Source organism: Podarcis gaigeae, assembly GCF_964106915.1.
Source record: "Podarcis gaigeae genome assembly, chromosome: 16".
Classification (NCBI taxonomy): Eukaryota; Metazoa; Chordata; class Lepidosauria; order Squamata; family Lacertidae; genus Podarcis; species Podarcis gaigeae.
Genome location: NC_139693.1, coordinates 23,692,548 through 23,835,021, shown reverse-complemented (window position 1 = coordinate 23,835,021; position 142,474 = coordinate 23,692,548). Strand labels below are relative to the sequence as shown.

The window sequence follows — 142,474 nt, the reverse complement described above, 5'->3', positions numbered from 1 at the left end:
CTTTCAACCCCAGTAAACCATTTATCTGCATGCCAGCTTTGTTGCAGGGAAGATCTGGGCTCCCAGAGGCATCCGGTTAGCCACTGTCGGAAGCAGGAGGCTGGGCCAGGTGGACCTTGAGCTATTCCAGCAGCTACTTTTTAAGGCCTAATTTCCGTTGTAAGTTTGGCCCCACCTGCTTTCTGTACATCTCAGGCAGTATCATACGACTTTAAATAGTCACGGCTTCCCCCAAAGAATGCTGGAAATCCTTCCCATGGAACTCTGGGAATTGTAGCTCCCAGAGTGGGTCTCTCCTGACACTCAGCACCCTCAAGGAACTACACTTCCCAGGATACTCAGGGGGAGGGGAAGCCATGGATGTTTAAAGAGATTTGACATTGTTTTAAATGTTATATCACAGGTGGGGCCTTTATTCTTTCCCCCAAAGACCTCAGAGGCTTCTCCCCATTTTATTCTCTCAACGATTGGTTGAGAGAGAGGCCATGGGGTTCAGGTGGTGATCTGAACCCAGATCCCTGAGTGCTGTTGAACCTGATTTACTAGCCAGGGTATAAATAATAACATGATTGATTGATTGCATTTTTATCCCACTTTAAGGAGCTCAAGGTGGCGCACAAACTTCTCCCCATTTCATCTTCACAACAACCCTGCAGTGTAGGTTAGCTTGAGAGGTGGTGACTGGCCCAAGGTCACCCTCGCTGAGCTAGACGTGGCCGAGTGGGGATTTGAACCCGTGTCTCCCAGGTCCCCCTAGCCCAGCGCTCTAACCACTGTGCCACACCGTCTCACAATGCCAAAACAGTGCCTTTCTTTTCTGCAGAATCTGTCAGACTACACCTCCCATCAGCTGGCTGGCTGGAACTGATGGGAGTTGTAGTCCAACCATATCTGGAAGCCACCAGGTTGACAACAGCTGCATGGCTGCCTTTCCAAGTAGAAGGTATCCCAGCTGCATCCCGTGGAGGGAAACCACTGATGAATGAGTTGGGACAGGATGTAAACTTGGGGATGGATAGTAGAATCATAGAATTGGAACATAGCTGTCAACTTTTCCCTTTTTTAAAGGGAAATTCCTTTATTCTGAATAGGATTCCTCGCAAGAAAAGGGAAAAGTTGACAGCTATGAATTGGAGCGTTTGAAGGGTCATCTATTGGAGCGTTTGAAGGGTCAACCCTCTGCAATTCAGGTAAAGGTAAAGGGACCCCTGACCATTAGGTCCAGGGAAAAGTTGACAGCTATGAATTGGAGCGTTTGAAGGGTCATCTATTGGAGCGTTTGAAGGGTCAACCCTCTGCAATTCAGGTAAAGGTAAAGGGACCCCTGACCATTAGGTCCAGTCGTGACCGACTCTGGGGTTGCGATGCTCATCTTGCTTTACAGGCCGAGGGAGCCGGCGTTTGTCTGCAAACAGCTTCCGGGTCATGTGGCCAGCATGACTAAGCCGCTTCTGGCGAACCAGGGCAGCACACGGAAACACCGTTTACCTTCCAGCCGAAGTGGTACCTATTTATCTACTTGCACTGTGTGCTTTCGAACTGCTAGGTTGGCAGGAGCTGGGGCCGAACAATGGGAGCTCACCCCGTCATGGGGATTGAACCACCGACCTTCTGATCGGCAAGCCCTAGGCTATGTGGATTAACCCACAGCGCCACCCGTGTCCCTTTGCAATTCAGGAATCACAGCTAAATCACCTGGCTTTCGACCACTTGTAACCAAGTGAAGATACCTGGGAGCCAGGATGGTATCTGATATCTTCCCCATCTGGGGATCTTTGGATCTGGACTGTTTTCACACACTAATACCCCATTCTGTAGAATTCGACCAGTTATATTTTATCTCTTTGGTCAGAATGAATTTCTGCAACCAAATTGCTTTCTCTGAGAAGCCTGAGCAGGAACACTCACCATTAAGAAAAAGAGGTCAGGATAGGCCAGTATATATATACGTGGACTGTCCCTGGATCAAGTGACTTTTCTTCTTTAAGTTCTCAAAGCTCTTAACCCAGCTCAAGGTTGTCATCTGAACTAGCCAGATGTTTAACTGAGAATCAATCACAGCCAGTCCTTTAGAGCCACAGTCTTGCCCCCCCCCCCAAATGGCAACTAGACATCCCTCTTTGCCAACTGCAACCTCGTTAAATTTCAAGCACACCTGCCAACGGTACCCTCCCTCTGCCAAATGCCTGGGAGCTGTTTGTGGAAGGGCACTTTGCATATACTCTGATGCACCCATTCTTTTGCTCCCTCGATCGCAGGGCTGAGCCGCCCTGAGCTGCCGTTAACGGCAGAAAACTAAACTCTTGGGTTGCTTCTCAAACTGAAGCCCACTTAATGGGTGGGTCAGGTTCTGTACTGTGACTCCCCACCCCCACAGGATTAGGCCACTGTGAATAATAAGAGAGTGAGAGAGGAGATGAGTACAAAGAGATTCCCTGCCTCCCTGTCCCTCCCTGAAGTTCACAGGCTCTGAATGGGAACTTTGCCCCTGAATACGTGGGGTGAGTCATCCTTACCAGCAGAGGGACTTGAGCCAGAAAGAAGTTTGTTTAGGCACCTGAAAAGCACTGAGCGAGAGGAGGTGGCTCAGTGCCCGGTTGTTTGGTTGGCACCTGAACCAGCAACACCCCCCTCCAGGGCCTCCATGGAAACCCCCCTGGCCCCCAACTCCTATTTGTGCAGACTGAGCCCCCCCCCCAACAATTCATTTGAGAGGTTTCTTTTTTAAAGATATTTATTGCAATTTTCAAACAATACAACAAACCTCAAAAACCAAAAAAAGGAAAGAATAAAAAAACCATCACAATCAAACAAAAACAAAAAGATACAGCACGAAACATAAAAAGCAAAAGAAAAAAAAATCTAAAAAGAAACATATAAATCCAGTTTCTTACCCATTATTTTCATATCCTTCTTTCCTGACTTCCTCGCATCTCCTTTTTCTGTGTTCCCTTTTTACACAATCATATTCAGCAGTGCCTTACCCTTTTTCAGATCTTATTCTATATTATACCTTTCGACTATTATGTCTCCAATTTTTCCCCTTATAACATTTTGTTTAAGTTTGACATAATGTTATTCTAACTTTTTCACCCTTATTTCTCATAAAACATTTTTACATATTCCTTTCAGCTATGTCACTAATGCCATATTGTCTTTATATCCTGCATCATTTTAACATTCAAACGTTTTGCAATGTTTTTGCAGGTAGTCTTTAAATTTCTTCCAATCCTCTTCCATTTGCTCTTCTCCCAGGTCTCGGATTCTGCCAGTCATTTCTGCCAATTCCATGTAGTCTATCCTCATTTGAGAGGTTTCAACCAAATTGCGGACCACAAGACTTGAAGCTCTGCAGTGGCTCCCTATTTGTGGAATGCTCTCCCCAGGGAGGTTCAACTGGTGCCTTCATTATACAGTGATACCTCGGGTTACAGACGCTTCAGGTTACAGACTCCGCTAACCCAGAAATAGTACCTCAGGTTAAGAACTTTGCTTCAGGATGAGAACAGAAATCTTGCCGCCGCAGCAGCAGGAGACCCCATTAGCTAAAGTGGTGCTTCAGGTTAAGGACAGACCTCTGGAACAAATTAAGTACTTAACCCGAGGTACCACTGTTTATTGTAATTTTATGTTGTGAACCGCCCTGAGATCTTATGGACGAAGGACGGCGTACGGATTTAATAACAATAATTTTGAAAAGCTGCGCCACCAATTTGGGCGGCTTTAAAGGCTTACGCTAATCTGTGTAGGATAAGGCTACTGTGTGTGTGTGTTGAGTTTTGCAGTATGCCTCTGAATACCAGTTGCTGGAAATCTCAGGTGGGGAGAGGGCTGTTATGCTCAGGTCGCACCTGTGCACTTCCCAGAAGAGGCATCTGGTTGGCCAGTATGAAATCAGGGTGCTGGACTAGATGGGCCACTGACTTGATCCAGCAGGACTTTTCTGATGTCCCTATGCAGTGTTAGAAATTCCCCAGGTGTGTTTTGCTACTGGTGCAGGTCCAATTGCAACTACACTGAGATTTACAGTAGTAGCTTGGGTTACAGACGCTTCAGGTTACAGACTCCGCTAACATACAGCTTCCGGGTCATGTGGCCAGCATGACTAAGCCACTTCTGGGGAACCAGAGCAGTGCATGGAAACACTGTTTACCTTCCTGCCAGAGCAGTACCTATTTATCTACTTGCACTTTGACATGCTTTTGAACTGCTAGGTTGGCAGGAGCAAAGACTGAGCAATGGGAGCTCACCCCCTTGCGGGGATTCGAACCGCCGACCTTCTGATCGGCAAGTTCCAGGCTCTGTGGTTTAACCCACAGCGTCAAGCAATGTAACTGAGATCATAGAACTGTAGTGTTGAAAGGGATCCCTGAGGGTCATTTAGTCCAACTCCCTATCGAATTGACAGTCCATTGTGGCGACTGCAACCTAGGTTTAAGGTGCCATTTAGCACCCAGCTTATATATCTGAGTTTCTAACACTGTTCCTATGCTATGTTCTAGCTCCATTGTCAGAGACAATGTGCCTCTGGATATCAGTGGCTGGGAATAATCAGTGCTTTTTTTTCTAAAAAAATGTTTAGGGGTTCTCTCATTTTCCTACTCATTATTGAAATACTGCCCCTCAATGAGGCCAAACTTAGATTCACAAAATATTTATGGGTATTCATACCCCTGCATCTCCCCAGAAAAAAAGCACTGGGAATAATAATAATAATAATAATAATAATAATAATAATAATAATAATAATAATAATTATTATTATTATTATTATTATTATTATTATTTATACCCCTCCCATCTAGTTGGGTTTCCCCAGCCACTCTGGGCAGCTGCCAATAGAATATTAAAAACACTATCAAACATTAAAATCTTCCCTAAACAGGGCTGCCTTCAGATGTCCTCTAAGAGTCAGATAGTAGTTTATTTCCTTGACATCAGATGGGGAAGGTGTTCCACAGGGCGGGTGCCACCACCGAGAAGGCCCTCTGCCTGGTTCCCTGTAACTTTGCTTCTTGCAGTGAGGGAACCACCAGAAGGCCCTCGGAGCTGGACCTCAGTGTCTGGGCTGAACGATGGGGGTGGAGACACTCCCAGAGGTATACTGGGCTTTAAAGGTCAGCACCAACACTTTGAATTGTGCTCAGAAACCGCAAGCAGGGAGAGAATGGTGCCGCACTCAGGTCCTGCTTACAGGTTTCCCAACAAGGAAACACTTGTTCCTGCCTTGCAGCGGGTTGACTCTCATGCTCCCTTCTAGCTGTGCAATTCTGTGAATGTAAAGTGGGTGATTCAAGGGTCAGTTTCTCTCTCTGTGTGTTGTAAATTGTGGTATCTCCTGATTTTTTTCCCCTGCCAGTGATGAGCTGTGGGAATATGCAAGATGGCTGACCAAAGCAACATCCAATCGGCGGCTTCCAAGAGCATCCGCCCCTTCCGCTCCAGCGAGGAGTATCTCTACGCCATGAAGGAGGACCTGGCCGAGTGGCTCAACACCCTCTATGACCTCGACGTCCAAGTGGAGAACTTCATGGATGTCCTGGAAACCGGCTACGACCTCTGCCAGCACGCCAACAACGTCAACCGCATTGCGCTGGAGTTCCAGCAGCTGCACCCGGAGGCGGCGTCTCGCATGAGGATCCCGCAGAAGGAGGTGGTCTTCCAGGCCAAGAACGTCATGCCGGGCTCCTTCATCGCCAGGGACAACATCTCCAACTTCATTCAGTGGTGCCGCCAGGAACTGGGCATCCAGGATGTCGTGATGTTTGAGACCAACGACCTGGTGCTGAAGAAGAACGAGAAGAACTTCGTCCTTTGTCTCCTGGAGGTGGCCAGGAAGGGCTCCAAATTTGGGATGCTGGCTCCCATGCTCATCCAAATGGAGGAGGAGATTGAGGAGGAGATGAGAGACCAGGTGGCCTATGGTGAGCTGGAGACGGAGGAGGTGAGCGAAGTCCTGGGGCCCAAGTCTCCTGTTTACCCGAGCAGAAGCCAGAGGATAACTTTGTGTGACCTCAAGAACCTGGATGAGCTGGTGAGTCTCTTCTGTCCTGCTGGCATCCTCTTTATTTATTTAAAATGTGTCTCCTTTTACAGACTGAACCCTTCTCCTGGCTGTAATTCTGGAGGGCTGGCTAGCAATTGTATCAGCATATTTACTGAGTCATGTAAATGTTTGTTTATGTCGTTATTTTAAAATATTTCTATCCCAGCGGGTAACAAACAGCCACAACACAAATATAACCCTCTTCTGGGGGGGGGGGGGAGATCCAAGTTAATAAATGAACAGCATCCAACCTGGTTAAGAAATTTCCAGCATTACAGCAGTAACAGAACTGAGCCACCATAGCGTTTGAAATTCCCCAGGCAATTTTTGCTATTGGCGCAGGTCCAGTTGCGACTATGTTGAGATTTCTGGGCGCCAAGGTTGGCAACCACAGTTTAAAAACCTCTGTCAGTCCCTCGTTAATGCCTTGTCCATTTCCATTGTGTGTGTTTCTCCTTCCTGTAAGTGACTTGTTGTAAGAGCAAGCTACAGCCAAGCAATGTAGATCATAGAACTGTTGCACTGGAAGGTGAAAAGACATTCCGTAGTGGCAGCTATAACTGAGAGTTAATATGCCATTTGGCACCTAGCTTATGCATCTGGGTTTTCTAACACCGAGCCAGAAGTTTCCTCCTCCAACTTGGGGCCCTCCATATGTTTTGCACCGTCAGCTTCCATCACCAGTCACCACTAGTTATGCTAGCTGGGGCTAATGGGAGCTATGGTCTAAAACATCTGGAGGGCACCAGGTTGGGGAAAGCTGCTCTGTCCACTGGGTTTCAGGATTGTGTGCTTAAGTGGAGGTTTCAGTCTAAATTCTGCGCTAGGTTGAACAGAATTCTGCAACCTGGGTACGTTACACACTTGCATAGCATCGTTCTGCAGAATTTAATTCTGCTTCGATAGTCATGGTGAAGGGCAAAGGCACAGAAGCTACTACACTTCATGACCAGGATAAGTCTCATTCTGCAGCTCCTTCAGTTACTGCATCTTTGGCAGGTGCCTGCTTTCAAGCACATTTTTGCAGCCATGAGGTCTAGAATCTTGTTTGTTTGCTTTGAAAGGAAAGCTGAGATTTTTCATTCAGTGGAATTCTGAGGCTGGAGCTGCATCTTGCATCCTCTCTGTGTTCTGCAAAGTCGAAGCTCCGTGATTAGTGTGTTTGCTTTGCACACAGAAGGACTGAGGTTCATTCCCCAGAACTACCAGGAAGGACAAGGAATGTCCCCTGTCGGAAACCCAGGCAAGCTGCTGCCGGTCAGTGCAGACAATACTGAGCTAGATGGACCAATGGTTCAGTGGCAAAGCATCTGCTTTGCATAGAAGAAATCCTACAATCACTGGTGACATCTCTAGGTAGGGTTGGGAGGGACTCCTTGCCCAAAACCCTGGAGAGCTGCTGTCAGTCAGTGTAGGCAGCCCTGAGCAGAATCGACAAATAGTCTGACTCATTATAAGGCAGCTTCCTATGTATGCACAGCCCTCCGTATTCTCGGTCTACATTTGAAGGGGGTGTCTGGGATGTTAGGGGAGCAGTAGTACGTCTGGTGGAGGACACATCATGTTCCTTCTGGGGTACTTTGTCCACAGCTCTCAGCTGCGGCTCCTAGAAGCTGTCAGCATGCTGCAGCCGCCACACCCTAGGAAAGGGGTTTGCCTGGCTGGCTAAACCAAAATTAAAAAATTCCTTCCAGTAGAACCTTAAAGGTAAAGGTACCCCTGATCATTAGGTCCAGTCATGGACGACTGGGGTTGCGGCGCTCATCTCGCTCTATAGGCTGAGGGAGCTGGCATTTGTTCACAGACAGCTTCTGGGTCATGTGGCCAGCATGACTAAGCCACTTCTGGCGAACCAGAGCAGTGCACGGAAACTCCGTTTTCCTTCCCGCCAGAGCGGTACTTATTTATCTACTTGCACTTCATGCTTTCGAACTGCTAGGTTGGCAGGAGCTGGGACTGAGGAACAGGAGCTCACCCCATTGCGGGGATTCGAACCGCCGACCTTCCGATCGGCAAGCCCTAGGCTCAGTGGTTTAGACCACAGCACTACCCGCATCCCTTCAGTAGCACCTTAGAGACCAACTAAGTTTGTTATTGGTATGAGCTTTCGTGTGCATGCACACTTCTTCAGATATGTGTGCATGCTCACGGAAGCTCATACCAATAACAAACTTAGTTGGTCTCTGAGGTGTTATTAGAAGGAATTTTTAAATTTTGTTTCGACTATGGCAGATCAACCTGTAACTGCGGCTAAACCAAGTGAGGGTAGCCAATGGGTCTCAAACTCTCGGTGTGTTAGGGATTTCTGGACAAGACCAATACTGGGTCCAATGGTCAAGAAGGCGGTCTCTGCGCATGCTGTAGAGAGAAATGAGGCGCAGATGGGGCTCATCAACTTGGGAAGGGAGCCCATTTAGGAGAAGGAATACTTTGGTCTTAAATCTCCCCTGCCTTGTGGGATATCTTCGGGAGAAGAAAAGGCTAAGCCTAAGGAGTAAACATTGCACAAATCCAGAGTGGAGTCCCTAAGACGGTTGGCGGATGCCTTGCTGCCAAGCTGGATCACATCAGCAAGGCTGAGAGGCGGGTCTTGTTGTCTGGGCAGCCAAGAACCTCCATACATGCTGCCCAGGTTTGCGCCCCAGGAATGTGACTTTGGTGCTCCACCGCAGTGGTTTGACTTCACCCCTGAAGGCACACTCCATTGTCTCTCTAGTTAGGAGGATGCTGACCTTTGAGGGACAGCACAAAATGGTCCGATTAATTGACAGCTGATCAGGCTGAAGGTGTTTATGAAGTGAGCCAATGAAGGGAAGACAGCGCAGGGCTGTTTGCTGTGTTTGGGCTTAGCATTGCTGTTCTCTTTGAACTGAAATGCCCAATTGAGGATTAACCAAGCTGCCCTCCTTGGCAAGCTTAGGCTTCGGGCTGTTGTGTGATTTAGATCTGCAGGCTATTTGCAGTTTGCTTCAGTGGATATGGGAAAATTCCTCTTGTTGTTTCAACCCTCCTTTTAAAAATATTTGGCAGCTGTCAATGCGGGATTCTCCTTCGCATGCAGTTTCCCTAAACAGAACACTGTTTATTCATTTGCTTTCGGTCTCCCTTTGCACACAACTCATCTTCGGAGTTCCTTTATCAGATCTGCAGATTTCCCCCCAACCATCTTTCCTGCCAGTGGTTGGCATCGTAATCGAGTCGATGTGGTCTAGTGGTTAGAGTGTCAGACAATAGCTGTGGTGCCGGGAAATCCCCACTAAGGATCTGAAACCCATCTTCAAGAAAAGCTAAGCTTTCCCCACCTCCTCTCTCGGCACTAGGCATTCAACATTTTTATGGAATCGCATAACCGTAAAGCCGGAAAGGAACACAAGGAGATCATCTGGTCCACCCCTCTGCAATGCAGGGAATTTTTTTATTTTAAGAGAAATAGAATTTATTTTATTTTATTTAGTAATATTTATGCACTGTTTGGTTTGGGGAAAACTTCTAGGCAGTTTGCAGGAAATATTAAAAGTATCAATAAAAACAATTTAAGATAAAATTATTAGTAAAAAGAGATTAAAACATGCCAATGTTGATGTGCCTTGAATAGGCTTGCCTAAACATTTTGAATGGGCACCAAAAAAAATAATAATACAGTGAACATCCCTGCCTGATTTCAATCGTTAAGGAGTTCCAAAGCGCTGCCACATTAAAAGATCAAAGGACATAAATGTGGAAAGACTATCCCGCAGGAGACTCCCGCCTCTCTTTATTATACTGTTTATTTACAAATACAGTCGTACCTTGGAAGTCAAATGGAATCCGTTCCAGAAGTCCCTTCGACTTCTAAAACGTTTGAAAACCAAATCACGGCTTCTGATTGGCTGCAGGAGCTTCCTGCACCCAATTGGAAGCAGCGGAAGCCCCGTTGGACGTTTGGCTTCCAAAAATAGTTCGCAAACCAGAACAGTCACTTCCAGGTTTGCAGTGTTCAGGAGCCAAAACGTTCAGAAACTAAGCTGTTCGAAAACCAAGGTACAACTGTATAGTTTATGAGTTCATTGATACAGTTGTCAATAAAATTCAAGTACCGTATTTTTTGCTCTATAAGTCTCACTTTTTCCCTCCTAAAAAGTAAGGGGAAATGTGTGTGCGTCTTATGGAGCGAATACAGGCTGCGCAACTATCCCAGAAGCCAGAACAGCAAGAGGGATCGCTGCTTTCGCTGCGCAGTGATTCCTCTTGCTGTTCTGGCTTCTGAGATTCAGATTTTTTTTTCTTGTTTTCCTCCTCCAAAAACTAGGTGCGTCTTGTGGTCTGGTGCGTCTAATAGAGCGAAAAATATGGTGAATACATGCATACGCATGTGCGCTCACACACATCTTGCAGATAATTTTAAAAATTCAACTTTCCAAAAATATTACAGTATATAAAAATACTGAAAATTTTGAATAGATATATTGCAAAACTATATGTAATACACAAACATACCTATTTTTCCCTTAAAGGAGATGCGGGCAACCTCAGGCCAGGAGTGAAACAGTCCTGCCTATCTGGCCCCTGATATTCTCCCCAGGCTACACCTTTTCCTGACCCTGCTTCATGCCCCAGGGGTGTCTTTACCTGCCTGGAAAGTGCCCATCTTGTCTCTTGTTTGCCTGGCTGGAGGGACACAGAGGGGGGTGTGAGCTTGTGAACACGATAATCTAGCCCACATCCATTGCTCCACCTACCTTTGTCTCTGGCCACGCCCACCACTGGCATGTGGCCCCTGGAAGGCTTCCCAGAAGGGAATGTGGCCCCCAGTCTGAGAAAAAATTCCTGTGGGGAGTGAAAGACTAGAGCAGGCATGGCCAAACTTGGCCATCCAGCTGTTCTGGGACTAAAATTCCCATCAACCCTGACCACTGGTCCTGTTGGCTAGGGATGATGGGAGTTGTAGTCCCAAGACAGCGGGAGGGCCACGTTTGGCCATGCCTGGACTAGAGGCTCTGTAGTCCCAGCTCATGTGGCCTGATGGAATGACTGTTGGAGACCAATTTTGCTCTTTGCCCACCCTGCAAAATATGTCTCTCTGAGCCTCTGCAGATCTGCTCAGAAGAATCCTCAGCAACACAGAGATCCCCTTCCCTGGGCTGTTGTAAACTGCAGAAAACCTGGGCAAAGAGATCTTAAGACATGCTGAGCTTTTGGTGCATGAAAATAGCTGGCTTCCACTCCAAAGTTCAGCGTGACGTGAGCTTTTTCTCCCAGGCTCACAGATCTGCTCAGCAGATTCGGTGAGGAGTGAGGTCTCTGTGTTACGCTGAGCTCTGAAACGGGTAGAAACCCCCCGCGAGAGATTTGTGGGATCTGCGTGGCTGCAGGGACCCCTGCTTCCATAAATCCTATGATATAAGCGCAGAGGACCTGGAGATGGGTTAGCAAGGACCACAATAATGTCTGGCTGCTCAGGCATGCCAGTATCTGTGGCATGCACTTCCATGTTAAATTGGCTTTTCACCTGCTGAAACAATCCATCAGAGTACGAGTCTCTGTGCAGTGAAGCGCATTCGATAGCCTCCTATAGAAACGATTGGCGGGTTGCTGTCAGGTGAATTGCTCTGATTCACTCTCATGCTGTTAACTCTGAGACCTCTTAATGTTTTTTGAGCCGGGAGCATTAAAGGGACTCGCCAGCCCTGGAAGCATTCTGGAAGGTGAGACCCATCGTCCTCACCACTTTGAAAACTGGCCGCGTTCTAAACACTGCAGTGTACAATTAATTGACCCAAAACATTTTTTTTAAAAAATGGTTTAGTGAGTTTATCTTGCTTTGTTGACTTTGGATCTTAAGGAAAGTTGGTGCTTTGAAAGCGTGAAATATTACGTGCCTTAACAGTGAAGCTGTGTTTTGTTACTGTTGACACTTTGGCTTTTTAATAAACACCCTCCCGAAACACTGACGCAGGAAAACACCTCGCTAATAGTTTGGCACATAACCTTGGGAATAACAGCGCCATTCATTTTGCTGCTGGGTTATTTCTGAGGTGGACAAATATTATGACTCTGGGTCTCAAAGGAGCACAGAGGATGCTCTATCGAGGCAGCGCTCTTTGAACGAACGAGAGAGTTCAGGAAAGTCAGGAAGCCTATGAGGGATTGTCAGTAGATGACAGAAGGCCCTTCTCTCAGAATCCCTCAAATCTGGTTTCTGTGGAGTGTTCCCCTGGCTGAGGAGGGTTTATTTCCAAGGCAGCCCTCCATAATTTAAGGAACAACATCATCCTTATCCAGTAGCCATGCTGGCTTGGGCTGATAGGAGCTGGACTCCCAAGAACATCTCCTTCCACCCCTGATTTTCGACAGGGACCAACTCTGTGCCCAGAAGCTTGTCCATTGCTAGCACCCCTCCCCACCGAAAACCTGTGTACAGTTCTGGGTGCCTCGCCTCAAAATGGATATTGTAGAGGTGGAAAAGATTCAGAAAAAGCAACCCAAAGGATCAAGGGGGTGGAACAACTCCCTCACAAGGAAAGGTTGCGGCGTATGGGACATTTTAGCTTAAGAGAAAAGGCGAGTAAGAGGCAACAAGATAGAACTTCGTAAAATCATGGATGGCATGGAGAAAGTGGGGAGGGGAAAGCAATTTTCTCCCTCTCTCCTGTCCCTGGAACCGATGCACATCCAATGAAGCTGAACGTTGGAAGATTGGGGACTGTTAAACTACGGAACTCTCTGCCACAGGAGGCATCGGTTGCCACCAACTTGACGAGCCATGAAGGCTGCGCTCTGCCTCCACGGTTGAAGGCAGCAATGCTTTCAAATATCTGTTGCTGCAGGAGAGGGCTCTCATCCCTGGGTCCTGCTTATTGGTGCCTCCCCCGGCCTCTGTGAGAACACGATACAGTGGTACCTCAGGTTACATACGCTTCGGGTTACAGACTCCGCTAGCCCAGAAATGGTACCTCGGGTTAAGAACTTTGCTTCAGGATGAGAACAGAAATCGTGCTCCGGTGGTGCGGCAGCAGCGGGAGGCCCCATTAGCTAAAGTGGTGCTTCAGGTTAAGAACAGTTTCAGGTTAAGAACAGACCTCTGGAATGAATTAAGTACTTAACCTGAGGTACCACTGTACTGGACTAGATGGGCCATTGACTTCATCCAGCAGGCTCCTTTATGTTCTTACTGGTGTTTATGGTTGGGATGACAAAAAGCAGCTCTCACCATAGTGGTCCATGCGGGGTGAGGGGGAATAAAATCCCAAGCTCTGCTGTAGGGCCAATGCCTTTATTAGGAGCGGTTCAAATGTCGCAAAATAGTGAGCATGTCTTAGAAGTTTTCCGGAACCCTTAATCAGGCTAAGATGCTAAACAAAATGAGAGGGAGGGAGGAATAACCGTGGCATGATGTCAAAGCCTGCATTGTTCTGCATATTGTAATGGGATCTGGAGAGATCTGGAGACCTGAGACTCCACTAGGTGCTAAAAAGATGATGGGTCAACTGTTTGACCAGACCACAGTCACACCATCCGTTTAAAGTAACATGAGACCACACCTCCCCACCCCAAGGAATTCTGGGAGCTGTAGTTTTGTCAAGGGATGCAGAGCACTGTTAGGAGTTCAGTGCTGCAATTGTTGTTGTTGTACAGTTATATACCAACCTTTATCTTCCAAGGATCAAAAGGTGGTGCAATTTCACCTTCACAACGACCCTGTGAGGTAGGTTAGGCGAAGAGATGGTGACTGGCCCAAGGTCACGCAGTGAGCTTCAGGGCCGAGTGGGGATTCGAACCCTGGTCTCCCAGGTCATAGTCCAACACCCATTACGCCACAATTCTCAGAGTTCCCTATCAGGAGGGATGGATTGTGAAGCCACCCTGGGAACTGTAGTTCTGCGAGGGGCAGCAGGTCTCCTAACAATACTCTTAACAAACTACAGCGCCAAGGATTATTGGGTGGGGAACCATGTATTTTTAAAGGGGTATCGTGGATGGTGTCAATGTGACCAAAAAGTGATGTGTCTCAGCCTCTGGTTTGCCCACAGCGCCTGGCCCAGTGGTAGACTGCCCTGACTCTGGAGGTTCTATCCAGCAGATTGTGTTTTCCATTCCTTTGCATGCACAACCATGCGTGGCTGCTGCTTCTCTTCCCTCATACCTTTGATTGTAGTAACTGAAAGGTGTGCAGGGCGGAGGGGGGTGTTGAAGGGAAAAGGAAGCGTCCGTGGCAGACGTGTGACTCTTTCTTGGATCAAACGGATGATCAGCGGATTAATATTTGAATCACGGCCAACCCAGGAGCCTCCAGTGACCTGAGAAAGCTCCCCTTGGCTGTCCTGCTTTGCACCACTGCAAAGCATCTGCTGTGTGCTGCGTAGCTGTCTTTTGAGCAGAAAATACTTTGGAATTGGCCGTGCTTGCGGTTCTGTCCAGGTCTCTCATTCTGTCACCAGGTCTCTCATTTATAACATTACAGGAGCCGTGGATTAGCCAGGCTATAATTTTCTGGTGGGGTTCGGATTCGGTAGAGAAGCTTTGCACTTTTTCTCCTTTCCTCTCCCTCTCCCGGCAGTCTGAAATGAATGCCTTTGGATAAATTGCTGACTTTATTCTTAGACGCAGCGTCCTTGTTTTTTTGCGGCTCCTCAAGTGGAAACTTGCAGCAATGTCTGCTTGCTGCAAGGTGTGAGCCGCCCACTTTGCAAAGGCAGGGTAGCCTCCAAATTCCATGAAGGGGGGGATGACTCTCTTGTCCGTCTGAGGGGGAGCCTCTTGGGGTCGGGTTGCCGCTTGCATACTGATTACTCCAACCCGACAGGCTCCCTTTGACTAGAAAAACACTGAATAATGAACTCCAAACTGGTGCTCTGGGTGTGTGTGTAGGTTTTGTTCCCTGTCCTATTTACTCTGCAACTGGAAAGTTAGAAAAGATAGTGCTTTGTTTGCACCCTGCTTTTGGGCGGAAAGAGCCAAGTTGATGGGCCAACATCCCTCTTGGGTTGAGGCAAACTCATTCTTCCTTTTCTCTGCTGTGGTTTTGAAGCCAGATTTTATTTATTATATTCCACCTTTCCCCTAAGGAGCTCAAGATGGCATACGTCGTCCTTTACCCTCCACAACCCTGTGAGGTAGGCTAGGCTGAGAGTGACTGGATAACATAGGCGCCAACTACTGGGGGCCCAGGCACTCACAATTTTTTGGGGGGGAGTGCTCAGCACCCGCAGTGCAGACTCCGATGTGACTTCCAGTTTCTACCAAAAGTCGCGTCAGAGGCATGACACAACCACTGAGGAGATGTTGGAGGCCCTGCTAGACTCCATGAGGCCTCAGAGATCACGTCAGGCCTCAGAAGCGCCATTGTGGAGCATCAATGTAATGTCATAACATCATGAAGTCCCGTTATGTCGCAGGTGTCATTGGGCACCCAAAGCCCAAGGCCCAAGTTGCCGCCCCTGCTGGATAGCTCAGTTGGTTAGAATGCGGTGCAGGTAACACCAAGGTTGCAGGTTCGATTCCTGCTGGGAACAGCTGCATATTCCTGCTTCGTAGGGGTCAGCAAACTTTTCCAGCAGGGGGCTGGTCCACTGTCCCTCAGACCTATATGGGGGTGGGGCGGGAATGAACTAATTCCTTTGCCCCACAAATAACCCAGAGATGCATTTTAAATAAAAACACACATTCTACTCATGTAAAAACACACTGATTCCCGGACCATCTGCAGGCCAAATTTAGAAAGTGATTGGGCTGGATCTGGCCCCCAGGCCTTAGTTTGCCTACCCATGGACTAGATAATCCTCAGAGAGGGTTCCTTTCAATTCTAAAGTCCTATGATACTATGAATGGCCTAGGCACATCCAGTGAGCTTCATGCCTGAGTGGGGATTTGAACCCTGATCTGCCAACTCTTCGTCCAACACTCTAACCACTACACCTCACCGCCTCGCGCCCTGGATCCCAGTTGGAAAAATACGCAGCTGAACTTAAAATATCTGTGGTTTTCCTTTGGGCAAAGTTTTCTGCTGCTGTATCTCTGGATCTGCATATAGACATCTTCTCCCCTGCCAAATCACCTCCTTCCTCAACTAGAGAGCCTTAGGGTCTCCCTGCATTTGACTTTATAATGAGGTGATTAGCAATTAGATTATGTGTTTTTTAAAAGTAAACACCAGGTGCCTAGAGGCAGGAGGAGGAGGAGGAGGAGGAGCGGTTATCAAGAATTCTGGCAGGGGGAAGAGAGTTTTAAGTCTTCCCTCCCAATCTGTAATTTCCGTGAAATAGCTCCCCACCAACAATTAGCATTAGGGTTAAGCTTCCCATTGGCGCCCAGGGAGTGCTTGCTCTGCAGTGTTGATAGCAAAATTGCTACCTCCTGGTATTTAATATAAGTTGTGTTTGCTAATCTCATCATTACCAGGATGATGTTCGATTCAGGTAGTCGGGCCTTAAGGGAGGTCAGGATGGTCAAGAACCAGCAATTTTCTCTCTGCACAACCAGGGTTGTCTGCAAGGGGAAGAAGCTGTTGACTCTACAGCACCACCACTGCAGCTGGTAGGATGGTATACTGCAGCTTGCAGAAATTAATAACATTCCACCTAGTGTTATTTAACCCCTGACATGCCTGGTCTCTCTGCTGTGGGCTGGCATGCTCGCAGGCTCCTACTTGGAGCTTTACTGAACCACCCGCCTTCCTTCCTTCCTCTGAGTCACAGCTGGAACACCTAGTCCTCATAGTTCTTGGCATCTGTCTGTCTGGAGTGACAATGGAGTATGCCTCCAGGGGTGAAGGCAAACCGCTGCATCTGCAGTGCTGAGTTGACCTCCCCGGGGTGCTAGCCTGGGCAGTATGTATGGAGGTCCTGGGCTGCCTAGACGGCCTTGCTGGACTACAACTCCTATAGATTCACTGCCCATGCTGGTTGGGGCTGATGGGATTTGTAGTCCTAAATATTTGGAGGGCATCAGAGCGGGGAGTCTGGCCTGTGTTAGGCGAGAGTTGGGAATGTCTGAGCAGCATCCAGCCGCTGCGATGGTGGCATTTTGTTTATTAAATCTTTGGCAAGAGGAAGGCAAAGGATCTTGTGGCCAGCATGCGGCGGGGGGGGGGGCAGCTGAAGAGGACAGAGAGAACACGAGAGACTGCTGGCCATCCCCACTTAGCAGATCACTGGGGCCTCTGTTCTCTCTTCACAATGGACGCCTGCCACAATCCAGGCTCTCCAGCCAAAGAGCCGGTTGGTCTCTCCTAGCCAAGACTTCGTAGGCAGAAACTCTGGTCCCATCTATACATTTATAGCAGTGCGATATCACTTTAAGTAGCCATGGCTCTCTGTCCCCCGTCCCCAAAGTATCCTGGGAAGTGTAGTTTGTTGAGGGTGCTGAGAGTTGTTAAGAAACCTCTATTCCCTTCACAGAGCTGTGATTCCTAGAGTGGCTTAACAATCAATCCTTCCTCCCAGGGAACTCTGGGAATTTTATCTCTGGGAGGGGAATAGGAGCCCCCTCACAACTCAGCGCCCTTGATAAACTACAGCTCCCAGAATTCTCTGGGGGAAGCCATGACTTTTTAAAGTGGTGTGGATGTATCGCGTGCTGATGGGGCCAAACCTAAAGGAAATGAAGGACAATTTCTGGAACAGATCAAGGTTTACCTAGCCCAGTCTTCTTCTGACAGTGGCAGAAGCAGCCTTTCCCTGTGCCCTTTAATCTGATAATAGTTGAGAGTCATCAATAGACCTGCCCTCCACTCGTCTGAGGGGAATAGGGGTCTCTCCTAATCACAGCTCCCAGAATTCTCTGGGGGAAGCCATGATTGTGTAAAGTTCTATGATACTGCTTTTAAGTGCATATAATCCTCTTGTTAGCTTTTTCTTTTCATGTCAGCAGGATTCCTTGCATGTTGTTGACCCCTGTATCAGTCCCAGGTTTCCTTTTTGTCATTAATGTTGACTGTTTTTAATTTAGAGAGCAGAATCAGTCCTCACGGCGGCTTTCACAGTAGGAAGCCTCTGCCCCGAGGAACTTACAAACTCTGGGTTGTATCCAGGGTTGGTTCCTACCCCAGAGCATTCCCGGCGAAATGAATGGATGTGATGGAGCGATGCTCATTAATTTCAACAGCTTCGTTAATTTCAGTCGGTCTGCCCTGAGCCAAACTTAGTTGGAGTCGACCTTATATGCAGTTTGATGCAGGAACAGATGTCCGCTTGCTGCGGCAAACAGTTTCTCGGGGCCTGGTTGCAGCCTTGACTTATTTCCAAACAACTCGTTAATTTGAACCTGATTTGTTTGCACAGAGTTTGCAGGGAAGCTATATGACGCCCGGTGTTCAGCAAGACTTTGTTCTGATTTGTTTGAGGAGAGGTTTTACGATCTTGTGTCAAGTGACTGTTTTTCCGCACTTTTCTGTGTATTTCCCCCATCACCTTGTTGGCAGTCTTTTGGGGGCAGGGAGTCACATGCCAGTGGTGGGTGGGGCTATAAAAAGTGGGTGGAGCAACAGATGCTAATTTACTTGCCTGCCCCGCCTCCTGCATCCAAGCAAACAAGAGGCATTCTCTGAGTTCGAAGGACACATTCTGCCCATGCAAAAACACTCAAGGAGGGTGCAAAGCAGAACTGGTGGGGGGTGGGGTCTGGAGAGAGTCCCTAGGGCAAGATAGAGAGGTCTGGAGGGCTACATTTGACGCCCTGGCCTGCGCTCCCCCCACTTTTCTGCTCCTTTACAAGACCCCTGTAAAATCAAGCACCTTTGTGGCTCAAGGTCTAAAGGTAAAGGGACCCCTGATCATTAGGTCCAGTCGTGGCCGACTCTGGGGTTGCGGCGCTCATCTCGCTTTATTGGCCGAGGGAGCTGGCGTACAGCTTCCGGGTCATGTGGCCAGCATGACTAAGCCGTTTCTGGCGAACCAGAGTAGTGCACGGAAACACCATTTATCTTCCCGCCGAAGCGGTACCTATTTATCTACTTGCACTTTGACGTGCTTTCGAACTGCTAGGTTGGCAGGAGCAGGGACCGAGCAACAGGAACTCACGCCGTTGCGGGGATTCGAACCGCCGACCTTCTTATTGGCTCTGTAGTTTAACCCACAGCGCCACCCGCATCCCGGCTCAAGCTCTAGGGTTGCCATATTTCAAAAAGTGAAAATCTGGACACAAAAATCTGTTGAGCTTTTTTTGGCCAAAGTTGTTGAGCTATTTTTAGGGAGATTCTCTAAATTTTCCCAGACATCTCAGCGATTCCCGCCCAGACACTGTTACCAGCTGCTGTATTCCAGCTATGTTAAGGAAATTCCAGGTGTATGGCAACCCTAAAGGTGGCAAATTTGCCCCTACAAAACTATGGCCAACACTCTGCTTTCCTTTGAAGTTTCAAAAATAGCTTACAGCTCATGTGCTGGGCATTCACACCTGCAAGCTTTCGGCTTTTATGAGCTGCCTCCAGCTATGGTGCGGAGGCTGTGGGCTGAACTGATGTGAGTCAGGAGTCACCAATGCAGATTTGTCTGTTCTAGACGGGCTTTGCTGAAAGAAGACAAGGATGGATTTGTATTGCAATCCACTCTGCAGCCTTGGAATGCGGAAGCTAAAATAAAGGATATGCAAGAACATTAGAAAATCTGCTGTGTCAGTTGCCCTTCTAATCCAGCGTGCTGTTCTTACAGTGGACGAGAGTCCTGTGGGAACTGAGCCAGCACTTTGCACATGGTCAGAGGGACTCTTACCTTTGTGCAACAAAACAAAGCAATAAATAAATTAGTTCATTGATTTTGACTGAACCCCCAGCCACTTAAACATCTGTGACCTCCCCACTCGCATTACTGGATTCCCAACTCCTATCAGCAGAAGCCAGCCTGGCCACTGACTAAGGACGATGGCAGTCAGAGCCCAGCAGCATCTAGGAACATAATAAGCTCAGTATTGCAGACACTGACTGGCAGCACCTCTCCAGGACTTAGTATCATAGTTGGATGGGACCATGAGGGTTGTCTAGTCCAACCCCCTCAATGCAGGAAAATCTTTTGCCCCACATGGGACTTGAACCCACAACCCTGAGATTAAGAATCTCATGATTTACCAATTGAGCTCCCCAGTAGCTACCCAGCCTGGTTCTCTCCCAGCTCTTACCTGGAGATGCCGATTGGGGAATTGAACCAGGGACCTTCGGCATGCAAGGCAGATGCTCTACCTCTGAGCCACAGCCCTATTCAAATCTCCCTATTCAAGGGAAAGAAGGCAATGCTTGTTCTGATTGGCCAGCTGCTCCTCAGAGCAGGTTTGCTGCTTTCTGTTGCATTGCCTGACTTTACCTACCAGCTAGTAGAGATAAGTAAGGGAGGCAGCGAGCAGGTGACCCCAAGGGAGGACCAACGTGTGGTTGTGGCTGTTGTTTTTACCCCCTTTTCATTATCTGGAGATCCTGAATCGCATCTGGATTACTCCCTTTCAGGAAGGGGAGGGGGGAGCTGAGAGACTGACCTCTCCTGACTCTATAATCTCAAAGCCCTTTTTAATTTAAAACTCCTTCCTGGCCCGATTCCTTGTTAAGTCCCCTGATGGCAGGGAGGGAGACCTCTTCACAGCGTGCCTGGTTGGGGGGGGGCAGGCAGGGGGGCGGGCAGAGCCAGTTGCCGCAGCTGCTGCCTCTTCAATGGCACTACTGTTGGGTGCCAGGGCAGATTTGGCACTGGGTTTTGCAGTAGGAGGGCAAATGGCTGGCTTTTTACAGGCCGGGCATCCCTTCCTTGGGCTGTGTGGTCTCGGAGATGACACAGCTCCGTACAAAGGGCTATTGACTCACTGGGCCAAGACGGTCCCGAAAGAAACGAGTCCAAATTCTGGGCTTGGAGATGTAAACTGGGTTCCCTGTTATAGCCAGTGCTCTCCAGGACAGGGAGAGGGTTTTCCCCTCTTCCCTCTCTCATAATCCTACAACTCGGGGCTATCAGATGAAGCTGAATGTTGGAAGATTTGGGGCAGACAAGAAGAAGAAGAGCTCTGTTGGATCAAGCCAGCGGCCCATCTAGTCCAGCATCCTGTTCTTGCACAGTACATATTTATTTACTTCTTGCCCACCCTTCACCCTGCGGTGCCAAAGTGGGTTACAGCCATGAAAGCACAATTTGAACCATGGGATAGCTCAGTCGGTAGAGCATGAGACTCTTAATATCGGGGTTGTGGGTTTGAGCCCCACGTTGGGCAAAAGATTCCTACATTGCAGGGGGTTGGACGAGATGACCCTCGTGGTCCCTTCCAACTCTATGATTCTAAGTCCTGGAGAGCTGCTGCCAGTCAGTGTAGGCAATACTGAGCTAGGTCTGATTTGGTATAGCAAAACAACAACAAACCTATAGTTACATGAAACATACTCAATAAACACACAAGACGTAACCGGCTGTACTTTTAAGTAAATGAGGTATACTTCATTGTATCAAATTGTAGATTTCAGCGGAAGTTCATGCATAAGGTCCACACATGTATAAGTGTCTATTCCACCTGTCTGTTCATAGAGTCCAATAATCCACATGAAGGGTTGTTACCGTTCCACAGAATCCTTTCACAGAGTCTAAGACAAGGATTTCCGGAATATTAGCCTTGTTTCGCCATCCTAAACCTTATGCATGAACTGACTAGAGAACGAACTGATCCACTGGGTCTTCTGCTTTTTTCGTTGAACTTTATGAGACTTCTGTTGAAATCTACAATTTTATACAATGAAGTATACCTTATTTACTTAAAAGTACAGCCAGTTACGTCTTGTGTGTTTACTGACTTGGTACAAGGCAGCTTATTATGTTCCTAGATGCTACTGGTCTCTGACTGCCATCCTCCTTAGTCAGTGGCCAGGCTGGCTTCTGCTGAGTCCAGTAATACGGGTGGGGAGGTCACAGATGTTAAACGACAGTTTCAAACAACTAAGCGTCTCAGAAATAAGTTGGGTGAATAGTGAAAACTATGGAGTTTGCTTGCACAGCAAGGTAGTGTTGGTCACCAACTTCGAAAGGGATGTGAACATATTTGCAGAGGACCAGGCAGTTGGTGGCTACTTAGCGGCTGTAGCTTTATGCCTCTGAATACTAGCTGCTTGGCAACTGCAGGTAGGGAGAGTGGCTGTTGGCTCCCAGGTCCTGTTGCCAGGCTTCTTTTGGGGGCACCTAGTTGGCTACTCTGGAAACTGGATGCTGGACAAGCAGGCTCTTCTTATCGGTGTCCGAAATTAGCCACTTGCGACCAAGTGAAGATACCTTGGAGCCAGGATAGCACTTGACATCTCCACCATTTGGGGATCTTTGGATCTGGATTGTTTTCACACACTCGGACCCCATCCTGTAGAATTCTTTCAGTTATATTTTTTCCTGCAGAATTGGAATGAATTCCTGGAACCGCATTGCTTTTTTTGGAGCAGCCTGAGCAGGAGCAGTCACTGTTAAGAAAAAGAGGTCGGGATAGGCCAGTAAATAGATGCGGACTGTCACTGGGGTCAAGCAAGTTTTCTTCTTTAAGTTCTCAAAGCTCTTAACCAAGGCTCAAGGCTGTCATCTGAACTAGCCAGATGTTTAACTGAGAATCCATCATAGTCAGTCCACCATTTGAAAAAATAAGACTTGAGAGCCATTGTACCCCAAAATGGCAACCAGGCATTCCTTTTTGGCCACTGCAAGCTTGTGTGAGCCATTTGGCGCCTAGCTTATACAGTGGACGCTCGGGTTGCGAATGTGATCCATGCGGCATGCACGTTTGCAACCCACAGTGCTCGCAATGCGCAGCGTCGCGCCTGTGCACGTGTGGGTTGCAATTCGGCGCTTCTGCGCATGTGCAAAGCGCAATTTAGTGCTTCTTCGCATGCGTGATCGCCGAAACCCGGAAGTACAGTGGTACCTCAGGTTACATACGCTTCAGGTTACAGACTCCGCTAACCCAGAAATAGTGCTTCAGGTTTAAGAACTTTGCTTCAGGATGAGAACAGAAATCGTGCTCCGGCAGTGCGGCAGCAGCTGGAGGCCCCATTAGCTAAAGTGGTGCTTCAGGTTAAGATCAGTTTCAGGTTAAGTACGGACCTCCGGAACGAATTAAGTACTTAACCTGAGGTACCACTGTAACCCGTTCCAGTACTTCTGGGTTTCAGCGGTTATGTAACCCGAAAAAAAGCAACCTGAAGCGGCCGTAAACTGAGGTATGACTGTAGATCTGAGTTTCTAACACTGCTTCTTACGCACTTAAGAAAAGCGCAGGTCCAGATTTTGACTCCCTCCCTCCCTTTTCTGCCCAGAGAGAGATGGGTGCTTGTATGTTAGTAGGTTGGTTGACGTACCCAGCCCCCCATCTCTCCTCGGAGGTCCCAGGGAGCATTTTTTTCTGCTTCGTAATGTCCAGGCTCCATGCCCAGCCCTCGGCTTTTATGGACATTGTCCGAGTTGAGGAGGAGGAGGAGGCAGTTGAGAACAGACTCTCTCCTGCTTTCCTTTCTCTTTTGAAGCCACCAGCCCCGAGGCAAGAAGCCTCGGTGGAAATAAAACACCAACAATCTTGGACTGTCCAGCTTTTCACGGATGAAAATAAACTCGCTGCAAGGGTAACTTGGCCCGCACATAAACAAACATGCATGCACTGTATGTGCCTGCATTGTTACTCTAACTACAGCTAGAAATAGAGATAGTTGGGGGGGGGAATGAATGAACTGGTTCTATTATCATAGTTTTGTTTCAACATCTTCTTGTCCCATTTCTGCTCTCCCAGTCAGAACAAACGCAGCATGCTCAAACCACCCGCCTTCTGTGAGCTCCGCTGTGGTTTTGACTCTGTTCCACTATTTCCTCTGTAATTGCTGTTGGTTTCTAAGAGCAGAATAATTGCATTATTAGTGTAAACAGAGGCCCGTCTATTCCGCCTTCTTCCCATTTCCTATAGAGACCAGGAGTCAGGTGGCTGCAAGCAATCTTCCTTCCCGCCCAGACATCTGATATGTAGAGGTATATACTGCAGCTGCATATGGAGGTTCCTCTTAGCAGTTTAGGCCATTTATTTCGAAGGTTTCTTACTCGCCCATAAGGTCCTAAGGTGGGTTATGGCAATAGAATATACAGTTATAAAAAGGAGACAAAGCCATTACAGGGATACAGCTGTTACCAAAGCTGCTTCAGTGATGATACAGGTGGAGTCCAAAGTAGAAAGAAACCCTTAGACACACTTTCCTGAAGAAAACGGAACAGAGCAGCTTATAATTTGATGAGAAGTTTTGTCTTTTCTCTCAGGTCCTGCACACAGAAGGAGGTTTTTCAAGCAAGCGTACAGAGGGGAAACTCCCTCACAACTGCATAGCCAATCAGAGCAGGCATCATGCCGCCCTGCCTGGTTGCTAAGCAACACTTCCACTTGACCCCGTCTTGGCTAGCTGACCTTCGCGCTAACTCTGTTAGTCCTTAGGGTTGCACACAGAATGATCCCCGTGATTGGACTTCCAAGAAAGATTAGTAAAACAGTTCCAAATGGAACAGAACAGTATAAAGCTTGATAAACAGTACAAAAAGGCACAAAGCAAAACAAAAATACATTAATTGTCAGAAAGCCTGGATCAAGAGGTATATGGCTAAAAAACCCCTACAATGAAGATGCTCTGTGGGGAGGGAGTTCCTCACTTTTGGGGCTGCCACAGAGAAAACCCTAAATCATCGCATCATAGAGCTGGAAGGGACCACGAGGGTCATCGAATCCAGCCCTCTGCAGTGCAGGAATCTTTTTGCCCAAGGCGATTCTCGAACCCAGAACCCTGAGATGAAGAGTCTCATGCATTACTGATTGAGCTACAAATGGTTCACTACACTGACTAGAACCCACAATGCTATGCAGTGGTACCTCAGGTTACAGACGCTTTAGGTTTGACTCCGCTAACCCAGAAATAGTACCTTGGGTTAAGAACTTTGCTTCAGGATGAGAACAGAAATCACGCAGCAGCGGGAGGCCCCATTCGCTAAAGTGGTGCTTCGGGTTAAGAACAGTTTCAGGTTAAGAACAGACCTCCAGAACAAATTAAGTTCTTAACCTGAGGTACCACTGTATATATAAATAACAGTATTGACATAGGGAAGAAGAGGTTTGAACCTCACTGGGTCTCTGAAGGCGGCTGAATCGGCAGTAAGGCTGGTGAACTCTCCCATATCTGGATTACTTGGATTTCTGCATTGGGTGTGTGCATGTTTAATTATGTTGTTAGAGAGAGAGAGAACCCTGGGTTCTTGAATGGCTGCTGCGTAATGTGCGATGAGCTAATCTTTGCCCCAGATCTCTTGAGGTTTCCCAAATATAGTCACCTCTTGGCATCTGCCCGAGGAAAGCAGAATGGGGAAGTCATGGGTGGGCGGCTGGATGGCTGTGTTTTATGGGCAGCTGATTACATTACGCCAGGGCATGACTAGACAGGCGTACAAAGATGCTAATCTATTTGCAGGGTGTGTCAGGCGACAGGCAGAGGAATCTGATCAGGGCTGAGCCTCCTCTGTTTTCTTGAAAAGCCCATTAACATTTTGCATCCAGGTAACCCATATTGATTACCCATCTCTACACATTGCTGTTACTTGGTTTTTGTTTGTTTGTTCAACGCACTTAATATCTCATAAGACGGGGAGGTGGGTGGAATAAAATCCCTATTCCTTCCTCCCTTCTCCCTCTGATGACCGAGACCGGAATCATATAAGCAAAAGGGGAAACGTTGCAGAATGAGTGGTGCAAACGAGAACATTTTATTTATTCAGTTTTCCATGCATTTATTAAATGTGCACAAATGACGTGTTTGTTAAGAGAGAGGGAGCACTGGAAATGGCATTTGGGCAAGCTCCGCAAAATGAAAAGGAATAGCTTGCAAGGCAGGCTCCTGTGCTGATGCCAGCTTTATGATGTGTGCAAGCAGGACTTTCAGAGTCTTCTGAGACTCAGTGGAAAGGCAAGACTGCTTGCTCCCTACCTAGATGCATAGCTGTCAAGCGTCCCTTATTTGGCGGGACAGTCCCTTATCCCAGCGCCATGTCCCGCTGCTGTCCCTTATTGATGATGTCCCTTAAATAAGCTACTGAATGTAATGGGGCCCTTTCTATGTCCAGCTGTCCTTTGTCAACAAGAAATTGTTGCTGTTTTTTTTGTGTTGAATATATGCTATATGGTAATTTATGGATCTAACAGGTATCTAAAGCCATTTGCATGCAACAAAATATGTATTTTATCAAAGTAATTGTTGATCCCTTATTTTGGCTGCTGATCCCTTATTTTCAAGGCTGCTGGTCCCTTATTTTCAAATCTGTAAGTTGACAGCTATGCCTAGATGTCTCTTGGGTGGGGATTCCTGGGTGGCCAGGCCTAATTCATCCACATCTGCGTCTTAAACCCAAGAGTTGCCGCTGGCAACTTCCTGGCTCTGCACAGCAGAGTGTAGAGTCTTGCCTTTCCTCTTCCAACCTCCCTGTTTTCCCGGCAAATCTGGAAACATTTGCGGCTGGGAGGGTTTAGGGTGCAGAAGTCGGCCTGGGTGGTGGGGGCGAACGATCTGCTCTCCGTCTTAAGTGTTCCCAGCTCTTCCTCGCTTCCACCCCAGATGGGAGAGAGGTCGAGACCAGAAGCGCCCATTTGCAGCTAACTAAAAATACCAGTTTTGCTTCTCTCCCCTCCCCGACCCCCACGACTGTCTCCAGCTTTCGGCTGGCACGGTGCCAACAGCTGTTGAGATCTGGTTGCTGTGGCGATGGCCGTCCACATGTGTTCTGGAAGGCCGGCCGGCTGTGCCACATGTGCAAAAGATCTCTTGAGCCAGTTGCAAAATAATTGCGGCCGGCTTGCTGCCTCATCTCCAGCCCGTTTGGCAGATTAGACCCCGGAGCGTGACGAGGGATTTTGGACGTTAATTTCTCCTGCGCTGCTGAAGATGTTTCTGTCAATGGGGCTATATAAATAGTAACACCCCCCACCCCACCCGTGCTCCAATTCTCAGCATCTGCTGGTCTCCCAAAAACATTTCATAACGGATCGGCTGCAGGAGGAATTAATGTGTCCTCATCTGCTTGGAAGTGACATGGAGCGACATGCACATTCAGAATTTATTTTTTTTGGGGGGGTGACTCTCTGGCTTGGCAGGGGGGTGGATGAGAAATGGTGTCCATCTAGAAGTGCCGCAGCTCAAAGCTGGCGTAGTGCGGCAGACTTTTTTGGATGTGGGATGCTGGGCTGGAATCCTTGCCTCCGCCACAAAACCTGCGACGTGGCTTTGGGTGAGTTACCCATCTGTCAAAGTAAAACATTTGCAGCAGGCGTCGAAAGAGGGATATGAGACCTGTGTGTGCACAAACTTAAAAAAAGAGAAATATTCATTCAGGCCATGCATTCTTGCAAATCCAGGGACATTCTGCTCTCCCTCTGCATGATTTATGCACATTAAACACATTTACACAAAGTTAATAAAAGAAAACGAATAAATGTTCTCATTTGCACAACTTATTCTACGGCGTTTACCATTTGGCTCAATGGATTCAGGTTTCGGTCATTAGAGGGACAAGGGAGGTGTCCGTCCCACCCTACCACCCCCCCCCCCTCCCTGGCTTCTGAGATTTTGGCAGGCGTTGCCCAGGGCAGGCTTAAGACTAGAAACTTGATTTTAAAAAGAGACAGAGGGGAAGCTGATGACAGGTCGGGCGTTGCATTTTGGATAACCCAACATGGCAGGCGGTCACCATAGATCGGAGCGGAGTTTGATCTGCATTTAAAGGGCACTCACAACTCAAACACTCCAGAGTGTCTGTCAGAACTGTGTGCATGTGTGCATGAGGTGAGGAATGAGTCCAGAGGCCCTTGGTACTTGTGTCGAACCCAAGCAAAGTTATCCTGCTATATACAGTGGTACCTCGGGTTACATACACTTCAGGTTACAGACTCCGCTAACCCAGAAATATTACCTCGGATTAAGAACTTTGCTTCAGGATGAGAACAGAAATCGTTCAGCGGTGGAAGTAGGAAGCCCTATTAGCTAAAGTGGTGCTTCAGGTTAAGAACAGTTTCAGGTTAAGAATGGACCTCTGGAACGAATTAAGTACTTAACCTGAGGTACCACTGTATTTACATTTTACAAGCTGCCATGGGAGAGTTTTGCTCTGCAAGGTGGCATCTGAAGGGCTTTTGAACAAAACAAGCAAGCCTCTTTGGGACTGTCCCACGTCAGAACACCTGGAGTGGGGAGGCCCCATGTCAGAATTGTGAAACGCTTGACACCGCCTCCCTGCCTGTAGAAATCTAGCATGTGGCAGGGAGCAGTTCTAAACCCAGCGCCACCTCTCTGCTTGTAGAAAGCTAGCATATGACGGGCGGCAGTTCCACCCTGGCCCCCTCTTCCCTGAGAATTGTGGCGAGGCACTTCTGCTGGAGAACAAGCAGTCAGGAAGACTCGGCTAATCCATCAAGGGCAGCTTTTGGAAATGGACTCCCTGGACCTATTACAGCTTGTCCATTTTCTGCCCTCGCCTCCATGTTGGCTTCATTCCCTGTGTTATGCTGCTGATGCTTTTTGTAGTTGCTTTGGCTGGGCCAGAGCCTCTTCTCTCTGCACTTTAGCACAAGAGGTTAGTTTCTTCCCCGGCCGGTTGGTTCATCTCAGCTCCTTGCATCTCTTTTCTGGCTTCTCTTAGAAAAGCGAGAGGCAGGCTAAACCAGCCTTTCTCAACCTGGTGCCCTCCCAATCTTTTAGGCAAGGGGTAGGCCAAGATTTTCAGCTGACTGTCTGCCAACTTCCTGGCCCTCCCCTCCGCCACTGTTGGGTTCCCCTCCCCAAGGTCAAAAAGGAGTAGTCTTCTACATTGGCTCCCAGTACATTTCCAAGCACAATTCAGAATGTTGGTGCTGACCTTTAAAGCCCTAAATGACCGCGGCCCAGTCAGTATACCTGAAGGAGCATCTCCACCTCCATCGTTCAGCCCAGACATTGAGGTCCAGCTCTGAGGGCCTTCTGGCAGTTCCATCACTGTGAGAAGTGAGGTTACCTGGGCCTTAGGCTGCTGACCCCTGGACTAGACCATGTGAAAATGAACATAATATTTTAGCTCCAGTTCTTTCATTTTCAGCTTCGTATTCTTGCTTTTGAAATAAAGCACACCTAGACATTCCGTTGTGGCACCCATAACCTAGGTTTAAGGTGCCATTTAACGCCTAATTTGTCCTTGATGCCCCTCAAGGGGTCCCTCCCAATGTTTCAATTCTATGATGGTATGATCTCAACTATATTGCTTGTTCCAGAAGGCAAGAAGGAGAAACATGCATGGTGGAAATGGAAAAAGTATTCATTATGGAGTAAGGCAGAGGTTTTTCCACTGGAGTCGCCAACGTTTGGCGCCCAAAAAATCTCCACGCAGTCGCCATTGGATCTGCGCCTGTAGCAAAACGAGCCTGGGGAATTTTAAACACTGCCCAGATGTTGTCGGACTACAACTCCCATCATCCCTGGTGAGCTCAGCCAGTGCACAGGGATTGTGGTATTCAAAGTCCGACGACACCCAGGGTTGAAGACTTGACTGGCAGCGGTTCTCCAGAGTTTCCTTCCCAGTCCTACCTGCAGATGCCAGGGATTGAACCTGGGACCTTCTGCAAGCAGAGCAGGAGCTCTGCCCATGAGCTACATATTTCCCTTTAACACCTAGGAGAGCAGGAAGCTGACTCATACCAAGAAATGCCATAAGTCTTATCGAACTCAATGTTGTCTGCAAAACCAGAGGCAGGGAATCTTCTTAGGCCCAGAGAGTCAGATCTTTATCTGTGGGACTACCCCCCTGCCATTTGCCTGATGATGTGAGTCACCGCAGTGGCCCATCTAGCTCAGTGTTGTCAACACTGACTGGCAGCAGCTCTCCAGGGTTTGAGGCAGGGTCTATCTCTCTCTCTCCCCCGCTTCAGCCTTGCCTGGGGATGCCAAGGATTGAACCTAGGAACTTATGTGTGCAAACTACTGAGTTTTGGCACTTCCTTAACACACAAGAAGGCTGGAAACTAACTCATACTATACCCACCCAGCTCAGTATTCCCTTCACTGACTGGCAGCAGCTTTCCAGGGTTTTGGATATGAGATGTTCTCCAATCCTATTTTGAGATGCTGAGGATTGTAGCTGAGCCATTTTGCGTGCAAAGCAGACGGTCTACCGCTGACCTTGTGCTATACAGATCCAGGCTACTGGTCCATCTCGCTCAGCTTTCTCTACACTGGCGGGCAGTGGCTTCCTAGGGGTTCAGGAGGGGTCTTGTCCCAGCCTTACCTGCTGGGGACTGAACCTGGGACCTTCTGCATGCAAAGCAGGTGCTCTGTTGTCGAGCTATGGCTCTTCAGCTTAAATGGCTCTGCTCTCAAATAAAACTGCTAACAGATGTTGTGTCAGAGGTCTCTGTCCTTGCTTTCAGGAGCCCAACCAAATGTGGAAAAGTTGCAGTCATTTTTGCTGTTTTTCCTAAGTGCAGGAAAAATCCACTTTTCCGCTCCCCCCTCCCCCCACCCCTTTCAGCAAGAGAGCTATTCTATACAGGCTTGTAAAATTCCACGCATTAAATTTTGTTCCATCGAGGGAAAATAAAAGCTCATACTCTTCCCCGTCCACCGCCTTTTTAAAAGCCATTTATTTACCTCTTTTCAGAATCATTAACTCACTTTTCCCAGGGATCACAGTGGCTCAGAAAACCAGAAAAACAGATTATTCATGGTTGAAGGTGGATAATCCCTGGAAGATAAGACTAGGATAAAACACTGTGAATGGTCATTGTGGCAGCTTTGAGGCTGGTCACTCTAACACTGCCTGAAATAAATACACACTGCATTCAGCATTAGCTCAGTGTAGACCCATCACAACTAATAGGCATGACTAAGTTAGACCCATTGAATTCAATGGATCTACTCTGAAAGCAACCCTTCAGACTTCTGTCTGGCCCTCAGGAGCTCAGCCTACTTCGTACCCTCCTCCAAAGTTTTTGCCTAGCTGGAATGTGCCGAAAGAGTCTGACAGTGCCTCTTGCTTTTCTGGATACAGAGGGGATCGTAGGAACATAGCCTCTTTGCACAGAGGTCAAATAAATATCCATTGGGATGTGGCCCCCAGAAGCTTTCTCTGAAGGCAATGTGGCCCTCGGGCAGAAAATGGCTTTGCCCCCCCTTGATTAAGGGGGAGTGTCTTGCTGCCCCTAGAAAGGAAGGGAAGGGGCATCCCTCAGCCTCGGGGCCACTCTAGTAAGAGACCTGATCCGTAGGAACAGGAGAGGCTAACTTGTGCCAAATCATTGGTCCATCTGGCTCAGTATTGTCAACACTGACCGGCAGCAGCTCTTTCCTAGGCCTACCTGGAGTGCTGGGGGGAGTTGCAGGTCAACATATCTGGAGAAGGCTGTGCCTGGGTTTACTGCATTTGCCTTGCTGTTTTTGATACGTCTCCCCGAGCCGAGAGGGCATAAATCACTGCATCTGGGAGCAGCTTTTGGCCCAGGACATCACCTCCTGCATCACCTCCTCCGGCTACAGACAGGGTGGGCCCCTTCCTTGTTTTGAACTGGTTGCCAAGGCGGGAGGCCCAAACATCCCCCAACTTTCAGTCTGTGGCTAGATGTGCTTTCACCAACAGTCTGCAAGCATGGGTGGGGGCAGTTGCAGTTATTCTCCCTGGTTCCTTCAGGGCCATAGACATGCTGGCTAGGGGCTGGTTTATTAGGGTCCCCAAGGGCCACCTTATCCAACCCCCCAGCAATGCAGGAATCGCAACTGGAAAAGGAGACTGCCCCCGTTTGACCCTCACTGCAATCCTGCGAGGTAAGCTTTGGCACAGGGACTTGAATGAACTTTATTTTGTTGTGGGCTGCAAAGGATCAGCGTGTTGGAATGTTTGCGATGGGTTGGTTGCTAATCAATGACTTTTCTTTTTTTCCTCCACCCCCTCTTTCCCCTCCCCCTGTAGGTAAGAGAGATCCTGGGCCATTGTACCTGCCCATCCCAATTCCCCATGGTCAAAGTCTCAGAGGGTAAATATAAAGTGGGAGACTCCAACGCCCTGATCTTTGTTCGAGTAAGATCTTCTACAAATACATCTCTTTCCTTCCCCTCCTAGTTTTCCTGTCCCCTCCCTCCCCCCCAAAAAAGAATAATCTCTCTTCCGGGCTCTAAACCAGTGGTTCACAAATTGGGGTGCACCACCACCTAGAGGGCTGTGGGATTACCTATCATGGTGCTAAGAGGCAAGGGGGCAGCAGATGTGGGAGGGGGGGGGTCTGGAGGTGTAAATGACTATCAGACTTTGAAAAGCCCTGGATCAAGCCCGTCAAATTTGTTAAATTAATTAAACCACAGAGTTTTAATTGGATTTTGAATAAAACGTGCAACTAATTGTTACTGTTTCGGAGTTCATTGTGTTATTATCTTCCGTAGTGGGATGTACAAACCACTATCCTGAATAATGCATTTTGTAGGGTAGGGAGCACCGGGGATGAGTTTATGGAACCAAGGGGGGGCAGCCTCCCCTTCCCCCCCAAAAAAAAACCAGTTTGGGGACCACTGCTCTAGACTCCATGAGATCAGATTATTATTACTATTATCATTGATTACATCTATCGGTAGCTTTATACAGTGGTACCTTGGGTTACATACACTTCAAGTTACAGACGCTTCAGGTTACAGACTCCGCTAACCCAGAAATAGTACCTCGGGTTAAGAACTTTGCTCCAGGATGAGAACAGAAATCGCACGATGGTGGCACGGCAGCAGCAGGAGGCCCCATTAGCTAAAGTAGTGCTTCAGGTTAAGAACAGTTTCAGGTTAAGAACAGACCTCCGGAATGAATTAAGTACTTAATCCCGAGGTACCACTGTACAAAGAAAAAGCGTCACGAGTACAATGAGGAAAATTTAATACAGTGAGCAAGGCAAAATCCCTTAGATGCTCATCTAGTGATGTATAAGGGCAGAGTGTTACCTGCCTTGTTACGAAACAAGCACCCTCCTAGGGGGCAATTAAATCATAGAATTGGAAGCTTCTCTGAGGGTCATCTGGCCAGCCCCCTGCTATGCGGGAATCTCAGCTAAAGCATCCATGATAGATGGCCACCCAACCTCTGCTTGAGGAATGCAAAAGACCTGATTGAAGGAAATGGTCTTAGCTTGGGACCTCAAGCCTGGCAAGGATGGTGCCATGCCCATCTTCCTGGAAAACACCCCTGAACAGACCTGTTCTCATGTCTCCCTCCCAACCCTGTTCCAGCAGTTCACTTTGGGTCGGGTGCAAGGACCTCTGATGGACACCAAAGGGTCTGGGCTGTTTTATATTGGAGAGCCGGTCCTTGATGTTCTTTTAGTAATTTAAGAGCAATAATCTAAATCAGTGTTTCCCAATTAGGGTTCTGCAGAATGCACCCAGGGGGGCCCCACCCCTTGCCTCCCCTCCCCCAAGTAAATTTTTGCAATTTTGTGGCAATATCACAAAATTTATGGTCTGTTTTGGCACACCCTGATTTTTCAATACGTTGGCCAAAATCGGTTTTGAAATCACACTGCCATAATGTTTTTGACTTGGTGGTATGCAGCGATATAAGCAGGGCGGGCATGGGCAATTTCAAGGCACCGCCGATGACGCTGCCGATCTGAGCTGCCTTCCCTGATGCTGAGGGGAAACAGGGCAGCTGATCGCCCTCAATTCAAGGCACCATGGCACTGCTTTCCCCTGGCACTGAGGCGGAGCAGCTTTTCTCAGTCAGCAGGAAAGCAGCCGCCGCCACAGTGGGCATTCATCTTTGCTGGTTGCCAGCGCTGGCTGCCCCACTGACGGTGTCTTGATGGCACCCCACATCACATCCCACTCAAACCATTCGGTGAAGATGACTCCGCTTCCTCTCCTCCCTCTATCCCCCGGATCTCTACAGCTGCCCCATCCCTCATCCCCACGCCTGATCTCCAATTCCAGACATTGTGATATATCTGAATATCACGATGTTTAGCTGCTGATATATGGGACACGGGTGGCGCTGTGGGTTAAACCAGAGAGCCCAGCACTTGCCGATCAGAAGGTCGGCGGTTCGAATCCCCGTGACGGGGTGAACTCCTGTTGCTCAGTCCCTGCTCCTGCCAAACTAGCAGTTCGAAAGCACGTCAAAGTGCAAGTAGATAAATAGTTACCACTCCGGCGGGAAGGGAAACGGTGTTCTCCAGAAACGGCTTAGTCATGCTGGCCACATGACCTGGAAGCTGTACGCCGGCTCCCTTGGCCAATAAAGCGAGATGAGCGCCGCAACCCCAGAGTTGGCCACGACTGGATCTAATAGTCAGGGGTCCCTTTACCTTTACCTTTATATATCACACTGTTGAAAACCAGATATCGCTCAGCCTTGGTCTGTTTTTTAGTACAGTCGTACCTTGGATCCCAAACACCTTGGTACTCATCCGTTTTGGGTCCCGAACACCGCAAACCCGAAAGTGAGTGTTCCGGTTTGCGAGCATTCTTTGGAAGGCGAACATATGACGCAGCTTCCGAATGGCTGTAGGAGGTTCCTGCAGCCAATCAGAAGCCATGCCTTGGTTATCGAACGTTTTTGGAAGTTGAACGGACTTCCGGAACGGATTCTGTTCGACAACCAATGTACGACTGCATACCTAAAATCCTTTGCTTATTAGGGGCTTCTCCCGCATTTTGTTCAAAAAATTTGCTTTGCAGAGGTATCAAAATTTGCAAAAGTAGGGGGTTCCATGCCTTGGCTTCTGAAAAACAGGTGGTCCTCAGTAATTAGCTAATTGGGAACCACTGATCTAAAACACAATTACACCTGCTGCACCCCACCTAGCAATCTCCTCTCTTGCCTTTCCATGTTAGGACGCACCCTATTGATCCCACGGGCAAAACCTGCTCACCTGATGTGGGGTTTTTTTGGGTTGCCCACACAGGTGCTGAGGAACCACGTGATGGTGCGGGTCGGCGGGGGCTGGGACACCCTGGAACACTACCTGGACAAGCACGATCCGTGCCGCTGCGCCTCTTTCTGTGAGTATGGAGGACTCCGGTGACTTGTACTGACCTTTTCCAAGCAATCTGCACAAAAGTCTGATCTGGGACGCTTTAACAACACCTCTGCACAGGACCACAGAGTGGTACCCTGTGTGTGTGTATTGGCATGAGTTGGTACTACAAAGATCCTCAGCATCACTAGATGTCAGGCGGCAGAGGAACCAGCTCCCACAGCAGGTTGCCAGGAGCAGATAAGGCAAAGAAAAGAACCTGTCGTTTGCCCCCACAGAGCTGCAGTTCCCAGCGCACTTAACAAGCCATACTTCCCAGGATTCTTGAAAGCTGCGAGCTTTCAGTGTGTGTGTGTGTGTGTGTGTGTACATCATGAAACACCCAGCAGAGCTTTCCAAGGCAGTGATGCTTCTGAATACAGTGGTACCTCGGTTCTCAAACTTAATCCGTTCCAGAAGTCAGTTGCAAAACCAAAGCGTTCCAAAACCAAGGCGCGCTTTCCCATAGAAAGTAATGCAAAACAGATTAATCCGTTCCAGGCTTTCAGAAACAACCCCTAAAACAGCAATTTAACATGAATTTTACTATCTACTACAATTTTACCATTGATCCATAAAATGAAAGCAATAATCAATGTACTGTACTATAAAATAAATAAGATTGTATAAATAAGATTATTTATTGTAGATGATAAAAATTAACATTTTTTCCTTACCTGCACTGATGATAGTCATTGTTTGGATGGGGGTGCTTTTATCCATTTCTGCAGTCACACAGTTAATCAGTAGCTGAACTGGGATCCACACAGTCACAAAAACAAAAACTGAAAAAGCCTCAAAAACAAAAGCACAAAATAAATAGAGGGAACAAAAGCACCAAACTTCATCCGTTCCGGAAGTCCATTTAACTTCTGAAATGTTCGAAAACCAAGGCGCAGCTTCTGATTGGTGCAGGTGCCCTGGAAACAATTGCCAACAACTGCATCCGACTTCTGAAAAACATTCGAAAACCGGAACATTTACTTCTGGGTTTCTGGCATTTGAGAACCAAGGCGTTTGAGAACCAAAGTACCACTGTACCAGTCCCTGGAAACCATGGAGGAGGGACAGAGTGCTCTTGTACCTGGATCCTGCTCTGGGCTTCTGATTGGCCACTGTGAGGAGAGGGTGACAGGCTGGATGGGCCATGGGCCTGATCCAGCAGAAAGGCTCTTCTGATGTTTTTACAGAACTTCCAGGTGCAGAGGCAGTCTAACTTGGTTCTTTGGGGCCTTTGGCCGCTGTGAGGAAATGATGGCGGACTAGATCTATCAGCAGCCTCATTCTGCAGGCTGCTTTTTTTATGCCATCTTGGGGAACGTGTTTGCACATAAAGATAAGCCCAGATTTCTGGCTCTTTCCCAATTGGGAACCTGCCTTGGCACGATCCTTGGAGGGACTGCCATTGTTTACAAAGGCCATCCCTTGGTCTCCTGCATTGTAGCCTCAGCAAGTCATGCTGTGAGCCTTCTGTTTTCTTTCCCAGGAAACTGACCCCATAGCAGCTGACTCTGAGTCTTCCTGTTGTTCAGGGAAGCGGAGAGCATGAAACGATATTAACCTCAAAACGGCTACATAATCAAGCCTGGGAACTTTCGACTTCTGAAGGTGGGGGTTTGCTGCATTCCCACAGTGCCCCCTTGTGGCTCGTGGCCATCATAGCTTCCTTCCACTTGGGCTCATTGCGCTATGCACAAAACAGTGACCTGGAGTTACCCTGCTTGCTGTTTTTTCTCTCTGCCTCCTGATTGGCTTGGATTCTGAGCCTTGCAACCCTATGGGCTAGAAACTTGACTTTAATTTTTTTTTTTTTAAAAAAACAGACATTCCACAATGTTCAGTTGAAAGTACATCAGCCCAACTATAAAGGTAAAGGGACCCCTGACCATTAGGTCCAGTTGTGGCCAACTCTGGGGTTGCGGCACTCATCTCGCTTTATTGGCCAAGGGAGCCGGCGTACAGCTTCCGGGTCATGTAGCAAGCATGACTAAGCCGCTACTGGCGAACCAGAGCAGCGCACGGAAACGCCGTTTACCTTCTTGCTGGAGTGGTACCTATTTATCTACTTGCACTTTGACGTGCTTTTGAACTGCTAGGTGGGCAGGAGCAGGGACTGAGCAATGGGAGCTCAACCCATTGCAGGGATTCTAACCTCCGACCTTCTGATCGGCAAGCTCTGTAGGCTCTGTAGTTTAACCCACAGCGCCACCCGCGTCCCTCAGTCCAACTATATATATTGGGATAAATACCTAGTGGAAGGACAGCTTGTTATCTCCCCAGTAGCATTGGTGCATAAGCTTGTGTTGCAGATGAGACAAAGGAATGGAGCAATGAGGGGTTGGGCTAGGGAGAGTCTGGTGAGACAGCCTTGTAGATCAATTAGCAAAATCTGCTAGCCCACAAGGATGTGCACACAGTGGCGTAGCGTGGGTTGTCAGCACCCGGGGCAAGGCAAGTAATTTGTGCCCCCTAACCCCTGGATTTTAGCACTCGAATGTGAGCGCACCCCCCAGATGTTGCGGCCGGCCCCCCTGCACCCCCCCACGCTACGCCATTGGGGCTGGGGGCGAGTGAAGGAACCAAGGACCCCCCCTTAAGGCTCAGCAGGAATTTATTAAATTTATTATTTGCGGAGCCCCCGCGGGCCGAGGCAGCCGAAGCCCCCTCCCCTCGGGCGCCCCCCCCGCCCTCTCCTCTCTTTGGGCACTCCGAGGCGCTCCAGATCCGGGCTTGGCGAGCGCCTCTCCTCCCCCCAGCCTGGTCCGGGGGCTTCCAGCCGCGCTCCGTCCTCGCCCGCCGCCCCCGCCCCCCCCCGCGGCTGAGGCTTGCACTGAGAGCCGGAGCCAGCGGCGCCCCCTTCCGTCGGGAGACCCTCGCCCGCCCGCCAGCTTCCTCTCGGAGGGTTTGGCTCCTCCCTCCCAGTCGGCAGAAGCAGCCGCCGCCTGTGGCTGGGCCGAGGGGATGGCGGCGGCGGGGGGGTGTGGAGGCTGCCCGTGCCCGGCCAGGCGTTGGTGGCGGCGGCGGCGCTGCTGCAGCGGCTGCTCCTCCTGCGAGCAGTGAGTGGAGCGCAGCCGTGGCGGCGGCGGGCGCGCGCGCGCTAGGGCGCAAGGCTGGCGGTGGCGGCGGGGAGCCCGGCGGAGGAAGGAACTTGTCCCTTCCCTCTGGACTCGCGCCCCCCCAGATGTTGCGCCCGGTGCGGCCGGCACCCCTGGCACCCCCCACGCTACGCCACTGTGTGCACAGCTGACATTAGCCGTTTGTGAGCTTTGAGAAACAAAGGTTTGCGCTCTAGGTAGCTGGGTAATATCAGAGAACTGTAGAGTTACAAGGGACCTTAAGTTTCATCTAGTCCAAACCCCTACAATGCAGGAATCACAGCTAAAGAATCCCTGGCAGAGATTTGTATTAAATTTGTTTTAATGTGGCTGATTTGGTAAAAAATATATATGGGGGGAAAATCAATAAAAATGATTTTAGAATCCCTGACAGATCCTTGCTTGCAACCACAGAGCAGGGGAAGCTAACTTAGGAGACACAGCCAGAAATAAGTCCCCCCCCCCCCCCCCGTTAACAAGGTTCACCAAATATTGGCTTTGCTAACCAGCCAGCCATTATTTGTCACCCCACCCTGTGTCCACTGAGAGTTTGGGAGAGGGTCTTCCCTCATTGGTTCAGGGTGAGAAGAAGGTAAGAAACTATAGAGTCCTCCTGGTGCTTGGCTGGGGCAATTTCTCTTCTATACTTGCTTGAAAACCGCAATGGACATGAGGTAGAGAACTCACTCGCCACAGGTCTGGGAGAACTCGCCCCAGGCGATGTGGCTGTTGGGATGCATCCAAGGAAATCGGGGCAATTGGCAGGCCGGCAGCTGGATCCAGCCCACTGACCAGCAGCCGGGCGACCTCCAGTCCTTGGATCAGCATGTACCATATTTTTCGCTCTATTAGACGCACCGGACCATAAGACGCACCTAGTTTTTAGGGGAGCAAAACAAGAAATAAGAAAGCAACGCAAAGCCTCCTGGCTTCAGCGAAAGCAAGCCTCCTGGCTTTCCCCCCACCTCCCGCAAGAGCCGTGTGCTCTTTAAAGGGAGCGTGGCTCTTGGGGGGTTTTCTGTCCCTTTCCCCACCTCCCGCAAAAGCTGGGGATAGTGGCGCGAAGCCTCCACACGGCAGCGGGATGAAGGCTCCCCGCTGCCCTGCATTCACTCCGTAAGACACACACACATTTCCCCTTACTTTTTAGGAGGGGAAAAGTGCGTCTTATAGAGTGAAAAATACGGTAACTGCGACTCGAGCCTCAGAAACCTTTAGAAACTGAGCACGCAAGCCAGCAGAGAAAATAACTCTCCACAACAGAAGGGCGGATAGAGGCTGTGTAAAGCAGATTTACAGGCATTTTATTCAGCATCAGGACAAAGGGAAAAACATGTCTTCTCTCCTTCGTGTCCAAGCAAGCAGAATAAGCAAAAGCTATACACAAACGGAAGTTCCCAGCAAGCTATTTTCTGTGCTGGAGTGTAAACAGGCATGTGACATACAACAGTCATGCCTGTTCCTCTTCAGGTGGAAGGGAATATCTTAAGAGTGGCTTGTGGATGCTTTTCTATCCTGGGGATGGAAGACCGTTTTTGTTTCATTTTCCTCACTCGTCCTGGTGTCCTCTCTCTCTCTGTTGCAGCCCACCGCCTGAACCAGACACGGGGGCTCGGATTCTCCCCCCAGAAGACGGTGACTCCAGGCAGCCCCCAGACAGGCAGCCCCAGTGCCCAGCGCCGGGCTGAAGCCATGAGCCAGCACAAGCTCTCCGAACCCCTCCGTGGTGGGGATAAGCGGCTCTCCGCTGGAGGGGACCCAAGCCACACAAAAGGGACCCGTCCCGGACACCCGGCCAAGGGGCCTGGAAGAGACCACACCCCTCCGCGGCAGGTGCCAGGAGGTCCTTTGACCACGAAGCACGACGGGCTGCCCTCAAGGTCCGGCCAGAGCTCTGCCACCCCACTGAGGGGGCCCACGGTTCAGCGGGACACCGGTGACTCGCGGCTGTCCAACACCCTCAGGTAACGTAGGTTGTTTTCTGGATGGAGTAAGCTGCCTTATCCTGAATTGTTCCCTGGGTCCAGTTAACTGGTCTACACAGACCAGCAGCAGTTCTGCAGCTTTGCCAGCCTTACCTAGTGTCAGCGGCTGGGCAGAGGAGGAATGGTGGAGACTGCCTCCCTAGACCAACAACAACAACAACAACAACAACAATAATAATAATAATAACAACAACAACAATAATAATTTATTTATACCCCGCCCATCAGACTGGGCTTCTCCAGCCACTCTGGGTGGCTTCCAACCAAATATTAAAATACAGTAATACATCAAACATTAAAAGCTTCCCTAAACAGGGCTGCCTTCAGATGTCTTCTAAAAGTTTGGTAGTTGTTTTTCTCTTTGACATCTGGTGGGAGGGCGTTCCACAGGGAGGGCACCACTACAGAGAAGGCCCTCTGCCTGGTTCCCTGTAACTTGGCTCCTCACAGTGAGGGAACTGCCAGAAGGCCCTCAGCGCTGGACCTCAGTGTCCGGGTAGAACGATTTATTATTTATACCCCACCCATCTGGATGGGCTTCCCCAGCCACTCTGGTTGGCTCCCAACAGAATATTAAAAACACAATAAAACATCAAACATCAAAAACTACCCTAAGCAGGGCTGCCTTCGGATGTCTTCTAAAAGTCAGATAGTTGTTTATTTCCTTGGCATCTGATGGGAAGGCGTTCCACAGGGCGGGTGACACTACCGAGAAGACCCTTCCAGAGAAGAAGGCAGTTCAGAATTACAACAGGGGTTTGAGGGAGGTCACAGCTCAGAGGCGGATGAGGGGGAAAGCTGGGAAATAATGGGAGAGGAGGAGGAGGAAGAGGAAGAACCAGGAGGGCCACAGCTGAAGGACACAGTGTCTTTAGAAAGCATTCCAGACCCACCCCCCTCTCCCAGAACCCTGCGAGCCTTGAAAGTAGAAGAGCAAAGGGCTCAGAAGCAAAGGGCCCTCAGCCTCACCTATATAAGAGATGACGAATGAGGAAGTGGGAGAAAAAGGAGGTGGAGACTCACTCAGGACAACGCCATTATTCCAAGAGGCTGTGTTTCCAAGCCTCTCTCAGTGAATATTGAATAAAAAGCAGGTGGTAAGAACTTTTCCTTGTCTTATCTGCTCCTGGCAACCTGCCGTGGGGGTTGGCTCCTCTGCCGCCTGACATCTAGAGATGCTGAGGATCTTTGTAATACCAACTCATGCCAGTACACACACACAGGGTACCACTCTGTGGTCCTGTGCAGAGATGTTCTTACAGCATCCCAGATCAGACCTTTGTGCAGATTGCTTGGGAAAGGTCAGTACAAGTCACCTGAGCCTTGGGAAGCCCATAGAGCTTTCCAAGAGTGCCGCTCATTTGACTGCCTCCTTCGGCTCTATGCCATTCTGAAGGCAGAAGACCATCAGGCAGGAAACGGCTTTTAGTATCTCCCCGGTAAAGGGGAGCTTACGATCAGGACCCGGGTGCATCAGCCCTTTCTCCACTGCTGCCCCCTGACAGTGGGAGGGGAACATAGCCATCATGACAGCCGTCCCCTCCGTGAGCTTGCCTAGTTGCTTTCTCAAGCCATTCAACTTGGCAAGCATTGCTGTATCCAACAGCTAAACAGATGCACGAAGGCGCAGAGAGCCTTAAGGTTCCTCCTCAGGGCAGCTGCAATGGAAGTCCTGTACCCTTAGGCTCCAGCTTCACTTTCATAATGATGGAAAACATAACCTGTACAACTGTCATGGGAAACAGCCAGCCCGTGGGCCTGGGGTAGCTCAGTCAGTAGAGCATGAGACTCTTAATCTCAGGGTCGAGGGTTCGAGCCCTGTGTTGGGCAAAAGATTGTAGGGGATTGGGATAGATGGCCCTTCCCATTATATAATTATATGATTCATTACAAATTATCTAATCAAACCACCTCGCCCACTAGGATGTTGTTGGTTTTTTGGCAGATGCCACCTCCTCGACCTTTCCTCAGCCTGATGCCATTTGACTCCTTTCCACAATATTGAGTTGATTTCCAATTTCAACTTTTTAATATTTTTTTAATTAAAAATGTGGTTTCATGCGTAATTGTTGTAAGCTGCTTTGACATTTATTAACTTATTGATTCATAAAAATATTTGCATGCTGCTGTGTTGTTGCTTTAAAAAAATCAAAGCGGTTTGCAGCAATGAAACATAAAAACCATACAGTAAAACTATTTAAAAGGTTTAAGACAGCCACTGGTTAACCCCTGAGGAAGGATGTATTCCTAATCGTAGGCCAGGGGGAATAGAAAAGCTTTCAGCAGGTGTTTAAAAGTTGCCTGCTGAATCTCTAGTGGCAGAATGTTCCACAGGACTAGGCTGGTGACACTATTTGTTTGTATCTAAATGTATTAAATTTATATACCGCCCTTCATCAAGAGACCCCAGGGTGGTTCACAGAATGAAACACAAGATAAAACACAACTAAATAATTAAACTGAAACATCAAAACAATAACCACCACCCTTGTTGTTGTCAAACGATCCTCACCAATTCAGGGAACAAACCACAACTCTTTGGCAGATGACGTCAATGCTCGAACTGGGATACAGTGGTACCTCGGGTTAAGTACTTAATTCGTTCCGGAGGTCCGTTCTTAACCTGCAACTGTTCTTAACCTGAAGCATCACTGTAGCTAATGGGGCCTCCTGCTGCAGCCACGCCACCGGAGCACGATTTCTGTTCTCACCCTGAAGCAAAGTTCTTAACCTGAAGCACTATTTCTGGGTTAGCGGAGTCTGTAACCTGAAGCGTATGTAACCTGAGGTACCACTGTATAAAGATTCAGGCTTTGTAAATTAGCACAAGAAACTTGAACCTGGCTCGGTAGTAGATGGGCAGCTTTTTTAAGAATGGTGTCACGGCAAGAAACTCCAGTCAATGGTCCGGCTGCCACATTCTGCACCGTTATTGTGAATGGCATTATAGAAATCTTTTTGTATGGATAAATGCTAACGCTGCTAACCACCACAATTGCTTTCTCCCCTCTGCTCCAGGCCCCCCAGAGCCCGGCGTCTTTCTGGAGACAGCGATTCCTCGGCGTCCTCTGCGCAGAGCGGCACTTTGGGAAGGCGGCACAACGAAGATGGCGGCAGCAGTGGCCCAGCACTCAGGAAGGAGCCCGGGCGGCGGCTGGGCGAAGGGATCAGCCCTCAGGCCCACGCCAGCCCCAAGAGGCAGCCGGCCAGCCGCAGCCAGTCCCGAGACCGGGTGGACTTGCCAAGGCCATCTCCGGCGCCCCGGAGGACTGAGGCGGAAGAACGCGGCCGCCCCCGGATGGCCAATGGGCACCTCAAGCCGTCCGTGCAGCAGAGCCCTCGCCCACGGGCACGAAGCCAGGGGAGGCCCAGTGGGGAGCCCACCGTGCTGGTCATCAGCCGAGGTAAGGACGGGCAGCACTCTTGGGCGCGGGCCGAAGACCCCAAGGAGAGGCCCGGGGGCTCTGGTAGAAGCACCCCCAGGACCAAGAGCCCAGCAAGGTGGGCGCCAGGGACGGCAGTAGGGTCTCGGAGCCCAGCGCTCGCCAACCGCAGGGGGTCTCTCCCCGCCACAAAAACAACAGACCCCCGGCCGCAGACGCCGCCTCCCTCGGCCTGCGGGACTCTGAGGCAGAAGCAGCCAGCTTCGGGGGGATCCCGTGGGGCCACGAGGCAGCAGCCCCGGCCTGGCGGGAGCGGGCACTCGCGGCAGCCCTCAGACAGTTTAGGACGGGAGTTGGAAGAGCTGGCTCACACCTTCCGTACCCCCCTGCGCCTGGACCCCAGCCAGGAGCAGCAGCTGTTCCGGCGACTGGAGGAAGAGTTTCTGGCCAACTCCCAAATGATGGGCCTGGTGGTGGATGGGGAGCCAGAGCAGTTAGAGCCCCTGGGCCGGGCCTGCGACGGCCCCCGCCTCCTGCAAACCACCCCAGATCAAGGAGCCGCCGACTCGGCCTACTGCTCCTCCAGCTCGTCCTCTTCGTCCCTCAACTTTTTCAGCAAGTACGGCCTCCCGGGCGAGGCGAAAGACGAGCCCAAGAGGAACGCCGCCTCCCAGATGCCGGGGGTCCCCGAAGCGGGCACCGTGGTGCCCCCCGACTTCCACAACGGCTCGGCCGACACCTGCGAGCTGTGGGACTCGCCAGTGCCTCTGGAGCGAGCCACGCGCTGGAGGAAGCCGGCTCTGTCCAGCTCCTCGGACGAGAGCAACTGCTACGTCTGCCTGAACGACCTGCAGGAGGTCCAGGAAGGGGCGGAGCTTCCCGAGCCTCTGACGGACAGCCCGTGGGGCGTCACAGAGGCGGCCGATATGGACCTGGGCTCTCCGCCCCGCGAGGCCACCGAGGGGTCCACTCCCTGCGAGGAAGTCGTGCTGCGCCCAAAGTCGTCCCTCAAGAAGCCAGACCGTGTGCCTTCCATCTACAAACTCAAACTGCGCCCCATGATCAAGCCTCGCACCGACTCCCAGCCGGACAAGACCCCTTCGAAAATCCCCACGCCCCTCAGCTACAAGGCGGCGGGGGTGGGCAAGTCTCCAGTAGGGGGCGCCTCGCCCAAGGGCAGCCCTTCCAAGCGCCCTCCAGAGCAGTACCGACCCTGGGCAGCCTTCCACAACGTCTTCGCCTCCCTTGTGGAGCCTTCCCACGGCCCGGCAGAGTCTGGAGTGGCCGACGAGGGCGCATGGGCATGAGGGGTGCCAGAGGGCAACCGGCTGCCTCCTCTCTCCTTCCTGGCTGCTTCAGTTGCCCAGCCTTCCTTCCCCCGTCCCTCGGGTACTGTTCCTTCGGTGACCTCAATATTGCTGCTGTTCTGAACGGATTGTGTGGGTGGAGATGCCTTTAATTTCTAAGGTGGTTCTTCCATTGGGGTTTGGTTTTGAATTGTGGCTGGAGAGTGGCATGGCTTCGTAGCAAATTTGTGTGTATGTGTGTGTGTGAGAGAGAGAAGCTTTCAGGGGAAAGTCTTTGGACACTGGATAACACAGCAAAGAGCTTCTGACGTGGTCCGATATTCGCTCGCATCGGCCGTTGTAAAATTCTTTTGAGTCGGCTTTGATCGCCTTCCACCTCCTTCCCCAGTCTTCCAAATCGAGTAGCACTTTTGACCTCTAAATCTCTTGCTCCCTTCTCATGTAACCCTTGCATCAGCTTTGACCTCCTTGGGCAGGCAGCTTCCCCTTGGGGATGTTTTAAAAAGGACGCTATAGACCTTGGGAGTCTTGCAGATAGTGGTGACTCAAAGTGGGAAGGTGTTTAATGTGCACAGGAACGGGGAGACCCCACACAGACTGTGGGAGCCGCTCCCCACTAGGCAAGCTGACAGTGTTTTCTGCAAGCTTCCGATCAAGTAGATTATCTATTTTTTAAATGAGTCACGCTTTTGGAGAGAGAGGGTCTTGCTGAAGTCTTGCACATGAATTCCTCTTCAGACGGACCCTCTCGGCGTCCTGGGATCTGGGCCGTTAAGACTCCTGTCCCCTCAACCAGTCCCCTGCCCCCCCCCAAATGTACTGTAGGTGTGTTTAAATAATCTATGCATATTTATATAAATACAACAGAGTGTGTCCGCTCGCCTCCTGAGCGCTGTCTCCCATCTAGTGCCCACCTTCCGACCCCACGAATGTAGCTAATTGAACTGACCCGCCAGCTCTCGGAACCCAGAAAGTAAAAAAAGAGGACAAATCATGTGTTTTGACTCTGTGCCTTTATTGCAGAAGTGTGAAGATGGGTGGATGTGAACCAGTCCCAGGTGTGTCTCCCCCCTCCCCAGAGGTAGGCAACATGTTGCCCTCCAGATGTTGCGGAACTGTCCCTAACCATTGGGCATGCTGCCCGCTGAAGTTGATTTATTTACCGTAATTTCGTAAAATTTACTGCTTGGTTGTTCAGCCACCCAAAAAACCTCAACATGGTTTACAAAAAACGATAAAAATAGTCATACAGCCGCCCTGAGCCCGGCCTTGGCTGGGGAGGGTGGGGTATAAATAAAAATTATTATTATTATTAACAACAACGATTTAAGGCTTTTGAAAAGTTAAAAGAGCAATAGACTAAAAGCAGGTTAAAACTCTCGCCAGCTTTCTAAACGGCTGGGTGCCAGAGCATTTTTTTAGCAGATGGCGAAAAGAATACAATGAACAGCCACTGCCTGAAATCAAGAGGCTGGGAGTTCCCAAGGTGCCCTTTCTTACAGATACAGAACGGGTATTACGTGGCGCCTGTAAGAGTGCCAGCCCCGATGGGATTTGGAGTACAACTATCTCTGAAAGGAAGATCAAGCATTGCCATTGGCTGAGATCCATTGCTCAGGAGCATTTGAGAGGACGTTATCACCTGCTGCCCTGCCAGTCCCGCCCCCTCCCGCCAAAAAACCCCGGCACCACAATTTGCAAGCAAGACATAACAAGGGACCTGGTTGAGGATGCTCTATAGATGGTCCAGTATTGCACTGCTGGAATGGGGAGCCCTTTCTTGGAGACTATGTTAAACAGATGATCAGTGTCTTGCAAAAGAAAGGGGAGACTGGTGTAGAAGACCCTTGTGTGCTGTAGCCTCTGGCCCAGAGGTGATGGTGGCAGCTGTGGAGAAAGGGGGCAAGGGGTCCCTGAAACTCCCCCCACCCTGCAACACATTTTTTGGGGGGGAAATCAAAAGAAAGCCAAACACTCAATCCCAGCCAACAAGAGTTTGATGGGATGAAGGGGAGAATTGTGGTTTTTAACAAAACGAGACCTTTTCTCCTCCCACTTGCCCTCGACTCCCGTTTTGTTTTCGCAGCACACTAGTCCACATTAGTCACAGCTGAGTGCAAAAGCAGCATCGGCCGTTGTCCCAGATTATGAATGAACGTGGCGTCGGCGATTGTGCTATTGGGGGGTGGGTGGTTGTGGACGGGTCGCCTCGTGATGAATTCCTGAGAAGGCAGGCAGACGTGCGAAACTGGTTCCCTGGTCTTAGAAAGGAGGACCCTCCCAGTCGTGTGTGTGTGTGTGTTTTCACAGACCTCATCGAAGCCTCTTGAAACCGCAGCACGTCTGAGGCTTCCGAGGAGCAAGCAGCTCCTTCAAGCGTTTTGCATGCAGAGATTTCATACAGGGAAAGAGGACGCTTATTTCCTTGCGGCAAATCAAACCGTGGGCAGCCCCTAGCCCAGTAATGCCCACCCTGGCTGGCAGCAGCTCTCCAGGGTTTCAGGCAAGGTTTGTCTCGCTCTTTCCCAGCCATACCTGGGGAAGCTGGGGATTGAACCTGCGGCCTTCTGCATGCAAAGCAGATGCTCTACCACTGAGCTACGGCCCAGCAGATGCCTCTGGAGCGTCACATGGGACCACACAAAGGACTGGATCTCATCTAAGAGGGCAGAAAGAGTCACCCAGCTAGCAGAGGTCAGGCCTGAGATGCTGAAAATCCACACAGCTGCTTCTCTCATGCTAAAAGTGGGCATGCAACTGGGCCCCTCTGTGCAAGAGCCCCAAGCCGAAGAATCAATCGGTAGGCTTACAGGACTTGGCCAGTTGCCTGAATGTTGTCCACACTGACCGGCAGTGGCTTTCCAGAGCTTGCAGGTTGCGGAAGCAGATGCTCTACAACTCTTGCTCTTGCTTCCTCCCTAAAAATAAATTAAGATTCTAGTCCTTCCTGTTCTTTGAAAGGGGTGGTAGTGAATTAATTAGGAAACTGCCTTCTGCTTAGCCAACCCAGTGGTCCACCTAGCTCAGTGTTGTTGACACTGACTGGCAGCATCTCTCCAGGGTTTCAGGCAGGGGAGTTTCCCCCAGCGATCCTGCCAGGGATGGAACATGGGGGCAGGTGCTTTGCGCCAGAGCCATAACCCTTGCCTTGGAAATTAGAGGGTCTGGCCTGTGCATTTTAAGCAAAGACTGCCTGCTGCTTATTTCTGGGCGCTATACTGGGACCTACAGCCATCAAGCCTTCGGCTGCCCACTGGGTCAAGGCTGGCTCCAGATCAGAGGCCCCACCCTCTGCTGGGCTTACTCCTGAGTCAGTGATTCCCTCAGCAGCTTGACTCCCTCCTCCCCACAACGGATTACCTGCCTGCAGTGACTGCGTCTGGGGATCCACTTGCTATCTAAAATTTCCCATTGTGTCTAAAGCCTTCCCAAGCCAATGGCTGCCCCGTGGCATTGTGGGAAAATCAAAATGGTGGAGGGGCTCCTCAGCCACAGGCACCCGCCACCCATGACAGAAAACTGGGCTGCGTGGATTTTGGCTCATGACACGGCTTTTGCCCACTCGATGGCACCCCAAAACTCCACTCCCACACCCTCCCCAAGGTGCTCATCGCACCAAGCAGGAATGCAGTGGCGTAGCGTGGGTTGTCAGCACCCGGGGCAAGGCAAGTAATTTGCGCCTCCTAACCTGTGGATTTTAGCAGGGGGCAGAGAGCTGCGAGTGTGAGCGCGCCCCCCCAGATGTTGTGCCCGGTGTGGATGGCCCCCCCTGCACCCCCCCACGCTACGCCACTGCAGGAACGCCCTGGGATTTCAAAGGGTTACTCCTGCAAACGCGGCCCTGGTGGCCGAGATGTGGCCCTCAGCTTCCCACTACGGCTCCAATGTCCGAACCTATTGGAAAGGTGTGTTTTGGGGGGGGGCACCCCATTGCAGAGCGTTGGGCTAGACGACCCTCCAGGCTCTGCAATTCCATTGTTCGGTGAGTACGCCCCCTTGTGGCCGGCAGGGTCTCCTCACATCAGGCTGCACCTGTTCCTGTGCAGCGCCCCCTGGAGGCGCATGGCAGAGTGGTTGTTCCTGCAGCCTCGGGCCAAGACGCTGCAGAGGAGCTCCTTGAAGAGCAGGACGATGTGCCAGTTGAACTTGGCCGAGCACTCCATGTAGCCGCACTTCCAGCTCTTCTTGACCAGCAGCGAGAGGGCCCGGCGGGGGGAGAAGCGCTGGCGCTGCAGGTCCCGCTTGTTCCCCACCACAATGATGGGGGCTTCGCCACTGCTGCTCGCCCTAGGAGAGGAAGAGGAACTCCAAGTTCATAGAGGAGAGAAAGAAGGTCAGAGCGATGCACAGACCCCAAACCTCCAGGCCCTCCAGAAATTTTGGACCATAACTCCCATCTGCCCTAGCCAAGTGGTAGTCCAAAATGGCCCTGCTGGCTGGGGCTGTTGGGAATGGTAGTCTAAAGTAGCCATGATGGCTAGGGATGATGGGAATTGTAGTCCCAAGTGGCCATGCTGCCTAGGGATGATGGGAATTGTAGTCCCAAGTGGCCATTCTGCCTAGGGATGATGGGAATTGTAGTCCAAAGTGGCCATGCTGCCTAGGGATGATGGGAATTGTAGTCCCAAGTGGCCATGCTGCCTAGGGATGATGGGAATTGTAGTCCCAAGTGGCCATGCTGCCTAGGGATGATGGGAATTGTAGTCCATAGTGGCCATGCTGCCTAGGGATGATGGGAATTGTAGTCCAAAGTGGCCATGCTGCCTAGGGATGATGGGAATTGTAGTCCCAAGTGGCCATGCTGCCTAGGGATGATGGGAATTGTAGTCCAAAGTGGCCATGCTGCCTAGGGATGATGGGAATTGTAGTCCATAGTGGCCATGCTGCCTAGGGATGATGGGAATTGTAGTCCAAAGTGGCCCTTCTGTCTAGGGATGATGAGAATTGTAGTCCAAAGTGGCCATGCTGCCTAGGGATGATGGGAATTGTAGTCCATAGTGGCCTTTCTGCCTAGTGATGATGGGAATTGTAGTCCAAAGTGGCCATTCTGCCTAGGGATGATGGGAGTTGTGGTTCAAAATGGCCATGTTAGCTGGGGCTTATTTCTCCCCATGCAAATAGCTGTGTTTCATTGGATATTTGAAAGTGGGACTGGGCTTCTTTAAGGCTGCAATCCTAACCCCATTTACCTGTGAATAAAACCCACGTTGAGTTCAATAGTAGGACTTCTGAGTAGTCATGTTGCGCCACCAGATGGGTGGTGGTGTGTTTACTCAGAAGTAAATCCCACTGAATTCCCCGAGACTGATCCATACGAGAGGTGGGTTGAGGACTGCAGCCTCACTCTGGAGGGAAAAGCAGTTTTCCTGATTCTGTGCTCCCCCCACCCAATCCACCCCCTCCTCTCCCATCCCTTCTGCTCACCTGTTCTCCTGGATCTGCTGACGGATCATTTTCACATACTCAAAGCTTTCTGGGCTGCAGATATCATACACCAGGACGTAGGCATCAGTGTTCCTCAGCCCTCGGGATTTCAGGTCTGACCACTCCTAATGGGCGAGAGGAAAACATGGGGAAAGCTGGTGCAACGAAAAAGGGACATTGTCACTCAGCTGCATTGTGCTGAGCCAGGCCCATGGGTCCATCCAGCTCAGTACTGTCAACACTGACTGGCAGTAGCTCTCCAGGGTTTCAGGCAAGGACCTTTTCCCAGCCCTATTTGGAGATGTGGGGATTGAACTTGCCTGCAAAGAAGAGGCTCTGTCACCAAGGTACATCCCTGTCAAATTTGTATCCAGATATAGAACAGGTAGGGAACCATTTTCATCCTGATGCCAACCTTCTCAAAGTTAATGATAACAAAAATAACTATAATAACTACTTATATTACTACCACTATTAATTACATTTATTCATTACTTGCCCCACTTTATTTTGTCTTCTATGGAGCAAGTTCATAAATTTTGTTGTTGTTGTTGTTATTAATTGAATTTATATACCGCCCTATACCCAGAGGTCTCAGGGCGGTTCACAGAAAAGATCAACATAAAACTACAATATGTATGTATATATATAATCAAAATAAAAACAACAACCCAGTAACACCAACCCCCAAAGAGCTGCATTTTAAAAGGGTATAGGGTGTCAAACAGATCAACCAAAGGCCTGCTTAAAAAGGAACATTTTTGCCTGGCGACTAAATATAATGAAGGCGCCAGGCGAACTTCCCTGGGGAGAGCATTCCACAGACGGGGAGCCACTGCAGAGAAGGCCCCGTTCTCATGCTGCCACCCTCTAGACCTCTCGAGAAGGAGGACCTCAGAAGATGATCTCAGGGTCCAGGTTGGTTCATATGGAAAGAGGCGGTCCTTGAGATAATTGGTCCTGAGCCATTTAAGGCTCTATAGGTCAAAACCAGCACTTTGAATTGGGCCCGGAACCTAATTGGTATCCAGTGCAGTCAGACAAGGATCGGTGTAATATGCTCAAACTGTCTTGCTCCGTTGAGCAACCTGGCTGCTGAATTCTGCACTAGCTGAAGTTTCCAAACCATCTTCAGAGGCAGCCATACATATAATGCATTTTAGTAATCTAACCTTGCAGTTAGCAGAGCATAGGCAACAGTAATTAGGCTATCCCTGTCCAGATAGGGGCGTAGTGGGGCCAGTAGCCAAAGCTGATGGAAGGCACTCCAGGACACTGAGGCCACCTGAGCCTCAAGCGATAGCAAAGGATCTAGGAGTAGCCCCAAGCTACGAACCTGCTCCTTCAGAGGAAATGTAAGCCCATCAAGAGGAAGCAACCTCCCAGCCATTGGGTCTAGACATAAAATGTCTTAAAGCAACTTACGATCCTGAAAGCATACTGGGAAAGTTTCAAACAACATCGAAAGAATAAAACCACATTATTTACGTTAAGTGCTCACAAATACTGCCCCACCCTGCTAAAGATGAACACAACAGGCTACAGGTAGGTAGCTGTGTTGCTCTGCCGTAGTCGAAACAAAATTTAAAAATTCCTTCCAGTAGCACCTTAAAGGTAAAGGGACCCCTGACTGTTAGGTCCAGTTGCGGACGACTCTGGAGTTGCAGCGCTCATCTCGCTTTATTGGCTGAGGGAGCCGGCGTACAGCATGTGGCTAGCATGACTAAGTTGCTTCTGGCGAACCAGAGCAGCGCACGGAAATGGCGTTTAACTTCCCACCGGAGCGGTACCTATTATCTACTTGCACTTTGACATGCTTTCGAACTGCTAGGTTGACAGGAGCAGGGACTGAGCAACGGGAGCTCACCCTGTTGCGGGGATTCGAACCACCGACCTTCTGATCGGTAAGCCCTAGGCTCTCTGGTTTTAACCCACAGTGCCACCCGCATCCCTAAGGTGCTACTGGAAGGAATTTTTAAATTTTGTTTCAACAACAGGCTACGGTGTTATTGCATTGTATCATCCCAATTAAGAACCAACTGCCCAGTGCCTAAAATTTGATGATGACAATGCAAGGCAGGCACATTTCTGTGGGGAGAGTGTTCTGCAGCCAGGGGGCTACCACACTCCCCATCTCCACCTGCATGTGTCAGTGCTAGGCGGAGCCAGAAGCAAAAGTGGGCGGGGCAATATCTTGCACACACACATCCCTAACTTAAGTCCATCTCCATCTTTAGATCTCCCTTCGGTCTCACCTCCTGCAAAACACAGGCAGGGCCTCCACATCAACTGAAGTCAACTGTGAAATTCAATTAGCGGCTCGCTGAAGCTCAGAGGATGGGATGAAAACCAAAGCATTTATTTTTAACCCAGAGAGTAATAATGAAACGCCATGAAACTGGGGAGCAGTTGACCACTGGGGCTGATCACCGTCATGTCTTCTTTTCCTGAGGCTGCCACTAATATCTGGAACCTGAACATTTATTTGCAGTTAAGGAGATCATCTCCTGAAGGGTTCCTGCCCTGCACTCCTCAGATGAATGTGTCATGGAATTCTTCTCAATAGTGATCCAGAGCAGATTCCAATGTGTAGTTAGTAAAAACTTAAACACGTTGCAGGATTCCCAAAAAATAGCCAGAGGCAATTGTATTTCAACCAGCAGCGCTTTAATGCTAATGAAGGAAATGAGCATAATGGTCACAATTATTATTATTTATTATTATATTTGTACCCCACCCATCTGGCTGGATTTTAGGATTGGCACTCTCCAGAAGAAATCCAGTTGCAGCAGACTTAACTTAAACTTACAATAACTTATAATAAGTCTAAACCTTAACGCTAAGCATACTATGTACAGAACACCACACCAGGAGGAAAAATAGATAGAAAGAAAGAGAAACCCAGGCTCCTTCTGGCCTTACTTTTGTAGTCAGCGTGACTTTGACAGAAAGGATGAGAGAACCAATTTCAGCCAGCTGTACTCAGCTTCTCTGAAGGTATAACCCAAATGTCATGAACCTTCTGTTTGCTTCTTTCACACAAAGAAGCCTCCAGAACCCTCTTGAACTAATTAGAATAGGAAAGATCACGTCAGATCAATGCTTTCTGCACTAAGAAATGCAAACTGTCAGAACGGATGTCAGGGAACGTAGAGCCACTGCTTTTGGAAGAAGGGTTTAATTAATTAATTAATTAATTTCATCTATTTCCCACCTTTTCCTCCAAGGAGCTCAAGATGCCATACATAGTCACCCACCTCCTTTAATCCCCACAACAGCCCTGTGAGGTAGGTTTGACTGAAAGGCGGTGATTGGACCTAGGTCACCCAGTGAGATTCATGGCCAAGTGCAGATTTGAACCCCAATTCCCCAGGTCTTAGTTCAAGACCACAAAGGCTCTTGTTCACGACTATATATTTTTCAGACCTTGGTGTGTGTGTGTGTGCTCATTCCCCTCCAGGCAACTTTCCAGCGGCCACCAAATGGGTGGGCGGAGCAATGGGAGTGAATTTTACCTTCCTACAGAAGGCTAGTTTCTACGAACGCTCGCCCACCCACCTCTCTGCCCTCCATCTAGGAAAGCAAAAGGCATCATCAGAGCTCAAGGGCACATTCCAGCCTTGCAGAAATTCTCAAGTAGGGTGCAAAGCAGGGCTGGTGAGGGGGCGTGGCCTGGAGAGAGCAGGTGTGGCCTGGTAAGAGTCCCAAGGTCCAGATGCAGAGGTCTGAAGGTCCGCATTTGGCCTCTGCATCTAAAGTCCTGCATACCTACATTAGATCAGTATCATAGTGTTACACACCACACCCATCTCCATGAGCAGTGTGAAATTCCAGGGGCTGCAGACACACTTAACAGGGTCTGTATTCCCTTTTGGGACAATGAAGCACAACAGAGGCTGTGGTGTCTTTAAGATAGATGGTTTTATATGTGCATACATATACATATACATATACATGAAGGTATAGGTAAAAAGGGGGGGTGGACCCCTGGATGGTCAAAGGTGACTATGGGGTTGCAACGCTCATCTCGCTTTCAGGCCAAGGGAGCTGGCGTTTGTCCACAGACAGCTTTCTGGGTTATGTGGCCAGCATGACTAAACCGCTTCTGGCACACAGAGGACTGTGACAAATGCCAGAGCACATCGAAACGCCGTTTACCTTCCCACCGCAGTGATACCTATTTATCTACTTGCACTGGTGTGCTTTTGAACTGCTAGGTTGGCAGGAGCTGGGACAGAGCAACGGGAGCTCACTCCATCGCAGGGATTCAAACCGCCAACCTTCTGATCAGCAAGCCCAAGAGGCTCAGTGGTTTAGACCACAGTGCCACCTGCGTGCATGTGTGTGTGTGTGTGTGTGTGTGTACACACACACACACTGCTATTTTTCTAGAAAAAAAGGTGCTGGAGCTCACCACAAACTTCTCCCTTGTTCCCCACCTGAAAGGAGCTGGAGCTGAGCTCCAGTGAGCACCAGCTGCGGGGGGGGGGGGGGGGGGAAGCTCTGCATATATACAACCTGCACCTAGATGAGGGGATTTGCAGAGCATTCACATCCTATGAGGGTCCGGCTTCCCCCATAAGGTCAGCATTGGATTCAAAGGACAGCAAGAAGCCCCCCTCTGTGTCTCTGATCTAGGGGTTCCTGAACCTTGCTTCTGTCAGGCCTGATCAAAAGGTATGATCTCCCTACAGTTCCACCTCCCTTTGTCCACTTAGAATTTAATTCCCACTTCCAAAACCCCTCTCCCTTCTCTCTCACTGAAGCAGCCACCTGCTCCTCTAGAACCAATGACCGACCTTTGTCACACTGTGGCCAAAACATCTGTAGAGCTTGCTTGCAATAGGGTGTTGCACATGCCCCATAAGAACACAATAAGAGCCTTGCTGGATCAGGCCAATGGCCCATCTAGTCCAGCATCCTGTTCTCAGAGTACTTAGCCAGATGCCCCAATGGGAAACTTTTAAACAGAACCCAAACCCAAGAAAAACTCTCCTCTCCTGTGGCTTCCAGCAGCTGGTATTCAGAAGCATCACTGTCTCCAACCATCTTAGCTATCATCTTTTAAAGCCATTGTGACATCTGGCCACCACTGCTCCTGTGGCAGTGAGTTCCATAGTTTAACTAGGCAGGGGTTGGACTAGATGACTCTTGGGGTCCCTTCCAACTCTACCATTCTAAGGACTTTTTAAAATCTGTCTAGCATCTTCCAAAATTCAGCTTCATTGGATGTCCACCAGTTCTAGCATTATGAGAGAGGGAGAAAAACTTCCCCAATATCCACTTTCTTTAGGCTAACTTTCCTCTGACAGGGGAGGAAGAAAATAGCCATGAGGACTAGTTCCATCTTTTGCCTGCATCTCATCTGTGATGCTTTAAATGTGGCTGACCCTAAAGAAAGCCTTCCGGTTTTTGTTCTCATCTCCCATCTCCCTTATTTTTTTGTCTTCGTTCAATTCCACCCACATTCTGCATCTTCAGAACTGGCCTTCCACCAGAACTCGCATCTCGCCCCTAAGTGAACATGGGTCCTCTGCAGGGTGGGTGTGGCTGAGGGGGTTAGCCTACATTTTCAGCAGCAGCCAACACAAACTCTTCCCTTTGGCTTACTATTTAAGGATTCTTAAAAGCCAGAGTGGGGAGACGGGAAGCTTTAAGAAACAGCTTGAGTGTTGGTGGAGAGTGCCAAAAATTGAAGAACCAAGTTAACTCCACCCCCACCCCCCTTTCTATTACTTTATTTTTGGACCAGCAGTCAAATCCCACAGACATGAAGTTACTATTTCTGCACAATTTTGCCTCATTCTGCTAGCTATGGGGGAGAGGCAATGTGGGCATTGTAAGTCCCACTTGGCTGTCTCCATCAGCCACACATCTGGGTTCCAAGATTTCACCAGACCAAGCTTGCACACTTTCAAGCAGGGAAGGGCTGCAGCTCAGAGGGAGAGCATTTGGTTTGAGTGTAGAAGGCGCCAGGTTTGATCCCTGATGGCATCTCCAGGCAGGGTTAAAAAAGCACCCTGCCTGAAACCCTAGAGAGTTGCTGCCAATCAGTGTAGACAACACTGAGCTACATGAACCAATGGTCTGACTTGGTATAAGGCTGCTTCCTGCGTTTGTATCTCTCTACTGTTATTATAATTACTTTGATTTATTACCTGCCCTTCACCTAAGGTCTTGGGGAAGATCACAACCAGTGGCAGTGAAGTTTTTCACAGGGAAACAGTTAGGGTCAGAGATGCCAGATTGCAAGGGCAGTGGGGACTGGGGAGATGTTGTGCCTGTGAGCATCATGTCTCCCTGCCTAAGCCAGGCAGAAGGGTGGCACTGTGGTCTAAACCACTGAGCCTCTTGGGCTTGCCCATCAGAAGGTCGGCAGTTCGAATCCCTGCAATGGAGTGAGCTCCCATTGCTCTGTCCCAGCTCCTGCCAACCTAGCAGTTCAGAAGCATGCCAGTGCAAGTAGATAAATAGGTACCACTGTGACAGGAAGGTAAACAGAGTTTCCATGCACTCTGGTTTCCATCACAGTGTTCCGTTGTGCCAGAAGTGGCTTGGTCCTGCTGGCCCCATGACCCGGAAAGCTGTCTGTGGACAAACACTGGCTCCCTTGGCCTGATAGCAGAGATGAGTGCCGCAACCCCATAGTCACCTTTGACTGGATTTAACCATCCAGGGGTCCTTTACCTTTACTTTTTTCCCATGGGCTTTAGAAAGGAGGCACCAGGCTTTAATTCTTTAATACTCTAATTTTCCAAGAGCATTTAAGGGACTAGTCTAGTCCCCCTAGTTCACTGACAGCACACCACTGGTTGCAACAAATTAAAATAATAAAACCAATTGCAATCAGAAGAATAAGGTGGGTCCTGCACTTCAGGTGTCAAGGGCCAGGGTAAAAGAGATGCATTTTCAGCATATGGAGAAAACTGTACTCTGCAGGTGCCAGGACACCTTCTGCAGAGAGGGAAATCCACCTCTTAGGAGCTCCCACAGAAAATGCATAAGGACTAGAGGCATTCGTTGTTTGAAAAAGTGAAATGTGAGATAGTCGAAAATCATAATGGACAAGTCTATCAACAATCTTCATTAGCCTGGGTCCCTGGAGTGGAATGTCCATGTTCGGAGGCAATGTGAATTGGGTTCCAGAAGATGGTGACCAGTGGCACCCTGCCCTTTCCCCTTCATTCCAGTGGAACTGCTGGATTTGCACTGTCCTAATTATGGACCTGACTTACATACAGCAGAGCACAGGGCCTTGGTGTAAAATCAGACCTAATGCCTTGCAAGGAGAGTGGAGTTCTCCAGGCTTGCCTGCCAACTCACCCAGCCAGCTAAGCAAGCACATTTTACTCCTGCTCTGTGCTGCGTCGCAGGAGAGTTAAGGAAAATGCTTACACCAAACCTTTCCTGACCTAGTGCAATCCAGGTGTTGCGGACTACAATTCCTATCAGCCCTGGCCAGGCATGAAGGAATGTGTTGCCTAACAACATCTGGTGCGCTTGAGTTTGCCACTCCTGGGAAAAACCCACAGTGTTAAGTAACAAAAACGAAGCAAGCTTGGGTATGCTGTCCCAATGGTAGAGGTAGAATATAGCCGTGGTAGCTGGTGGCCATTAATTGCCTTATGCCCCCATGAATTTCTCTAATCCCCTTTTAAAGCCATCCAGGTTGGCGGTGATCACTCCCTGAAAGACTGCCTTCTTCCCTGCGGACCCTCTTAGGTGCTAAGACTGGCAGAGGAAGCTCTCTTGGTTGTTGAACTGCCCTATGGAGCTGTGATGAGTGGCCCAGGAGAGGGAATTCTGTGGGGGCCTCTAAACTGTGAAATTCCCTCCCTCCCCACAGGGATGCAACTGGCACCTTCATTAGACACTTTTTGGTGAATGCTGAAGACTCACCTCTTGACCCGGGCTTTGGGTACTTGAGGTGTATCTTTCTATGGTCTGCCTTATTTCTGCATGTGGTTTCAAATGGTTTTCAATATTGAGCTTTGGTTATTAGGGTGAAGGGCAGGTAATTAATTAATAATCATATGGTGCTGATCACTGGGCTGCTGTCAAGGCAAACTGGATTCTAAATGTGATCTGGTGCACTTTATTGTTTTTAACTAGTCTGGTTTTATTACTTAGTATTTTATAATTGTATTTTAAAATGTGTAAGCCACCTTGATGAGTTTGACCAAACTGCGGGAGGCAGCGGAAGACAGGAGTGCCTGGCGTGCTCTGGTCCATGGGGTCACGAAGAGTTGGACACAACTAAACAACAAAGCCACCTTGAACCTCAGCTTGGGAGAAGGGTGGGATATATAATAGTAAATAATAATAATAATAATAATAATAATAATAATAATAATAATACATAGAGTGAATCCCCTAGATGAACAACCCACACCATATTTCCATCATACCTAACAGGAGGGCCCCAATCCAATTAGAAAACGAACCAATCTGGCCTCAGCACAGCCACACTATATCCCACAAGTGATCTGTTGTTCACTTGCAGAATTCACAAGCATAGCCAAATATATTCGGGAGGGTGAGTTTGGGTTGAGTTGTGGGGAAGAGAGGGTTTTAATAAAAGCCCACCTGAGAGCTGTTTGCTGGGAATGCCGTCAGGTAAGGGACATCCATAATCTTCATGTCGTACATGTTCCCGTTGAAAATGACCGAGGGCCGGTAGGTACGGCGGCGCTCCGTCGGGCTGTAAGTCTCTGTAAAGTCGTGGTACAAGAACTGACGGATAATGGCCGTTTTGCCCACCTTCGGGGCTCCCAGGACAGCCACCGACAGAGTCTCCACCATCGTCTTCTTTCAGGACCTTGGATAGTTCCCAAACTCCCGTCCCCCGCAAGCGATCGGAGGAGAGAAGTGTATTAATCCACGGAGACCTCTGAGGGCGTGGGGGCTGTCTCGAAAGGCGCCCTCAGGGTAAGGCTTTAGGGCAGAGGCCCGGGGCCCCACGCAGCAGCACTAGTAGAAGCCCTCCACCCCTCCACGCAGCGCTTTAAAGTAAGTGAAGTAATACCAATTGCCCATTCAAGTAGGGGGGAGGCGGTGACACCATGAAGTCCAGAGTCTAAAATTAGTTCTCTGCACCACTGGGTTGACTTGATGTTGACTTCAGTCGCTTCTCACAGTAAGACATCAGATCCGTGCCGTTGCTTTGAGCCGCAACCCCGCTCACTTCCTTAGCGGACCGATTACTATTAATTCATTATGACTGTTGTTTTGCTACTCCGAAAGTCCCCCGGGTCTACAGTCGCTCAGCTGGGTTCTCCTAAGCTCACCTCGTTGAGGGTGGCTCCTCCTCAGCCCGCTTCATCTAGTCTCTCCCCCCCCCCCCAAGATCAAAAAGTCTTCTCCCCCCCCCAACCCTTCCAAGCTCTTCTCAAGTTTGCGTCAATCGAGCTGCTGTCCCGGGAACGCAGGCTGCCGGCTGAGCCGCCCTCAGGTAAAGAGATTTCACGATTCACTGGAGAGATGAACTCACCGAATCGAGAAAGGGAGAAAGAGGCGACCGGAGCTTGAAGGACAGCCGCTCCGGGATGCCTGGTTGGCGAGCCTGGTCCCCCAACTCCATTCGAATCGAGCTGCTTTGAAGGGCAGCGCGTGTGCCAGCAGCGAGCTGGTCCTCCCCACTTTTTCTGCTCTTCTAATCCAATTGAAAAGGAAGGCGAGAAGTTCCCCCAAATATTGGAGGAGGCTGGGAGACTGAGACGGACAGCTGTCACTCCAGATCCAGACCCGCCCGGCTCAAGATCCTCGCTCCGAAACGGCGCTCAACCTTGAGGAACGGGACGCCAAGCCAGCCTCTGCCCCGCTGGCGCGCAGCCGGCCGGGCATCGCTGCTGCTGCTGCTACCTGCCCGGCTCCAGCGGCGCCCTCCCGGCCCCGTCCTCATGCTGGACCCTCGCCTCGCCTGCGGATCCCGCCCGGAGGAGGGCTCGCGGCTGCTACCTCTCCCTTCCCGGGCGCCGAAGATGGAGCGGAGCGCATCGCTCCTCTTTCAGCACCCTGGACAGAGCACTGCGGTGCTGCGCGCCCGCCTTTCCCCGCCGCTGCCCGGAGTTCCAAGCTGCGGCAGAAGCAGAAACCCGCTCTATGCCTACTCGGAGAGAGAGGTCAAGCACGTGAGAAGGGCGAGGCGTGGAAGGAAGCGCGCGGGTTGCGTGTGTGTGTGGTAGGGGGAGAGAGCGAGCAGGGGAGGCGCCTCTGCCTGGTGGAGGCTGGAAATCTGTCGGTTAAGCAATCCAGCGCGGGAGAGGGAAGGGTAGGAGGACGAGCTATGTGGGAAGAGCAAGTAGGAGCGGGGGTTTGCGTTGCATCTCCTTTTTCTCTCTCCATCCCGCCCCCCTCCTCACTTCCCAGGGATGCAGAAAATGTGACTTCATAGTTCGCCGCTACAATGCAGCCTTTCCTTACCCAGACGCGCAGCAGAGTTCAACCGAGGAGCAATCTCAAGGCATCCGAGTCTCTTTTGTGGAGCTGCCCGGGTCCTGGGGCGTCCCTTCTAGTAAGGAACGGAAGGGAACGTATAAAAAGTTGGCTTTGTCTTCCGAACTTAAGTGTACGAAATGGTGAGTCATCTGGCTCGAGGTCTTGACGAGCTGCAAATGTATTTACACTTAATGTGACTACGAGGCAGGTAATTTGAAGAGGGAAATTGATTGACGGGCCTCATTCACATTCCAGCTTGGGGAGGGGTGTTTTCACAAGCAATGAGTATTATGATTATAATGAACGATAAACATTTGTTTGTTTGCTGTTGTTAATGACCCGCCCTTCACCTCAAGGTTCCGGGGCAGGTTGCAACAATCAAAACACAATACAGTGGTACCTCGGGTTAAGTACTTAATTCGTTCCGGAGGTCTGTTCTCAACCTGAAACTGTTCTTAACCTGAAGCACCACTTTAGCTAATGGGGCCTCCTGCTGCTGCCGCGCCGCCGGAGCATGATTTCTGTTCTCATCCTGAAGCAAAGTTCTTAACCTGAAGCACTATTTCTGGGTTAGTGGAGTCTGTAACCTGAAGCGTATGTAGCCTGAAGCGTATGTAACCCGAGGTACCACTATAGTGAAAACAGCTTAGAATCACAGGAATAAGCTGTGTCTCGAAGAAAGCCAGGGTGGTGTAGTGGTTAGAACGTCGGACTAGGACCTGGGAGATCAGGGTTCGAAATTCCACTCAACCATGAAGCTCACTGGGCGACCTTGCGGGCCAGTCACTGCCTCCCAGCCTAACCTGCCTCGTAGGGTTGTTGTGGGGATTAAGTTAGGAGAGGGAGAGCTATGTAAACTATGTACATTACATTGAGCTCCTTGGAGAAAAGTTGTGCTATACTGTGAATGAAATAAATGGACATCATCCCTAAAATGCATCCCTTAGTGAAGGTTTTAAATACGAGGGGGCAAGTGAGCATGATGCATTTTCATCTGAAGTGTACCAGCCAATGCAAGCACTGCACTTGAATTTATTTTAACATTTCTTTTTACTAAAAGAGGAACACCGCCCCTCCCCCGTTTTAAAGAGGTGCATTGTGATCTGCCAGGGAAATTGGGAATTTTAGGTTTGTTTATGTTGTCATTATTTGGGCCTGAGTGAATTTCTACTGATCTTACTTTTCTACTGTTAAACTTCAGTTTCCTGATGGTTAGATCCATAGAGGGACTATGAGTCTTGGCACTTCCCTTAGTACACAGGAGCACAGAAAGATGCCTTAATCCCAAGTCATACCATTGAGCCATTTAGCTCAGTATTGTCTACACTGACTGGCAGCAGCTCGCACCTTTTTAAGTTAATAATTAGTTAGCAAGTGCCAACTGGGACATTAAAAAGAAAAAAAAGACTTCCAGCTATGCTGGAGGCAGGTGTGTATGTCTCCATTCTAACCTCAGGGGGGCAGTGACGATATAAACCTCACAGTTCTGCAGTCTTTACTATGAGAATTGGGCTGCTCTGCACCTCTGATGAGGGAAGCTTCCAGACTGTCACTATTTGAGGGGTGAGATTAAGTCACATACTGGCGAATCCAGGTTGAGCCATGCAAATAGATTTGGAGCTCTTGGGGTAACCCACCTCAACTCAAAGAGTGTAGGCAGAGCATAACTATCATGGCTAGTAGCCATCGATGAACCTCCATGAATTTGTCTAATCCTCTTTTAAAGGTTGGTGGCTATTTCTTGTGGAGGTGAGTTCCACAGTTTAACTATGCACTGCATGAACAAGTCCTTCCTTTTATCTGCCCTGAATCTTCCAGCATTCAGCTTTCATTGGATGCACATTAGTTCTAGCGAAGCAAATCAGAGTGAATGCTTGTTATACAAGCCAGTGTCATCTAATCACCCTTCATTGAATGCTCAATAAACAGGTTGTCTCAAGGTGCCCTTGGTTAAAGGAGAGCACAGGAAACTAGGAACCCTGCCTTATACTGAGTCGGACCACTGGTCCATTTAGCTCAGGATTGTCTGCAATGATTGACAGGGTTTCAGGCAGGAGACATTCCCAGTTTTATCCTGAGATGTTGAGTCTTGAACCTGGGACTATCTGCATGCAAATCATGTTCTCTGCTTGTGAGCTATGATCCTACCGCTTTAAAAGAAAATGAAGGTACTAGTCCACATGATTCTTCTAATTATGGGTAAGTGGAAACACAGGGGGCTGCCTTATATCAACTCAGTATTGTTGACACTGATGGGCAGTGACTCTCCAAGGTTTCAGGCAAGCAGTCTTTCCCAGCCCTTTCTGGAGATGCCATTGGAGAGTAAACCTGGGCCCTTCTACATGCAAGGCAGATGCTCTATCACTGAGCTAAGAAAAATAGTTCAACAAGAAAAAGACCCCAAGATAATTATTTTAATGAGGAACGTGCATGGCGGCTTGGCCTTGAGTAGATTTAACAGCACAGTTTACTCTGAGATAAGTCTTTAATTTCCCAGCTATGTGTTCATAGGACTATAGAAACCAAAGTATATTTGGCGTTCCCAACGCCCGTGAAAATTGTTGTGAGAAAAATAATAGAGTACCCACGTCCCTACCGCCAACCAGCTGTTTCTAACAGGAAATCACAACAATTTTCCAGCATTCCCAAGTCTGCTCTGGAGACCCAGCGCGGTGGAATGTGTAGGAGAGCAGCTCCCTGCCTTAAGCCTGCTGCTAACGAAATGATTTAATTACCACAGCTATAAAAAGAAATATCAGCCTTGCACTCAAAACACCCGACTCAGCCTGATTGAGAAACGAGGAGTCTGGCAGGAAGGTGAAGGTCTTAATGAACCATCACGAACATCGCAACTCTCCCCAGACTTACTGTTTAATATTTGCAAATGGCAGAACATAAGGAGAGCCTGATGGATCAGCCCAGTGGCCCATCCAGTCCGGCATCATGTTCTCAAAGTAGCCAACCAGATGCCCTCAATAGGAAACCCTTGAGAAAGACCTGAACACAAGAGCACTCCCCATGGTTGCAGTTTCCAGCAACTGGTATTCAGAAGCATTACTGTGGAGGCAGATCATAACCATCATAGCTTGTTGTTGTTTAGTCGTTTAGTCGTGTCTGACTCTTCGTGACCCCATGGACCAGAGCATGCCAGGCACGCCTGTCTTCCACTGCCTCCCGCACTTTGGTCAAACTCATGCTAGTAGCTTCGAGAACACTGTCCAACCATCTCATTCATATATATATATATATATATATATATATGCAGGTTTTGGTGTCCTCGGGTGTCTTCCCGTGTAAAAGTTGGGGTGTCTAGGCGACGTTTCGACGAGGTCTCACTCGTCATCTTCAGGCTGGTGCTTTCGGCTTCTTGTTACTGGAACAGAGCGGGATCTCAATGTTTGAGTTCCTATAAATACTGTAGAGGGGGTGTGGTGTCTAGCCTCCAATGTTCTGGGCAGAGAGGAAGTTCCCAGGCTAGTGTGCCTTTTCTTCTTTTGTTCCTTAATTACTTGAGAGATACCTTGAGTGATTTCTTGAGTGATATCCTGAGTACCACTTAGGTGGGTCATTAGGTGTGGATTAGTTGCTAAAGTCTTTGTGTCTTGACCTCTTGAACTTTGTGAAGAGTTTTCCTGAGAAGATGGCTGTATTGCACTTAGTTGTGCTTTGGCTTGGCTTCGTGTATAGGGGCGAGCTGTGGTTTTGTGGCTTGTGTCAGCCAGATCTGTGTAGGGATTGCAGGGGGGTGCAGCATCCGGAGGTGCCACCATGGATTGGCTACTGGATGGTGTCAGTAATTCATCTGTGGAGAGGGTCTGGGTTTGGGTCTGGTGTGGTTGATTGGTGTTGGCGTTCTGTGTGCCTCTGGATCTGGTGTCAGTTTTTGTGGAGAGGGCTAATTTCCAGATGTCTGGCAAGCGGGATGTGTCGTCACGCTTGTTCATGTTGTGAGGGTGTTTCTCTATCTCGATGGCTTCCATGATTATTCTCTTGTGGTGATGTTCCGTGTTAAAGAGCAATTTGGAATCTGCAAAATTAATTTCGTGTCCTGTTTCTTTCATGTGTTGGAAAAGAGAGGAAGTTTTTTCTTCTTTTTTGACGGCATTCTTGTGTTCTGCGATACGTGCATTTATTCGTCTGTTTGTTTGTCCAATGTACGTGGCTGGGCAGACTTTGCAGGGTATTTCATAGATCCCTTGGTTTTCCAACTGGATTTTATCCTTGGGGTTTCTGAGGATATTGGCTATTTTTTGGTTGGTGCAAAAGGCTGTTTTGATATTGTGTTTATGGAGGATTTTGCTAATTTTATCTGTAGTGCCCTTGATATAAGGAAGGAGGGCCATGCCATTGTTTTCTTCTGTGTCTTGGTTTTTGGGGGGTGTTTCCTTTTGGATTAGCTTCGTAATCCTGTTTTGCTGGTATCCATTGGCAATTAACACATTTGAGAGATTCTGTAACTCAGTTGTCAAGTGGTCTTTGTCAGCCAGGCGTTTGGTTCTGGAGATGAGAGTCTTGGCTACGGAGTTTATTTGTGCAGGGTGGTGGTGTGATTGTGCATGTAAGTAGCGGTTGGTGTGTGTTTTTTTCTGGTAGATAGTGTGTCCTAGGGAGCCATCAGGTTTTTTGTAGATTAGGACGTCAAGGAAGGGAAGTTGGTTGTTGGCTTCTATTTCCATAGTGAATTGTATTTTGGGGTGTAAGTTGTTGAGATGTGTGAGGAAGCTATCCAGTTTTTCCTTCCCGTGTGGCCAAATTACAAAGGTGTCGTCAACATATCTGAGCCAAAGTTTGGGTTTGTGTTCTGACTTGTCTAAAGCATTGGTTTCAAAGTGTTCCATGTACAGGTTTGCGATGACCGGTGAGAGGGGTGATCCCATAGGTGCTCCTTCTATCTGTTTGTATCTTTGTCCATTGTGGATGAAGTACGTGTTGGTTAGGCAGTGGTTGGTCAGGTCCAAGATGTATTCGGGGGGATTGTATTTGTTTTGAATAGCTGTCAAGGCTTCATTAATGGGCACTTGTGTGAAGAGAGATACAACATCGAAGCTCACAAGTAGGTCATTAGGATGTAGGTTTTGCTTCTTTATTGTTTCTATGAACTGGAAGGAGTTTGGTACGTGTGAAGAGATGGATTCTGCATAGGGCTGAAGTTGCTTGGCGAGAAATTTAGCGAGATTTTGTAGAGGTGAGCCTATGGAGCTGACTATTGGTCTGAGTGGTGTTCCTTCTTTGTGTATCTTGGGGAGGCCGTAGAGTTTGGGGCATCTGGATGATTTTTCTCTGGGGATGATTCTTAGCTGGATTTCTTCACTGATAGGAGAGGCTTTTATTTTGGATTTGGTGGTTTTTTCCAGATAGGTGGTGGGATCTGTTTTTATAGGTTTGTAGGCAGGATCTTGGAGTAGCTTTGATAGTTTTGCTTGGTAGTCCGATGTGTTCATCACCACTGTGGCATTACCTTTGTCTGCTGGGAGAATGATTATGTTGTTGTCTTTCCTCAGGTTGGTGAGTGCTTTCTGTTCTTCTTTGTGTAAATTGCTTCTGGGTGGTTTGCTGGAGCAGAGGATGTTGGTGACTTCAAGTCTGATTTTATTGGCTTCATCTGGGTTGAATTTGGTTAGGCTAGCTTCGACTCCGCATATGATGTTTTCCGTGGGGATGCGTCTCGGGGCGACTGCAAAGTTGAAACCTTTGGAGAGTACTTTGGTTTCAGTTGTGGTGAGGATCCTGTCTGATATGTTATGTACTGTTTGTTTCATGGGTTGCTGTGGAGGGTGGCCGGGCTTCTGGCGTTTCTCTAGTTTGTGGAGTTTGTTGGTGTGTGTGTCTGTCTTATGTGAGGTCTCCGTTTCAGCTCTCCAGACGGCTAGTTGTTTGCATTTGTCCCAGAGTGCAGGGTGGATTTTGTTACAGAGTTTGAGGTGAAGAGTGAGTAGATCTTTGTTGGTTTGGTCTAGTAGGTATCTTTTCTTGTGTAGTTCGTTTCTGATTAGGGATAGTTCAGAAGCCCGGCCACCCTCCACAGCAACCCATGAAACAAACAGTACATAACATATCAGACAGGATCCTCACCACAACTGAAACCAAAGTACTCTCCAAAGGTTTCAACTTTGCAGTCGCCCCGAGACGCATCCCCACGGAAAACATCATATGCGGAGTCGAAGCTAGCCTAACCAAATTCAACCCAGATGAAGCCAATAAAATCAGACTTGAAGTCACCAACATCCTCTGCTCCAGCAAACCACCCAGAAGCAATTTACACAAAGAAGAACAGAAAGCACTCACCAACCTGAGGAAAGACAACAACATAATCATTCTCCCAGCAGACAAAGGTAATGCCACAGTGGTGATGAACACATCGGACTACCAAGCAAAACTATCAAAGCTACTCCAAGATCCTGCCTACAAACCTATAAAAACAGATCCCACCACCTATCTGGAAAAAACCACCAAATCCAAAATAAAAGCCTCTCCTATCAGTGAAGAAATCCAGCTAAGAATCATCCCCAGAGAAAAATCATCCAGATGCCCCAAACTCTACGGCCTCCCCAAGATACACAAAGAAGGAACACCACTCAGACCAATAGTCAGCTCCATAGGCTCACCTCTACAAAATCTCGCTAAATTTCTCGCCAAGCAACTTCAGCCCTATGCAGAATCCATCTCTTCACACGTACCAAACTCCTTCCAGTTCATAGAAACAATAAAGAAGCAAAACCTACATCCTAATGACCTACTTGTGAGCTTCGATGTTGTATCTCTCTTCACACAAGTGCCCATTAATGAAGCCTTGACAGCTATTCAAAACAAATACAATCCCCCCGAATACATCTTGGACCTGACCAACCACTGCCTAACCAACACGTACTTCATCCACAATGGACAAAGATACAAACAGATAGAAGGAGCACCTATGGGATCACCCCTCTCACCGGTCATCGCAAACCTGTACATGGAACACTTTGAAACCAATGCTTTAGACAAGTCAGAACACAAACCCAAACTTTGGCTCAGATATGTTGACGACACCTTTGTAATTTGGCCACACGGGAAGGAAAAACTGGATAGCTTCCTCACACATCTCAACAACTTACACCCCAAAATACAATTCACTATGGAAATAGAAGCCAACAACCAACTTCCCTTCCTTGACGTCCTAATCTACAAAAAACCTGATGGCTCCCTAGGACACACTATCTACCAGAAAAAAACACACACCAACCGCTACTTACATGCACAATCACACCACCACCCTGCACAAATAAACTCCGTAGCCAAGACTCTCATCTCCAGAACCAAACGCCTGGCTGACAAAGACCACTTGACAACTGAGTTACAGAATCTCTCAAATGTGTTAATTGCCAATGGATACCAGCAAAACAGGATTACGAAGCTAATCCAAAAGGAAACACCCCCCAAAAACCAAGACACAGAAGAAAACAATGGCATGGCCCTCCTTCCTTATATCAAGGGCACTACAGATAAAATTAGCAAAATCCTCCATAAACACAATATCAAAACAGCCTTTTGCACCAACCAAAAAATAGCCAATATCCTCAGAAACCCCAAGGATAAAATCCAGTTGGAAAACCAAGGGATCTATGAAATACCCTGCAAAGTCTGCCCAGCCACGTACATTGGACAAACAAACAGACGAATAAATGCACGTATCGCAGAACACAAGAATGCCGTCAAAAAAGAAGAAAAAACTTCCTCTCTTTTCCAACACATGAAAGAAACAGGACACGAAATTAATTTTGCAGATTCCAAATTGCTCTTTAACACGGAACATCACCACAAGAGAATAATCATGGAAGCCATCGAGATAGAGAAACACCCTCACAACATGAACAAGCGTGACGACACATCCCGCTTGCCAGACATCTGGAAATTAGCCCTCTCCACAAAAACTGACACCAGATCCAGAGGCACACAGAACGCCAACACCAATCAACCACACCAGACCCAAACCCAGACCCTCTCCACAGATGAATTACTGACACCATCCAGTAGCCAATCCATGGTGGCACCTCCGGATGCTGCACCCCCCTGCAATCCCTACACAGATCTGGCTGACACAAGCCACAAAACCACAGCTCGCCCCTATACACGAAGCCAAGCCAAAGCACAACTAAGTGCAATACAGCCATCTTCTCAGGAAAACTCTTCACAAAGTTCAAGAGGTCAAGACACAAAGACTTTAGCAACTAATCCACACCTAATGACCCACCTAAGTGGTACTCAGGATATCACTCAAGAAATCACTCAAGGTATCTCTCAAGTAATTAAGGAACAAAAGAAGAAAAGGCACACTAGCCTGGGAACTTCCTCTCTGCCCAGAACATTGGAGGCTAGACACCACACCCCCTCTACAGTATTTATAGGAACTCAAACATTGAGATCCCGCTCTGTTCCAGTAACAAGAAGCCGAAAGCACCAGCCTGAAGATGACGAGTGAGACCTCGTCGAAACGTCGCCTAGACACCCCAACTTTTACACGGGAAGACACCCGAGGACACCAAAACCTGCATTCCTGTACCCGTGAAAATCTACGAAAGCATATATATATATATATATATATATATATATATATATATATATATAAAATTTTTTATTAAGTTTTTCTTTAACAAATAATTTTGACAACCATGTTTACCGATTTACAGTTTTTGAACTTCCACCAGTACCTCCTTCAATCATCCATTTTTCATATCTTTACACATTTTCTATGTAGTATTGCCGATTTGATAATAACCTTCCATCTCAGTTTCTTTCTTACAATATACCTTGGTTTATCACAAAGCCTCTTTAAAACCCACTAGCGTTGTCTGTTCATCACATACAGTTTTCAGATATTCCGTAAACTTTCCCCAGTCATCAATGAATTTGTGATCTTTCTAATATCTAATTTTTCCAGTCATTTTATCCAATTCTGCATAATCCATAAGTTTCATTCTCCACTCAGTCAAGGTCAGTAGTTCCTCTTGCACTGTCCAACCATTTCGTCCTCTGTCGTCCCCTTCTCCTTGTGCCCTCCATCTTTCCCAACATCAGGGTCTTTTTCCAGGGAGTCTTCTCTTCTCATGAGGTGGCCAAAGTAGCCATCAAAGTAGCCAAAAATAGCCCTCTCCTCTGTGAATCTGTCTGATCCTCTTTCAAAGCTGTCCAAGTTGGTGGCCATCCCTGCCTACTGTGGGAGGGAGTTCCATAGTTTAATTAGGCATGGTGGGAGGAAGTCCTCCCATTTACCTGCCCTGAATCTTTCCAACATGCAAGTGGGAGAAGGGCAGTAGCTCATTGGTAGAACATACAGAAGGTCCCAGGTTTGATCTGCCACATCTCCTGGTGGGGCTGGGAAGGTCCCATGCCTGAAACCCTGGAGAGCTGCTGCCAGTCAGTGCAGACAATACTGAAGTGAACTGGATGAATGGGAGACTGTTCTACTCCTGTTCCTGCAGGGTAGGGGGTTTAGAGACTCTCACTGACCCCTGTTTTCCAGGTGAGGGTGCATGGAAGAGAACATTAGAGCAGCTCTGCTGGATCAGTATCCTGTACCCTGTATCCCACAGTGGCCCTTCCGAGGGATCCAGGAAACTTACAGGTGGGGCATGAAGGCAACAGTGCTCCTTTACTGTTACTCAGAAGAACATAAGAAAAATCTGGCTGTTGGATCAGGTTCAGACATCTGGTACAGCATCCTGTTCTCACAGCGGCCAACCAAATGCGGGACATGAACTCAACAGCCCTCCTTCTGCTTTTGATTCCTCCCAGCAAAGGGCATTCAGAGACACACTGCCTCTGTCGGTGGAGGTATAACTTAGCTGTTGTGGCTAATAGCCATTGAGAGCCTCTATAAATTGGAACTGGATACTGGGCTTACAGAAGGCAAGGCAAAGGTGTTCAAAAGTTGCAGATTCAAGTTCCACCCAAGTCACTTTTTAGGGAACAAACTCATCCAATTTAGCAACCCCAAGTGGGATACAATATATCCGAATTGGGAAAGACCCCCTGCTGTAGACCCTGTATAGTCCTTGCAGTCAGGGCATAGCCAATTCTCAAACTCAGCTTAAAGCTCTTTTTTTGCTCTTAATCTCCTGGTCTTCATGCAGACACATAGCAATGTGTGTGTGTTTAATATATTTATTGCCCTCCACACATATGCGTTGAGGTGATGCAGAAACTTCAATAAAACAGCTAAAGGACAGTTAAAAGCTGCAGAAAATGACGTCAGATAAATAATTAAGAAAATTCAAAACAGATACTATCAAGAATGTATAACTTGCTGTTGAAATGGAATACTCAGGATGAAACGGTGAAATCTGCTATGATTAAATGGGCACAAGATGTTGGACATAACATTATGTTGGCTGACTGGGAACAGTTATGGACCACAGGTATGAAATTTACGGCATGTAATGCCTTAAGAGAGAATATTATGAAAATGATATACAGGTGGTACATGACACCAGTCAAGCTTGCAAAAATCTACCATTTGCCTGATAATAAATGTTGGAAATGTAAAGAAAATGAAGGTACATTCTTTCACCTCTGGTGGACGTGCCCAAAGATCAAGGCTTTCTGGGAGATGATACATAATGAAATGAAAAAGTTATTTAAATATTCCTGAAGAACCAGAGGCCTTTCTCTTGGGCATGGTCGGCCAATTGGTGTTAAAGAAGGATAGAACTTTTTTTATGTATGCTACAACAGCAGCAAGAATACTCATTGCAAAGTATTGGAAGACACAAGATCTACCCACTCTGGAAGAATGGCAGATGAAGGTGATGGACTATATGGAACTGGCAGAGATGACCGGCAGAATCCGAGACCAGGGAGAAGAGTTGGTGGAAGAAGATTGGAAGAAATTTAAAGATTATCTACATAAACACTGCAAAATTAATGAATGTTAGAATGATGTTGGCATGAAGTTAAGTGGTTCTAGCCGCAATGTTATAAAGGAGTATGCAAAAATGGATTGTTATCAGGTGAGAATGTAAAGATATAATACATCAAGGTAGAGGAATAAGATAAAAACAAGGAGGGAAAGGATTTGCTGATTTAACTAACTGAACTGGAATACAAAAAAGGGAGGTGTGAGGTGGTCAGGGAAACAAGTAAACGAAAGATAAGATACGAAAAGATTGATTTGATTTTGTTTTTCGCTTTTCTGTATTTTGTAATTTTTTCTTTTTTTCCTCTTCTTTTTTATTTTGCAACTTTTTTGTAATCTTTCTTGAAACTTTAATAAATATATATATTTTTAAAAAGAAATCCCTGCTCCGGGTTACACTGGAATTTGCAAGACGAGCTCTCCTGCGAGCCACAGTGATTTACTGGGTATATAAGCAATTCTCATTTCTCCCCTCTTGTGTGTGTGAGAGGGAGGGGGGAGAGGGAGGGGGAAGGATCTTTATTATCTTGGACAGGCAGAACTCCAAGTTCTACAGAGAAACACAGTGACCTCTGAATGACCCAAGAACACCCCCAGGTGCCTGTGCAGCTGAAACAACCTTGAATCCCTTTGTTTCTGCAACAAGATGAAGTTGCTCACAGTCTGTACATCTTCCTGCCTAGATTGTAGACCACAAGACAATGTTTAAGGTTGACGGCCAGTCTCTGTCTGGTGTTTCCATGATTGCAAGCCTTAAGTCAGGCCCCTTTTGTTCAACGAACTCCATCCGTTGGCTTGTGCGAGGGGAAGAAAGCCCGTCCGCCTGAGTTCCTGGAGAATGCTGTTCCTTCCAGAATGTTGAAATCACTTGATTGTCCTGAGCTCAAAGGAGCAGAGAGGGGGCTGCTCGCTGCAAGGAGGCTGTCAGCTTCCACTTGGCACAAAAGCTCATCAGGAGGAGGAATTTCTGATTGCAGCAAAAAGCGTAGCCTGCTCTCGCCAGAGGACGGGCTCTCATCATTGTCTGCACTGTGGCAAATCGATGTGGGAATGCGATTAAGAGGGCAGACAAAGAGGGGCTTAGCGGACCCTCATGGGACGCCAGTCAAAAACACCCTCCGTGGTGGGAATGTCACGTGAGAAAGATAATCGCATCGTCAGACTTCCCCAAGCTGGTGCCCTCCAAGTGTTTTGGACTACAACTCCCATCATCCCCAGCCGGGTACAATAGCTTTAAATCCCCACTCCACTCATTTTTTCATCTCCGCCAAGCTAAGCAGTTGGCTCCTTACCTCTCTCGCCCCGACCTAGCCACTGTGATCCATGCAACGGTCACCTCCAGACTGGATTATTGTAACTCGCTCTACGTGGGGCTGTCCTTGAGACTGATCCAGAAACTCCTGCGGGTGCAGAATGCCGTGGCAAGACTCCTTACGGGGTCCTCGCTGCGAGATCACAGTCACCCAGTGCTATACCAGCTGCACTGGCTCCCGGTGGGGTACAGGATCAGGTTTAAGGTGCTGCTTTTAACCTTTAAAGTCCTATACAGCCAAGACCCTCGTACCTACGGGACTGCCTCTCCTGGTATGTCCCACAGAGGAACTTACGGTCTTCAAACAAAAACATCTTGGAGGTCCCAGGCCACAGAGAGGTTAGGCTGGCCTCAACCAGAGCCAGGGCTTTTTTGGCTGTGGCTCTGATCTGGTGGAACGAGAGACTAGGGCCCTGCGGGACTTGACATCTGTCCACAGGGCCTGCAAGACAGAGCTGTTCCACCAGGCCTTTGGCCAGGGCACAGCCTGACTCCCTCCTTTGGCAATCTTCACAGAACTCTAGCCCAATGGTTGCCATTAATTTTATTTGAATTAATTTTATAATGAAATGATTTTAGAATATTGTATTATTTTATTGTTGTTAGCCTCCATGTTACATGCCACCCCAATCACAGAGCAGTCAAGAAATTCCAGGCACCTCAGGCCTAGGGGTTCTGTTTCCTTGGAACGAGGCTCAGCAAAGATTGTGGTGCCTTTAAGATATATACGCATGTATGCAACCTGAGCACAGGATGGAGCGGCTCAAATCATTAACATCCCAGCAGATCTTGCTTCTCGCTTAGCCACAGCCTGATTCCAGCTTCCCCACAACAGTGGCTGTTATTTTACCGAGCAGCTAGGCAAGGGGGTGTGAAGAAAAGACCCACCCATTATCCTGGAGCTCACCATCACTTATTGGTAGTCACTTATTGGGACACGTATGGCACTGTGGTCTAAACCACTGAGCCTCTTGGGCTTGCCGATCAGAAGGTCAGCGGTTTGAATCCCTGCGATGGGGTGAGCTCCCGTTGCTCTGTCCCAGCTCCTGCCAAGCTAGCAGTTCGAAAGCAAACCAGTGCAAGTAGATAAATAGGTACCACTCTGGCGGGAAGGTGAACGACGTTTTCCTGTGCTGCTCTGGTTCTTCAGAAGCGACTTAGTCCTGCTGGCCACATGACCCGGAAGCAACCTCTTCTTGTCCTATTTTAACCTCACTGGGCACAGGACCTCAGCAGTTATAAGGGACTTAGGGCATGGGTAGGCAAACTAAGGCCCGGGGGCCAGATCCAGCCCAATCACCTTCTAAATCCGTCCCGCAGACGGTCCGGGAATCAGCGTGTTTTTACATGAGTAGAATGTGCCCTTTTATTTAAAATGCACCTCTGGGTTATTTGTGGGGCCTGCCTGGTGTTTTTACATGAGTAGAATGTGCCCTTTTATTTAAAATGCATCTCTGGGTTATTTGTGGGGCATAGGAATTCGTTCATTTCCCCCCCAAAATATAGTCCAGCCCACCACAAGGTCTGAGGGGCAGTGGACAGGCCCCCTGCTGAAAAAGTTTGCTGACCCCTGACTTATGGGATCATCAAGAACAGGCATAGGCAAACTTGGCCCCCCAGATGTTTTGGGACTACAGCTCCCATCATCCCTGACCACTGGTCCTGTTAGCTAGGGATGATGGGAGTTGTAGTCCCAAAACATCTGGAAGGCCGAGTTTGCCTATGCCTGATCCAGATGGATCTCCCAAACCTACAATAATATTTTTTTTAGCCTGAGTAAGTGCAGGAAGCACTGTGTTAAGAGTATACCATCACTGCATGGCTGTGAAGGCAGCAAAGGTAGCTTTCCTCCCTCCGTCACACCCTTTGGTTTCACAGGTGTTAGTTGCTGACAAGGCCAAACTCCCACCAGCAATCATGTCGCAGCATTTTGCAGTAGCTGCAGCTTCTGGATCAAGCCCAAGGGAAGCCCCACACGTCGTCGGCGTTGCGTTCGCTTTCCACACACCGCATAGAGATAAGGTTTACATCCAAAGAAGTGTAGAAATGGCATGTGTAAACAATACGGCACTTTCAGCTTTCATCCCGGTTTATAAAGGCCAGACAAACTGGGTTGAAGCTGCAAGGAGCTTCCCAGAGGAGCAGGAAACGGACAGGGCTCCTTTGGGGTTTGTGGAGGCACGAGACACACCTCTTGCGCCAAGAGAGCAGCTGTTTCAGATGGAAAAGCTGAACGTGTAGCTGGAAGGAATTAGCACATTTAAGGAGCAGATGGGCAAAACTTGCTGAGAGGAAGAAGCAGACCATGTGACTGTTCAGAGTGGAGGCGGCCTGGCAGTATAAAACAGAGGCATGGGGAGAGAGTATTTTAGGAACAAGGTTTGAGGAATGGGGAGAGTGAGATGTCAGGTTTGGCAAAAAGGAAAACAAAAACCCAAGCCTACTACCAGGGCTGAGGAACATTTTCTTTTTCTGCTCCAGGGGCTGCATTCCTTTCTGGGGGACCTGCTGGGGGCCACATGCCAGTGGTTGGCGGGGGTAGAGACCCTGGGTTCAAATACTGACCCAGCCATGGGTGAGTCACTGTGTTCTTTTTTGTGCCATTTTTTAAAGAAAAGTTTGTAAGTCGAGGTGGAAATGTGGAAAAACAAGAGAGTGCCCCCAAACTGGCAGATCAGTCCTTCCCTACTGGATGCGGCTGGAAGCAGAATCCTAGATTCAAGAAGTGCAGTTCAGCAGGGCTTTGTTTACATCCTCAGGCTTGCAACTGGACCTCTGGTGGACTCCCAAGGCTCTGCCACAGTGCCTGGTTCTCCTTGGTCAAACTGCTGCGATAGAACAGCACACAGAGAGAGCTCTTGCCCACAAATCCGTGCAGCTCACTCGGCAATTTTTTTAAAAAATTGGGCCAGTGGACAAGCATCCCAGCACATTGAGAGCTTTGATGCTAGTCTGAGAGGCAGGAGGCTTTTGAGAGCTTTAATAGGATGGGGACAATACCCAGGAGCCAGGAGGAGTGGCAGTGGGAGAGGAGGATAAACAGCAATGGCTTTTTAGCACTATGCAAAGAGAGGCAGGGGAGAGATGCCCTTGCGGAAGGAGCCAACAGAAAAGGCCAGATTTTAAGTATTCTTCACCAAGCCTGCAAATAAGCACTCTGGAAAGTGATGCAAAAGATATATATATATATATCGAACCAGCTGATTGTTGTACTTGAGCAGTAGTGCAGTTTGATAAATGTGTAGTCTGCTGGAATAGGACTCCAATCAGGCCCCACAGCCAATAATCAGGGATGATGGGAGTTGTAGTTCGGGGTGGGTGGGTCATGAGTTCCTCTCCCTTGTTTTAGGCCAGCCTCCCCGAACCTGGTATGCTCCAGGTCTTTCAGGTTCCTATCATCTCCGCAGCCTGAATGTCTAGAACGTGGTGGGCACTCAGAGTAGGAATGAGAATATAAGAGCCTGCTTAATCAGGGCAACGGCCCATCTAGACCGAAATCCTGGTCTCACAGTAGCCAAACAGCCAAACCCACAAACAGGACTTGAACACAAGAACCTTCTCCCCTCCTGCAATTTCCAGCAACTGGTATTCAGAAGCAGGGCTGCCTCCGATCGTGGAGACAGACAATAGCCATTGTGGCTAGCATTCATCAATCGTCCTCCCCTTCACGAATTTGTCGAATCCACTTTTAAAGCCATCTATGTTGGTAGACATCACCATCTCCTGAGTGAGTTCCATAGTTTTAACTCTCTGCTGTGTGGTGAAATCCTGTCCTGAATCTTCCAACACTCAGCTTCATGGGATGCCCACGAGTCCGAATCCTTTCTCCATGTCATGCTTGCGTTTTATAAACTTCTATCATGTCACCTATTACGAACATTTCCCTTTCACTCTGCTGACCTCCTGCCTAGACTACTGTATTGCACTGAACATGGGACAACCCTTGAAGACAGTCCAGAGGCCGCAGCTTCAAGATGTTGCTGGGCTAAAATTCCCACCATCCATGATTGTCAGTGGCTGATATTTATGGGGTGCTGGAGCCTGACATCACCCAGAAGGACCCCATTGCCACTCTATAGAGTTTGGAGCAAATTAAGGTCAACATGAACATCTATAGGATTCACTGGAGCTCAGGCGTTCTCTTCCTAAGTTAGAGTTCACATTTATTAGGTTGCTGAGCATTCTTTATGAATTCCGTGGGTGTGAACGCCTGCCTGCTAAGAGGCAGCCGTGATGGTTGGCACCAGCTGCCTGTGGGCACATTCACACAACATCCTCACACATTCCTTGCGACAGACAGCCAAGCCTTTGCCTACACAACACATAGGGAAAACAGACGTTTTCCTCCTTTGAGGCAGCTGCTGAACATTTGGGACAGACTCAACTGTTCCCATTTTTTCATGGAGGCCAACACCAGCAGTAGAGAAATCTCACTCCCCACTCCAACCCCAAATATAGAAAATTGCCTAATCCCAGGCCAATCTGGTTCAGGCATCGTATGCTTCACCACTGATGCAATACTGACAGCTGTCTAACTGAGTCCTCCCATAGGACCATTAAACTCAGAGTCTAAATTTACCTAGATGCCCAGAATCTGCAATCAGATCTTTTAAAGAAAAATTGAAATGTCAGCTATTGAACTTATTAACCTTAATGGCTGCATTCTATTACCACTGTCTATTACAAAACTTCTGAATTCCAGCTGCTGAAAACCACATGAAGAGAGAATGCTCTTGGGCTCAGATTCCGTTTGCAAGCTTCCCATTCGGGCATCTGGTTGGCCACTGTGAGAACTGGATGCTGAATAGATGGGGCACTGGCCTAAACACAAGAAGAGCCATGCAGGATCAGGCCTGTGGCCCATCTAGTCCAGCATATCCCGCTCTCACAGCAGCCAACCAGATGCCCCAATAGGAAGTCCACAAACAGGACTTGAACACATCACTCCCCTCTTGCCATTTCCAGAATCTGGTACTCAGAAGCATTGCTGCCTCAGACTATGGAGACAGGAGCATAGCCATTGTGGCTGGTAACCGTGGATTTGTCATCTCCTCCTCCATGAATTTGCCCTGCCCTCTTTTTAAAGCCACACACGAGTCAGTGGCTCCTGCAGGAGTGAGTTCCGCAGATTAACCAATCGCTGAAGACAATACCGAGCCAACGGTTTGACTCAGTGTAAGGCAGCATCCTCTGTTCCTACAGATCTGTTGGCATAAATGACAGGCAGCAACATCTGCAGGGTCACCGATCCCCCCTCCCTTGCTTTCTTTATAAGCAAGTGATCACCCACCATTTTAACCAAGAACCCTAATACCTACGGGACCGCCTCTCCCGGTATGCCCCACGGAGAGCCTCAAGGTCCATAAATAGCAACACCCTAGAGGTCCCGGGCCCTAAGGAAGTTAGATTAGCCTCAACCAGAGCCAGGGCCTTTTCAACACTGGCTCCGGCCTGGTGGAACACTCTGTCTCACGAGATCAGGGCCCTGCAGGATCTGATTTCTTTCCGCAGGGCCTGTAAGACAGAGTTGTTTCGCCTGGCTTTTGGCTTGGAGCCAATTTGATTCCCTCCCTCTCTTTCTTTTTTCCCTTTCTCCTCCTGTGATGAGGCTACATTTTAATATTTTAATGTTGGATTTTAATTTTGTTTTTAAGTTGTATTCATTCAACTTGTTTTTATTACTGCTTGTTAGCTGCCCTGAGACCGGCCTTGGCTGGGGAGGGCGGGGAATAAATAAAAATTATTATTATTGTTATTAATTTCCCCACCCCCAACATGCACAGAGATCTTTTGGGTTTTGTTTTTTTAAGGCTGGGCAAGGAAAGCACAAACCACTTCGCTTTTGTTTTCAGCACTAGGAGCATTTGATTGTTTATTCAGATGAGAGACTAGCAAGACGGCAAAGGGTGGGGTGGGATGGGGGGACGCTAAAAAGGTGCATGGGCATCATCATCACACCACCTCCCTGACTCGCATAGCCACAGCACGGTGCGCGTGATCTCACGCTGCACGTCGAACTTCTGCCCATGTACAAAGGGCAAAAGAGAGAGAGCTGAGTGCAGGGCTCTCGAGAACAGGCAGAACGTCAGCCGAGGGGAACAGGGAGACAGGAATTCTGAAGTTGACATGCAACACACACCCACACAGCAAAATCTCCCATCCCCTCTGCAGAGATCTTCTTCCCAGCACCTCTACGTTTCCCCCGAAGCTGAAGACCGGATCCCGGTTGCTCTCCAACATCCCCCCACCTCACCCCACCCCTGCTCTCCTTGCCGGTTCCCAATTTTTAGGCGATTAATGCCGTCGTTTCAGAAGCGTTGAAAACACAGCTTGCATCGGGAGGGGTTCGATTCCACAAAGAGAGGGACAGGCCTGGAGGGGTTTGGGGTGTTTTGTTTGTTGGTCCCAATGAAATCTCACCACCGCTTCTGGGATGGGGGACGGGGAGGAGGAGGTGGGTTCGGGAGGGAAGGGGCATTAAAGAGACAGGAGGGCAGCAGCAGCAGCGCATGGAGGAGACTTCAGTTCTTCAGGATGGTTTCGTAGGCCTGGAAAACGTGCTGGGCCACTTCAGGAGCCCGACACTTCAGAGATAGCTGCAGGAGAAAAGGAGGAAGAAGGAAATATATGTATTTATGTATGCATCCCTCTCTTTCTCTCCCTCTGAACACAGAAGTGCAGAGTTTCTTACTAGGCCAGCAGTGTTAGTAAACTGGAGCATATTTAATCCAGGAGACCGGGGGAGAGGAAAAAAACAAAAGACGACATGCTCAGAGATTAAAAGGAGGACGGTTATGCCAAGTTATCAGTGGGTGGAAAAGAGAGCGGCAGCTGCAGTTTTAGCTCAAGGCGGCCTTTTCCAGATTGGAAGTTTCCCCTCCCGTCCTTCCCCTGAAACAAATGTCACATCTGCACCATATAATCAAAGCACCGCTTTACCGCTTTAAACAGTCATGGCTCCAGCCACCCGAGGATCCTGGGAGTTGTAGTTCATTAAGAGATGTTAGGAGAGAGCTTTACAGTTCCCCTCGCAGTGTTACAATTCCCAGAGTGGTAAACCCCTCTTTCCAGGCATCTCTGCAAATTGTAGCTCCATGAGCAGAACTAAAGGGCTCTCTCCTAACAACTCTTGGTGCCCTTAACCAACTACAACTCCCAGGATTTTTTGGGGCGGCGGGGGGGGGGAGCCATTGCTGTTAAAAGTGGTACCGCAGTGCTTTAAATGAATATTGTGGACACAGCCAATGCCTCCCTCTATCAAAGGTGCTGATGTCAGCAAGGGACTGAGTCAGGGATGATGGGACTTGCAAGTCCAGCGTCATCGGGAGGCTGCCAGGTGGGTGGAGCCGCTCTAACCACTACACCAGCTTGTCTCTCTGGGGTTTTTAGAGACAGCACTGGTCCAGCTTGTGTTAAAAACCTGGGAAAGGGAGGGGTACCCATTAGGGCGGTTCATAAAAAAACCTTTTTTTAAAAAAAATGCCTGCTCCAAAGGTCTTATCTTACTACACTAGGGATTATATAGCTATATCAGTTAATATCTTGACCCTGCTCCACTGAATTGAAATTTCAGCCTTCATGACACAGGAAAACAGCCAAGTAAACAGCTGTTTTTGTGGAGGAGGGTCAAGATATTAACTGATGTGCATGAAATTTCAGATATAGCCATATAATGCCTAGTGTAGTAAGATAAGACCTTTGGAGCAGGCATTTTCAAAAAAGTTTTTTTATGAACCGCCCTAGTACCCACTGAAAGGGCAAGTTAGCCTTGCCACCCAAGGTGCAAGGAGAAACTCTGGTTTTGAGCAAGGTATTATTTCAGTGACAGTGAAACCTGCAGCCATCTGCTGAACTACAACTCCCATCATCCCTGACCATTGTGGACATGGTTGCTGATGCTGATGGGAGATGGGAGTCCCACAACATCTGGATTAACACCCATCCCCCCCCCAATCACTGGTGTCGTTGCTCATCTTAAGTCCCCCCCCCCCTCCCATCGCTGGCACGATCTGTTATTTGTTAGGATGGTGCTTGCTTGGTGGTGGAGCACTGCCAAAAAGAACATCAGGCGCAAGCTGGCAGGGGGAGGGGCTGGAATAAAATGGCAGAGGGTGAAGTGGAGAGTAAGCAGCTGGATTCAGAAGATTTCTTTTTAAAAAAAAATAAAATGAAAAGCACACAAATATTCTGCTAACCTCCAAATCCTGAAAGATCAGGGAGGGGCGGGCCCATGGGGAGGGCGGATGGACATGGAAAAACAAAAAGACACACATACAAATAGATTAAATTGTCACCCCAAATGTGGGGGGGGGGGGGAGACTGTTTCATAACCAAAACAGGAAGGAAAAACAAGAGCATGCCACCAGTTCTATTCGATGGGGCAGGGAAGCAGGTGGATATGTTTTTGGGAATCATGTCTCATTTCAGATGTACGGAAAGGGTGGGGCTTCAACTACAGGCCCTTCTCCAGAGACCCCAAATAATTGGGGGGGGGGACCAGAGAGACTTCTTGGTGGCAGCACCATGACCATGGAATGCTCTCCCCAACGAGGTTTGCGTTTTAAGAAATTCACAGGCTTTTTAACCTGGCCCATTCCCCCTCCCTCACCTGATTTTTTTATTTGAGGCTGCTTTCTTAGGCACTGTGCAAAAATTTGAAATTCCACAGGCCTGATGCCAGCAGTCAGGCACTTGTGGGCCTTGGTGGCATGTGTTTGATAAGGGGTGGTGTGGCCGAGTCAGGATGGAGAGGGACACTTGGCCAGTGCCCAACCCAGCTGACTACTTGCACCAGGACTGGGGTATGGCTTTATCTTGCTATAGAATAAAACTGCAAGGTTTTCATCACTTTGTGCTTGTTGCCTGTTTTCCAATGTTCTAAAGGGGGGCGGAAAGGTCACTCTGTGAAAACAGAGTTTCATAAGGTGGGAAGGGAAGATCTAAGGTGCTATCTGTGGGGTGAGCAGATTTTTGCACCATACGCAGCAAATTTTAAATGCACCTGTTATTATCATCGATTCACCTATGCTTAAAACAATGATAGAACTATACAGAGAACCTCTGCAAAGAGCAGGGAGGTGCACAAGAAGGGCCCTACCGTGAAGTTATTGCTCCCAGGTTGGATCCGCAGCTCTGCCAGGACCCAGATGCCATTGGTCAGCTTGAGGGACTGGTACAGCATGTCTTGGCCTTCAACATTCCTCTTTGCAATGGTGAAGATGTTGCTTCCTTGAAGCTTGCTGCTAACTGCATCTGTGGGACCAGATACACACACACACATGCAAATAAATCGTGGCGCTATTGCACATGGAAACAAAACGGAATGGGCGCCAGCTTCAGTTTGCCTGAGATGTCCAGCTCTTGAATGAAAAGAAAGAATCAAGTTCCTAGTTCTTATGTTTGCACTGCTGCTGGCTGTTGGTGTAGATAATACTGAGCGATATGGACCAATGAGTCTGACTCAGTATAAGGAGCTTCCTAGGAAAATTAAATTTATTCAGTGCATTTTCATCCTGCTTTTTCCCCCTCTAAAGAGCTCAAGGTGATGAACATTATTCTCCTCCCCTTCTTTAATCCACACAACGACCCTGCAAAGGAGGTTAGGCTAAGAGGTAGTGACTGGCCCAAGCTCAACCAAGTGAGATCCATGGCCAAGTGGGGATTTGAACCCTGGCCTCCCAGGTCCTAGTCTGGCACTCTAACCGCTACACCGCAATGGGTAATGTAACGGCACTGCCCCACCAAACTCAGTCAGCCCCCACCTGCAAGCCTTCCTACTTAACCACCAGTCAAGGGCATGGGAGTGTCCAATCAGCTTCTTCCTGCTCCTAAGTCTCAGAGCTGTTCCTATAGAACTCAGAAGGGAGGAGGTCAGAGGAGAAACTAAGAATGAGTTGGCTGTGCCTGTCACTGGCTTTGGCGCCACCTACTACACGGGTGGCGCTGTGGTCTCAACCACAGAGCCTAGGGCTTGCTGATCAGAAGGCTGGTGGTTCGAATCCCCGTGACGGGATGAGCTCCTGTTGCTCGGTCCCAGCTCCTGCCAACCTAGCAGTTCGAAAGCACGTCAAAGTGCAAGTAGATAAATAGGTAACACTCCGGCGGGAAGGTAAACGGCGTTTCCGTGCACTGCTCTGGTTCGCCAGAAGCGGCTTAGTCATGCTGGCCACATGACCCGGAAGCTGTACGCTGGCTCCCTCAGCCAGTAAAGCGAGATGAGTGCAGCAACCCCAGAGCTGTCTGCGACTGGACCTAACAATCAGTGGTCCCTTTTACTGTTGGGCTCCCTGCCTTCTGCCCTACTGGTCCCAAAGGGCACCAGTTGTCACAGGTCAAAAGGCTCTCTACTGGAGAGTCTCTACTGCTGGGTCCATACAAGTGGAAGCGGCAACCTGCCCTAGCTCCTTAGTACAACAGCACACCAGTTTACAAATTCCAGCTTGCCGTGACCATTATGTGCCTAGGAACCACAGTGAAGCTGGCCTGAGCTCTCTAGAGAACAGGAGGGCATATAAGCACATGGTCAGCAGCTATTCTAGATCAGACAGCTCTCTTCTCACCTGCACCAAGAGGGCAGTCTTTGATCTGGAACTGTGCTTCATTCTCGTTGGGTATGTCCTTCCAGGTAGCCAGGAACATTTGTCGCTCTGGAGGAGGGAGAAGCAGAAGAAGAATTAGAGTTTGGATTTGATATCCCGCTTTATCACTGAAGGAGTCTTCTCTTTATCCCGAAGGAGTCTCAAAGCGGCTAACATTCTCCTTTCCTTTCCTCCCCCACAACAAACACTCTGTGAGGTGAGTGGGGCTGAGAGACGTCAGAGAAGTGTGACTGGCCCAAGGTCACCCATCAGCTGCATGTGGAGGAGCGGAGACGCGAACCCGGTTCCCCAGATTACGAGTCTACCGCTCCTAACCACTGCACCACACCGGCTCTCCAGTATAAAGTAGTATTGCAGTGCTTAAAACACATGGTGTGGATGCGGCCAAAAATGCTACTCCTGGAGGAGGCACGCAAGTCTTTTTCATCCTTCCAGCTTCAGGGTCTTCCCGTCTTCTGCATCCCAGACTCTCACCAACCTACCCATTTTCCCGTCTTCCACAAAGAGGATGTGCAGAGGGTAGAGGGTGCTGAAGTAGAACACATCTATGTTGTTCTTCACAGCCACCTGGAACCAAACAGAGAAGCGGGGGGGGGGGGGGAGAGAGAGAGAGAGAGAGAGAGAGAAGAAGATAAGATTCTCTGGCTAGGCTGGGACCCACCAACAGACATTCCAGAGCTGGGCTAGAAACGCAAGCCGCAATTCTGCAGGAGCACAGAACAGAACTTTGTTTCAGAGTACTACTCAAGTTTCTAGCCTTTAAGATGTGTTCTAAAGCGTTACGGACAAAGCCTGCCGAAACAGAAGCCGGTGCCTTGCAAAGGCTTGCGTAAATGTGCGCACACGTGCATGTGTAAAAGCTTCCACTCATTTCCCATAGAACTGTACAGAACCACAAACATAAATACTTGCGAAATTGCAAGTATATCACCTACAATTCCAGGCATCTGCTTGGCCACTGTGAGAAGAAGATGCTGGGCTAGGACAGGCCGCTGAAAGATCCAGCAGGCTTTTCTTACGTTCTTGCAATAACTTCGCATGTGGATCACCCTGCCACATTGTTGTGTGGGTTGATGATGGGCAAAACGAAGGGGGGGGTTTCCTTTTATTTATCAATGTGACTGATGCGTGGCTCTCCAGAGCTCCAGACAAGAGCGTTTCCCTCAGGCCAATCACAATGTCTCAGCCTAACCTACCTGACAGGGTTGTTGTAAGTATAAAACGGGGAGAAAGAGAACCACACACGCCACCTTGAGCTCGCTGGAGGGAAAGGTGTGATACAAATGGCCAGATCTAAAAATACTAGAGGAAATGTATTAATTCTCTACCAGATTCCTTCCTCTTTTGTTTTTGCCTGCACAAATATTAGGATTCCCTGGACACAGAGATCCAGACAGAGGGCCTTCTCGGTAGTGGCGCCCGCCCTGTGGAACACCCTCCCTTCAGATGTCAAGGAAATAAGCAGATATCCTATCTTTAAAAGGCATCTGAAGGCAGCCCTGTTCAGGGAAGTTTTTAATATTTAATGCTGTACTGTTTTAAACACTTGATTGGGAGCCACCCAGAGTGGCTGGGGAAACTCAGCCAGATGGGCAGGGTATAAATAATATATTATTATTATTATTATTATTATTATTATTATTATTATTATTATTATTGGAGAACAAATTGTCCTGAAGCACAGGAGCTCTGTCTTCATTATTTCCTTGCCCCGTTTTGTCCTGAGATTGTTTCTGATTTCTTACAGATAGAAGCTCTGGAAAGTGGCCCTCAAGTGACAAACAAAAGCTGTGTTGTTGTTTTACAGCTTCTGGAGTCTCCGACGATCCTTAGATGTTGGATCACTCCAAGTTTGCCACTGTTAATGGTTTTTCTTTTTAACATTGTTAACTGCCTTGAATGACCTTTTGTGCAATAGGCAGGAATTTTTATTTTTTTCAATATTTCCCCTTGGGATTAAAACGAGGATATAGAGATGACTTTTTAAAAGTTTAATTGTGTTTTTTTTATAAAATGATTGCTTTCCTCCCCAATGTTTTTCGCTGTTTCTATTTTCGTTGTAAGCTGCCTTGAATCCCTGTGACGGGAAAAGGCGGGATATAAATAAACAGAATAGAATAGAAATGATAAATAGATACCCAATGATAAATGGATGTCCAGTTTAGCATTGTCTACACCAACAGCCAGGGAGTTCAGGCAGGGGTCTCTCTCACAGGCCTACCTGGAAATGCCATTGGAGGTCGGCATTTTCTATAGGCATAGCAGATGCTCTTCCACTAAGCTACAGATTCTAGTCCATGTGGTTTAAAAAGAACCCAGAGCCGAGTTAAACAGCTACCCAATATTGAATCGGACCATGGGTCCGTCCAGTTCAGTATTGTTTGCACTGACTGCCAGCGGCTCTCTCCTGGGTTTTGCACAGGGAGGTCTCTCTCCCAGCCCAGGCTGCAGATGCTGGGGACTGAAGCTGGCACATGACCGGGGACTTCCTTCTGCATGCAGAGCAGGGGCTCTGCCGCTGAACTACAGCCTCTGCACCACATGACCTGCTGCTGGCCCCTTGCCACCTTGGCTCACCTGGAGGTTGTTCAGGGGGTCCATCTTCATGACCGAGCCGACTGTGTTGAGGGGAAGGGAGATCTCCACGCTCTGGTTGGGAGCAAGGGGGGCGTGGACCTGGAGGGGTGCGGCGGGGGCCAGGCCGAAGCTGAAAGGGAACAGCCAGTTAGAAGGGGAGGGCCCCCAGTGTGGCAAGACGACCTGGAAGAATTTTACCTTTATGATTTCTATATAATCATATATCCATTTATAACCATATATCCTAATGAGGATTTTTATATATCCATGTATCCTAATGATGTTCAAATCACTAAGGCTTCAGAACAGTTTCAGGTTAAGTACGGACCTCCGGAACGAATTAAGTACTTAACCCGAGGTACCACTGTATGCAAGAAACAATACAGATCCAGTTCAATATCCTACTGCCTCTAGCACAGTGCATTACAAAAGGCAAAAATAATAAATAAATTCCCCCTTAAGTCAGCGTTTCCCAAACTTGGGTCTCCACCTGGGTTTTTTTGGACTACAATTCCCATCATTCCTGACCACTGGGTCCTGGTAGCTAGGGATGATGGGAGTTGTAGTCCCAAAAAAATAGCTGGAATTGCTGCCTTAAGTAGTCTGCCAAGAACTTCAGCAATTTTCAAATGTTCCGTCAGGGACTGCTATCCCTGGCCATGCTATTGGTGGGTGCAGTTCAATCTGTGGCCCTGCCCAGTTTTGGCCCCGCCCACCACTGCCATGTGGCCCCCGGAAGGTGGTATATGAGGGTATGCGGCTCTCGGGCTGGAAAGAATATTCCCCACCCTGTCCTAGCTGGTTAAGCCTCTTCAGTCAACTTCTTAGAGGGCGAGGTTGGTTCATCAAACCAGCCATTCAGTGACACAAGGATCATCACAAGAGGCTCCCTTGCTATAGCGCCCCCTCTGCATGGGATGACTCCTTGTGGGGGTGGGGGGAGGCCACACTGAAATGCAGCACAGGAAGGGAAGAGTCGGCGGCTTTTACCTGTTCCGGTTGAACTGGATGGCGAAGTCAGACATGACTTGCAGGGCCTTGTTGGAGAGCACGAGGTCCATGGAGATGGAGCCCACTTGCCGGCTGAAGGTACCCGAAATCTCCAAACCCTTGGCCTTCACAGCCGGGAGCCAGACCTGAAATGGTCCAAGGCGACATTAGTTTATGCACTGGGGGTAGATTCCTTCATTGCACATACAGCAGGGCCATCGTTTGCAATGAAACCACCATCACAAGCTTGGAAAATCTGGAACTCTACTTGACAATCAAAGGACAGGTCAAGGTAAAAGGACCCCTGACCATTAGGTCCAGTCGTGGCCGACTCTGGGGTTGTGGCGCTCATCTCGCTTTATTGGCCGAGGGAGCCAGCATACAGCTTCCGGGTCATGTGGCCAGCATGACTAAGCCGCTTCTGGCAAACCAGAGCAGCGCACGGAAACGCCGTTCACCTTCCCGCCAGAGTGGTACCTGTTTATTTACTTGCACTCTGATGTGCTTTCGAACTGCTAGGTTGGCAGCAGCTAGAACAGAGCAACGGGAGCTCACTCCGTTGTGGGGATTCGAACCACCGACCTTCTGATCGACAAGTCCTAGGCTCTGTGGTTTAACCCACAGCGCCACCCGCGTCCCAGTCAAGGAATACTTAATATTATTTATCTATGAAAATACAACTTTTATTCCCACTTTTTTCCTTTCATTACCTCTGTTATTTAACCCGTATGTGACTTTACAGGGGTTTTTTTTCTTCTTTATGTTTTCATCTGTTGTTATAATCGCTCTCTTTTATGTACAGTTGTACCTTGGAAGCAGAACGCCTTGGCACTTGAACGTTTTGGTTCCCAAACACCACAAACCTAGAAGTGAGTGTTCCGGTTTGTGAATGTTCTTTGGAACCCGAACGTCTGGCACGGCTTCCGATTGGCTGCAGGAGCTTCCTGAAGCCAATCAGAAATCGCGCCTTGGTTTCCAAATGTTTTGGAAGTTGAAAAGATTACCGGAACGGATTCCATTCGACTTCTGAGGTACGACTGTATGTTATAAAATGAAAAACAAAAAAATCCTAACAAGAACCTGCCCCCCTACCCAAATGTTGGAGTTCGATCCGGACTAAGTCAATTGTACTTTGAAATCCTGTGAATTTCAACTGGAACGATGTCAAGACCAAGGGCAGCGTTCAGTTTTACACAGAAAAGACCCGCTGAAACTAATGAACACGATGTGTGGGATCCATTAATTGCAATGGGTCTACTGTGAGTAAAATTAAGTTGCACAAGTACTCTTAATTTCCCCCACCAATTCCAATGGGATACCCAAGTTCAGCAAACCTAGCCTGGGCCCAATCCATTCTTTTTATAGCTTACACTTCTATAGGATGGGTCCTCAACATTGAGGAGCTTGCAATTTATAATTTGACATGAGGACTATTAACACAACCCCACTGATTGCTCGGAGTATGGCTGACATTGGGTAGCACCTCATCCCTCTCAACTGTAAGTCTACTTAGCAGTGCTTAGCAGTTTTTGACGCAATAAATAATAACAGTAATCTGTGGATTTTGCTGCTGCTGGGGGAACTAGTGGCTGCAGAAGTTACATAACCCCACACTAGCCTAGGGATGGGGAATATGTAGTCCTCCAATTCCCATCAGCTGCAACCACCATGGTCAATAATCAGGGATGATGACCAAATGGTAGGGCCGGCCCCAACAGGGTATGAGAGAACCTGATACTCACTGGGAGCTGCAGGAGAGCATCAGGCCAGGTCAGGGATGATGGGGGATATCTGTGGCCTCCAGAAGCTGTTGGACTACAGTTCCCATTATTCTTCACCATGGGTCATGCTGCTTGGGGGAGCTGATGGGAGCTGGAGTCCAACAAGATCTGGAGGGTCACAGACGTTCCCCATTCCTTCTCTAGTCCAATGCATCATGAAGCACCTAGGGAGCTCAGGCCTTCTCATTCCCTGTTGTGGCCGGCCCTATCATTGGGTCTAGCCAAAGCAAAGAAGCTCATTACCCACAGAGAGGTGCTAGGCATCTTGCAAGCAATGGTATCGGGAGCCACTTGGCCCCCGGCACTCCTTGGGGGCCAGTGCTACTCACCGTTTTGGGAGCTACGTAGGACCCGGACAATGTCCCCACGCCGCCGGCCAGGTCGAAGAGGTCTCCCAAGCCCCCGCCCAGGGGCGCTCCCAAGTTGGAGGGCATGACTGCACTGGGCGCTGCGAAACTGGGGCCTCCCATCTGCAGGGAGACAAAGACACCAAGATGTTACAAGTTCACAGAGGCAATTCCAAAGGCAGTGGGGGGAGGGCGAGACATGTGCCTATGGGAGGTGGCTTAAGAGTAGGGAGCGGAGGAGCAAAAGACATTACACAGAGCTGCAGCGGTTGGCACCCCTTTGGGAAGGGCCACTTCGTGACTTACAAGAAGAGGCAAATGCACAAGCTTTTATAGAAATCTGCCTAATATTGCATCAGACCATTGGTCCATCTACCTCCAGCCTTGTCTATATAGACAGGTAGTGGCTCTCCGAGGTTTCAGGCAGGACAAATTCTGAGCCCTACCTGGAGTCAAACCAGGGCTTGAATCTGGGAGCTTGTGCAGGACATGAGCTGCAGACCTTCTCTGCATTTACACATACACACAGAATGAATAAACTCACACACAGGGGGGGGGAGGACTGGGAGGGGGGATTCTCCCAAGAACATGCCTTTAACACACAGAGACACACACACACACACCTGTTGGGTCAGACTAATTTATGTATTTAGATAGATCTGGTTTGTTGCATTTTTAGTGTACTTCACACTTTGAGATGATCAGGTAGAAGGCAATTAAAACTGCTAAGAGTACCATCCACCTCGTCCGTCCTCCCCCCCGCCCCCCCAGCCCCGGTTTCCCAGCAGGAAATAGTGGAGGGAAGGGTGGGGAGGAAGGGGGTGGCTCACTGAAGGGAAAGCTAGTAAGAGGGCTGGACCATACCCCTTCAGCTTCGTCCCCCATCTCCAAGAAGCAGCAGGCAAGTTGGAAGAGAAGAGACAGCCACATGCAGAGAGAGAGAGAGAGAGAGAGAGAGAGAGAGAGAGAGAGAGAGAGAGAGAGAATAGCCAGGATTTGGGGGGGTGGGAGGAGGGAAAGAGACAAAACAAGAAGGGGTGAAAGAGAGGTTAGTCACACAGATGCTATCAGCCACAGCGCTACAAGACAGCTCCCCACAAGAAGAACACAGCACCCCCTCTGCTCTGCCCTGCCCGTTCTAATAATAATAATAATAATAATAATAATAATAATAATAATAATAATTTATTTATTTATACCCCACCCATCTGGCTGGGTTTCCCCTGCCACTCTGGGCAGCTCCCAACAGAGTATTAAAAATACGATAAAATATCAAACATTAAAAATTTCCCTAAACAGGGCTGCCTTCAGATGTCTTCTAAAAGTCAGATAGTTGTTTATTTGCTTGACATCTAAGGGGAGGGCATTCCACAGGGCAGGTGCCACCACCGAGAAGGCCCTCTGCCTGGTTCCCTGTAGCTTCACTTCTCGCAGTGAGGGAACCGCCAGAAGGCCCTCGGAGCTGGACCTCAGTGGCTGAACAATGGGGGCGGAGACGCTTCTTCAGGTATACTGGGAATCGTTCGCACTGAACAGTTTCCTTCTGCCAACTCCCAGCGGAGCTTTGAGTTCGTGTCCCTGCCAGCCTTGCGAAAAGGGGCTCAGCCTCCACTGCCCATGAATGCCTAACCATTTATGTCCTAAAGTGGACGGTGGCCAACCTGATGCCCTCCAGATAAGACGACAGTTCCCATCATCCCTGACCACTGGGATATGTTGCCTGGGGGTGTGATGAGACCCCGGGCAACATCTAGCGGGCACCTTTTGGCCGCCCTGATCCAAAAAAGGTGTGAGAAAGGACAGATTCCTCAGCTGCCTCTCTGTGCAAAATGGGACCAAAGATTAATGGATTGTGTCCAGTTGTTTTAAGCCATATTCAGAGTAGGAAAATGAAAGGACACAGCTAAGCCCACATTCAGACTGCACTTTTTTTTTTATTCTTACTGTTAACTATGACTGTTGTTGTTGCTGCTGCTGAGGCTGCTGCTGCTGTTATCTATTACCTGCCCTCCACCCTAATGTCCCAGAGCGGGTTACTGAATTAAAACACGATTTGAAACGACAGACAATAACAAAAAACGAGGAGGCTCCTGAAACATACACATCGTGCTGAAAAGGCAAGAGCGAAGAGGTTATGTCCTCAGCCCTTCGGTGCCACTTTAAACAGTCATGGCTTCCCCCAAAGAATTCTGGGAGCTGTCGTTTGTTAATGGCGTTGTTAGGAGAGACTCCCCCATTACCCACACAGAGCTACAATTCCCAGTTTCCAGGGAAGGAAGATTGACCACTAAACCGCCCTGGAAACCATGGCTACGGGAGGGGAATAGAAGGGCTTAGTAATAACTCTCAAGGAGAATTCCCAGAATCCTTTGCGGGGAAGCCATGGCTGTTTGGAGTGGTATCCCATAGCTTTAAATGTATGGACTTGGGTCCATTAATTTCAGTGGGTCTACTCAGTATTACTTAAGCTGGACACGGCTATATATCTACACACAGTCTTAAAACACACAGGCAGTGTGAAACATGTGCAGACAGGGAACCAACAGCAACAGAGCATAACGTCAGCGGCCACACTTAACGCTGCTGCTTTCAAGGATTCAAAGTACTCCAATGAAAACGCCGTGCCCTCTTCCGTTGCAAATCCTCGGGAGGGCAGGATTAGGGCTTACCAGACTGTCCAAGCCACCGCCGAGAAGGTCAACGGCGCCCATCTGCACCGATGAGGTGGCAACGGGAGGGCCGCTCACGGGGGGTCCCAGGTCAAGGTTCAGCAAGTCTCCCAGGAGGTCTCCTTGTGTCGGGATGACCGCTGGCTGCTCAGCCTGGGGGGCGCCCGCTGGAGCAACATCCGGGCTCTCAGCGCTTTCGCTCCTGTGTTCATAGTATAGGGTGGGGTGGTGAGGAAGAGACGAAGATGACAATTTAAAAATGGCCTGCTTCCTTCCTTCCAAAAAAAGAGACACAGATCAGGAGTACGCAAACTGTGGCACATGTTCCACCAGCGGTTTGCATGCTTCATTGGGGGGGGGGGCATGTTTCATTGCATGCCTGCATAAAATATTCATATATAATCAGTGAATTTTCTGTCTGCCGTAGTGACTATAATACACTAGGCGAGATGCTGCGTGATGGTTAATTGCATTTTTATCACTTCTTTCGTTTCTCATAATGCATTTTATTGTATCCCGATCCGAATTCAATGGAATAAAAATAAAAATCAGCAACAAAAACCCAAATATGTACCATACAGGATCTCGTCCAGCATATGGCTTAATGATTATTCTGCCTGCTGTAGCAACTGCAGTCTGTGGAGACCATCAGCAATTTCCAAGTGGCCTGGGGTGGGGGGTGGAGGGGAGTTTGGGAACCACTGACTCAAGAGCGTGTCTTAGGATCTCTGGACTCAAAAGAGAAGGTTCGTGAAAAGGTGCTTGTATAAATTTAGATTTGGTAGAAATGTGAGTTAATTACTGTTTTCACTTGTGAAAATGTAACTGTGAAAAATTAATAAAAAATTATTTTAACCCCTCCCCCCCCAAAGAAAAAGTGTGTGTCTATTTCTGCTACCCAGCCACCCTACCCCAGGGCCCCTTGCACCAGCAGATGGGTGGAACCCAATGCAGAAGTTGTGGCTAGCGGAAACCGGCTATGAAAGAGATTGTGAAATCTACTGTGCAGCGAAGTTTCCGGCAATCTGGCACAGTGACGTTTTGCTGGCACAGCACATTTCGCCCGTGGAACACATGGACTGCTGAGTGATTTCAGCTTTGTGCTACATTGGCTGCAACCACAGTAGTCAATGTATTGGTAACCTTGAGGCTAATCACTGCAACATCCTCTATGCAGGGCTGCCCTTGGGCCTGGTTTGGATACTCCAGCTGGTGCAGAATGCGGAGGTCAGACTGCTGCTGATGGGGGCATCTGGCAAGCAACACAAGACATGGCTCTTAAAGCACCTGCATCAGCTGCTCCTCTACTACTCAAGGCATTCATTTGTAAAGTCCTCAATGACTTAGGTCCAGGGTGCCTCAGGGACCACCCGAACCCTTGTATCCCAAGCTTGATCAGTGGGATCATCTGGCCGTTCCTCGAGTTGGCAAGACAACAGCCCTTTCTGTGTTGTTGGCCCGGCCCTGTGGAACTCTCTGCCACTAGAAATCCAGCAGGCACCATCTGTGCCAACACCTGCCAAAAACCCTTCCTATTCTGCAGGGAATGCCGAACACTCCTTTCCCTAACAGTTTGCTGGTTTCTTTTTTTATATGCTTTCTCTTGTATGGCGTTATGCAGAATCATTGCAAACCACTCTAGATTTTTTTTTTTTTAAAAAAAAATGCATGGCGGTATGTAAGCATGTCCATGGCTATAGCCTACACCAAAAAAATGTTGCCTGGGGCTGCAATGGTGCAAAAATGTGATTACAAAGCATGGATCCACATGGATCCTCAGGATTTTTGCATTGGGTCACCCCAAATCCACCATCAGATCACATAGCATGTGTATGGCTACAGCCTGCAACGAGCAAATCACGCACCCACTGTTGCATGGGGCCACAATGGCGCAAAAACGTGCTTACAAAGCACGGATCCACATGGATCCTCAGGATTTTTGCATTGGGTCACCCCAAATTCAACATCAGATCACATGTCTGTGGCCACAGCATGCACCACAAAAATCATGCACCCACTGTTTCGTTCAGAATATTTCTTTTCTTGTTTTCCTCCTCTAAAAACTAGGTGCGTCTTATGGTCAGGTGCGTCTTATGGAGCGAAAAATATGGTGTTTTTATAAATAGAATGAAAAAAAGAGAGCCAAAGACGAAGTGGACTGTAGAGAGGAACAGCCGAACCACCTCTCCCTGCACAACCACCGCTGCCACCAAAGAGTACTCACGATCCTGTCCGTGGAGGGAGGCTCTTATGGACGATGCCTCTGCTCCCCTCCACGAAGGCAGTGGGGGGCTTGTGGTAGACGGAGGCCAGTGTGCCGATGTAGCAGATCAGCTCGTCCAGCAGAGTTGGCTCAATCAGGTCCGTCTCTTCAGAGATGAGTGGCTTCTCTGCCAGAACCACCTCCTTGGCTGCCACAGGATCGGTAGAGAGCAGGCGCCAATAGATGTAGCCACGGTCCCTCAAGTCGGGGTTATCCGAATCCTAAGTGGTGGGAGCCGCGGGGGGGGGGGGAAGGGGAGACAAGGAAAGGAGCATGTGTGTGTGTTTTCACACCAGGGGCTCTCCAAACCTGCCCAGAGGTCAGTTAACACATTGGATATCTTAATAGATGCAGGCCGCTCTGCCTCACTCTTTCTCATCCTTGCAGAGGCCAGATGTCAGAGTGCTGACACTTCTCATTTAAAAAGAAAGCAAAGTTTCTAGTCCTTGTGACTGCCAAAAAAAAAAAAAAAGGCCTGAAAGCATTTAAAGCAATGAACATAAATCCAGGGCAAGTTTAAAACGGTTTAATCATTTGCTTGTGTTTTATCTTGTACAGTCGTACGCTGAATCTCAAACGCTTTGGCTCCCAAACAAATCGGCTCTCGAACGATTGAAACCCGGAAGTGAGTGTTCCAATTTTCGAATGGTTTTTGGAAGCTGAACGTCCAGCACGGCTTCCGATTGGCTGCAGGAGCTTCCTGCAGCCAATCGGAAGCTGCGTTTTGGTTTTGGAAGTCGAACAGAACAGACTTCCAGAATGGATTCCGTTTGACTTCCGAGGTACGGCTGTATTTCACTCTGTGAACCGCCCTTGGTATATAAATGTAATAAATGAATAAGTCTGGATCTTAAGCCTCTCCTCAGGTCACCGCACCCTTCCTTGGGAGTGTTTTCTCCTGGCTTGGAAGTGTCCCTGAACTCCAGTCGTGCCTCTTGCTATCCCTGGATGAAGGGGGGAAAGGAGCGTGCAACTGTTGCGTAGAAACTAGCCTCTAGTGTACAGAGGGTCAAATTTGCATCTGTAGCTCCGCCCACTTTTGATTCTGGCCCCTCCCACCCCTGGCATGTGGTCCTCAGGAGGTTGTCCAGACTGACAAAGCTTCCGCACCCCTGGCTACCTTGCAGAACCTCTGCAAGGACATAGAGGGGGCCTCCAGGTTTACAAAGGCAAAGCGAGGCCGCCTCTTCTTGCCCTACCTGTGTAGCCAGGCTGAGGACCTGCTGGACCAGCTCCTGGGTCTCGGTGGGCTTCTTCAGGAAAAGCTTCACAATGGCCGTCAGCAGCTGCAGCTGCACCTGCAGTGGACGAAAGAAAAAAAGGTGGACTGAACCTGGGATCTTCTGCATGCAACAGCTGGCGTTCTACTGCTACCATCCTGGAAGAAATTGGCACAAGCAGTCTGAACGTGAGGCTGCAGGAGGGAAAGGGGGCATCTAGGAGGAAGATGGCTGCTGAATGCTTGAAGCAGGGTTTTGAGCTCTAAGGCAAGTTTCTGCTCTATAACCAACCCTTAGCATTTGTTTTTATCCCCTCTTCCATTTTATTTCTTAACTCCTTTTAGTGCTTCGTTTTGTTGTTTTCATTTATTGTTTTATCTCATTGTTTTATTGTTCTAACTCCCCTAAACTGGGAGGCTGCATGAAGCTGGGCTGGGCTGAGCACTTTGCTTTGTTGTTGTTGTTTAGTCATTTCGTTGTGTCCGACTCTTCGTGACCTCATGGACCAGAGCACGCCAGGCACTCCTGTCTTCCACTGCCTCCCGCAGTTTGGTCAGACTCATGCTGGTAGCTTCAAGAACACTGTCCAGCCATCTCATCCTCTGTTGTCCCCTTCTCCTTGTGCCCTCCATCTTTCCCAACATCAGGGTCTTTTCCAGGGAGTCTTCCCTTCTCATAAGGTGGCCAAAGTATTAGAGCCTCAGCTTCAGGATCTGTCCTTCCAGTGAGGCACTCAGGGCTGATTTCCTTCAGAATGGATAGGTTTGATCTTCTTATAGTCCATGGGACTCTCAAGAGTCTCCTCCAGCACCATAATTCTAAAGCATCCATTCTTTGGTGATCAAAGTGCCAAATGCAAGGCTGAGCCGCAGTTTACAAGATACTAGTTATAAATTAAGGAAGAGAAACATCTTGATCATCAGAACTGTTGACGGGCATCTACAGGAGGTGCCAATGAAGTTGACGTGCAACCTGAGAGGTGCATCGTCCAAGACACAACCTCTAGGGTTCCTGGAGGGGTGCAAGATCTTCACGGGTTGGCTGCTTGGGGGAGGCAAGGCACCGTAGGGGGAAATCTGGAGGGAATCGTTGCAGCCTTTGCTGCCTAATCCTCAGCCACCCCACCTGGAAGACTCTGCCCCGTCTCACCTGGGTGCTTTCGTCGTGGAAGCCTTCGAGGAAGCTCTCCAGAAGTTCGTCCGCGTTGTCTATGCGCTCTGCGTATTCGCCCACGATCCAGATCATGGCTGCCCGAGCCTCAGGTTCGTCGAGGGAGTCCAGGTTCTCGCACAGGGTGGCGATCACGCTCTCGTACCTGCGTGTCGGGGGGGACAGGAGGGGTAGGAGGAGCTAAGAGACAGCGGAGAACCAAGTGCAGCGCAGCGGTTAGAGAAGCATCAGATTACGACCCGGGAGAGGACCAGGGTTCAAATCCCACCATTTGGCCGACTGCCCCTGCTCAGCCTGACCTACCTTACAGGGCTGTTCTGGGGGATTAAATAAGGAGAGAGAGAGAGAGAAAGAACTATGTAAGGGCCCTTGGTGGAAAAGTAGGATAGGAATGCCTCTGAACAACAGGATAGATCCTTTCAAAGGCCAAGAACTAGCTCTGCATGTGCTGGGCATCCTGTGTCATCAAGAGCCAGTTCTGATGCAAAACATATAAATAAAAGAAAAATCGAAGGCTCTATATTTCTGGATAGGTTTCATTGTATCATTATCATTGCTCATGTATCACGGCCTAGGACCCTCATACCTACGGGACCGCCTCTCCTGGTATGCCCCACAGAGAGCCTCAAGGTCCATAAATAACAACACCCTAGTGGTCCCGGGACCTAAGGAAGTTAGATTAGCTTCAACCAGAGCCAGGGCTTTTTCATCAACACTGGCTCCGGCCTGGTGGAACGCTCTGCCTCATGAGCCCAGGGCCCTGCAGGATCTGATTTCTTTCCGCAGGGCCTGTAAGACAGTTGTTCCGCCTGGCCTTTGGCTTGGAGCCAATTTGATTCCCTCCCCCTCTTTCGTTTTCCTTTCTCTTCCTGTGATGAGGCTGCATTTTAACGTTTCAATATTTTAATGTTGTATTTTAATCTTGTTTTTAAGTTGCATTCATTCAACTTGTTTTTATTATTGCTTGTTAGCCGCCCTGAGCCTGGTCTTGGCTGGGGAGGCCGGGGTATAAATAAAAATTATTATTATTATTATTATTATTATTATTATTATTATTATTACTGCCTTCTCACAGAATCATGGAAGGGACACCCAAGGGTCATCTAGTCCAACCCCCCGCACTGCGGGAATTTTTTGCCCAACGTGAGGCTCGAACCTGCGACCTTGAGATTAAGAGTCTCGCGCTCTACCGACTTGAGCTATCCCAAACCACCAGTCTTAAGAACAGCAACGAATAAGTGTAATAAATAATAAAATGTTCCCATGTGTTATCAAGATGGCAACTTTTGGAGGAGGGCTTCTTACTTGTTGGGGTACTTGCGGAAGATGTCCTTGATGACGACAATGGCTTCCTGGACCACATAGTTGACCTTGGTCTGGATGAGGTCAAGCAAGGTGCTTACACAACGCTCTGCCGATTGCTGGGCAGGAAGAAAGAGAAAGGGGGTTGGGGCTGCGTGGAGAGGAACTGGGGTTTAGCCAAGAGGCTTAGGAGAAACTACGGATGCTTGCTTTTAAACAGGGAAGTTAAAGGACACCTAGGTTATCTCCCAGAAAGGGTGGGTTGTCAGCAGCAGGAAAGCCAGGAATTTCCTGGCTGTAACAAAACAAGAGTCACATGCAGCCTTCTGCACACTAGAGAAGACCAATTGGGAAGGGGGAGGCAGGATCCCCATGCTATGAGGGATGCCTCCAACGCTGTTACAGTCATACCTCGGGGTACAGACACTTCAGGTTGCGTTTTTTCAGGTTACGGATGCGCCGAAACCCGGAAGTACCGGAATGGGTTACTTCTGGGTTTCGGCCGCCGTGCATGCGCAGAAGCACCGAATCGCAACCTGCGTGTGCGCAGATGCGGCACTGCGGGTTGCGAACGTGCCTCCCGCACGGATCACGTTGGCAACCCGAGCATCCACTGTATTTTTAAAAACCTGGCTCCCTGCGCAAAGACATGTTGATCTCCAGCATTATGGACACCGCTTGCCTTGAAAAACGAATGTCAACGTTGGAAGGCTCTGTAAAGGTCAAACCCCCTTTTCCAAAGAGCCAAGATCGACCGGATGTCAGAAAAACGTGCTGGATCAGGCCAGTGATTCCAGCATCCTGTTTTCATAGGGGCCTATCAGGTGCCTCAAAGGGAAGTCTGTAAGCACGATTCGAGTGCAAGAACACTCTCTGCTCCTCTCCCTAATGTCTTCAGCCCCCACCCTCCCCAAAAAGAGAAAGGGGGGGGGGGTTCACAACACAGAATGCAAAATTCATTTGTGCTCTCCTACTTGCAGCCTCTAAAAGCTTGGAAAGCCAAGTATGTTTGAAGTGAAGCCTTTTGCAGAATCAGGCCACTCTCCCGGATAGATGCCAGCCTCCCCCAAACTGGTGCCCGCCAAATGTTCTGGATCACGCCTTGGCTCACCTCAACCTTAATGGCACACCGGCCAATCGCCCGGACGGCTTTCCGCACGAAGTCCACATCAACTTCCGTTGCATACTCCTTTAACTCGGCAAGCACCTATAAAATTAATAATAATAATAAATAATAAATAATAAATAATAATAATAATAATAATAATAATAATAATAATAATAATAATAATAATTTATTATTTATAGCCCGCCTATCTGACTAGGTCTCCCCAGCCACTCTGGGCGGCTTCCAACCAAATATCAAAAACAATACAGCGTCAGACATTAAAAACTTCCCTAAACAAGGCTGCCTTCAGATGTCTTTTAAAGATAGGATAGCTGCTTATTTCCTTGACATCTGGTGGGAGGGCGTTCCACAGGGCAGGCGCCACTATTGAGAAGGCCCTCTGCCTGGTTCCCTGTAACTTGGCTTCTTGCAGGGAGGGAACTGCCAGAAGGACCTCGGAGCTGGACCTCAGTGTCCGGGCCGAATGATGGCGGTGGAGACGCTCCTTCAGGTATACAGGACTGAGGCCGTTTTATCAGAAGACATGGGGCAAAGAAAAAAAAAGGAAAAAGCAAGCCCAGGGCAGAGCATGCTCAGTAACTTTGAAATGCTGAGTGGCAGCTAGAAAATGCACACGCTGAAAAATTGGGGCAGGAAGGAGAGAAGAGTGGAATGTGTTCTTTAGAGGCAATAGCTGGCTTCAGCCTTCCCAAACAGTGGGTGCCTTCCAGATCTGCGGGATTGCAATTCCTTTCAGTCTTCATCCTTGCAGGGCAGTGGAGACTCCAAAGCAAATTCAGGGGATGGGGAGGAAGAGAGAAAAGAGGAGGATTTACCTGTGCAATGTTGGCCTGCGAGGCCAGGCGGATCATGATATCCAGCTTCTCCAGTTTGACATAGATCGGATCGTTGTACTTCACAAAGAAGACTTTCATCTCGTGCTTGAGGATTTCAGGTCTGGGAGAAGAGGAAAAGATGCGATCAAGAGATCCGGAGAAGAAACATACCCAGCTGTGCAACTTATAGATTGCAAAAGAATCTTTAAGTAAAAAAATTAAATCGGATGTTTTCATTTAGTAATAGCATAGAATGGTAGAGTTGGAAGGGACCGCAGCGGTCATCTAGTCCAACCCCCTGTACTGCAGGAATCTTTTGTCCAACGTGGGGCTCAAACCCACAACCTTGAGATTAAGAATCTCGTGCTCTACCGACTGAGCTATTAGGCAACACTGCTCTCGGAAGTGTCACTTTAGGATGAATCGTGTGCCTTGTTAGCACCGGTACAGTAATTATACTGTAAATCAAAAGTGAAACTGTAAAAGCAGGTGCCATGTTGCAGGTTGGGAGTCAGAGGTGGGTCTCAGTTCTGGACCGTTGAAAGATCTACCTTCTATACAAACATATTTACATGCCCATAGGTCTTATATATGATCTTGGCAGCTCGCATAGCAATTGCAACTCAATGGAAAACAGCCCCCAAATTTTACACCGGGAGCTTGGTACCACTCACTCTGAAATATACTGTATTTTTCGTCCTATAGGGCGCACCGGCCCATAGGACGCACCTCGTGTTTTTGGGGGGGAGAATGAATAAAAAAAATATATTTCCCCCCCAGCCGCGGCTGCCGCTCCAAGCCTTACACACGCCTGCCCGAAGCACGGGGCACCCTCCAGAGGGCTCCGCGTGCTTCGGGCGGCAGGCTGCCGCCTCAAGCCTCGCGTGCCCGGCAGGACATCCCACCGGGTGCGCGAGGCTTGCAGACACTCGCCCGAAGCACAGGGAGCTCTCCGGAGGGCTCCCTGTGCTTCGGGCAACAGGCTGCCTCCCAAGCCTCGCACGCTCGGCAGGACCTCCCACTGGGTGCGCAAGGCTTGCGGACACTCGCCGGGGCTGCAGGCTGCTGCCCGCAAGCCTTGTGAGCCCGCGGGAACTCCCGCCAGGCTTGCAAGGCTTGCAGATAGCTTCCTGAAGCCTGGACAGCGAGAGGGGTCGGTGCGCACCGATGCCTCTCGCTCTCCAGGCTTCAGCGAAAGCCTGCATTCGCCCCATAGGACGCACACACATTTCCCCTTCATTTTTGGAGGGGGAAAAGTGCGTCCTATGGGGCGAAAAATACGGTAGCTATAATGGAAAAAACTATGCATAATTTGATATTTCGACAAGGTCTAGAACCTCCAGACACTTTTCATTTGATCTGGCATTCCTTTAATTATGTTTTGTAATGGAACCATCATTTTCAAGTCAGCCCTCGCCACAAGCCTGGCAAATCTCAAACTATACTTGACATTTTTACATCCTTAAGATATCAATGACTTCCCTTCTTCTCTTTCCATGGTTCATTTTACATATCATAAATCCCTGCATATTTTACAGAACTATACCATTCAGTATTCCATTATTACATCCAACCTAACTTATTTACACTGTTGAATTTAATACTGCCAGCGTTTTCAGCTGTACACAGTTGTTTCCCGCATATTCAATAAAAGTCTTCCAATTTTCTCTAAACGTATGTTCTTCTTGTTCTCTTATTCAATATGTTAAGTCTGTGCATATTCTGTCAACTTAAGTTGCCATTCGTCTTTGGTTGGGACCTCGCTCGTTTTCCATTTTTGGGCTAACAAAACACGGGTCGCAAGTAGTGGCACACATAAATAACCTTTTTTGACACCTGGGAATTTCAGTCTGAATTATCCCCAACAGAAAGGACTCTGGGTTTTTTGGGAAAGTACTTTTTAAACATTTTTTTCCCAATTCATTGTGGATCATTTCCCATGGACTTTGGTATTTTAACCCATGTGCCTGTTTTATAGTTTTGCTTCTCATCTTCTGGTTTTTCACCTGTTGCTACAACAGCTTCTCTGTTTTATATTTGTTATAAAAGGAAATCTCTTTAGCAAAACCCCCAAAAAACCCAGTTACATGCCTGAGAGCATCTCACTGTATCCCTGGAAGCAGCGCTACTGCCAACCACCCTGCCCACCTGTAGCCAACAGAGCATCCACCATCACCTTTTCTGCACAATGAGGTTGATGTTTCGGAGAGCCACGTATTGCAGCTCTGGCTCAGCAGACAGCAGGGTGACGAGTGGGGGAGCCAGCTTCTTCAGCAAAGTGCCGTAATAATCCAGGTCCTTCGACAGCATCTCCATGAACTTCATCAGCACTTTCACAGCTGAGAGGACCACGGCGGAGTTAGCGTGGGACAGCCGGGGTGTGACTCGCTCACAGATGCTGCAGTGGGGGGAAGAGAAGGAAAAGGAAGATGCAGCAGACAAATGCCAGAGGAGATTTTTCACAAAGCCACTGACCCACCAGTCCAGCCTCCTAGGTGCAACCAACAAAACCCTGTTTTCTGTGGTCCTGCACGGCAGCCATTGGGCAATCTGGGAAAATGGCAGAAAAGGAAGAGTTGTGCTCTGTGCTAGCCCTGCTCAGGAAACCACAAGCAGGACCTGCATTTTCCAGCTGCTATTTCTTTTCATTTAAAAATAAAATAAAATAAAATAAATAAAATAATAAAACTGTTTAACATACAATAAAAACAAACTAATCCAAATAAAAACAATAAAAACACTCTCCCTGCCCTTACCACAGCAAAAAGACTGATACCGATGGATTGGAGAAATAAAAATGTGTTTCCCTTCTACGATTGAAGACTTATACAAACTCGCAACATATGAACAACTTGCATATAAACACAGGCTTGCCACGGGTAAATTCAATGATATTTGGAATCCATTCTTAGAAATACTGTACCAGGTTAAGATCTGGTAAAGTACAATAACAACCTTGTAAAGAACCGTATTTTTTGCTGTATAAGACTCACTTTTTCTCTCTTGCTGTTCTGGCTTCTGAGATTCAGAATATTTTTTTTCTTGTTTTCCTCCTCCAAAAACTAGGTGCGTCTTGTGGTCTGGTGCGTCTTACAGAGCGAAAAATACGGTATACAGGTTTGGGTTTCCTCCCTCCCCCCTTTATTTTCCCTTCTACACAGGTGCTGTTTCTCTTTTTCTCTCTTTTACTTATGTCTCTCCATGTTTAGTGCACATATAATTATGTACTTTTTGAACTTTCAATAAAAATGTTTAAATTAATAATATAAAAAATAAAAAACACAAAACAATAAAAATAAAATACAAAAAGGAAAAGGAAAACAATAAAAAGGAAAGAGAAAGAGGAGGAAGGAAAATACAAAGCTTCCATCAGTTATTGGTATTCAGAAACATGCAGCCTCCGACTGGGGAAGCCAAGAATAGCCATTGTGGGTAGGAGCTATTGATAGACTTGCCCTCCCTGACTTTCTCTCATCCTCTTTTAACATCATTCGAGTCTGTAGCCGTCACTGCCTCCCGGGGCAGCGAATTCCAAAGTTTAAAATAAATCCTCTCTTTCATCTGAATCTTCCAACGTTCCAATGTCCAGGAGTTCTAGAGAAGGATAAAAACACTTTCTCCATATCTCCTCTTACTCGCTTTTCCTCTAAACATGATGCCCTTTCTCAAAAAAAAATTTGTACAGAGTCTTCTGAAGCGCAGAGTGCTACAGTAAAGAATTTGGCTCCGTTGATAACAAAAACAAAGGCGTGGGATGGACAGACAGACACACAAATTGCACACAGACTGGGCTGTCTCTGGGCAAGGGCGGGCACCTCGCACAACGGTGCCTGCAAAGCAGCATGGTCGACACGGGGCTCGAGTAAGTGAGCCAACCCGCAGCTCTCACCTCTGGGCTTCGCGGTCATCCTTGGGCATGTAGTTGGCCAGGCAGTCGAGGATGAAGATCTGGCCCCATTCCGTACACTCGTTCAGGGCAGTCAGCAGCTTGTTGATGGACTGTGGGTTCAAATCCAGCAGGTTGCTGCTTGGGTGAGATTCCGCTATCTCTGAGAGGGCTGCTACAGCATTAGCTACCACCTGGGGGAAAACAAAAGAGAGTAATCTGTGAAAATAGGAACATGGGAAGCTGCTTTATCCTGAGTCAAATCGTTAGTCCATCTAGGCTCAGTACTGCCTACTCTGACTGGCAGCAGCTCTCCAGGGTTTCAGGTGGAGTCCTGCCGAGCCCACTGAGATACTGAGAGCTGAACTGCGACCTTCTGCATACAAAGCAAATATTCTGCCACCTGAGCTACAGCTGCAGGTCTGTCTAGCTCAGTATAATTCCCAGAGTTCTCCAACAGTCAATCTCTCTTTCCTAGGGAACTCTGGGAATCATAGCTCCATGAGGGGAAAGGAGGCTTCTTTTATAACAGGCATGGCCAAACTTGGCCCTCCAGCTGTTTTGGGACTACAACTCCCACCATCCCTAGCTAACAGGACCAGTGGTCAAGGATGATGGGAATTGTAGTCTCAAAAACAGTTAGAGTGCCAAGTTTGGCCATGCCTGCTCTATAACAAACCAGAGTTCCCAGAATCCTTTGCAGGAAGCCATGACTGTTTAAAGTGGTACCGTAGTGCTTTAAACGTAGGGTGTGAATGTGGCCTAAGTCTTGTAGGCCTCACCAGGCAAATAGTTATCAGCAGCTCTTGCCTCTAAAAAAACCCCTCTCCACATAAAATGCTCCTGGAGGCACCGGGGGTACAGAGATGTGTGGAAAAGAACACACCCCTACCGAAAAAGAAAGAAAATTAAACCGAATGTTATTGTTGCGTGAAGCAAGGCTTCCTAGCAAGACCGCTATTCCTCTCAGCAACCCACAGGCCCAAGGAGCATTCGAGGCCATTTGGCCTAAATTAAAAATTCATTTGGAACTGGGTTTGCAGAGGCGGCCGATAGTTCTCTCATTACGTTCCTTTTAAAAATGTAGGAAGCGTGGAGCGGGGTGGGGTGGGGGGAAGAAAAGGAGCAGCGCTCGGGTTGGGCCTTTCTCCAACGCTGGTTAAACGTGCAAGACGGCAGGCAACACTTTGCCGCTCAACTGCTTCCATTTCAAAGATGCATGTTTGGCTCCAGGCCAGGAGCTGCAGACAGAAAGACAGCCGATCAGGGGGACGTATTCCTGACCTGCTATCTTTCCTTGTTTTTGGTAACCCATCACGGATGCTAGCAATTCCCGAAGGCCCTTACACATTTGAGCTAACTATGTAAGGAACGGAGGAGAAGAACTCTTTGCAGCTGGTTCTTGTAACTCGCTCTACGTGGGGCTGCCCTTGAGACTGACCCAGAAACTCCAGCGGGTGCAGAATGCCGCGGCGAGACTCCTTACGGGGTCTTCACTGCGAGATCACATTCACCCGGTGCTATACCAGCTGCCCTGGCTCCTGGTGGAGTACAGGATCAGGTTTAAGGTGCTGGTTTTAACCTTTAAAGCCCTATACGGCCTGGATCCTCGTACCTACGGGACCGCCTCTCCTGGTATGTCCCACAGAGGAACTTACGGTCTTCAAACAAAAACATCCTGAAGGTCCCAGGCCACAGAGAGGTTAGGCTGGCCTCAACTAGAGCCAGGGCTTTTTCGGCTGTGGCTCCAATCTGGTGGAACGCTCTGCCACAAGAGATTAGGGCCCTGTGGGACTTGACATCTTTCCGCAGGGCCTGCAAGACAGAGCTGTTCCACCAGGCCTTTGGGCAGGGCACAGCCTGACTCCCTCCTTTGGCAATCTTCACAGAACTTTGGCCCAATGGTTGCCATCAATTTGATTTGAAATACTTTTATAATGAAATGATTTTAGAATGTTGTACTATTTTATTGTTGTTAGCCGCCCTGAGCCTGGCTTCGGCTGGGGATGGTGGGATATAAATAAAAATAATTATTATTATTACTACAAACTTAGCGAAGGCTGGGAGTAGTACAGTGGTGCCCCGCAAGACAAATGCCTCGCAAGACAAAAAACCTGCTAGATGAAAGGGTTTTCCATTTTTCGATGAGCTTCGCAAGATGAATTTCCCTATGGGCTTGCTTCGCAAGACGAAAACGTCTTGCGAGTCTTGCGATTTTTTTCGCTCCCCCCCCCTTTTTCTAAGCCGCTAATAGCCTTTTAGCCGCTAAGCCGCTAAACCACTAATAGCGCTAATCCGCTAATAGGGTTGCTTCGCAAGACGAAAAAACCACTAGACGAAGAGACTTGCGGAACAGATTATTTTCATCTTGCGAGGCACCACTGTAGCTTCTCCCTTCGACTACCTGGGAATCCCTCCGGACCCAAAGCCTTTAGCGGAGCTTGGTTCAGCTGGGGCAGGGGAGGAGCAGCCTAGACAATCCCCCCTCCCTCCCCGCCCCCAGGCAAGAAGGGGTCCATCACCATAGGATTGGAGTCTGAGATGAGGTCCTTCAAGGTGTCCAGGAAGCCCTGGTCCTCCACCAGCTGCGCATTGATGTCGTGGAGCTTTGCCACGCAAACAGCCGCCGTCTTGCGCACGTACGGGTCCTCATCCTTCAGGCACTTCCTCAGCGGCTCACAGAGGTACTCGGTGATCTTATCAACCCGGATACAGCCCATCGTGCGCACCGCCAGGGCCCGGATGAGGGGGTTGGGATCTTCGCAGTCCTGTGGGGTATGGAAAAGGCATTGCAGAGTTGGGAAAAGGTTCGGAATAGGGCAACCCAAACACTCGAGGTGTGGAGTGACTCGCCTATGAGGAATGGTCTTGATTTCTTTCCATACATTCCATAAAATAGTTCTTGATTTCTTTCCATACATTCTCATAATTGTCTTTAAACAGGTTTATATTTTTCGATGTCAGCCAAATTCCCAGGTATTTCACCTTTTTAGCTACCATAAAAAAGTTTTTATTTATACTTTTCAAATTTATACATTTCATTAGTTATACAATCATTTTTTTTTTAAACATTTTTTATTGCTTTTTTAAAGATACAGAAATACAGAAAAAAGAATAAAGAGTGGTTATATGAAAGATAAATATAAATAACAAATTTCCATATTCTTTTTCCATCTAACCTATAGGACTTCCTCACATCCTCCGAACCCTGCGTTCTCTGTCTTATAAAGCATCAGCAATTTGTTAACTTATTTCAAAACTTATTGTAACTTCCATTTTATCATGTTCCCTATTTTCAATTTTACTGTCACTCAATTCTTATATGCTTTGTATTAAACACAATAAAGTTGTTTCATTATTTTACCTCTAAATTCTTGTGTCTTAATTTTCATTTCATTAACTTACATTTGCTGAAGCTAGTGTTTCCTGAAAGGTGCATTTTTTTAACATTCATACAGCTTATAGTGTTTTTTCAAATAGTCCTTAAACTTTTCCCAGTTCTCCTCAATTGTTTCTTCTCCCACGTCTCGAATTCTGCCAGTCATTTCAGCCAATTCCATATAGTCCATCAACTGCGATTGCCATTCCTCCAGCGTGGGTAAATCTTGTGTCTTCCAATATTTTGCAATCAGGATCCTTGCTGCTGTGGTAGCATACATGAAAAAGGTTCTGTCCTTCTTAAGCACTCTCTGGTCCACCATGCCCAGAAGGAAGGCCTCTGGTTTCTTAGGTAAGGTAAATCTCAGTACCTTTTTTAGTTCATTATGGATCATTTCCCAGAAGGCCTTCACTTTCGGGCAGGTCCACCAGAGATGAAAGAATGTCCCTTCCGCCTCTCCACATTTCCAACATTTGTTGTCAGACAGATGATATATCTTAGCTAACTTGACTGGGGTCATGTACCACCGGTATACCATTTTCATAATATTTTCCTTCAAAGCAGTGCATGCCGTAAATTTCAAACCGGTGTTCCATAACCTTTCCCAGTCTGCAAACATAATGTTATGCCCCACATCCTGAGCCCATTTTATCATAGCGGATTTGACTGTCTCATCCTGTGTATTCCACTTAAGCAGCAAGTTATACATTCTCGAAAGTAGTTTACTTTTTGGCTCTAACAATTCAGTCTCTAGTTTCAATTTTTCCACCTGGAATCCAACTTTTTTATCTGTTTTAAATACCTCTTGAATTTGCGCATAGTGCAACCAATCTCGTACTTTAGTTTTCAATTTCTCCAAACTTAGCAACCTCCAATTGTCTCCAGTTTTTTCAATTATTTCCCAATATTTAGGCCAATGGGCCTCCATGTTGGGTCTCTTACGAGCCTTGGCCTCCACCGGTGAGAGCCACCTCGGAGTTTTACTCTCCAATAAGTCTTTGTATTTTATCCAGACCCTCCAAATTGCTCTTCTGACAATATGGTTTTTAAACAATTTGTGCACTTTAACCTTGTCATACCACAAATATGCATGCCACCCAAACGCATTGTCAAACCCTTCCAGATCCAGGACATCAGTGTTCTCCAATAAAATCCAATCTTTCAACCAGCAGAAGGCTGCAGATTCATAATATAGCCTCAAGTCTGGCAGGGCAAATCCCCCTCTTTCTTTCACATCAGTTAATATTTTAAACTTTATTCGGGGCTTTTTGCCCTGCCAAACAAACTTAGAGATATCCTTCTGCCACTTTCCAAAACATTCCACCTTGTCCACGATCTGTAGGGCCTGAAACAAAAATAACATTTTCGGCAATACATTCATCTTTACAGCAGCTATTCGGCCTAACAAGGAAAGTTTCAGTCTTGACCATATATCCAAGTCTCTTTTGATTTCTGACCAGCATTTCTCATAATTATCTTTAAACAAATTCAAATTTTTGGAGGTCAAGTACACCCCAAGGTATTTTACTTTTTTAACCACATTCAGCTCCGTTTCTTTAGAGAACTCATCTGTTTCTGTAACTGTCAAATTTTTTGCTAAAACCTTGGTTTTTTGCTTATTTAACTTAAACCCCGCCACCCGACCAAAATCAGAAATTAATTCTAGCACTCTTTTAGTGCTGGAGACTGGTTCCTGAAGTGTTAGTACCAAGTCATCTGCAAATGCTTTCAATTTATATTGTTTCACTCCGACCTCAATTCCCCGAACCAACCGGTCCTTTCTAATCATATTTAGCAACACCTCCAGGACCGAAATAAACAATAGGGGGGATAGGGGGCACCCCTGGCGTGTCCCTTTTTCAATTTTAAACTCCTCTGTCACCACATTGTTTACTATCAATTTAGCTTTTTGTTCTGTGTAGATTGCTTCTATACCATTTTCGAACCCCCGCCCCACTCCCATCCCTTCCAAATTTTTCTTCATAAACATCCAAGAAATATTATCAAAGGCCTTCTCTGCATCGACAAAGATCAAAACCGCCCTAGTATTCAGATTTGTTTGTAGAAGTTCCAAAATGTCAATAATGTTTCTTGTGTTGTCAAACAAATGCCTACCAGGGAGAAAGCCAGCCTGGTCTTTATGAATCACTTCATTTAGTACTTTTTTAAGTCTATTTGCCAAAATATCTGCAAAAAGTTTGTAATCCACATTTAGGAGTGAGATGGGGCGGTAGTTCTTAAGTTGGGTCTTTTCAGTCTCTGATTTAGGTACCAATGTGATGAAAGCTTCTTTCCACGTTTCCGGTGCCCTCCCTCCCTCCATTATCTGGTTGCAAACCTCCATCAAAGGTTGTATCAAATAGTCCTTTAAAACTTTATAATATTTGGAGGTTAAGCCGTCCGGGCCTGGGGACTTGCCAAGTTGAAGATTTTGAATGGCACTTTCAATTTCTTGCTGTGTAATATTACAGTTCAGGTTTGTTCTCATTTCCAGGGGTATTTTTTGTAATCCATTAGTTTTTAAAAATTGATCCACCTCTGAAGCTTTTTGCGGCCCTTGTGTATAAAGTTCTTTGAAGTACCTCTGGAAGCACTTTCTGATTTCCTCGGGTTTCTGAACCATTCTCCCTTCAATCTCTAGATTTGTAACCGTATTAAGCTTTTGTCTCTTTTTCAACTGCCAAGCTAGCAGTTTCCCACACTTATTCGCCGATTCGAATGATCTTTGTTTCATTTGTTTAATTTTCCATTCCACCTCTTGGTTTATCAGTTTTGAGTATTGCGCCTGGAAAAATTTCACTTCTCTTAACACATCCTTCGACTTAGGCCTAGATCTTAATTTTTTCTCACCTTCTCTTATTCTCTCCAATATCTTCTCCTTCTTTTCATTCCAGAGCCTTTTCTTAATCGTGTTTTGTTGTATTAGAAACCCTCTCATAACTGCCTTACTTGCGTCCCAGATTGTTCTTTTTTCCACAGTAGTATTCAAATTTATCTCAAAATAGTCCTTTAAAGTTTTTTGGGCCTTCTTAACAATCTCCTGATCTCTTAAAATAGTGTCATTCATTTTCCATCTAAAGGATCCGGTTGTGTTTAGTCTCAATTCCACTTTCAAGGCATTATGGTCGGAGCAGGTTTTTGGGCAGATTTCCACTTTTCTAGTCTTAGGTGCCAGTCCTCTAGTTGTCCAGATTTGGTCGATTCGTGTCCATGTCAGATGAGCTTCAGAAAAGAAAGTCCCTTCTTTCCCTAGGGGGTTCTTAACCCTCCAAATGTCTACTAAGTCCATATTGTCTGTCATTTCAAAAAAAGTTTTGGGTAGTCTGCCATCTTTCGATATGTTGGCACTTTGTGACTTATCCATATTTACAGACACAACCCCATTCATATCACCCAGCATAATGATGTTACTATAGTCCAAATAATCCAGCATAGTCTCATGCAGCTTCCTGAAGAATTCCGACTTTCCCTCATTTGGAGCATATATTCCTAATATCAAAATTTTTTCTCCTTGCATCTGTATTTCAATCGCCAAAATTCGGCCATATTCATCTTTAAATAAAAATTTCGGTGACAGGCTCTCCTTTGCGTAAATCACCACTCCTCTCTTCTTGACTTTGTCTGAAGAAATAAATTCTTGGCCTAATCTTTTGTTAATTAACACTTTTCTATGGAGCCTTGTCACATGTGTTTCCTGTAGGCAAATAACGTCCAATTGTTCCTTTTTCAAAATGTGAAAGACTTTCCTTCTTTTTTCTGGGGAGTTTCCGCCATTTATGTTCCAACTAAGAAGCTGTAGAGACATCCTGAATCAATTGACGGGTTCTACAATGGGGTATCTAAGCTTCCTCCCAATCCCGGGGGAGGTAATGCTGGTCCTGATCCTGGTGGTATATCTCTTGGAGATGGTCCCGGTGGTGGTGGAGGCCAAGAAGCTGCAGCTCCTTTTTGCAGGTCCTCTTCGTGGTCGTGTAGGAACTTCTGCTGGTCTTCAGGTGATTTAATCTTTATTTTCCTTCCTTTGTAAGTAAATGAAAGTCCTTGTGGAAACTCCCACCTGTAAGGGATTCCGTTGTGTCTCAACAATTTGGTCAAATCTATATAGGCAGACCTAAGTTCCAAGAGATATTTGGGTATATCTCTGTAAATTTCGGCCCTTTTACCTTCTACCTCCAAAGATTTCTTAAAATGTAGGCCTAGTATCTTAACCCTTTCTTCTCTTGATCTCAGAGCAACCAAACAGTCTCTGGGCTTGTCTTTCTTTACTGATTTTCCCAGTCTAAAGGCTGTCACAATTTTAAAGTCCTTTTCTTCCTCAATTCCCCAGAATTTGCAGAACACAAGTGTCAAAAATCCCTCTAAATTATTTTGTTCCAATTCCGGGATAGCCCTTATCCTGAGATTACTATCTTTACTTTTCAATTCAACCAATGCCAGGTAGGCTTGTTGTTCCCCTACCTGCCTTCTCAAAGGTCTTACCTCTCCTTTAATTTCCTCCACCTTTAAGTTCGCCTGTTCTGCTTTTTGATTGGCTTCCACAGCTAGTTTAAAGTTTTCTGCCGTAGCTCCTTGCAATTTCTCAATTGCCTGAGTGTGCTGCGAAACCTGTTCAGTTAATTTGCCAATAGAGGATGTAGCTTGGTCAATCTTTGATGTTTGATTGTCCACTTTTTGGTTTAAAACTGCCAATTGTTCCAAAATTTGTTTTAGAACTGTTTCAGATCCTCCAGTTGCCATGTCTTCTGCAGCAGGCTGCACTAGTTCCACCTCCTGTGCTGTCAGCACAGTTGGGACAGATGATCTGCGGTGATGAGTTAGAGTTGTTTGCAAAAGTTGCCCAGATTTTTTCTCTTTTTCTTTGTCTTTAGCTTTAGCTGCTCTTGTTCTCCCTGTGCCGCTCATTCCACACCTGCCTCTGTTCAAGGTCAAATGGTCTTTTGTCCCATGGGAAAAACAAATCCCAAATATAAATAAAAAGAACCACAAAAAGTTTCAATAAAGCTCAGTTCCCATGCAACTATATTTCCACAGTCCTATAGGGGGAGTATTTCAAAGCTTCAAAAAAGAAAGGAACTATTTTCCGCCATTGAAGTTCCTCAATTCCCCATATTGAGTTTTGTAATTCCCAAACACAAAAGGAAGGTTTCCAAAACTTCTAATCTCTTAAAATCCAGCCATAAAGTATCGATACAAGTCCATGCAACAATGTTTAATATTTGTATCTCAGTCTATGCAACAATTTCGATCTCTGCAACAATGTCATCAGTTTGACAGCAGTTTGACAGTTCTTTTTCTATGCGCTGGCAGCCCGATGACGGGGTTATCTCTTTCAGCCCCGTTTAGCTCAAAAATTGGAGAGCAGTTCTAAAGAATAAAAGTCTATACAGTCCACAGTTCTTTCCTCTTTATCTTCAAAGTACAGAATCTCTCAATGCACCCTTTGTTCCACTTTTAGAATCCCTTTTTAAATACTTCAGCTCGTTTCCGAGCCCTTGCTTTGATCTAATTAGCAGAGTCGGGAGACGGACTTCCTGTTACTCGCCTCCCGCTTTCGGCCGAATTTCTTCAGTTAAATTAGAAAATTTAGGACCCTTACTCACGGGTATGTTGCTCCAATTCCGATAATTTCAAGAAGAAAGGTCAGCGCTCATCAGCAGCAGCAGCGCGGCTTTGCTTCCACGAAAAGAGCGATGAACTCACAGCGCCGCTCCCCCTTTCACGTTCCGGAGCCTCTTACGAGGCTCCTTCCCCGCTTCTGGGGGGGCTCCAGGCGCCCGCCGAGTCCCACGGCCGCAGGCTCACTCTGCCTGCGGTTTTTCTTAATGGGTCTCCGCTTTGCCGTAGCGGACGACCCTTTTTCGCGGAGCCCCTCTTCACAGCGCAAAGAGGACCGCCATTGCTGTTTCGCGCCGCCTCCGGAAGTTCATTAGTTATACAATCAATTTAACAAATTAGACTTCCTTCCCCCTCTTTCTGAGGTTCCTTAAATTTATTTTTTAGTATCTTCTGCATATCCAAATTCATTTAATTTACTCATTTAATCATCTATTTTAAATATATATTCTTATGAAACTGCAGGTTATTACAATAATCCTGCCCATGCTTTTATTTGTTTGCAATTTATCTGTAAATATTCAATAAACCATTTCCATTCTTTTATTAAAAGTCTGTTATCTTGATTTCTTATTCTTCTGGAAAGGTTCTCCATTTTTACATATTCCATAAGTTTCTGTATCCATTCTTCTAGGATTTCGGCTTCTTTCCACCTTGCGGCAAGTAGCATTCTTGCCGCTATAGTAGCATACATAAATAAATTTCTATACAATATAGGTAGTTCTGTCCCTCTAATTCCCAAAACGAAAGCTTCTAGTTGTTTTTTTACAGAAGTTATTTTGAATCATCCTTTTCAATACATCGTATATCATTTCCCAGTAAGTTTTTAACCTTACGACAAGGCCACCACATATGCGTTTGGGACTTATTGGTTCAGAGAAAAGACAAGCAAAGGGAGACGTGACAGAAGCTTATAAAATGATGCATGGCGCACATAGAGAAAAGTTGTTCTCCCTCTCTCGTAACACCAGAAACTTCTGGACGTCCAATGAAGCTGAATGCTGGAACATTCAGGACGGGTAAAAGAAAGGACAATTCGTAGTCAAACTATGGAACTCTCTTCCACAGGAGACACCGATGTCCACTGGAGCTCGAAGCCAATTGTGGGAAATTTCAGGGCAGATAGAACTGTGGAACTCACCGCCACAGGAGCCAACGGTGGCCACCAATCCGGATGGCTTTAAAAGAGGATTGGACAAATTTGTAAGAGGAGGAGAAGGCTATCGACAGCCACTAGCCACGATGGCTCTGCTCTGCCTCCGCAGTGGGGGGCAGCAATGCCTCTGAATCCCAGTTGCTGGGAATCGCAAGTGGGAAGAGTCCTGTTGGACTCAGGTCCTGCTTGCGGTCTTCCTGGGTGACGACTGGGAGAACAGGCTGCATCATCACTCTTTAAAAAAGGTAAAGGTACTCCTGACCGTTAGGTCCAGTCGCGGACGACTCTGGGGTTGCGCGCTCATCTTGCTTAATTGGCCGAGGGAGCCGGCGTTTGTCCGCAGACAGCTTCTAGGTCATGTGGCCAGCATGACTAAGCCGCTTCTGGCAAACCAGAGCAGCGCACGGAAACGCCGTTTGCCTTCCCGCACTTTGACGTGCTTTCGAACTGCTAGGTGGGCAGAAGCAGGGACCGAGCAACGGGAGCTCACCCTGTCACAGGGATTCAAACCGCCGACCTTTTGATCGGCAAGCCCTAGGCTCTGTGGTTTATAGACCACAGCGCCACCCACGTCCTGATCACTCTTTAGCTTTGCCTTAAAGCTGAGATTTTGTATGGGATAGCCATAGAGAAATAGCATGACCCCCCTCTTCGCCTAAGCTGGCTGTTTTGATCAACGGAACTGGCACGATTACAGGTCCCAAATAATACGCATTTGTAAGAAATCGACACCCCCCCCCCCCGGAACTCCTTGCCTATTGACATCAGATAGGCCACTCCGCTGGACTTTTTCTGGCACCTGCTGAAAAATATTTTCACTTATATGGACATCACAGAATGCTGACCTGCGTTCAAAGCTGGGGTTTTTGTTTGTTTCTTAGCTTCTCGTTGATTTTAACTCACTTTTGAATGTTTTAAAATAGTTGAGTCATTTCATTGTTTTATTCTTTTTGTAAACCGCTTTGCGGTTGTTGTTGTTTTACAATCAGGCAGCTTTCAAATTTCGTGAAATAAATAAATAATACTTATGAAACACCCACACACTCAAAGAAAGATCGAAACGCTCGTCCGCTGGGGAAAATGGGCACTTCCATTTTTAAAACTTTAGAGCAGGGGTCAGCAAACTTTTTCAGCAGGGGGCCGGTCCAGTGTCCCTCAGACCTTGTGGGGGGCCGGACTATATTTTTTGGGGGAGGAAAAGAACAAATTCCTATGCCCCACAAATAACCTAGAGATGCATTTTAAATAAAAGGACACATTCTACTCATGTAAAAACATGCTGATTCCTGGACCGTCCGTGGGCCGGATTTAGAAGGCGATTGGGCCGGATCCAGTCCCTGGGCCTTAGTTTGCCTACCCATGGTTTAGAGAGCAGGTGCTGCTCCTGCTCCTGCAACTCACCTTGACAAAGGTGTTGACAGCCATGATGGCCATGTCTGGCTGGCTCTTGGCATAGTTCATCAGGTACAGGTAAACCAGCTTCTTGAGCTCCAGGTTGTCCGTCTGCATGCAGTTCACGACGTCGGGGAAGAGAGCGCTGGAAAGAGAGAACAGGCAGGCGGCGTGAGGAACCAGGATACAGATGGGGAGACACACACATACACACCCTTGACGCCAGGCAGCGCTGCTTTAGAGCAGCTGGTCAATGGGCCAGGAAAAACGTAAGCCTTGGAAATAATAGTAATAACGGTGATGATTTCATTATTTATACCCTGCCCATCTGGCCCTGTTGCCTCGGCCATTCTGGGAGGCTTCCAAAACACATATAAAAAGATAATAAAATGTGAAACATTTTTAAAAAACTTCCCAATACGGGGCAGCCTTCAGATGTCTATAGCAGGAAGACAACAGGCAGCCACGTTGGAGACCTCTGAATTCCAGCTGCTGGGAGTATTGAGGGGGCTGCTTTCGCACCCAGGTCCTGCTTCTGGACTTTCCAGGGGCGTCAAGTGCCGTGGCTTGGTGGCGTAGACCATCTGCTTTTCATGCAGAAGGTCCTAAGGTTCAATCCCCAGTGGTATATCCAGTAAGGGCTGGGAACACCTAGAAAGCTGATGAGGACAGTGTGGTTTCCCTTGGGTCTCCAGCTGTCTTTGGACTACAGTTCCCATCATGCTAGCTAGGGATGATGGGAGCTGTAGTCCAACAACAGCTGGAGACCCATGTTTGGGAAGCCCTGGTTTAGACCGTACTGAAAGAGATGGACCAATTTCTCCTCCCATCGCCCCACCGGAGAAAGACGAGGAATCCCTAAATCTACCAGGCCAGCTAGAAAAAGATATCAACTTTTCCCAGGTTGCCGTGCCAGATTTGGACTATCTGCCTGAAGGCTTTGCAACTGGTTTGCTAACTTAAGTCTGTCCAGACAGCCTGTTGCTTGGTTACAATATTCCTGCAGAGAATGACCACTGGACAATCAAACCGCTGAATGCTTCCTACTGCACTCCTGACGTTCATAACTAAAATTCCCTGCACAAAGAAATCCAGCCAGAGAGCAGTGCTAACAGAGGCCGATAGGATTTCTAGCCCAGAACAGATGGAGGGCAGTAGGCTGGAGAAAGCAGAGTTAAATGTTATTTTTTTCATCCTCATTTTTTAAATCAGTACCTGTGTTGAGATTCACTGCTCTGGTTTCACCATTCAGAGGCCTCTCCTCCTGGCCCCGACTACTACGTTTTCCCTCCCTCCTTGTTATCGTGCATTGGTCCCTTCAAGGCTGGATTGCTGCAATATGCTCTAAGTGGGGCTTCCCTTATGCAATTGCTGGAAGGAATACAGCTCCTCTGCTCAAGAGAGCTGCACTGGTTGCTCATCTGTTCCCGGGCCAAGTTCAAGGTTGTGACTATTAGTATATGAAAGCTTGGGACCAAGTTTACCTGTGAGGTCGTCTTACCCCACTGATGCCCCACTAGACTGCTCTGATCTACAGAACTGGCAAAGTTACACGTGCCACAAAATACACGTTCCGCATTTGTAAGAAAATGATATACCGCATTTTTCGCTCTATAGGACACACTTTTCCCCCTCCAAAAATTAAGGGGAAATATTTGTGCGTCCTATGGAGCGAATGCAGGCTCCTTGGCTTCAGCGAAAGCAATGCGAAGCCTTCAAAGCGCAGAGGGAGCGCTCCCTCCGCGCTCCGGAGGCTACGTGTTGCTTTCACTGAAGCCTGGAGAGCGAGAGGGGTCGGTGTGCATGACCCCTCTCGCTCTCCAGGCTTCAGGGATAGCCGCCTGAAGCCTTTGTAGCGCAGCGGGACCTCGCGCTGCGCTCCAATGGCTTCGGGTTCCTTTCGCTGAAGCCGGGAGAGCAAGACTCTCCTGGCTTCAGCAGAGAGGGAGAGCTGCGCAGCGCCCCTTCAGCCAAGCGGGAGGAGAAATGGAAGGGGCTCTGTTTCTCCTGCCGCTTCGCTAAAGGGGCGCTGAGCAGAGAGGGGGAGATTCCCTCCCTTGTTCTCCCCCTCTACAAGAAGGTGCGTCCTACGGTCGTGTGTGTCCTATAGAGCGAAAAATACGGTATTTAGTGCAGCAAACTTCGGAATTCCCTGCCGATTGGTATCAGATAGATGCCTTTGCTGTGCACTTTCTGGTGCCTGCTAAAAACATTTCTGTTCAGGCAAGCCAATCCAGGCATGTTGACATGTGTTTCGGTGTGGGCTTCCCACCCAGCCCTCCTTATCCTAGAGTTTAATTCATTTTTGAATGTAGTATTGTAGAGTTGGAAGGGACCCCGAGGGTCATCTAGTCCAACCCCCTGTAGTGCAGGAATTCTGCCCACAACCATCCCTGAGTGGGATCAAACCACCAACCTTCTGGTTAACAGCCAGACGCACTGACCCCATGGCACCGCAGGAGGGCTCTATAAATAGTTGCTTTCAACTGTTTCAGTGTTCTACTTCTAAATCGCTTCAAGGTTTTGCCATGACCAAGTTGTATACAGGCCTTGTCACATAAATAAAAATGAACGGAATTGCTCCCTGGTCCAATTTCAAAGCCGCAAAATGCTCAGCATGTGCGAAGAGTCCTGCTCCCTGAAGGTCAAGGACACAGCCGACCTCCTTAATCCAAACAGAGAAGCCCGGAATCCGGATTATTCCTACGCCACACATCTTTAACTAGAAGCAAGGCTGATGGCTTGAAGCTTTGGTGCGCAGAAGCATAGCTGTCAACTTACAGATTTGAAAATAAGGGACCAGCAGCCTCGAAAATAAGGGATCAGCAGCCAAAATAAGGGATTTTCCAAGCACAGGTATGTTCAACTTCTGAGCCCCTCCGAGCCAAAGGCAGAAAGCCCAGCCAACAGCCAAACGAAGCCTCAAGCGGTGGTTCCTACAGCGCAGCAACCCGGCAAAGGGGATGCAGCCAGGAAAACCACCGTCACCTCTCCGCTGGGAAGCGCTAAGCAAAGGCGAGTCCCCAGGCAACGCGGCCGATTTGATCGGCACAAGGCATGCAAGCTCCACTTCCCAGTCATTCTTAGACTCCTTATTGGGTGAGCAACGCAGCCAAGCAACATAGTTGGAGCCTCCCTCCTCCCTGGCCGGCAGGGAGGGAGGGAGGGAGAGGAGCTGCTTCCTTTGCAACCCGGGAAATTTAAGGGACATCATCAATAAGGGATAGCAGCGGGACACAGCGCTGGGATAAGGGAGTTTCCCGCCAAATAAGGGACGGGTGACAGCTATGGCAGAAGGCAAAGGCCAAGTCAATGAAACCAGGCAGAGGGCCTTGTGAGAATCACCACTTGTTCCACCTCTCTCTCATTTCCAAAATGATCATTCTAGGAACGGCATCAGTGAGCCGAGAGCCAGGAATCTCTCAGCCCGGCTCTCATGACAACGGAACTCGTGGGCGGAACTCAAGTTAGAAGATTCAGGGCAGGCAAAAGAAAGGACTTCTTCACGCAGCGTATGGTGGGAATATGGAACTTCCTCCCACAGGAATCAGGAGTGCGCTCTTGTGTTCGGGTCCTGCTTGCGGGCTACCGATTGGGGAATCAAGGTGGCCATTGGGTGGCCTAGATGGGCTAGTGGCCCGATTCAGCAGACCCTTCTTATGTTCTCAAAAATCACAGCCATGCTTAAAACTACCCAGCCTCCTCCTCCTCCTCCTCCTTCTTCTTCTTATTATTTTATTTATACCCCACCCATCTGGCTGGGTTTCCCAAGCCACTATGGGTGGCTTACAGCACATAAAAAACAACATTGAAAACTTCCCGATACAGGGCTGCCTTTAAACGTCTTCTAAAAGTCAGTTGTTTATGTCCTTGACATCTGATGGGAGGGCGTTCCACAGGGCGGGTGCCACTACCGAGAAGGCCCTCTGCCTGGTTCCCTGTAACTTCACCTCTGGCAGTGGGGGAACTGCCAGAAGGCCCTTGGAGCTGGACCTTAGTGTCCGGGCTGAACGATGGGGATGGAGATGCTCCTTCAGGTATACTGGGTCGAGGCTGTTTAGGACTTTAAAGGTCAGCACCAACATTTTGAATTGTGCTTGGAATCGTACTGGGAGCCAATGTAGGTCTTTCAAGACTGGTGTTATATGGTCTCGGCGGCCACTCCCAGTCACCAGTCTAGCTGCCGCATTCTGGATTAGTTGTAGTTTCCGGGTCACCTTCAAAGGTAGCCCCATGTAGAGCGCATTGCAGTGGTCCAAGCGGGAGATAACTAGAGCATGCACCACTCTGGCAAGCAAGACAGTCTGCAGGCAGTCAAGACTGCCTGGGGAAGAGAAACAGTTGCTGGGGCTTCACCGTGAAGCAATAATTACTAGGTAATCCATGGGGAAGGCAATAGGCTCAGTGGGAGAGCACCTGCAATGGGGCAGAGCATCAGCCAGCCCCATAGCTGTCAACTTTCAGATTTGAAAATAAGGGATCAGCCCGCCATTGTACTCAACCAGCTCCTTTCCTTTCCCCCATAACAGTCAATGGAAGGAGCCTCCAAAACAAATCCAAAAGCTCCCCTCCCACGAGATCGCCGCCCACCAATGTACTCAACGCTCCTTCTCTTTCTCCCATGTGCCCCTGCTCCAGACAGACCTTATCCCCAGCAAGGGTGAGTGGGCCATCGATGACGATATATCCATCCGATTCCAAGCACAGGTGTGTTCCAAGCCAAAGGCCCAAAGGCAGAAAGCCCAGCCAGCAGCCAAATGAAGCCTCAAGTGGTGGTTCCCACAGCGTAGCGACCCAGCAAAGGGATACAGCAGCAAGGAAACCACCACACTGCTGGGAAGCGCTGAAGCAAAAGCAAGTCCCCAGACAACGTGGCCGATTTGATCGGCACAAGGCATGCAAGCTCCACCCCCCCAGTCGTTCTCAGACTCCTTATTGGTGAGCAACGCAGCTGAGCAACGCAGTTGAAGAGCCTCCCTGGCCAGCAGGGAGGGAGGGAGAAGAGCTGCTTCCTTTGAAATCCAGGAAATTTACGGGATATCAACAATCCGGGATAGCAGCGGGAAACGGCGCTGGAATAAGGGAGTTTCCCGCCAAATAAGGGAAGGTTGACAGCTATGGCCAGCACAGCCATTGAGCCCCAGTTGCGCTGGCTGGGGCTGATGGGAGCTGTAGCCCAACACCGTACAGTGGTGCCCTGCAAGACGAACGCCTCACAAGACGGAAAACCCGCTAGACGAAAGGGTTTTCCGTTTTGGAGGCGCTTCGCTATACGAATTTCCCTATGGGCTTGCTTCGCAAGACGAAAAAATCTTGCAAGTTCCCGTGGTTTTTTTCCGCCCCCCCCCTTTCCTAAGCCGCTAAGCCGCTTATCAGCTGTTCCGCTGATAAGCCGCTTAACAGCTGTTCGCTAAAAGCCGCTAGACCGCTAATAGCGCTAATCCGCTAAGCTGTCAATGGGCTTGCTTCGCAAGACGAAAAAACCGCTAGACGAAGAGAATCGCGGAACGGATTCTTTTCGTCTTGCGAGGCACCACTGTATTTGGAGACCCCAGATTGGCTCAGATGTTGGACCAACACATCTCCAGAATGGCAACGTACCTGACATCTTTCCCCACCGTCATGGACGCGATCACCTTTTTCACAGCTTCCTTTTTCTTCTCCTTTTTGTCGCTGTTGAGCTCAGCCTTCAGCTCAAATATCTCCCCTGGAGAGGGGGGAAAAACCGTGGAAGTTTAAATCAAGGTGGCAGGAGGTCCCACTCAGCACCTAGAGAAAGTACCCCAACAGGCAGCACAACAGCACTCAAGAGCAGCAGCTTACACATGAAGCCCAGTCTAGCTCAGTACTGCTAACACGGACCGGCAGCAGCTCTCTAAGGTGCCAGTCTTTCCCAGCCCCACCTGGAGATGCCCCTGGGGGTTGAATCTGGGACCTTTCACAGACAAAGCAGGTGCTCTACCTTTAAACTATTAACACCAAAAGAATTAGATAATCCCAGGTGGCCAATGACACATCTAACCCAGTATCACCCACAGTGATCCATGCAACGGTCACCTCCAGGCTTGACTACTGTAATTCGCTCTACGCTGGGCTGCCCTTGAAGCTGTCCCAGAAACTCCAGCGGGTGCAGAATGCTGCAGCGAGGCTCCTCACGGGGTCTCTGCCATGGGAGCATATTCACCCAGTGCTTTTCCAGCTGCACTGGCTCCCAGCGGAGTACAGGGTCAGATTTAAGGTGCTGGCTTTGACCTTTAAAGCCCTTCACGGCTTAGGACCCTGATGGAACGCTCTGCCTCATGAGACCAGGGCCCTGCAGGATCTGATTTCTTTCCGCAGGGCCTGTAAGACAGAGTTGTTCCACCTGGCCTTTGGCTCAGAGCCAATTTGATTCCCTCCCCCTCTTTCTTTTTCCTTTCTCCTCCTGTGATGACGCTGCATTTTAATATTTTAATGTTTCATTATTTTAATGTTGTATTTTAATCTTGTTTTTAAGTTGTATTCATTCAACTTGTTTTTATTATTGCTTGTTAGCCGGCCTGAGCCCAGCCTTGGCTGGGGAGGGCGGGGTATAAATAAAAAATATGATTATGATTACCTACACCAGGGGTCTGCAACCTTTAAGACAAAAAGAGCCACTTGGACCCATTTCCGAAGAAAAAAAACCTGGGAGCCGCAAAACTCGTCATTATGAAAATAACTTTTTTGTCACTTTTTATTATTTCTTTGTTTGACCCCTCAGAATTACTCCTCCTCATAGAAATAAATGTTAAATTAACAAGTTACCTTTTGTGTGTGCGTGTGCTCTTCACTCCCCTTTCAATGCAGTGACCAGCGTACATGCCCCTTACAATGTAGCGGGCGGGCGGGAAGGTGACGTCGGGACGGTGCATGACTAACGCACGCACCGCCCCCATGCGACGTCACAGCCAGTACAGCGCCCGCCACAGTGGGGAGTGTCGGGGCGCACAATGCGCCTCCTCCCCTCGCTAGTATCTGCCCCGGAGCCGCGGCAAAGGTGTAAAAGAGCCACATGCGGCTCCGGAGCTGCAGGTTGCCGACCCCTGACCTACAGTGACAGGCAGCCTCTCTCCCAGGTTTCAGGCTCTCCCGGCTCTGCCAGGAGATGCTGGGCAGATGGCTCTACCACGGAGCCACCACTTGCTCATGCGTTCTGCCTCCACGATTCAGGTTTTCAGAGTCTGCTTTGGCAAGGGGGGCGGGCAAAGCGACGTGGGAAATGAATCAATATTCTGCTTCCTATGCTCTCCAACCAACTTATGAATTATTTTGCAGGTTTCTGAATTGCCGCTCATCCGAACAAATCCCAGCGGCAGCAGACAAAATGCAGGATGTAATAATCCTTCAATTTAAAAAAAAGATTAAGAACAACGAAAAACTAAAATAATAATAATCATCATCCTTCGGCACAGCTGCCCCAGTTTCATGGAACAGCATCCCTGTTGACATATGGCATGCTCCCATCCTGCGGAAACAAGGTGAAGGCATTTTTCTGTTTTAGCCGGCTTTTCAAGCTGGAAAAATGGTTTCTGCTTTAGGTTTAAAAACAATGCAAAAGGAACAGCTACCTTCGGTTGCTTTTCGTACCCCTTTAAAAACTATTTGGAGTTGCTTTGCACAATTGTGAAGTTGGCTTCTTTCAACAGGCAGCAGTTAAGATTAACCACAGGAATCACAGGTCCAGGAATCAGCGTGTTTTTACATGAGTAGAATGTGCCCTTTTATTTAAAATGCATCTCTGGGTTATTTGTGGGGCCTGCCAGGTGTTTTTACATGAGTAGAATGTGCCCTTTTATTTAAAATGATTCTCTGGGTTATTTGTGGGGCCTGCCAGGTGTTTTTACATGAGTAGAATGTGCCCTTTTATTTAAAATGCATCTCTAGGTTATTTGTGGGGCCTGCCAGGTGTTTTTACATGAGTAGAATGTGTCCTTTTATTTAAAATGATTCTCTGGGTTATTTGTGGGGCCTGCCTGGTGTTTTTACATGAGTAGAATGTGCCCTTTTATTTAAAATGCATCTCTGGGTTATTTGTGGGGCATAGGAATTTGTTCATTATTCTTTTTTCAAAATACAGTTCAGCCCACCACATGGTCTGAGGGACGGTGGACCGGCCCATGGCTGAAAAAGGTTTCCGGCCCCTGGGTTTAGGGTTTCAGTCAGGGTCATGGGGAAACTATGCCCTATCTCTGATGGCACTACAACAAGCCCATAAGCATCACTTCACTTTTAACATTTTACTTCTGGTATTTTGATGCTGCATGCTTAGATTTTGCTTGTGGTTTCATGGCTGTTAACTTATATGAGCTGCTTAGAGATACCGATGCTCGATGGTATGCAAGTTATTAAAATAAATGGGGGGGGGAGCCTATAAGTTGCCTTGAGATATATGCAAAAGGCGATTCATAAATAAATTCATAAATAAAAATATTAGAACTTCCAGAAACTTGTTATATGTTTTGCCATTCCTTTAATTACATGCACAACAGAACAAAACTAGACTTGACAACCAAGTAACACTAATATTATTCATGTGAAGGAAACATTTATTCTCACTTTCTTCTTTCGCCTTTGCTATTTTAACCCATCTGCAACTGTACTTATTCTGCGCGCCTATTTTATTGTTTTGTTCTTCAAATTATATTTTTCATCTGTCTTTATAGCCTTTGTTACACATTACCAAAAAAATAAAATAACTAACTAAAAATCATGTTTCTTTAAGCTCTCCCGCATGGTTGAGAGTTTTCTCCCTTTTTTGGAAGGGGGAGGGGGAGAGAAAGAGATTTCTGCATATTGAAAAATAGCATTTTAGGAAGGAGGCAGGCATAGAAAATAATGATGACTGGGACTCTCGAGGGGGTGACTGGAAGTCACAACGGAAGTTATGCTGTAAGAATTTAATTTATCCTTTGTAAATCGTAGTATTCTTTGGTTCTTTTTGGTTGGTTGTAATTTTTCTTGTTAAAACTAATAAAGCAACAAACAATAAAAAAGGAAAGAAAAGAATGATGATGATAACAATAATGCCACCATTCTGGGCAGCTTACAGCATATATTAAAATGTATATTACTCTGGGTGGCTTGCAGCATATATTAAAATATTAAAAAACACATCAATCGTGTCTCCCTGATATGTTTTTCTATGTGCAAGGAATGGCTTCTCCTCCTATGATTAGGGAGAGTCTAACCTGCCGCTCTGGCATGGAAAGAGTCCTGGAACAATTTTATAGCCTTGATTGGATTGCCATTTGTAGAAATCAGGCTCTAGACGCACTTCTCTCTCTCTCTCTCTCTCTCTCTCTCTCTCTCTCTCTCTCTCTCTCTCACACACACACACACACACACACACACACACACACACACACAATCTAAAAGCAACCCATATTACCTTTCTTGGTGGTGGTGAAATACTTGGAGTCTGACATCTTGGTTCCTGGTTTGTTGCTGCTTCTGAAAGAGGAAAAAAAGAAGAATAAAAATATAGCAGGCGGCAGAAGAAGAGGTTTTAACGTCCAACGAACCCTGAAGGATAAACAGAGAGGAAGGAAGGACACAAAGGGAGAGAAAGGACAAATTCAGAAATTTAAAAAGGAGAGGGGAAGAGAAACCAGCATTTGGAGAAGAGGCTCTTATCTGGGACTTTCAGAGATGCCTTAACAAGGTTTGCCAGTGGCTGCTAAGTCCTAGGAAGGAGCCTTTGGCAGGGCGTGGAAGGGGAATTCTCAGAAGAGCAATGGTGGGTGGTCAGACCCACAGATCAGGTTTTAAAAACACTACGCGCAGAGAGACACCAGCAGATTTGCTGGATAAGCCCCCCCCCCAAAAAAAAACCAGCTGGGGAGATGCCAGGAATGAAGAAACAACCAGCATATTCAGTGCCAACGAAAGGATCAGCAAGGCAGTTCTAAAGAGAAGTGCCACACACGCACGAACTGCAAACACCCAGTTCACATCAGGAATCCACTGTCATAATGGGATGCTCTTGGTGGGTTTCAGGCTAAGTGGCTTTCAAGGAAAACAGAGGGAGGTGCCTTCTAATGAGTCAGATCATTAGTCGACCGACCTACACTGGCTGGAAGCAGGTCTCTCCAGGGTTTCAGCCAAGAGACCTGGAGATGTCCAGGATTGGACCTAGGACATGGGTAGGCAAATAAGGCCCGGGGGCCGGATCCGGTCCATTCGCCTTCTAAATCTGGCCCATGGACGGTCCAGGAATCAGCGTGTTTTTACATGAGTAGAATGTGTCCTTTTATTTAAAATGCATCTCTGGGTTATTTGTGGGGCGTGCCTGCAGGCCGGATTTAGAAGGCAATTGGGCCTTAGTCTGCCTACCCATGCTCTAGCATCATAGCTGTACATTATTTCTATTAGCAAGCAGGACTAGTCAGGAGAACCTCTGAGCCCAGTGAAGAATTCCTTCCTCTTTCCTCCAACCAAGCATAACCTGCCCTTCTCTACAGAATGAAGGAGACCAGCTAATAGCACCATTGGTTTATTGCTCTCCATACACCTGGGTCCCCGCAGGTTCCTGCATTATACAGTATAAACACCACCATCAACTTACAGAGAGACACTGCATTCAAAGAAGAACTGCTAAAGACAGTCAATGCTTGGGTGTTTTTGGTGATGCTTAGATGTTTTTGGTTCAGAAAGAAGTCTTCCTTCAAAACCAGCCCCTGGGAGACTTCTGAGCTCCAGAGCAGAAGAAAAGGCCGAAGCTTCAGCAAAACAATTGGATCCCTGAAGGAGGAGCACAGTACACAGCTGGTTCTTTGAAGCCACTGTCCGAGTCGGACTAAGCACTGTTGAGCTGCTTTTCCTGACACTTAAGGACTGGTTCAGACATTCATTGAGGCCGATCTACAGCTTGGTACTTTGCTCATCCTAGGAAGCTGCCTGAAGTCCTTAGTCCATCTGGCACAGTACTGTCTGCACTGACAGGCAGCAGCTCTTGATGGCTTGGGGGAAGGGCTTTTCCCAGCTCTAACTGGAGACCCTTGGTATTGAACCCGGGACCACCTGCACGCAAGGTGGCTGCTCTACCACCGAGCTACAGCCAAATGGCTCACTCACTGTCGTTTCCCCTTTCCTGGTTCATGAGGCAAACTACAGCTTTTGAAAAATCATCTGAATGCAGGGAAAAAACACGCTTTGCATTTTCTTGCAAATCTGCACTGGAGGCATGCGACTGGTTTCCAGGCCTGGGTCTGCAAGCAAGCAAAAAATATTCCGCTCGTGCAGACCAAAACCAGCAGAAAGAGGGAGGAGGGAATTACGATATGATGTCAAAGAAACCCCAACGTGATATTCAAGGCTTGCTCACGTTTCACCAAAATGTGGCTGGCTGTGACATCTGAGCCAGCCTCGGGTTTTTGGAAACCACACTTTGAAACCTAAGAAAAGAAGAAGAGCCTTGCTGGATCAGGCCAATGGCCCATCTATTCCAACATCCTGCTCTCACACTTGCCACTCAGATGCCTGTGGAAGACCTGCAAGCAGGATCTGAACACAAAAGCATTGTCCCCTCCTGAAGTTTCCCAGCAACTGGTATTCAGAAGTGTTATTGCCCCAGACTACGGAGGCAGCATATAGCCATCGTGTTCGTGTATTTTCATTATTGCATTTTATTGTGCTGTAAATTGCTTCGGAACGTTGCTACGAGAAGCAATTTGCAAATTTACCGTATTTTTCGCTCTATAGGACACACTTTTTACCCTCCAAAAATGAAGGGGAAATGTATGTGCGTCCTATGGAGCAAATGCAGGCTTCAGGCAGCTATCCGCAAGCCTTCGGGCTCCGAAGGCTTGCGGATAGCAGCCTGTTCTGGGGGCTGGGAAAGCTCGGGCTTCTCCCGTCCCCAGCCCTGTAAGCTCTGGGAGCAGCTGCAAGGTTGCGCGCAATCTTGCCGCCGCTCCTGGACCTGTTCTGGGGGCTGGGGTTGGGGGAAGCTCGGGTTTCCCCCGCCCCAGCCCCACGGTTGGGGGGAGGAAATAATTATTTTTTCCTTTATTTCCCCCCCCCAAAAAAAACTAGGTGCGCCCTATGGTCCGGTGCACCCTATGGAGCGAAAAATACAGTAATAAAACTACACTCACACTGTTTTCGCCTGTTTCTCCTCGCCCAGCAACAGGGAGGGTTAGACTGTAAGCTGCTTGGGACAAAGACCTGTCTCACTCATGGGTTGATTGCATTTAGATCCCACCAAGGAATTCAAGGTGGTGTGTGTGTGCAGCTCTGCCCCTCTCCTCAATTAATCCTCACAACAACCCTGTGAGGCAGGTTAGGCTGAGAGGCAGCGACTGGCCCAAGGTCACCCAACCCATGGCCAAGTGGGGATTCGAACCCTGGTATCTCAGGTCCTAGCCTGGCACTCTAACCCAGCGGTTCTCAACCTGTGGGTCCCCAGATGTTGTTGGACTACAACTCCCATCATCCCTAGCTAGCAAGGCCAGAGCTCAGGGATGATGGGAGTTGTAGTCCAACAACATCTGGGGACCCACAGGTTGAGAACCGCTGCTCTAACCCACGCTGGATACACCACGGCGCTACAGAAACCACCACTTTCCAGGAGGACTTGAAATTCAGGAGGCATCACATTACATCACTTGTTTATCTGCTATTCCCTTTCCACTGTCTTCAGGAAACAATTTGGTAATCAAGCAAGTTCAAGGTCTCCGGAGTGAGATTTTCACAGCACAGAGCCAACCCTCTCCTGCACAGATGTCCAGCCTGACCCAAAGCCGCCCTCCTTAATTACCAGTACTCCGAGTCCTCACTGTTGCAACTTAGAAGGATGCAGCTGGTCGCTGCAATCTCGGAAGACCAAATCAGCATATTTTTGATAATCCAAAAGGGGAGCTATGAGAAGGAAGCTCGGATTTGTCCAGTGACTTTCACTCCTGCGTAGGGGTGGGTGAAATCCACATCACTCCAATGGGAAAGCCTTAGAAGCAATGACCTCACTGGAGAAACCCCTTCCAGGAAACTGCCATGCTCCAGCCAAAGACTTTCTGTAGCAGCTAGTTGACGATCTCTGCTTTTTAGATTTCTTAAGTGGTTTTTATTGTGTATAGGTATTGTTGCAAACCAGCTTTGATTTGTGTGTGTGTGTGTGTGTGTGTGTGTGTCATGTTGTCGTTTAGTCGTGGCCAACTCTTCGTGACCCAATGGACCAGAGCACGCCGGGCACTCCTGTCTTCCACTGCCTCCCACAGTTTGGTCAAACTCATGCTGGTAGCTTCCAGAACACTGTCCAACCATCTCGTCCTCTGCCGTCCCCTTCTCCTTGTGCCCTCCATCTTTCCCAACATCAGGGTCTTTTCCAGGGAGTCTTCTCTTCTCATGAGGTGGCCAAAGTATTGGAGCCTCAGCTTCACGATCTGTCCTTCCAGGGAGCACTCAGGGCTGGTTTCCCTGGATAGGTTTGATCTTCTTGCAGTCCACGTGACATAGTGGTATATAAATGTTTCGATTATTTAATTAAGATCACATAGAATGTCCATGGCTATAGCCTGCACCAAAAAAATCACGCATCCACTGTTTCGTGGGGCCGCAATGGCACAAAAATGTGGTTACAAAGCACGAATCCACATGGATCCTCAGGATTTTTGCATTGGGCTACCCCAAACTCACCGTCAAATCACATGTCTGTGGCCACAGCATGAACCACAAAAATCATACATCCACTGTTTCGCTCAGAATATTTTTTTTCTTGTTTTCCTCCTCTAAAAACTAGGTGTGTCTTATGGTCAGGTGCTTCTTATGGAGCAAAAAATACGGTATTTCATTTTATTTAATAAATAAATACAATTTATCTCTCGCTTTCCCAGTTTTAAAAACCTGTTCTGTTAACAGCAGGTCTGCAAATAACATCTTCTAGTCTCCGGGATGAATAGATGATTCACAAGCCGAGTGTGCGTGGGGTGGGGGGGAACATGGATCAATTGTGTCAGAATATAGCCAGCAGCACACTTGCTAGTCTCCTTTTCTGTGTCTTTGAGGACTGAAGGATATCATAAGGAGGCCAATATCATAACGCCCTTCTAAGAAATCCACGGTGCGGCTGCATTTGGAACACCGCGAGTACAGTTCTGGTTGCTACACCGCAAAAAAGGATATTGTAAGAGTTGGAAAAAGTTCAGAAAAGGGCTAGCAAAGTGATAAAAGTGATCAAGGGGATCACTGAGGAAAAGCTGCCGTCTCTGGGACTTTTCAGTTTGGGGAAGTTAAGGGGGAGTTCAGAGGAGACACGATAGGAAAATGATGCACGGCACAGAGAAAGTAGACAGAGGAATGTTTTTCTCCCCCTCTCTCTCATAACACTGGAAGTCGGGGATATCCAAGGAAGCTGAACGTGGGAAGATTCAGGGAAGGCATAGCTGTGGAACTCACTGCCACAGGAGGCAGCGATGGCCACCAACTTGGGTGGCTTTAGAAGAGCTTGTTTAAAAGTTAAATTCACAGAGAAGTAAGGCTCTCAGTGGCTACTAGTCCTGATGGCTATGCTCTGCCCTATGTGGCCTAGGACCCACGTACCTACGAGACTGCCTCTCCTGGTATGCCCCACAGAGGACCTTAAGGTCCACAAATAACAACACTTTGGAGGTCCCGAGCCTCAAGGAGGTTAGATTGGTTTCAACTGGCCCCGACGTGGTGGAACGCTCTGTCCCAAGAGACTAGGGCTCTGCGGGACTTGACATCTTTCCGCAGGGCCTGCAAGACAGAGCTGTTCCGCCTGGCCTTTGGTTTGGACTCGGTCTGACCCTTATGTTTCCCTCCCCTTATGGTCTTGATTTATCAGCTACTTTAAAATGAGGTTGCATTTTAAATTGCATTTTAACCTGTATTTTAAATTGGGTCCCCCCCACTTTTCCCCCTATTATGTTTTTACTGTGATTTTATTGATGTTAGCCGCCCTGAGCCCGGCTCTGGCCAGGGAGGGCAGGGTATAAATAAATTTTATTATTATTATTATTATTATTATTATTATTATTATTATTATTATTATTATTGTCAAAGGCATACTTCTGCATACCAGTTGCCAAGAAACCACAGGGGAGGAGAGTGCTCTTGTGCTGTTCTAAAAGTGATAGAGCCCTTGACTTAAGGCAGGGGTTCAAGAGACCTGTAGGGGCAGCCAGAAGTTGTTGGACTACAACTCCTATTACAGTGGTGCCCCGCAAGACGAACGCCTCGCAAGACGGAAAACCCACTAGACGAAAGGGTTTTCCGTTTTGGAGGCGCTTCGCTAAACGAATTTCTCTATGGGGTTGCTTCGCAAGACGAAAAAATCTTGCGAGTTCCCGCGTGTTTTTTTTTTGCTCCCCCCCCCTTTCCTAAGCCACTAAGCCGCTTATCAGCTGTTCCGCTGATAAGCCGCTTAACAGCTGATCGCTAAAAGCCGCTAGACCGCTAATAGCGCTAATCCGCTAAGCTGTCAATGGGCTTGCTTCGCAAGACGAAAAAACCGCTAGACGAAGAGAATCGCGGAACGGATTCTTTTCGTCTTGTGGGGCACCACTGTACCTCAACTGGGACTGATGATGCCTGGAGGGCACAACGTTGGCTATCCTTGCTGCAGATGCTGTACTCTGACAGCCCCCTGTCCCTGGTCAAGCTGGCTGCTGTGGCTAAGGGGAGTCCATCACCTCTGGAGAGTTACAAGGTTAGCCACTTCTGGCTGCAGGTGCCATCCACAGGTTCTTCAACAGCAGGTCTGGGGAAAAAGAAATCTCCTTCTCAGGTCTTCTGGGCTCAAAGGGCAAATGGTCCATGGTTGCTTCTGCAACCTGGTGCCCTCGAGATCTAGAGTTCTTCAGGCTATGACACATTGGTTGGCTCGAAGGGCAGCTACAGCCGAAAACATCTGGAAGGCACCAAGTCGGGGATGCCAGACTCTCTTTGCTACCCGTTTTCACTCAAAAGGGAAGTTGGCATTGCCAACAAAGGAAGCTATGGTTTTCCCAGTAGTGATGTATGGAAGTGAGAGCTGGACCATCAAGAAGGCTGATCTTTTGAATTATGGTGCTGGAGGAGACTCTTGAGAGTCCCATGGACTGCAAGAAGATCAAACCTATCCATTCTGAAGGAAATCAGCCGAGGACGAGATGGTTGGACAGTGTTCTCGAAGCTACAAACATGAGTCTGACCAAACTGTGGGAGGCAGTGGAAGACAGGAGTGCCTGGCGTTCTCTGGTCCATGAGGTCACGAAGAGTCGGACACAACTAAACGAGTAAACAACAACATGAGAATTAACAAAATTGTAGTCTCCAGAAGTTTGGGGCTGCAACTCTCATCGGCCCCACACTGGCTGGGTTTGATGGCCATCTCAGCCCAAAAACACGTGGAGGGTGTCATGTTGGCGAGGGCTGGCTTAACGCTTTTATCTAAGTTTAGTGCTGGAAGAGCAGCGAGTCACGAGGCGGAGGTTGTTTTGTAATTACGAGGAAGGGAACAGAGAAGTCAGAGAAAGGAGAACCTCCAGAGGAAGCAGCTTTCCTCGAAGCCTGAAAATAGGCACGCATCTCCCTTGAGTCATCTGCAAGCCCAGCTGCAAAGCAGCAACTCAGGGTGTTGGAAAACCAAAAAGTAGCTTTCGCTCGACATTCTTCAGAGCTGGCCTAGGCAAGCAGAAACATCAGGTGGTAGAGGCCCAAGATGCCACCGCAGACTATGCCACTTCCCCAACCGGAGGTGGAGAATCACATTTTTTGACGTTCTTGCTATGTGGAGGAGGAATTCCTTGCAAATAGAAATCTAGTACAGCAGGCTAGTTTTTCACCTGCAGGCTGATTTTTTGTTTGTTTACAAGGGAGAGTCTATGTAACAGTCTGCATTTACCCCCTTTAGGGGGCTTCTCCTATCCCGTTTTCTTTTTTAAAAAAGTAATTTGCTTTTTCAAACCTTGGGATTCAAGACTGCCAATACTTCCCTCTTCAACAAGGAAAGCGCCATTTGGGTCATGTGAACAACGGCACGGACCAGGGAAGTTCAGAAACAGAGGGAGATAACCAAATAATTTGTTAAGCAGATTTCACACAACTGGGCTGTTACAAAGATGAATGGGGGCAGAGAGTTATCAGTGGCTTGCAATTCCTAAAAACATAAATAAGCAGAGTTCACCCTACAGGTCAGTTGCCTTTGCAGCAAATTCTTAAACAACTCCCCCCTACCTGTGTGAGGGAGTTGAAAGTCCACTAGCTAGAACTACAGGCTTAGAGACCAACAATCCCCCAAACAGGCAAGAATTGACATTAAACACGCGATACGAAGCAGAGGTATTTCTTCCACAGAACTGCTTTTTTGCGAACACAGGACTAAGATGAACAGCTGCATAATATATAGCTCAATGATTCCCTTTGAGTAACTTTGAGCAGACACACAAGGGACTGCAACGCAAGTGCCTCAACAATGTTTAAAACAATCTTCTCCCAACCTGAGGCACTTCAATTGTTTGGGACTACAACACCCATCACGGATGCAGGTGGTGCTGTGGTCTAAACCACTGAGCCCTGGGCTTGCCGATCAGAAGGTCGGCAGTTCGAATCCCTGCAACAAGGTGAGCTCCCGTTGCTCAGTCCCAGCTCCTGCCAAGCTAGCAGTTCAAAAGCACATCAAAGTGTAAGTAGATAAATAGGTACCACTCTGGCGGGAAGGTAAACGGCGTTTCCGTGTGCTGCTCTGATTCGCCAGAAGCGGCTCAGTCATGCTAGCCACATGACCCAGAAGCTGTATCCTGGCTCCCTCGGCCAATAAAGCGAGATGAGCGCTGCAACCCCAGAGTCATCCGCTACTGGACTTAACGGTCAGGGGTCCCTTTACCTTTACCACACCCATCATCTACAACAAGCACATTCTGTCTGTGGATGATGGAAGTTGTAGTCTAAAAACATCTGGAGGGCTCCAGGTTGGGGGAATGACTATTTAGAGTGTTAAGGTGAAGAATTTGCCTAACAGGCATGCATTATTACCCTCACACCTACAAAAGGAGTGGGATGAAATATAACCAGAAAGTCAAGCACAGTGGTTCAAACAAAAGAGAGAGGGGAAAAACCAGATCTCAGGGGGAAAACAGCTCTGTAAATTTAGTCCACAACTCTTTGCCTTGTTTGCCTGCTCACCTACATATTCTCAAGTTAGTTACTTGTGGCTTAAGGGGTAATGGTTGGGGGGGGGGGGAATCCAGGAAAACTTAGCTGCCTGTTCATTTCAATGTGATTCTTACTTATTGCAGCAACCGAACCAAGTGAGTGTTCATCCACACACATCCAATTAATGGAAGCAGCAGGAAGATCTAGCGACCACTTGGAAGTACCGTGACAATGACCTAAAGCACTCCAACGCCACTTTAAAAGTGGCTTCCTCCCCCACCGGAAAGAATCCTGGGAACTGTAGTTTGTTCAGGTTGCTGAGAGCTCCCACAGAGCTACAATCTCTAGCAAATGACAGAGGTGAGATGTGCACCAGGAACTTCCCTGTCTCTATATTCTTTACACCACTGAACACATTACATCACAGCAGGCCAAGACTGGGAAGAGCATCTGCTTTGCAGGCAGGTTCAACTCCTGGCATCTCCAGGTAGGGCTGGGGGAAAGACCTCACCTAAAACTCTGGACAGCCACTGCCAATCAGTGTTGGCAATATTGAGCTAGTTGGACCAAAGGTCTGAACAATAAGGCAGCTTCCTGTTTTCCTATACCACCAAGGGTGCGCTTGATAGACAACTGCATGGCACCAGTCATAGCTCAGCTGAGTGTACCAAAAAAAGAGAGGACAACCTTATGTTCCAGTTCATGGGTTGTAGCTTACGTGCTGTGATCCCTGCATTGCAGGGGGTTGGATGACCTTTGGAGTCCCTTCTCAACTCTGCAATTCTGCGTGTGCACTTAATAGTCAATAGTGTTTCCCCCCTAAAACACACACATACACTATGTGTGCAGTTAACCCTTTAAAGGGATAGTAAATTGCCAAGTACTATTGGACTCCCATCAGACTAGGCCAGAATGGCCAATGGTCAGGGACCATGGGAGCTGTAATCCAGTGAAATCTATAGGGCCTAGATCCTCCCCCACAAAATGCTGCCACAGCGCTAATGCATATTACACAACCTTCCATGTTTTAAAAAGAAGCAGAGCCCCTCACCCAATAACATGTCAGAGGTTGAGGAGGGAGCATATTGACCTTTGTGCTGTAAGACCAGAAAAACACACTAGCTTGTTGGTCATTTGTTGCCCAACTGACCAAGCCAGACCATTCCCAGCAACTAAGATATTTCTAGGGAAAAGAAAACAAGACTCAAGCCGTGACTGGAGACTGGTAATATCTTCCAAAATCATGAAACCCATTTTCTCTTAATCAAATGCACTTTGTGCATGCTCAGGGATCACGGGCTTGTAGTATTTTTTTGAAAAGAAGGACAAGCCAGTGATTGTTAACAGATGCAGTGGCTGGACGCAATATTCCCCCTCCAAAAATGAAGGGGAAATGTGTGTGAGTCCTATGGAGCGAATGCAGAGGGGAGGCAGGCAGGAAAAGCCCCCAAAATCCGCACACAAGCTCCGCGCGGCTCCTGCAGGCTTTTCCTCAGGAGGGAGAAGGGACTGAAGCGGCCAGTCAGTCCCTTCTCCCTCCTCGTAGAAAAGCCCACAGGAGCTGTGCACTCCTTAATGGGTGCGCAGCTCCTGTGGGCTTTTGCGGGAGGTGGGGGTATTGCTATAGCCCCGCGCAGCCTCTCCCTGCCGGAGAGGTTGCGCGGGGCTAAAGAAGCCATGACAGCGAGTGGGAAGCATCCCGCTTTGCTGAAGGGGCGCTGGGCAGAGAAGGGGAGATTTTTTTTTCTTGTTCTCCCCCTCTAAAACAAGGTGCGTCCTATGGTCGGGTGCGTCCTATAGAGCGAAAAATACGGTACACTCCCCCCCCCCAAAAAATCTTAATATTGTAAAGCTCACAGAAACATACACACAAACAAGAGGTAGGACAATCGACCCATGACTATTAAAAGGCTTTCACAGGTGTCGGGGGGGAGTTTAAGACCTGACCCGAACTGTGAGAGCATGGGGGGGGGGCAAAGAGTTGTGCAATGGGGCTCTCCAGACATCACTTAGGAAGTGGGGACCCCCCTGGGCAGGGCAGCCAATCTCCTATTCTCCTCCTTTCCCATAAGGAGGTTGGCTCCCCACCTCCATGCACAAACACGGGAACAGTGTCTTTTACAGCCCCTTCCCCACTGAGGGGCAGGCCAGGCTTCCTACTGCCCCCTCCCCATAGATATAATATAGGCAGGCAAGTACAGTAAAGGTCTATCCCTGTTGCCCCCAATGCACAGAGACAAGCAATTTTTTTGGGGGGGGGTGTCTCTTACAGTCCCCTCCTCAAGGGCAGATGGACAGGCAGGGTCTCCTATTGCCCCCCTCCCCATAAGCAGGCAGGCCATCAGGCAGGTGGCAGCAGCGGAGTAATCTCCTATATTCCTTAATCTCCAAGAACAGACTGAGAGGGCGGCGGCAGCGGGGAGGGAGGTGTTTCTTACAGACCCCTCCAAGGGGTAGACAGCAAGCAAGGAGGAAGGTCTCCTATTAGCCCCTCTCCCCATAAGCAGGCAGACGTGGGGGGGGGAGCAATCTCCTCTAGCCTGAAGATTATGTACGGATAGGTAAGAGAGACAGGCAGACGGACCCCCCTCCTCAAGGGCAGACGGACAAGTCTCCTACTGCTCCATCCCACCCCCCATAAGCGGACAGGCCGATGGGTGGGGAGTGGATATCCCCTATTGCCCCCCAGGCAGGCAGTCTGTCACCGGCCCCCAAGGGAGGGCAGAGAGAGCGAGCTTCTTACAACCTGCCCACCCCATAGCTGAGCAAGCCGGTCGGGTCTCCTACACGACCCTCCTCCCCATAAGCAGGCGAGGTGGGGTAGAGATATCTGCCCTCCAACCTCCAAGTACAGGCAAACAAGGGGGGGGGGTCTTTCATAGACTCCCCTCCCCTAAGGGCGGGCAAAGCGAGCTCCATATAGCCCTCCCTGCCCCATAAGCTAGATAAGCAAGCTGGCAGGGTCTCCCATGACCCTCCTCCCCACAAGCAGTGGGGGCAAAGGGGCTCTGACCCCCCCTCCCCTAGAGCACGCAAGCATTTAACCCTTCAGGGGTAGTGGGGTCACTCGGGGGCTCGTCGAGCAGGCAGCCCCGGCGGGCCCTTCCCTGCCTACCTCCGGGGCCGCTGGCGCTGAGCTCCTCTCCGGCTGCAGCCGCTTCGCCCTCTCTTGGCTCTGGCCCCAGCGGAAGTGACGGCAGGAGGAGGAGGAGGAGGAGCCGTGGATGGCGGGGGGGGGGGGCCAAGAAAACGCCACGCAGAAGCGCTGCCGGGGCGGGAGGAGGGACGGACCGGAAGGAGGGCGGGGGAAGAGAAAAAGAGAGGCGCCGGCTTCATCCGCCCGGGCTCTCGGATTTTGGCCTGCTGAGGGTTCTTTTGGTTAGCGAGAGGTTCTTTCTCTCCCTCTTTCCTTCCTTCCCCGCACAAGGCGGCAGGCATAACGGGCAAGGGCAGGGCCCTGCCCCGAAGAGCCTGCAATAATGGTTATTAAGATAATAATAATAATAATAATAATAATGGTTTCACACCTGGCTGCCAGCCCACACTGTCCTTCCAGAGGACTGCAGTGGTACCTCAGGTTACATACGCTAACCCAGAAATATTACCTCCGGTTAAGAACTTTGCTTCAGGATGAGAACAGAAATCATGCTCCGGTGGCGCAGCGGCAGCGAGAAGCCCCATTAGGTAAAGTGGTGCTTCAGGTTAAGAACAGATTCAGGTTAAGAACGGACCTCCAGAATGAATTAAGTACTTAACCCGAGGTACCACTGCAGTAGTGTTATAAGAAAAACAACCTCTTAATTCCCTTACAGGGGTGCCCAAACTTTATTCCATCAGGCATTTTAAGTTAATGTTCAGGTTTCTGGTTTTGTGGTTAATTTTTAATGTTTTATTCTCTATGTGGTTTATCTTTATGCAAACTGCTTAGATCTGCTAATGATTAAGTTGCATAAAAATGTGATGAATGAATGAATGTGTCTGCAGCTGCTCCTTCATTCTTGTGAATGAGCCAGCCCCTGAAGAAGAGGAGGCTTAGCAATAGAGAGGACTGTCCACTTCGTGTAGCTGTTTCTTGCTCTGCTCTGTTTCCCATTTCCCGTTTGGGATAGAAAACTCAAGATGGTGGGCAACTCAGCATCGCTACTGTTTTAACAGGGAGTCCATAAGTGACTGTGGAGGCCAATTCTGGACCCACACATTCTTCCATAGTGGGGACATAGGTTTCTGGACGGGACTTGACCACGGTGAGGATTTGCCAAGTGTGCGTTCCTCTTAGCGCATTTCTCCCTTTTCATTCTGAATTTGAGCATCTTCAAAGCCCATGGCATCTTTGGTAAAGGCTGTTCTCCAATTGGAGCGCTTGCAGTTCAGTGTTTCCCAGCTGTTGGTGTTTATACTGCATGTTTAAAGATTTGCCTTGAGAAAGTCTTTAGACCTCTTTTGTTGACCACCAGCATTACGCTTTCCATTTTTAAGTTTGGAATAGAGTAGTTGCTTTGGAAGACGATAATCAGGCATCCAAATAACATGACCAGTCCAACAAAGTTGATGTTGAAGAATCATCGCTTCAACACTGGTGATCCTTGCTTCTTCCAGTACACTGGCATTAGTTCGTCTGTCTTCCCAAGAGTAGCAATGGCCCGCTCCTTCCTGAATTTGTCCGATTCTCTTTTAAAGCCATCCAAGTTGGTGGCGATCATGGGAGCAAGGTTCGCAGTCTAATTATGTGCACCACCTCACTATATGCACATCATTGGCTCTGGTTACCACCTACTGTTTGTCTGTCCCCCCCCCCCCAATTTCTGGTCCACCAGTCCTAAATGGCACCAGCCACCACTGCTTACAGCCACACCCAAATGCAACACACACAGTGCACCCTTCTAGGACATACCCTGAATATATCTTTTGTGAAAGGTCTTGCCCCTACTGTAATGAATCTTGGACCTGTGAAAACTCTCACCCAGCTAGCAAGCTGGCAATGGACCACAGCAGGCTTTCCATAAGCCAATTCTGGACATAATGCAATTGGCAGCTTCATCGCCATGGAAGCAATTATGAGATAAAGAGCCAAAGTGAGCAATTTCTGTGGCTATTCACAGATGGACGTGTGTGTCGTAGCCATGTGTGTCCTTCCAAGTGCACATTTTGAACCCTTCAGACTGTTTTGGAGCCAGGACAATGAGCCCTTTGGAATGATACAGCAACAATGTTTGGATTTAGCTCCCTCTAGTGACAAGAGTATATTTATTTCTATACCTTCGAGTTACAGATGCTTCAGGTTACGGATGCGCCAAAACCTGGAAGTACCGGAAAGGGTTACTTCCAAGTTTTGGCTGTTGCGCATGTGCAGAAGTGCTAAATCGCGTTTTGTGCAGAAGCCCCAAATTGCACAGACGCCGGGTTGCAAACGTGCCTCCCGCAAGGATCACGTTCACAACCTGAGCGTTCACTGTGCCTAGAAGAAAAAGCACGGGTGGTATGTATTTTTGTATTTTTAGTATTGTAAACTTTTCTGCAACCTTCGGATGAAGGGTAGTATACAAATTGAAGAAGAAGAAGAAGACAAGATACTGGTTTGGGTTTCAGATAGATAAAACCTTTATTGATGAATGCTTAAAAGATCTGGAGCTGACTAAAGCCACTAACTGCTAAACTTCCTCCCACTGAAATAGGGAGGTTGGGGGTATTAATCTGAAATAACACTGGAGCATTTTCTCAGCTCTTTTGGGCCTACTCCCTTAGCAAAGCGAAGCAGGGGGGGCTCCTGCTCCTAGCTAAAACTTAAGTGTGTGCAAAGGATACCTGCCCACCTCAGCAACCTTTCAGCCACACAGCTTTGGAGGGGAAAGTCAGACAGGCCTCAATAGAAACTTGAGAAAGAAGGTTCTTTTTATCACATGTGTTGTAGTAAGGTTAAAGTTTACTGGGAAATGATATATTAGGAATTAAAAAGGATGTTTAAAATAACATTTGTAAAAAACAACAACCCAGAATCTTTCCTTTTGGGAATTATAGGGGCAGAACTACGCAAACTGTATAGAAATTTATTCATGTATGCGACTACAGCGGCAAGAATGTTATTTGTTCAAAAACAGAAAGAAGAAGAAGTCCCGCCGAAAGAAGAATGGATACAAAAACTTTGCAGAAATGGCGAAACTTCCTGGAAATCAAGATAACAAACTTTTAATAAAAGAATGGAAATAAGTTACCGGTAATTTGGAATATGTAGAAAATATAAAAAATAAATTTAAGAAAACTGCAGAAAGAGGAGGAAGGAAGTCGAGTTTCGAAATGTTAAAACGATTGTAAATTATATATATACAGTATATTAAAAAAAGAGAAACTCTTGTCCACTCTATTATAAAAGGTAAAGGGTAAAGGGACCCCTGACCATTAGGTCCAGTTGTGGCCGACTCTGGGGTTGTGGCGCTCATCTCGCTTTATTGGCCGAGGGAGCCAGCGTACAGCTTCTGGGTCATGTGGCCAGCATGACTAAGCCGCTTCTGGCGAACCAGAGCAGCGCATGGAAACGCCGTTTACCTTCTCACCGGAGCGGTACCTATTTATCTACTTGCACTTTGACGTGCTTTCAAACTGCTAGGTTGGCAGGAGCAGGGACCAAGCAACGGAAACTCACCCCGTTGCGGGGATTCGAACCACCAACCTTCTGATCTGCAAGTCCTAGGCTCTGTGGTTTAACCCACAGCACCACCCGCATCACTCTATTATCCCATCCCCCAAACCTCACAACCATGATGGGCAGAACTTTGAAAGCATCCACTGTGTTCTTCTTAATTCCACCCCACCTGCCTCTACCGTTCATTTAAGAACCTGCCTACCTGAATCTCTCTGGCCCCAGCCGGAAAGAAAACACTCAGGCCCCAGACCGATATGGACCTTTTAAGCGGGAGAGGAGGAATTCCTACGAGGCCCCAAAATATTGGCGATGGGAAACACTGTACTGATCGGAGACCTTTACTTCCGACGGCCAACACAAACCTCCGCTGCCTACCCTGGGGCTGCCTCGCTTTTGCTGCTGGTAACTGGGGGAGCCGGGCTGCTCCGCCCACGCCGCCGCCCGCTCTATGAATGAATGAATGGAAGAACGCATCAATGAACGCGCAGCCAGCAGCAAGCGCCGAAGGAACGAATGAATGAAAGCGCCGCAACGAGAGCGCCCAGTCAATCAACGAAGGCGCGGCGCCAAAGGCGACAGCAAAAGCCTATCCCTCGGCGGAACAAAAACGCGAGTGGGAGGAAAAAAGGAAACGGGAGGGCAGGGTCTGCCCTTTAGGAAGCGGTTCTCCAAACTCCCTCGATGCTTCTTCTAACTGCACTTTTTCTGCTGGGATTGGGAAAGGATTGGACCTTATAAGAACAGGATGCTGGACTAGGTGGACCTCTGGCCTGATCCAGAAAAGCTCTTCTGATGTTCTTGGACAAGACATCCATTCATAAAGTAGGCTGTCCTCTGAAAAAAACTGGAACCCCTGGTCACTCAGAAATCAGGATAGTAAACTGGAAGAACTGGAAGAACTTGTGGACATCTGATTAAGCTGAATGTTGGTTAGACTATGGAACTCTCTGCCACAGGAAGCAGTGATGGCCACCAACCTGGACAGCTTTAAAAGAGGATGAAACAAATTCATGGAGGGGAGGGCTGTCAATGGTTACTGGCCATGAGAGCTGCCCACAGTTGGAGGCAGCAATGCTTCTGAATACCAGTTGCTGGAAGCCAGAGGAAGGGAGAGGGCTCTTGCTCCCTAGTTCTGCTTGAGGGTTTCCCCTTGGGGGCATCTGGTTGGCCACTGTGACAGCAGAATGCTGGACTAGATCATAGGTAGGCAAACTAAGGCCTGGGGGCCAGATCCGGCCCAATTGCCTTCTAAATCTGGCCCGTAGATGGTCTGGGAATCAGTGTGTTTTTACATGAGTAAAATGTGTCCTTTTATTTAAAATGCATCTCTGGGTTATTTATGGGGCATAGGAATCCGTTCATTTCCCCACAAAAAATATATCCGCCCCCCCCCAAGGTCTGAGGGACAGTGGACTGGCCCCCTGCCGAAAAGGTTTGCTGACCCCTGGACTAGATGATGGTCTGATCCAGCAAACTCTTCTTACAATGTGGATCCACCTTATGCTACCTCAGCTCACCTTGGCTCTCTTGAAATTTCAGCGAATTCTACAGAAAAACAGTGTGCTCAGTCTAAAGGTCTCTCTCCCCCCCCCATTAATGGTTTGCAAACTCCCCTGAAGTAGCTGAACCCATATTTTATTTTCTTGCTTGGATTGGGGGGCTTACTCCATGGGCCAAGCTTCCTATGAACGTACTGTACTGCCGTGTCAATATCCATGCACAATTCACCCATAAAAGTAAGGTAGGCTAACTCATTGTTGAATTGTCTGCAATAAGCTCTCCTGCCTGCTGAGACAGGAAGCTGCAGACAATTGCTGGCGAGATCCCAAGAGCTATGCAACAAATTTTTGCAAATGCAGCAATCCCCCTTAGTGTGTGGCAGGTTTCCAGGGGGGAAGGGGGAAAGGCAGTAGACCTTTTCTTTTTTGTCTCCTGAAATCTTTGGAAGAGTGCTGGTAATAGGAGGGTGCCTCATCACCAAATATATAGATAAGCCTTTCTGCAAACATAAAATAGTTTCCTGGTGGTTCTAGGCAGCGGCTAGCGAAGACTGCAGAGCTGGATTTTACAAGGCCGTTAAAAACTCTGCCTAGCGACTGCCTCTGCTGTTGTTTGGGAAAGGGAGCAGACAGCATTCCCTGTTCAATGCTAGACGCATCAACTGCAGGAATTATCTTACGTTTTTCAGCATAATTTCCAGAAATGTACATAGGCTTATTCTGAGCCCAGTATTGTATACACTGACTGGCAATGACTAGCCAGGGTTCCAAGATAGGGGGCATTCCCAGACCCACCTGGAGATGCTGGTGATTGAAACACTGATTTATGGCTTTTCCCTTAAGAAAATGTGAGCATAGCAATGTGTCTTGTACAGAGTCAGACCATTAGTCCACCTACCACATGCAAAGCAGATGCTCAGCGTCTGGACTATGATCCCTTTTTTAAAAATGTTAAGATTCTAGTCCTTATGGTTCTAAAGAAGGGACTGAATGAAACAGACACACAGGACTATCTTTGTACTGAGTCAGAGCACTGGTCCATCTAGCTCAGCATTGTCAACACTGACTGGC

General features: G+C 48.2%; 3 protein-coding genes across 6 annotated transcripts in view; 1 reads left to right on the top strand and 2 right to left on the bottom strand.

The window, feature by feature from the left end:
- The window catches only part of GAS2L1 (growth arrest specific 2 like 1), a 50,593-nt gene extending 4,792 nt beyond the window's left edge, over nucleotides 1–45,801 (top strand). Inside the window, exons 2-6 of the mRNA XM_083717080.1 lie at nucleotides 5,360–6,034; nucleotides 31,957–32,064; nucleotides 34,925–35,021; nucleotides 39,716–40,094; nucleotides 43,134–45,801. Of these exons, the coding sequence (XP_083573206.1) occupies nucleotides 5,384–6,034; nucleotides 31,957–32,064; nucleotides 34,925–35,021; nucleotides 39,716–40,094; nucleotides 43,134–44,805 (2,907 nt within the window). The 5' untranslated portion in view covers nucleotides 5,360–5,383 and the 3' untranslated portion in view covers nucleotides 44,806–45,801. The remainder of the gene's footprint in view (nucleotides 1–5,359; nucleotides 6,035–31,956; nucleotides 32,065–34,924; nucleotides 35,022–39,715; nucleotides 40,095–43,133) is intronic.
- A 2,797-nt stretch (nucleotides 45,802–48,598) lies between these two features.
- Nucleotides 48,599–61,132, bottom strand: RASL10A (RAS like family 10 member A). Its single transcript, XM_083717762.1, has 3 exons — nucleotides 58,816–61,132; nucleotides 50,230–50,354; nucleotides 48,599–49,092 (listed from the first exon to the last, which is right to left on the bottom strand). Exons 1-3 carry the CDS (start codon nucleotides 59,029–59,031, stop codon nucleotides 48,822–48,824), a joined length of 612 nt encoding a protein of 203 aa, XP_083573888.1. The 5' UTR covers nucleotides 59,032–61,132; the 3' UTR covers nucleotides 48,599–48,821.
- Nucleotides 61,133–78,709: 17,577 nt separating this feature from the next.
- On the bottom strand, nucleotides 78,710–136,525 carry AP1B1 (adaptor related protein complex 1 subunit beta 1). 4 transcript variants are annotated; one of them, XM_083717085.1, is made up of 22 exons: nucleotides 136,383–136,502; nucleotides 124,566–124,627; nucleotides 120,758–120,863; nucleotides 115,166–115,301; nucleotides 106,139–106,384; nucleotides 103,620–103,810; nucleotides 101,907–102,128; nucleotides 99,731–99,851; nucleotides 98,898–98,993; nucleotides 97,790–97,905; nucleotides 96,464–96,629; nucleotides 95,294–95,392; nucleotides 94,056–94,315; nucleotides 91,832–92,033; nucleotides 90,027–90,047; nucleotides 89,145–89,285; nucleotides 87,035–87,180; nucleotides 86,045–86,174; nucleotides 83,950–84,034; nucleotides 83,429–83,515; nucleotides 81,967–82,121; nucleotides 78,710–79,465 (listed from the first exon to the last, which is right to left on the bottom strand). In XM_083717085.1, the coding sequence occupies exons 2-22, from the start codon at nucleotides 124,600–124,602 to the stop codon at nucleotides 79,391–79,393; spliced, it is 2,838 nt and encodes a 945-aa protein (XP_083573211.1). In that variant the 5' UTR covers nucleotides 124,603–124,627; nucleotides 136,383–136,502; the 3' UTR covers nucleotides 78,710–79,390. The 4 variants fall into 4 exon arrangements, 3 of the variants coding, with proteins under 3 accessions (XP_083573211.1, XP_083573212.1, XP_083573213.1); XM_083717086.1 differs by lacking the exon at nucleotides 136,383–136,502 and adding an exon at nucleotides 124,786–124,806; XR_014559004.1 differs by lacking the exon at nucleotides 90,027–90,047 and having other exon boundaries at nucleotides 81,065–82,121; nucleotides 136,383–136,525.
- Nucleotides 136,526–142,474: the final 5,949 nt, after the last annotated feature.

What these genes read in the sequence shown, in the direction of transcription:
- AP1B1 (XM_083717085.1), bottom strand. Translation starts at nt 124,602, where the DNA reads ATGTCAGACTCCAAGTATTTCACCACCACCAAGAAAG. An exon ending in GATGACCGCGAAGCCCAGAG is followed by an intron (nt 102,129 to 103,619) that starts GTGAGAGCTGCG and finishes CCCCCACTGCAG; the next exon opens with CATCTGTGAGCGAGTCACAC. An exon ending in ATCCAGTTCAACCGGAACAG is followed by an intron (nt 86,175 to 87,034) that starts GTAAAAGCCGCC and finishes GTTCCCTTTCAG; the next exon opens with CTTCGGCCTGGCCCCCGCCG.
- RASL10A (XM_083717762.1), bottom strand. Translation starts at nt 59,031, where the DNA reads ATGGTGGAGACTCTGTCGGTGGCTGTCCTGGGAGCCCCGAAGGTGGGC. An exon ending in TCCCAGCAAACAGCTCTCAG is followed by an intron (nt 50,355 to 58,815) that starts GTGGGCTTTTAT and finishes CTCGCCCATTAG; the next exon opens with GAGTGGTCAGACCTGAAATC. An exon ending in CAGCAGATCCAGGAGAACAG is followed by an intron (nt 49,093 to 50,229) that starts GTGAGCAGAAGG and finishes TTCCTCTCCTAG; the next exon opens with GGCGAGCAGCAGTGGCGAAG.